Source organism: Erpetoichthys calabaricus, chromosome 4 (assembly GCF_900747795.2).
Source record: "Erpetoichthys calabaricus chromosome 4, fErpCal1.3, whole genome shotgun sequence".
Classification (NCBI taxonomy): domain Eukaryota; kingdom Metazoa; phylum Chordata; class Cladistia; order Polypteriformes; family Polypteridae; genus Erpetoichthys; species Erpetoichthys calabaricus.
The window spans coordinates 223,898,039-224,042,217 of NC_041397.2; the positions used below are offsets into that span (position 1 = coordinate 223,898,039).

The window sequence follows — 144,179 nt, forward strand, 5'->3', positions numbered from 1 at the left end:
TGGACTTGATTGTAGGAGCTTCCTTGGTATCCAAAACAGGAACGAAAATCAAATGTGTTCTTGTGCCACCTGAAGAAGACTACTTCTACACAGCAGATGGTACGGACGTGGTTTATAAATGGAACTGTGTCTCTGGAATAATTGACGCCAACTTTGAACATGAAGACCTTGTGAATAATCTGGCACTCTCTGATAGTGGAGAGTATCTGGTGACTTCGGAATTTTCAGGAGACATATATGTGTGGAATACACAAAGTGGGGAAAACGTGAACCGTATTCGCAGTTGTGCTGTGACACAGATACTAATAACTCCAAACAGTAATGTTGTAATTACTCTCTGTGAAAGCAATCTCTCCACTGTGTGGAAGCTCACCACAGCTCACATTGTGTGTAATATTCACCCATTTATAAAAAATGCTGTGATAACACCAGAAAGCACCTTTGTTCTCGGTCTGCATGATGGAGACCTTTTGGCTGTGAGTTTGTGGTCGGGGTGTGTCAGCAAGAGGTTCTCGTGCACAAGTCAGTCAGAGGTCACAGCCTTTAAGGCATTATTAGACTATCCGGATTATGTGGTACTCCTCACCTCTTGTGGATACCTTTACACGTGGAAGGTATCGGAAGAAACAATCTGCCGACAGTTCCAGCTGCCTTCTCAATGCCTTAGTCATCTGGAAATGTTCCAGACTTCAGCAGATGGAAGATATGCCATTATATCTGTAATTGGAGCAACAATTAATATTCTGGATACAGGATTTGGGAATCTTTGTGCTTTGGAAGCCAAAGGTCCAGTGTTACATGCGACTTTGACAGTAGATGGCCGCTATGTTGTGTTCATTTGCAGGTCTGAGTTCTGCAGCTGTAGCTGCGATTTTCATTCAAAACCAATTCTAAGTATACTTGAGGTTTCTAACGGAAAGGTTGTTGGCCATTGCTTTCTCTGCAAAGATCCATCAGCCATGACAGTATCAGATGACCATCAGGTTTATGTGGGCTTTGAAGATGGGGCCACTGGAATCTATTCGATTGCAGAGGATTTAGAAAGCGGAGTTAAAATTAAACATTACCTTACTCAAATGGAAAGCAGGGAGAAATGCAGTAGTAGAAACCAAAAGCAATACCTGGGCAGACAGTCTCCTAATATTATATGGAAGGAATCTTCTAGCGAGACACACTGAAAAGGCAGTTTTTAAGCTTTCTTTTATAATGAACACAACTCATCAGGACAACTTTTTATATCCTTCATTTGTGAAATAATTAATTGAACTGTTGATGACTGACAGCCTCACTTTTACGATGAACCAAACTGATCATTGCTACACTATGTCTTCATCCATTGCACACTCTAGGACCATGAAAGGTTTGGCGTCTTATGGCCCTGCAACACTGAAACAGCTACATCTTAGCAAATGTTCTATTTTAAATATTCTTGTAACTGGTAAATCTGTTAAAATACATAATATATAAGCGTATAGGGTCATTATTGTCACATGTACAGAGTACAGTTCTTACTTGCATGTACTAATCAACATGTAACCATAGTTACACTGCCTTATATTTTTGTGTGGAGGTTTTAGGAAAAATGTTTTCTATATCTTAAAAGGTGTTAGGTGTATGAAACTAGAGGTGTTGCTAGCTTGAGCACTTGTTAGGGCCTTAGCGCCCCCGATAATGACAGTAGTCTCACATATATCTTAAACTTTGAGGTTGAAGAGTGGTGGAGAGGGGGGTCCCCATTGAAGATTTCACGCCATCAACCATGCATGACAGAATGCACCACAGGAAGAAGGGGAATGGACTGTTGAAGATCAGGAGCTGGGCCCCTGAAATCAAAGGCTAAAGCCCCAGAAGTCTCCCAACCCACAATGATGCCACTATATGTAACCCATCAGAGGAGATTTACATAAAATTTTTGACCTTGAACATCTATGAATTCTGCCTTGAAATAGTTGAAATAGTTAAAGGACAGTATTTAGTGGATATTTGGCCATTGGACAAAGAAATTGTTCTAGTCCATCCAGTGCCTCATCTACTTATCCAAGGGCACCTGGAGCCTCTCCCAATAATTACTGGTTCCAAGTCAGGAGCAAGACCAGGACAGGTCACCAGTCCATCGCAGGTTGAACACCTAACCTGCAAAACTTTGGACAGAGGGAAGAAACTGCAGCACCCTCAGGAAACCCGCACAGACACAGGGAGAACATGTCATATCCAGGCAGAGAACACCCAGGACCCGAACCCCTTATTGCAAGTGGGCAGTGCTACCACTGCACTGCCACATATATGGCAGAGGTGCTGGCTTGCACAGAGCGACTGGCATTCTGTGGCTGCTTCGATTAATCAAAGGCTTGAATAAAATTTTGGACACTTAATGATTGCTTGACTTATTTTTTTATTTGCTATTGTTTACTCATTCTATGCCTTGAGTACATTTCCATAAAAACTGATGTGTTTAACCGGTAGTGTGTGTACATATATATATATATATTTAGCTACTAGCACGTTTATTTTGTTGGTTTTGATACCATGAGTCGTCAAACATATGACGTTTTTTGTTGTTGGTGATGTAGATGACATGTGCAAATGTATTAATGAGTACATGCGTGCCATTTTGGAGGACAGATGCATTCACATTACAATTATATACAGGTCACTTATAAACGTGAACCATCAAGCACAAAATTGTAATTGGCCAACGAGGCTGGTAATGTGACTATAGCCTAATACAAATGGTTGTTATGAACACTTTGGCGGGAGAAGGTGTTCAGAGTTATTGTTGTGATTAATGATAAATAATCAGGAGAGGACAGACACCACTTGTAGGGAAAAGGCAAATTTGTAGTCTGAAAAAGAATGATGCTCCAATACCAGAGGAGACAAGAGTGTGAAACAGTGGCATCAGTGCGGTAACCAAGGCCAGATCAAGACCCTCTCAGGCCCCTGGGCCACTTGATGAATAGAGCTTCTTTACAAAGAGCTGATCATACTGTAAACAATGCAATGTGCAGTCATCATGCTGTTTAATACAGTGCGGTAATTCCCACTACCAATGACACATACCATTCAATCGTTTTTTTTATAGCAGGGGGTTAGGTTCCCCCTTCCCCCTCAGACACTCAATCGTTTCATCATACGTTTTCCCCCTGGCAAATGCAGCCCAAAACACTGTACAAACATTTTATACAGTGTCACACACGTGCGAATAGGAGGCAGCTAAAGGGCTTAAGTAATGGTAATACCACATCCAACCAGGGGGCGGCGGGGTGCACTGACTGTCTTTCTCAGTTCCCTCCAGACCTTTTCCTGAGAAATCGTGGCAGGTTCCGGCGCCTCTGAAGACCTCAATTCCAGTTCTGGGCCCTTCAATGATGTTACTTCCAGTTCCAGACTCCTAGATGACGTCACTTCCGGTCCAGAAGACGTCACTTCCAGTTCTGGCCGCTTCGATGACGTCACTTCATATGCTGACCTTTAAAGCCACCATCTTACCACCAATGAATCAGTTCTGTTTTGTGAACAGCTCTGTTCTTTTCAAAAAGTCTTTTGCAGCCAGGGATATTATATGGGTGGCTGCCCCAAACCTTTTCACGATGTCTGGTCTGTATTTCTATCACAACAGTCAGGTCCATACGTATTTGGACAGTGACACAATTTGCATAATTTTGGCCCTGTACACCACCACAATGGATGTGACACAAAGCAATCCAGATGTGATTGAAGTATAGACTTTCAGCTTTAATTCAAGGGTTGTTTGACAAGTATAATAAAAAAGCAAGTTAAACACTGTTTTTAGGAAAAACAATTGCTTCAAATATCTGTAGAATGTAAATAATGTGTCACTTCTGGGTGAAAGTTGGCTGGACCTAATTTGAAGAGTCACACTTGTTAGCCGTGATGTCATCAAATGAATTGAGGTGCCATCTCATAGAAATTTACCAAACGTATCAAACAGCCCTCGTATATATGGTTTCCTTGTTTTCAGGGGCTCAAAACATATTTGTACAAATTAACATTATCACAAATATGATGATCATTTTCAATATGTGGTTGAAAATCCTTTACAGTCAATGACTGCCTGAATTCTGAAAGCCATGGCCATCTGCAAGTGCTGGGTTTCCACCCTAGTGATACTTTGCCAGGCCTTTCCTGCAGCTGTCTTCAGTTGCTCCTTGTTGATTGGATTTTTTGCCATCATTTTTGTCTTCAGCAAGTGAAATGCATGTACAGTTGGGTTGAGGTCAGTTGATTGAATTGGCCATTGAAGAATATTCCACTTCTTTGCCCTGAAAAGCACTTGGTTTGCTTTTGCAGTATGTTTTAGCTCATTGTCTTCTGCACTGTGAAGCATTGTTATATTAATTTTGTACTATTTGGCTGAATCTCAGTAGATAGAATAGCCAATACACTTCAGAATTCATCCTGCTTTTTCTGCCAGCAGTCATATCATCAATAAACACTAATGAGTGGCTTCCATTCGTAGACATGCATGATCAATCCATAACACTGGCTCTACTATGCTTCACTGATGATGTGGTATTCATCAGATCATGAGCTGTTTCTTCTCTTCTCCATACTCTTCTCTTATCAGCATTTTTGGTATATATTGATCTTAGTTTCCTTTGTCCAAAGAAAAAAGTTCCAGAACTGGATAGGATTTTATAAAATGTGTTCTGGTCAAGTCTAATTTGTCCTTCATATCCTTGGGGTTTACCAGTGGATTCCACTTAGTGGTAAACCCTCCTTCTTTACTTTCATGAAGTCTTCTCTTGATTGTAGACTTTGGCAATGATAGGCTTACCTCCTAGACACTGTTCTTGGTTTGGTTAAATGTTGTGAAGGGTTTCTTCTTCACCAAGGATTAAATACTGCAATTATCCAGCACAGTTCTCTTCTGTGGTTTTCCAGACCTTCTGATGTTGTTGTGTTCATCAGTGTGTTCCTTCTTTTTAAAAATATACTAAACAGTTGATTTGATCACTCCTTATGGTTCTGCTCTCTCTCTAAAGTGTTTGTTTTGTTTTCTCAGCCTAATGATGGAATGTTTTTATTTTCATGGACAGCTCTTTGGACCTCTTATTGAGAGTTCATAGTGACAGCTTCCAAATGCAAATTCCACACTTGGAATCAATCCCAAACATTTTACCTGCTTAATTGTTAATTAAATAATGAGGGAACTGCTCCCAACTGGCTATGGAACAGCTTGTCAGTCATATGTCCAAATACTTTGTGAACCCCTGGAAATGGGGGGCTATGCAGAAAATGGCCATCATTCCTAAATGCCTCATACAATATTTTTGATAAAACCCTTAAATTAAAGCTGAAAGTCTATACTTCAATCACATCTTGATTGCTTTGTTTCAAATCCATTGTGGTGTCGTACAGAGCAAAAATTATGAAAATTGTATGATAGTCCAAATACTTATGGACTTGACAGCAGAAATTAATTTGGGAGGCAACCCCTCTAATGGTGTTACCCAGAGCTGTCTGTAGCCCCCACACCACTCTGGTGAGGCCACTGGTGTAAAGAAAAATCTTACTCAAAAACCTTAGGTTTCTTTCCCTTAACTAACTCTAGTACAAAGTCTGCTTTTATAGAAAAGATCCAACACTATGATGCAAATGCTGCATTCCACCATCTTAAATAGGGGAGGTGAAGTGACATCATATGGTGTCAAGAATCATATGGTCAGCAACAGGGTCATTGCTAATAACAATATGGAAGTACTCACAAAACAACACACAAAATGGCAGTGACCACACGAAACACTCCATGATAAATAAACAACAAGAAACACATATATACAAGTTGGAAAAAAATGCAACAGAAAAGACCCCAGGGAAGATATACCGGTAAAATATACTGTATTCATTACTCATGAGAATGGTCAGTATGACAACCAGTAAAATGCTGCCTGAAGCGAGGGCAGAGTGGTGGCTCTGAGGCTAAGGATCTGTGCTGGTATCCAGAAGGTTGCTGGTTCAAATCCCCATCACTGCCAAAAGAGATCCTACTCTGCTGGGCCCTTGAGAAAGACCCTTAACCTTTAATTGCTCCAGGGGCGCTGTACAATGGCTGACCCTGCGCTCTGACTCCAAGGGGTATGCGAAAACTAACAAATTCCTAATACAAGAAATTGTATAAGGCGAAATAAAGAACAAAAAAAAGGTCTCTTATCCATTGTTGGTTTTACAGACAAATCTTCAGCATTGAGAAAAAGTAAAATGGAGAATTAATATTGATAAAGGTAAATGACATCATAACCAATTAAGTATTTCATGTAAGTTGACTGAAAAGGTGAGTGTATTTACCAGAGATAATTTAGGGGCAAATCATGACTAGAAAGGCAGAGCAAGGATCAACACACTCCAGTTAAGGAATCAGCAACTGAAGTAACAGGAAAAGACAAGCATGTAGACTAAACAAATAAGAGTTATTAAAAAAAAAAAACTAAACAAACTCAAAGCTAAATTACCAAAGAAACTTGTCTTCTCAAGCTAAGCCAAATGTGTTCAATTTGGAACACAGACAACAACAGAGTCACCAAAGTCATGTGATCACCCGCCGTGAGATCCGATGCATGTGTCATGATTGACATTTTCTATATTTTTTCCTGAATTCTCTGTGTGTTTGTAAATTGTGTTATGTGTGTTGTTTAGAGATTTGCATGCAGAGAGAATCAATTTGTGTCATTAATTTCTTGATAGGAAACTTATTTAAAATTTTAAGATTTTAACATCAATCTGCTGCAGCACAGCTGTTCTGGAGTGTTCACATCACCCATTTCTATTGAAAACAATCCCATGAGGCTTTGGGATGACACACTGATGACTTCACTAGTGGTCCAGTATAAAGGTTACCCACTCAGATTCCACAATATCTGAGATTTGATAATAACTACCAATATTCACATATGATCTTTGTGTTTCTTTTGGAATCTAACTCTATTTTCCTTTTTTGACTTTGATTTCTGGTTAACGGAGTGGGCTCTGTTAACCATGTTTCTAACTTCAATTTTTGACTTAAACATTGTTTCTTGTACTACATCTGTTTTCTTCAAAATCTTTTACTGACCCTCTCCAATCTTCACAGTACAAATGCACATAAGACATTCCACCACTAACTTGTAGCATTATAGCAGCCAGAAATTGCAAAATGTCGATGTAAGTTAAAGGACAAAATAATAAACACGATAAAAACAAAAACTAAACTTAAAAATGTCATAAATAGGTACAGACAGAAAAATATAATTCTTGAAAAGCAGGGATTCATGGTGATGTTGACTGTATTTCAAAGAAGTGCAAGCCCGTTATACAAAGCTCTTACCCAGCACCTGAGATATGCCAATAGGTAGTTTGTCTTTTTAAGCTGAGATGGGCACCTCAGTTTCATCCAGTATATTTGCATTGTTTAGCCCTAGTATGAGTATTCAGTTACAAATAAACCTCTCGATGTCGTCAAGGTTTCTCCCAAACGCTTAATTGCTTATAAACTACCATAATTCCTCCAACGACTTTGGCTTATTAATTCAAGACTTGTGTTTTCTAATAAAGCACTCACCAGTTTACAATACAATTTTACGGGCAACTGCGTCACAGACCGTTGTCAAGTGCAGAGCATCAGATTCGTGAGAAAATAACAAACACTACAATACCCGATAGCCCCTTTGATATTGCAGCCCGCCTTAAACGGAAGTAGTTTTTTACTTAAATTAACTTCCGCCGGAAATAACCTTCCTTTCCTTTCAGCGGCGCTAGGCAAGATGGCGGCACAAATATCCAAGAAGAGGAAGGTGAGTGAATTTAGACTAAAAAAATGGCTTAAATTTGAGGACAATTAGCAAAATATTAATTCAGAAAAGTTTGCGGAGTAGAAAGGATTTTTTAGCGGTAACACAGCCTGTGTTTGTTTTGTCGTGGGTAAGGATTGATGCTGATTGACTTCCTGCGGGAGTTGAACATGGCTAATGTCGATTGCGGCGACTCTGGCTCATTTTATGGCTATTTTCTTATAAATGGTGTGTGCATGTTTCTCGTTATTAACCTTATACGTGCCCCAAGACAAAAAAGTGAAGATGAGTTAATAATGACGGAGACGACTGGTCATTTTTTCACTTTAGAGGCGCATTGGCCTAGTAGTTATGTTTGTTTTATAAATACAATTAATATGAATACGTTTTTGCAGCGACAAAACGTTTTAAATAACGAACAAATAACAAAGCTGAAAACTCTTTCCGTGCTTAAGTATTGAGCGTCTCAAATGTAACTTTTGACAGTTTCTATGTGACTTTTGTGTAGCTTTATGGTGAAGTATATAAAAATGATCAGGGTTGTGGGACATGTGTATATTTTACTGTTAGTAAATTGATACATATGTTCATGAGAGTACTTGGTTAATTTCTGAAAATTCATGCAGACTGAGATGTGAACCCACATTTGATTATTTTAAACGCTAACAAACTTTCTCGATCCTTTCGTTCGTTATTGGTTTTTGAATTGCATCTGTGTTAGTTTGTTATTGTATCGTCGTTTTTGCGTTTTTGTTCCAAGTCTTCGGCACGAAAACAATGTTCTATTAATAATTTCTATACTGAGACCTTTAGTTGCAGTAATCTTTCATCCTTTAACAAGTATGCTTGGCCTAAACTGATGTCACTGAGATTAAAATCGTAGTTTGCTAGTTTATTGATTGTGTAGTTCAAGACTAGTTTCAGACATGTGTGAATTGTGTGGGTGTTATAGACAGTTATAACATAAAACAAGTAAGCTGGACTGTACTGTCACACATCCCCTGTCCAGAGCTCTTAAACTTGCAAACTTAAGTGCACACTATCACACTGGTCCACTTTTCATTCAAATTTAAGGTAACTACAGGTAGAGGTTTTTTTTTTTTTATTTAACAAGTAAATCAAAGTGTTTGCCATTTACTCCAAAAAAAAAAAACTTGTCTAGCCTAGGTCTTTGAGGAACTTTCAACCTCAGTTTTATATATATTGTGTGTATATATATATATATATATATATATATATATATACAGTGGTGTGAAAAACTATTTGCCCCCTTCCTGATTTCTTATTCTTTTGCATGTTTGTCACACAAAATGTTTCTGATCATCAAACACATTTAACCATTAGTCAAATATAACACAAGTAAACACAAAATGCAGTTTGTAAATGGTGGTTTTTATTATTTAGGGAGAAAAAAAAAATCCAAACCTACATGGCCCTGTGTGAAAAAGTAATTGCCCCCTGAACCTAATAACTGGTTGGGCCACCCTTAGCAGCAATAACTGCAATCAAGCGTTTGCGATAACTTGCAATGAGTCTTTTACAGCGCTCTGGAGGAATTTTGGCCCACTCATCTTTGCAAAATTGTTGTAATTCAGCTTTATTTGAGGGTTTTCTAGCATGAACCGCCTTTTTAAGGTCATGCCATAGCATCTCAATTGGATTCAGGTCAGGACTTTGACTAGGCCACTCCAAAGTCTTCATTTTGTTTTTCTTCAGCCATTCAGAGGTGGATTTGCTGGTGTGTTTTGGGTCATTGTCCTGTTGCAGCACCCAAGATCGCTTCAGCTTGAGTTGACGAACAGATGGCCGGACATTCTCCTTCAGGATTTTTTGGTAGACAGTAGAATTCATGGTTCCATCTATCACAGCAAGCCTTCCAGGTCCTGAAGCAGCAAAACAACCCCAGACCATCACACTACCACCACCATATTTTACTGTTGGTATGATGTTCTTTTTCTGAAATGCTGTGTTCCTTTTACGCCAGATGTAACGGGACATTTGCCTTCCAAAAAGTTCAACTTTTGTCTCATCAGTCCACAAGGTATTTTCCCAAAAGTCTTGGCAATCATTGAGATGTTTCTTAGCAAAATTGAGACGAGCCCTAATGTTCTTTTTGCTTAACAGTGGTTTGCGTCTTGGAAATCTGCCATGCAGGCCGTTTTTGCCCAGTCTCTTTCTTATGGTGGAGTCGTGAACACTGACCTTAATTGAGGCAAGTGAGGCCTGCAGTTCTTTAGACGTTGTCCTGGGGTCTTTTGTGACCTCTCGGATGAGTCGTCTCTGCGCTCTTGGGGTAATTTTGGTCGGCCGGCCACTCCTGGGAAGGTTCACCACTGTTCCATGTTTTTGCCATTTGTGGATAATGGCTCTCACTGTGGTTCGCTGGAGTCCCAAAGCTTTAGAAATGGCTTTATAACCTTTACCAGACTGATAGATCTCAATTACTTCTGTTCTCATTTGTTCCTGAATTTCTTTGGATCTTTGCATGATGTCTAGCTTTTGAGGTGCTTTTGGTCTACTTCTCTGTGTCAGGCAGCTCCTATTTAAGTGATTTCTTGATTGAAACAGGTGTGGCAGTAATCAGGCCTGGGGGTGGCTACGGAAATTGAACTCAGGTGTGATACACCACAGTTAGGTTATTTTTTAACAAGGGGGCAATTACTTTTTCACACAGGGCCATGAAGGTTTGGATTTTTTTTTCTCCCTAAATAATAAAAACCATCATTTAAAAACTGCATTTTGTGTTTACTTGTGTTATATTTGACTAATGGTTAAATGTGTTTGATGATCAGAAACATTTTGTGTGACAAACATGCAAAAGAATAAGAAATCAGGAAGGGGGCAAATAGTTTTTCACACCACTGTATATATATATAGATAGATAGATACTGTATATATATATAATATACACATACATACATACATATTGTATATAATTTTTTTATGTTTTAGTTTGTTGCAGATGGTATCTTCAAGGCCGAGCTTAATGAGTTCTTAACTCGTGAATTGGCTGAAGATGGTTACTCTGGAGTGGAAGTGCGTGTCACACCAACCAGAACCGAGATCATCATTCTTGCTACAAGGTATGATAATGAGTACCATTTAATAATGCCCTCAAGATTCTAGAATCAATTATGAAAGGGATTCATGCATTTGGGCACTGTCCAGTACTGTGACACTTTTTGAATGAAGACTAAACAAAACTTGGTGCACTGCGACTTTTGTGAGATCTGTAATATACATTTATTACCTAAGATGTAAATGTGATATTAGAGGCATACCAGTAACCGTTATTGTTCGTATGTAGAAAGTAGACCAGTGTCTAATCAATTTGTAATGTAACAAAGTACGTTAATATGTGACTCTTAATCTGTCTGTTGTGAGTTAACAGTAGTTCATTTCAAAGTGCCCTATGTCCATGGTAGATGCCTCCTTCGTTTTCAGATTTGCTTTTATAGGCTACATCTCTTAGTGACCTTAAAGTTACTTAAATGGGTTGATGAATAAAGAGTACATTTTTTGTGACATGACATTATTTAGAGCTGCAGATCATTTTCATAAAGACTGCAGGTGCTGGTCATAAAATTAGAATATCATGACAAAGTTGATTTATTTCAGTAATTCCATTCAAAAGGTGAAACTTGTATGTTCGATTCATTCATTACACACAGACTGATGTATTTCAAATGTGTATTTCTTTTAATGTTGATGATTATAACTGATGAACTAATGAAAGTCCCAAATTCAGTATCTCGGAAAATATTGAAGACACCTGGTGCCACACTCTAATCAGCTAATTAACTCAAAACACCTGCAAAAGCCTTTAAATGGTCTCTCAGTCTAGTTCTGTAGGCTACACAATCATGGGGAAGACTGCTGACTTGACAGTTGTCCAAAAGACGACCATTGACACCTTGCACAAGGAGGACAAGACACAAAAGGTCATTGCTAAAGAGGCTGGCTGTTCACAGAGCTCTGTGTCCAAGCACATTAATAGAGAGGCGAAGGGAAGGACAAGATGTGGTAGAAAAAAGTGTACAAGCAATAGGGATAACCGCACCCTGGAGAGGATTGTGAAACAAAACCCATTCAAAAATGTGGGGGAGATTCACAAAGAGTGGACTGCAGCTGGAGTCAGTGCTTCAAGAACCACCACGCACAGACGTGTGCAAGACATGGGTTTCAACTGTCGCATTCCTTGTGTCAAGCCACTCTTGAACAAGAGACAGCGTCAGAAGCGTCTTGCCTGGACTGCTGCTGAGTGGTCCAGAGTTATGTTCTCTGATAAAATTAAATTTTGCATTTCCTTTGGAAATCAAGGTCCCAGAGTCTGGAGGAAGAGAGGAGAGGCACAGAATCCACGTTACGTGAGGTCCAGTGTAAAGTTTCCACAGTCAGTGATGGTTTGGGGTTCCATGTCATCTGCTGGTGTTGGTCCATTGTGTTTTCTGAGGTCCAAGGTCAACGCAGCCGTCTACTAGGACGTTTTAGAGCACTTCATGCTTCCTGCTGCTGACAAACTTTATGGAGATGCAGATTTCCATTTTCCTGGCACCTGCACACAGTGCCAAAGCTACCAGTGCCTGGTTTAAGGACCATGGTATCCCTGTTCTTGATTGGCCAGCAAACTCGCCTGACCTTGACCCCATAGAAAATCTATGGGGTATTGTGAAGAGGAAGATGCAATATGCCAGACCCAACAATTCAGAAGAGCTGAAGGCCACTATCGGAGCAATATGGGCTGTCATAACACCTGAGCAGTGCCACAGACTGATCAACTCTATGCCACGCTGCATTGCTGCAGTAATCCAGGCCAAAGGAGCCCCAACTAAATATTGAGTGCTATACATGCGCATACTTTTCATGTTCATACCTTTCAGTTGGCCAACATTTCTAAAAATCCTTTTTTTGCATTGGTCTTAATTGATATTCTAATTTTCCGAGATACTGAATTTGGGACTTTCATTAGTTGTCAGTTATAATCATCAACATTAAAAGAAATAAACATTTGAAATACATCAGTCTGTGTGTAATGAATGAATCTAATATACAAGTTTCACTTTTTGAATGGAATTACTGAAATAAATCAACTTTGTCATGATACTGTAATTTGATGACCAGCATCTGTATAGGTGCAAGTAGGAATGGTAAATATTTAAAGTTACTAGTCAACCCAGTAGGTTTACGTCAACAGTGTGTTTTTATCATCTTTGTATTTTGACAAGATTGTACAAAATGCATTCAGATCCTGGAGTGTCTTAAATTTCCAAAAGAAAAATGGGACATTTGAAACAACTTGGCATAAAGTTCTTAAATATGAACTAAATGTGAAAAACTAAACATTTTTAATACACTAAAACTGTATGTATTAATATTTTAAGTCTGACCGCAAATTATTTCCCTTAAGAACCCAAAATGTGCTTGGTGAGAAAGGCCGCCGCATACGTGAACTGACCGCTGTAGTCCAGAAGAGGTTTGGCTTCCCTGAGGGCAGTGTTGAAGTAAGTATGAAATATGTAAATCACATTAGTAAATAGAGCAGCAATTGCAGACATTAACATTTATATCAGTTTTTAGTGGCTTTGTGATGATACAAGTTGACATATTTAAAAAATTCTTTCAAATGCATTTATGAGTTGAGTCATTTTGCTTATTTAAATTCAAATATAGTATTGATTTGTATGTTTGACTGTTGTAAGCCAAGGTTTCATCATTCAGAACTATTGAAATGGGCACATTGATTTTTGTTTGAATTGGCTAGGTTTTCATTAGCTAAAGTGCAACGTAAAATATGTTTTGAAATAGTGCATTTTTTGAGGTCAATCACATTTTTAACTCCTTTGCAAAGCATGTATTTTTTAACCTAAAAATGGCGAATGTGTCAGAGGCTTCTTTGTTCCAGATGCCGGAACTATTGAGCAAAAGAGTATTTTACAATTTGATGTTGTATTTAAGGAGTTCTGTATGAATTGTGAGTTACAAGTCCCACACCTCCATCACCTACATGTTTCCATTATGACCTAATTCAGTGTAACCTGCCTGTGAAGCAGTTTTAAAAGATTTGTCTAAGAGATTGTGCCCATTGGGCTGTACTTGTAAAATATCTTTAGATAATGTTACACTGCATATGGAAAGTAGTAGCTTTAGTAAGTGTCATTTTTATCTTATAACCTAAAAGTTTGAATTTATGAACTTACATCCAGATTAAGGTGGACACAAAATAGTAGATTCAAATGAATGTTTTTGTTTTAAGTTTTGTTTTTTAGGTTTAAAACACGCACTATGCCATCACTAAAAATAATTACCCCAGAATTACTTTATCTTGTATTAACCTCTCATTTAGGCTCAGTGCTAGACAATTTGCACCAAGAGCAAGCGTTTAATTTGCCTTTAGACATATATCAAGTTTATTCTTAATATATGTGAACTGACCCTTAGACTTGTGTTTAACTGTCCCCATGGTGAAGTAAATATGATCTGGATGAGACAAGGAAACATATTGCACAGCATGTATGTTTCCTGATTTTTATGCTTTAGCAGTTAGTACCTTCATGCTTTAGTGTGGCTGTTTAAATGGACATCATTTTGAATAACAAGTGGAAAGTAATGGTCATCTTTTGTTACAGGCAAAAGAGACTTGAACAAAATTATGGTAAATTAACTATAAAGTACTCAAAGCACATGGTTCTGGCAATAAACTTAACAGATTTTCTAAAAATATAATTAGTTACCATTGTCAGTCATAAATTTGTTTGCTTTCACAGTTTTTGCTTGATTTTGTTCACAAACCATCTCACCCTAAATTACAGTGCATTCGGAAAGTATTCACAGCACATCACTTTTTCCACATTTTATGATGTTACCGCCTTATTCCAAAATGGATTAAATTCATTTTTTTCCTCAGAATTCTATACACAACACCCCACAATGACAACGTGAAAAAAGTTTACTTGAGATTTTTGCAAATTTATTAAAAATAAAAAAATTGAGAAAGCACATGTACATAAGTATTCACAGCCTTTGCCATGAAGCTCAAAATTGAGCTCAGGTGCATCCTGTTTCCCCTGATCATCCTTGAGATGTTTCTGCAGCTTAATTGGAGTTCACCTGTGGTAATTTCAGTTGATTGGACATGATTTGGAAAGGCACACACCTGCCTATGTAAGGACACACAGTTGACAGTTCATGTCAGAGCACAAACCAAGCATGAAGTCAAAGGAATTGTCTGTAGACCTCTGAGACAGGATTGTCTCGAGGCACAAATCTGGGGAAGGTTACAGAAAAATTTCTGCTGCTTTGAAGGTCCTAATGAGCACAGTGGCCTCCATCATCCATAAGTGGAAGAAGTTCAAAACCACCAGGACTCTTCCTAGAGCTGGCCAGCCATCTAAACGGAACGTTCGGGGGAGAAGGGCCTTAGTCAGGGAGGTGACCAAGAACCCAATGGTCACTCTGTCAGAGCTCCAGAGGTCCTCTGTGGAGAGAGGAGAACCTTCCAGAAGGACAACCATCTCTGCAGCAATCCACCAATCAGCCCTGTATGGTAGAGTGGCCAGACAGAAGCCACTCCTTAGTAAAAGGCACATGGCAGCCTGCCTGGAGTTTGCCAAAAGCCACCTGAAGGACTCTCAGACCATGAGAAACAAAATTTTCTGGTCTGATGAGACAAAGATTGAACTCTTTGGTGTGAAAGCCAGGCGTCACGTTTGGAGGAAACCAGGCACCGCTCATCACCAGGCCAATACCATCCCTATAGTGAAGCATGGTGGTGGCAGCATCCTGCTGTGGGGATGTTTTTCAGCGGCAGGATAAAGGGAAAGATGACTGCAGCAATGGACAGAGACATCCTGGATGAAAACCTGCTCCAGAGCGCTCTTGACCTCAGACTGGGGCGACGGTTCATCTTTCAGTAGGACAACGACCCTAAGCACACAGCCAAGATATCAAAGGAGTGGCTTCAGGACAACTCTGTGAATGTCCTTGAGTGGCCCAGCCAGAGCCCAGACTTGAATCCGATTGAACATCTCTGGAGAGATCTTAAAATGGCTGTGCACCAACGCTTCCCATCCAACCTGATGGAGCTTGAGAGGTGCTGCAAAGAGGAATGGGCGAAACTGGCCAAGGATAGGTGTGCCAAGCTTGTGGCATCATATTCAAAAAGACTTAAGGCTGTAATTGCTGCCAAAGGTACATCAACAATGTATTGAGCAAAGGCTGTGAATACTTAATGTACATGTGATTTCTCAGTTTTTTTATTAATAAAAATGTAATGTAAAATTATCTTCAAGTACCTATTACATTTTGACATAGAAGATGTAGAAACTTATCAGTGTTGTTGTAACACTTTATTCGTTATTATGGGAGGTTTAAGTTAATAGTTTATAGCCCTCCTGGAAATTCCAAAAGCATTCATACAATGCTAGGGTCCTTACTTTGATAGTCTGCTTTCTCAAATCTCACTGTTAACAATAAATGTGAATTTCCCCTTGGGGATTAATAAAGTATCTGTCTATATAAATCTTGATTTAGAGTATCATGTGCTTAAATGTTTTTGTTTTCTTTTTTCTTGAATCAGTTGTTGTATGGTTGTTTAATAACGGACAGGTATCTTGAGCTTTGCTCTACAAAAGTGTACAAGGGCTTGAATCCTATCCCAGATGAGAAATCTTACTTGTGTTTGTCTTTATATGTGACAGGCCCAATTTGATAATCTTCTTTTGGAAAGGAAAAAAAGGTGGTTCTCGTGATGGGTACTAATAGTTCTGTTAAATTCTTTCAGAATTCATTTTAACTGATTGGTCAGTGCTATTAATCTTCATCTCCAAATATAATTTTAATTCATTTATTTATTTTACAGCTATATGCTGAGAAAGTTGCCACCAGAGGACTTTGTGCAATTGCACAAGCAGAATCCCTTCGCTATAAGCTGCTGGGAGGCCTTGCTGTGCGTAGGTAAGTCAAATGATCGTCTCACAGACTTCATATGGTCTAATTAAATTTGAGTGAAAAATGTTTTATATTTTTAGAGGATGTGTAAATGCATTCAGTTTCAATTGAAATCTGAGTTTATGAAAAAGTGTTCCCTTCGTTGATGATGTGATGACGAGTCTAAAGGAGGTTTCCACTGCACAGGCAATCTGGCTTAGAACCATGTTTTGTGATTCTTAGTTCAGAATCCTGTCCATGGAAGTCTCGTAAATTGATGACATATGAGGCATTTGTCTGAGAAGGGTTCTTATAGGTAATTCATAACTTCACCCTACAGGTAATGGTCCCTGATCCTTTTATAATGGTTCATATTTTATTCCTCTTCTTTTTAAATCATAAAATAGACATTGATATATGAAGGCACTGTGGAATTTCATAATAGGGAAATATTGAGTTGGTTTGTCTAATTTATTGCCAATGGCCATTGTACAGGTCACATATAATATGGTTTTCATGCCATCCATGTAATACTGATTAATTACGCAGCTAAATTGTAGGCATTTAAATCTTGTTCTAGAGAATTCTAGAAAAAGCAAGCTGTTGCCTTCAAAGAAATGTTTAATATTTATATCGTACAAGAACACCACAAAAATTAATTTGCAGTTGAATTATTAATTTTAGTCTCACTCCATTTTAAAAATTACCATGTTGCAGAAGATAATGTACTGAATTTGGAGATACATATATATATATAATTTCTGATACATATATATATATATAATTTCTAAGGGACTGATACTTTATTTCTAAATATAAGCATTGGTTACATTTCTTGATCTATTTTTCTCCAGTCAAATCTCTAACTTTATTGGTTAATTTACTGTAGAGCCTGCTATGGTGTTCTCCGATTCATCATGGAGAGTGGGGCGAAGGGCTGCGAAGTGGTGGTTTCTGGGAAGCTTCGGGGTCAGAGAGCCAAGTCCATGAAGTTTGTTGATGGCTTGATGATCCACAGTGGTGACCCAGTTAATTACTATGTTGATACTGCCGTGCGCCATGTTCTTCTTAGGCAAGGTTTGTACTTTATATGCTTTGCCAAAATTGTACTTAAAATGAAGACATCTAATGCATGAATGATTTTGAGTTGGGTATTATTTTTTTTTTTCTTATATGGTTGCTTCCCTTCTGTGATGATACGATGACGAGGCCGAAAGGGTTGCTTGTTGTCTCAGGAGTTCTGTGCTCACTAGGCATGTTCTGTGCCTCTTGGCTCAGACTTTTGAAAACAGTGTCCCTGTAAGTTGATGATATAGAGGCATTTGTCTGAGGAGGGATTTATGTTTTGTTATCTTGAAAAATATTTTCAATGTAATTTGCAAATATTTCTTTGTAAAAAGGGAATTGTTTTTGTTACAAAGCATAACTTTATAGTAACACTAGACATTAAGCCACTAGACAATAACGGGCGCTAGAACAGTAGTCCAAAAACATTAGTAGGAACAGTCTATATTAAATTTTTCCCGTAAAATGCCTGTAATTTTCTCTGACAGTAATACTGGCTTTGCTGTCCATAATATGCGCTTAATTTTCTGTCACAACGGTGGGCAATCAGCAGATTCTCCCCAGCAACTGATGTAACGTGCGCGAAAATAAATTTACTTTTAAAAGTCATCGTATTGTCATATCATGAAAATTCGTATATTTAGGAAAGCCCCTTCAACGACTGACACTTTACCGGGCCAAGTTTCTTAATCGCAAATCTGACATCCTCAGAGTGAACACACAGCACAGCAATGGGGAAGCTGGTCTCCGCGTCTCAGTACCCGAGTGGATTTTTCGTGTTTTATGTTTTAGGTCTTACCTCATTTACCGAAATCCGATTGGATCTGCCACGTGATATTTTATAGGTCCCACCCTCTGTCTTGTGTGACGCGTCAGACGGCCTTTGAAGCGTCGCCCCGCGCATGCACACTTCACCAGAAAACACACACACGGACACTGGACGCACACGGGTTTTATTAAAGAGGATATTTTAATTGTAAACTTGGTTGTTTGAATTTGGATCCTTGACCAGGTGTCTGCATTTTTTTTATTAATGGATATTAATCTGATTTTGCTGAGTGCTGTTAAAAATAAGACTTGTATGTTTTGATTATCCAGTGCTAAGTTTATATTTTTTTTTATTTTAAGAGCTAAAATTATAATTGAATGTGCTTTACACACAAATTCTATATACTTGATGGTTGCTCCTTTTTGGGCTATCACATAGTGTCTTGCCAGGTGCAGACTGTTGTATATTGTATGTTCTAGGTGGCTTATAATGTTGGGACTGAAAAATGTGACCAGGATAGTTGAGTGTGTAATTAAATATAAATGTTAATGTTCTTATGAAATAGATTTCATTCTACAGTAATCCCTCCTCCATCACGGGGGTTGCGTTCCAGAGCCACCCGCGAAATAAGAAAATCCGCGAAGTAGAAACCATATGTTTATATGGTTATTTTTATATTGTCATGCTTGGGTCACAGATTTGCGCAGAAACACAGGAGGTTGTAGAGAGACAGGAACGTTATTCAAACACTGCAAACAAACATTTGTCTCTTTTTCAAAAGTTTAAACTGTGCTCCATGACAAGACAGAGATGACAGTTCTGTCTCACAATTAAAAGAATGCAAACATATCTTCCTCTTCAAGTCAGGAGCAGATGTCAGAGAGAGAGAGAAAAAAAGCAAACAAATCAATAGGGCTGTTTGCTTTTAAGTATGCGAAGCACCGCGGCACAAAGCTGTTGAAGGCTGCAGCTTACACCCCCTCCGTCAGGAGCAGGAAGAGAGAGAGAGACAGAGTTTGTTTTTCAATCAAGAATCAATACGTGCCCTTCGAGCTTTTAAGTATGCGAAGCACCTTGCTGCATGTCATTTCAGGAAGCAGCTGCACAAAAGATAGCAACGTGAAGATAATCTTTCAGCATTTTTAGACGAGCGTCCGTATCGTCTAGGTGTGCGAACAGCCCCCCTGCTCAATCCCCCTATGTCAGGATCAGAGAGAGTGCGCAAGAGAGAGAGAAAAGTAAGCCGGGTAGCTTCTCAGCCATCTGCCAATAGCGTCCCTTGTATGAAATCAACTGGGCAAACAAACTGAGGAAGCATGTACCAGAAATTAAAAGACCCATTGTCCGCAGAAATCCGCGAACCAGCAAAAAATCTGCGATATATATTTAAATATGCTTACATATAAAATCCGCGATAGAGTGAAGCCGCGAAAGGCGAAGCGCGATATAGCGAGGGATTACTGTACTATTTAATATTTTAATATGAATTGATTCCAGTGTTTAGTAATTTCTTTCCAGGTTGCACAAGTAATAATAATCTTTTGATCATGTTCTATCTTTTATTTTGCTTTAGGTGTACTGGGTATTAAGGTAAAGATCATGCTTCCTTGGGATCCAAGTGGCAAGATGGGTCCTAAGAAACCTCTTCCAGACCATGTCAGCATTGTTGAGCCAAAGGAAGAGGTCCTTCCCACTACCCCAATTTCAGAACAGAAGGGAGCAAAGGCAGAAGTACCTGCCATGCCTCAAGGAGGTCCTGTTCCCACTGCATAAAGGGTACATATACATTATTCCGGTGTTTATTATTTTGTTGATTCATTCTGGATGAACTTGTGTCACTTTTGTTTTTTCAAACTGTTATTTTAGTAAGAAATAGATTTTTTTTCGTTTGTATTTTTGACATTAGGTTTTCTGTTTATGTTCAGTTTAATAGGTTTGTGTTGTCTTAGAATACACCTGCATGGCATACTGCGTTAAAAAGTTAGTTTCTTGTTTTGAATCAGAAGAAACATTCACAGACGTCTCATTCAATCATAATTGCTAGTGTGTCAGATTTAGTATCGTAATTTGCTATACAAATGTGATGATTTTTGTATAGTACCTTATTCCAGCATACAACATTACTAAGGATTTTCACAACAAACTAGAATCTGACTGACACTCTGAAATAGAACACAGTTTTAAGCTGAAAGAAAAATGGTTGACAAATTCTAGGAAGACCCCGGACTACTTAGGTTCCTAAGACACAATAACAATTTAAGAGCAATGTAGTGTACACATACAGTACTTTTGAAAATGGTTATTATAACAAGGTAAAGTTAATAAAAGTACAAAGTTACGTTTACAATGTGAGAAAATGGACTGGATATTTGTTAGTAGTGATACATCAACTCATTCCATTCCAAGTTCGATTTGAGCCTTTCTGTTCCATGCCCTTCGGTGATGATTTGATGACGAATCTGAATGGAATACTTCATCTCTGGTGTGCTGGACCGCAGTCATGTTCTGTGACTTTGGCTACTGGCTCTTCAGTTTGTGGTATCCTTATTAGTTGATTACTATGAGGCATTTGTCTGAGAAGGGTCTTGGCATTTCTGAAAACTTTGTTTTTATTTCCTACATTTGCATATTGATGCAAATAAGGCACATATACAAATATTGTCATGTACTTTATTTTCATTAATATAGAATTTCAGGTATGTTAGAGTAACTTTTTCAAATTTGTAATTGAGTGTCTGTACTTTGAAAAGGTTATCTGTTTGCAATTTTGCTTTTTAAAGGATATATTTTTTCCCTTTCTCTGCCTAGGTATTCAGCAGTTCCAAGATGATGTCCCTAAGAATATTCTGTATAAAATAAAATTCATGAAAAGAATGGGAATGTGTTTAATTTTTAATAATTTAAAACAATTATTTGTGAATTGGAACAAGTATTTTTTATAATTTACTGCACACTTCCATTTTTAAGTTTCAGTAGTGTTGTGTTTACTTCAGATTTGTGTCCACGAATTACATACACTACAGTAATGTAATATTTGGAGGACTTCTTTAACTAAGGTGACTTAGGTCAAGCTAGTATACAGTTATCTGCTGTTTATAAGAAGAGCATATTAATAAAAGGGATATTCTTGAGCAGGAGGTTAACTGCTAACCTTTTGTGCTAAGCGGCAGATTTTCTGCTACCAGCTCATGCTTCTTACAAAACCATTCATGAAATCTTCTGCAATGCTGGAGGGAGGATACAACTTCTGTTTGAAGTTCAACTATGCAGAAAATACTATTGATATAAATCATTACAGAAGCAGAGTTCAGAAGATCATGTGAAAAGGTGGTAGTCTAGTATTTTTCCCCCACCTAGGTCAAGGATTGAAATATAAATGTCAAATATGTCATGAGTCTTCCATTCGTATGTTCAGATTTCAGTAAATATGCAGACTCTGATTTATGCTAGACAAATTACTGGCATAGTATAGAGGGTACTGGTATAAAAGTATTCTTAATACAGCTTTTTCTCCTAGATGTATTTGCATTTACTGGTTACTGGAATAACTAAGAGGAGAACACTTAAGTAGTGAAAGCCAGTACAAAAAAAAATGCTGTGTCAACATTTTCTTTTACATTACACATTGAAAGCTGAAGTATATTGTTTGAAATGAGAATTCAGTTGTGGCAAGATATTTTATTTAGTTGTGAAACTGATTGAAGCATAAAACAATTGTATGACTCCTGCTAGAGTCTCAAGGTGTGGATTCCATTTTTCTCCTCCCCAACATTTGTTTATAGATCTAATCTAATCTATAAGATCTAATAATAAGATAATATCTAATCCATGTGGTCATGTATTTGAGATTAATTTTTTTGGTGATCAACTTTTTAATTAAAGACCAATTAAGGATAGATTAATATGAGCAAATTGTACAAATGTATAGCCTGATGCATGAAATAGCCCAAGCCACTTGCTGTTTTTCTTTCCTTACTCAAGTAACTTTCACCTCACTTTAGATGTACTCTTGTGGCACTGAACAACATTATTGGATTTGTCAAAAATTGTTTTTGAAAATGCCAACAATCTGCAGACTTGTTTGTGATACTTACAGTCCAGACTCCTTTATAGAAAACTATCCTCTTCAACAGAGGTTTCAAGACAGTAGACCATTGTTTGCACAAGAGAGCCAGATTAACATTCTGGATAACTCCAGTAAGGCAGTAGGAGTAGACTTTACGGATGGCCTTGTAAAAATGCAGCTTGCAAAAGGCATGATTCTTGAAGTGAAATAGATGTTGTTTAAAAAAAAACGAGGCAAATCATCTTTTGCAGTGAATTGTGGAGATGGCATTTTCATCTTATGGAAATGCAGTTAATTCTCAGGTGGAAAAAAAACTTTATTTTTTTTAAATGAAAGGCAAATTTATTATTATTACTGCCATTAGATGTGATGGCCAAATTTCAGCCTGGTGGATCTGTGTGTGTGGATTTTTTTATTATACTGGAACCCAATTTACGAGATTGCTTGCATACAAAATTTGAGTGCACATTGGTTGTTCTTCAGGGCAAAGCGTGAGAATTGCTGTTTTGTCAAAGGCTTTGGTCTGAAAGCTGTTAAAGACTACTACTCAGTAAACCCAATCATTTGTAGAAATGGCAATTAAGTGGAAAACCAAAATTCTCTTGATCACCCAAACCATTAACTCCTGTCAGAAAAACCTCTATTAACATCTTCATAAAAAGTAACTAGTAGGTGCTTAGGTTACATTCAAAAACAAAAGTCTAGTTGGTTTCTACTACTGCCTCATGGCTTCATTTGCTCATTTCTTGCTTTGGATTTTCACATTCTCCTTCATCTGTCATATATAGTTATTGGCTAATGTATTGTCTGATGGCAGTTAATTGAACATTGTCCATGTCTTTACATGATTCATGGAGAGGCTAGTCAAGAATCGTGTACTCTTCTCAGTCAAAAGAACTGGATCCATGACAATATGCTTATCGCTCTACCTGATCAACAGAGAATGCCACTACCTTGGTATTTCATGTGATATTGGCCTAGAAAACCCGAGAAGTAACTGTGTGCATTCTATTTATAGACCATAGCTTTGCATTTAACACAATAAACCCCTCTAACCTTGTGAGCAACCTGTGTCTGAGGACTTCATTTTCCAGTTTTTTTTTCCACTTTCTGACTGACTGATCTATAGTCATTTGAGTAGTAGTAGGTTGCATGTCATCTCTAGCTATCAACACAGGTGCTCCACAGGGCTGTTTTCCGAGTCCACTGCTGCACTCCCTCTACACCTATTACTGGACAGCTGTACACAACATTGTTGAGGCTGCTGATGACACAGCTATGGTAGGCTTACCTGGATAAAGTGGAGAGTGTATCGCACTAATGTCAAGATGAGTCTTCTGAATTGTCAACAAGACAAAGAATCAGATTATGGACTACAGGAGTAAACTGTGGTGGCACTATCGTCCTAAGTATTAACAGCACTCGGGTGGAAATGGTGGACGGATATTTGGTGTTCTTATCATGAAGAACCTGACCTGGTCAAAGCCCATCAACACCTTGGTGAAGAAGGAATGGCAACATCTTTACTACCTCAGGTAACCCATATATTAAAGAACTTGTCAGATTTCTCTGATGTTGGATGTATACAAGTATCGCCACCTGGTTTGGAAGTAGATTGCTGCTGGACTGCAAGGCACTGCAAAGAGTGGTGTGGTCGGCTGATGGTGTTCTTATCATGAAGACCCTCACCTGGTCAAAGCCCATCAACACCTTGGTGAAGAAGGAATGGCAACATCTTTACTACCTCAGGTAACCCTTCCATATATTAAAGAACTTGTATACATCCAACATCAGAGAAATCTGACAAGTATCGCCACCTGGTTTGGAAGTAGCTTGCTGCTGGACTGCAAGGCACTGCAAAGAGTGGTGTGGTCGGCTGATGGTGTTCTTATCATGAAGACCCTCACCTGGTCAAAGCCCATCAACACCTTGGTGAAGAAGGAATGGCAACATCTTTACTACCTCAGGTAACCCTTCCGTATATTAAAGAACTTGTATACATCCAACATCAGAGAAATCTGACAAGTATTGCCACCTGGTTTGGAAGTAGCTTGCTGCTGGACTGCAAGGCACTGCAAAGAGTGGTGTGGTCAGCTGAATGTAGCAGTGTGTGTGTGGGCTCCCCACCTTCCATGTTATCTCTATAAGTCAATGTTGGACTTGGGCAAAGAAAATAATTGACACCAGCCATCCTAACTGCCTTTTTTCTGCTGCTTAAAGAGGAGCTTTTTAGCACAGTATATATGTATGTTGATTAAGGGAAGTGTCTAGAATTGCAGGATTCCCAATATTTAACTCTGAGATTGTTATTTAGATAGCACATCTTTTGATTTTTTTATTATTTAAATGTCTCGTATTGTTATTGTGCCTTTGTTATTCTGAAAGTCACGGTCATTGAAGTTGAGCAACTAAGCATTATACTACATATTGTACTATATGTATAATTTGTATGTGGCAAATAGAATTTGATTAGATTTTAGAAAGTAATTGAATACCCTAAATGTTAGACTCGTAATATACGTGTAATCGTTCCGCAATACTGTATACACATCACATGTTCAAAAAAGCTGCTATGGAGAAAATAGATGATCACTATCGTAAATACAGTGAACGGAAAGAGCTGCAGCAGTTCTCCTAAAATATGTAGTGGCCTTTCGCGTCTGAAGTGCTCTGCCTTGTAAGCTCGTGGCAGTTCTCTCCTGGCATTGTGCACGCGGACTTGAGAAACAGTAGTGGGAAAGCGCATGCGCCTTCTTTTCAAAGGCGGGCTGCAGGCGTGGCAGCACGAACTATGCGGGCGGGGTGTGTCTTGCAGATTAGAGTGGCGACACACGGGTACCTTTTACACCTGCTCGACAAGGCTGAGGTGCCACGACTACCGGCTTTGAGCCCCCTTCACAGCAGCACGATGAGTCTGCCCGACCACAGAGCCCCTGGGAAGCAATTGACCGCTTATTCACAGATGGTAAGAAGTTTGGGTGATAATAAGTTAGTCGAGTTTACTTCTATTCCGACGAACATCTGCCCGGCGAGTTTCAGGGAGGCCAAACTAGCTGCCGAGTGTTTTTCTGTGTGCCATTGTTACTTTACTTGACAAATTATGCTTTTGAATGTCTCGTTTTTTTTGTTTGTTTTTTTTTTTACATATACAATACACCGGCTGATTAACATGTACATTAGTACCTCTGAGCCAAACGACTTGTGTTGTGAGCGGTTTGTCTTTGCTGTAGCAAATGAGCGAGAAAACAGAAGAGCCGTCAGGTGTTTCCCGGAGTTTTCTAAAGATCTGCAGTTCTACACTTAGGCGGCTTTCTTTGGCGAAAGTTTCGCTTGAAACTTCTCACAAAGGCAGTGAGCATCCTTTATCTGACAAGTCGTACTATGTAAACACATTTTACATAGCAGGACGAGCCTGTCTCACTGAATGCATATTTTGCATTCTTGATGAAAATATGCTACTCTTTGTGTAAACATAATTTAAATATTTCGAATGCCGTGACTCAAGTCTTAACAACTAGATTAAGGCTTAAGATGATAATGTATGTATAATTGTGTACATACGTATATATGTGTTTAGTGTGTGTTTGCTCTATGACGTTTATTTAAGAACACAGCCTGTTTTAAGTGGCGAGTATTCAATGAGAATAGGAATTAAAATAGCCAAGGGGCCATTCCAAGGCTACAAAGTGATGTCATTTCAGGAGACAATCACTGATCTCCTAATGGCTTAGAATAGCAAAAGTTATTAAACTGGTTTATATTATAACACTTCTTGATGGTGCTGGGTATTGAGGTTGATCATACTATACCAGGGGTGGACAATGTTGGTCCTGGAGAGCCACAGTGGCTGCAGGTTTTTGTTCCCACCCAGTTTCTTAATGAGAAGCCAATTATTGCTGATGAAGCACTTACAGCGTAAGTGACATTTTTCTGCTTCATTTTAGTGGTCTTGCTTGTTAAGATTCCCCACCCTTAATTGCTTATTTCAATCTTAAACGGCAACATTCAGTGTTTTTAATGGCTCCTTATTTAGTAATAAGATGTAAATGACAAAGCCACATCTAGCTTGTTTACATTTACATCTGTGTTTGTTCATCCTGTACTGTTTGATTTAATAAAAAAAAACTTAACAGAAAAATGTGACAGACTGAAAATGTTTTAGGCTTCAACTCATTTGGATAATATCCATGGAAAGGAAAAAATCTACTATATAAGAACCTTACAATGCAGACTAACAAGCCATAAAATTAAGTAAGGCCTGAGATTGGCAAGGATTGGTTTCTAATTAAGCAGTTGGATTGGAATGAAAACCTTTAGCCACTGTGGCTTTCTAGGACCGACACTGCCCACCCCTGGGCTATACTAACACTTCATCAGAAAACCAAGACCAGCAAAGGCCAGAGGAGGATACAGCACCACACCACACTGGTCATAAAGTTCAGTTCACAAGGCTGAAACAACACCGTTAGATGATGTAAAGAAAAAGTACAATGGTCTGGCGTGACATGGTGGTGCTTCATGGATCCAGCGTCCTGCTTTTAAATACAGCTCAAAGAAGCGGTCTGTGTGAGTTCTGCACATTTCCTCTGTAAATGTAGGAGTTGTTTCATTATGTATCCTGCTTTTCTCCCACTATCGAAAAGAGGCAATTGTTAGGTTAGTGGAAAATTCATTATGGGCCTGGTTTGGTTTTGTTTTATTGCAGTTGACTGGTTCTTAGTTTCCACCCAGTGCTGCCAGAATAGGCTCTGCCCAAAACAGGCACTAAATTGGATTTGGCAGATTTGAGAAAGCTAAATTAAACTGGCGTGTGTAACCAAGCTGTGCTCAGAGAGCCGCAAGAGGGAAAGAAACATCATTTTATGCTTACAGTTTTGTTTGCTAATGCAATCACCTAATGTGCATGGGTATCTCTAATTAAAAGAACTGAGAATGCAAACTTAAGGTTATTACATTAATGGAACCCCCCAGAGAACTCTGAAAGCCAAGCTGAAAGACTGATGTCATGACTGTAGTATATGATCGTTAAGGAAAGAGAGAAAAAAAATTAGGAGGCAACACAACTTTGAAGCTTTAGGAAAAACAATACTAAGGAATATGGATGTCAGCTGTTACTTTCAACTATTTGTTAACAAGGTGTTAGGAACACCAATATGAGCTGGATAAAAGTAAATTTTATACAAAGTACCAGACCATAGCAGTTGGAAATTGCACCTTGGCAACCTTTGTAATTGGTTTTCTCTTCAAAAATGTTAGGTGAATTAAATGTAATAAATTGTTGGCTTCAATGATCTGTTCCTCTAAAACTGTTGCACAAGCAGAAGCTTTAAAATTTTCAGACCTTCATTGAACTCCCAAAACAAGACTAGCAGGTCTTCTTTGTAAAATAATTGTAACTGTAGTGCAGTTTTTTAGTTTCAGTAAATGTACCTTTCTGTATAGCTTTAATAAAATACACTAAATCTCAAGCAATATTGTGAATTGTGTTAAACTGCAAATGACACATACAGTTTTTGATCTTTAAATGCTGTATAACCGTTGTATGATGCCGGGATAATATCAACCTAATTTTTGTGTTTTTTTTTTTGTTTTGTTTTTTTTTTTAACAGAACAATATAGCCAAATATACTACACAAAGCAGTGTAGTGTGCAAGACCTTTTCTCTGACTGAGGGGTAGGGGCAAACACAGACATGAGGAGATTTTGAAAAGCATTAAAAACCCTCCTGGCCACTGGAGTCTTCCATACTTAACCAACTGAAGATGGAAGTTATGGTCAGGAAAAGGCTCAGGCTTAAAAGTGACGCATGTTATTTTGCTGCCATCTGATAGGCGTGCAGTACTGTGTTTAAAATACATTCAGGAGTAGTTAGTGTTTGCCACCTTAAGGAGTTACAAGATTTTTGAAATGACAGGATTCACTATTTCCACCTGTCTTACTGGCCATGTGCAGATTGTTACATTAGGACTTCTGTATCATTTCTGCCTGTACAATCTTTGATTAGTTTAGCCATGCCGCTGCTGTATGAGGAGCTTGCGTTTCTGCATTTGAGTGTATTTTCTTAAGAGATTTAGCGTGTGAATTACAAATGAGAGGCATGTGATTATTTAGAAGATCCAGCTAAGTGTTTGTTGACATGAGATGACTACTTGCTGTTGGGATGGGCCAGTAAACTAGAGGTAATGCATCTGTGACTGTTACTATTATATTTTGTATCAAACTCTGTGAAACCATTATCAAAATATTTAACATGCATGAAGAAACATACAATAGGAAAAACACTTCACAAATCTAATTGTGCAATATTGTACATGCAAATAAAAAGAGATCATGGATATATGATATATGTTATTATGGATTCTTGTTTTTTTTCTTGTGTGGAGCTTGCAAGGCAGCGTGTTTAAATCCCTGGGCAGACAATGACCATGCTCTCCTAAATTATCATTGCACCCCCCCATCCCATCTGAGTTTTATTTTCTAATGAAAGAATTCTCCTCTGTAAGTGTCTGTTGATAGCTTGTGTATGGATTATTTAAAATGCTGGATTGATTACTGTCTTCTTGCATAAGCCAGTTTGGGAAGAGTCTTAATTCACATTTTACAGATGCTATTAAACTATTAGGGAGTGATGGTGGTTGTTATGCTATATATAATATACTTTTTTTTTTTTAAAAATCCGTTTGGAATGTTGCTGCTCACCTTAATGCTCTATCTACATTTTGTTAAATTGATTTTGGAGCCTATCTTTGTGTCAGTAAGCACTGAGCAGTGAAGTCTGGTTGCGTTTAGAAAATTTAGAATCTCCAGTTAACCCGTCATTATCTTGTATCCAGCTTTAGGACTAGAATACAAAAGTTATTGAATGTGTCTATAAACCTGTAAAATCTATATATTTGTTTTTATTTCAGTAATTGTGACTTTTATATAAACAGATTTCTCTGTATTGGAAAATTTTAATCACTTTATCTTCAATTGTATGCAAAAACAACAGAAGCGATTATAAAAGCTCAGAAGTGAATACGTAAAATTATTGCCAAAGTAGCCTCTTCAGTGAGGACTGGTGAGCACAAGTGGAAAAACTCTTGTGTAAAACCAGACAGGCAGGTACTAAAGTTAAACTGGTTCTTCATCTATATACATTAAGATTTGGCTTAGTAGTTTTGAAGCAACATGGGGCTCTGAAAGTATTCTTTATTTAGTCCAATTTGTTTCCTCTTGACATGCCTTCTGATTTCTCAGTATTCATTTAGATTTCAGGGTCAAAGTGCTGATAGATTTGAGGATTTTTAGTGCCAAGTTACTGTTAAATGCTTAGTAATATAGACAGAGAGAATACTTCATAGTGTTTGTGTAGTACAGTATATGCAATGGCCATCATTATATAGGGTGGTCTAGATCTAACTATGCAACTTTTAATGCAATGCAATAATTGCATAATTAGATCTGGACCACCCTGTAGATCGCTAAGTGCTACAATTAAGGAAAACCACTTGCACCAAACTGCACAAACATTTTTAGACATGAAGAATTAATTTAAAGGGTTAAATTCCAATTGTTTTTGGTGACACTGTTGCAGAAAGTATAAACTATTTTGCAATCTTCAGTCATTCTTTAAAAGCAGGTGCCTAGTACAAATAAACATTTAAGAAAAATAAGAAACACATTAGTAATACTTTACCATATAGTTTTCTTTCTTCAGTAATTGGTATTCAAGCACTGTTGACAACCCCACTCAGAGACCAGTGTAGCTGTTGTCATGATGGGTGAGATTTTTTTTGATGATGATGCCCTCTTTGTTCTATGTACCATACTGATCAGAGTGATAAATTTTTCTTGGTATAACCAGGGGCCTTGTATAAAACGTTGCTTACGATTTCATACTAAAATTTTGCTTACACTTGAAAGGCAAAAACTGCGTACTTACAAAATGAATCGGATTTCCATATGTCCCAATGCCATTCCAAGTTCCTTTATAAATCTCAAAACTATGCTTTTGTGCACAATGCTTTTTAGCCACGCCATGTCACCTCCCATCAGTTACTATGTCAAGCTTTTTTTGACATACAATCTAATCACCATCTGGCCACATTGTGACATCTTTCCTACAAATTATAGGAGAACGAACGTAATGAAACCCCAGTAAAAGTGAACTTGAGGTATTACTAAGATGAATAGTGTTACCACCCTACAACAGATGAACTGTGTTTCTAAAATAAGTCTCAAAGGATATTTTTGATCAATTTTTTTAAGGTAACTGTTAATTTAAATATGTTAATAATCATCGAATTAGGTGCACAATGATGCAGTGGTAGCATTGCAAAAACTGATCAGAGAAGTACTCTACAATTTCAAGTACAGATTAGTTACCGGTACTTGTTAAAGGAGTAAAATACTGTATAAAGCATATACATGTCCGATAACTACTTCTGTCTTCAAAGGAGAGATCCTCGTTAGTCTGTGTGAGTGTTTATACAGTAAGTGCAGTAGAACTTCTACCTGCATGTGCTGCCTGTACAGACAACAGCGTGGTGGTCTGAGCAAACCTTTATTAGTCAGACAAATACGTCTGTGACACAATATTTAAAAAAAAAAAAAAAAAATGTGTGATGTCTCTTTGATGCAGCAAATAAATAATAAACTCTCCAGCTTTAAGTCCATTGACTAGATCGCACCTGAATGTTACGATATGCATATATTTTCTAACTTGTTAAAATAAGTGTTTATTTTGCCACATTTAAAATACATAGAAAAAAAATGTAAACATTTTCTGACATATTAAATATTAACTGTGATTGTGTACTTTTTTATGATGACTGGCTTACAAGCTGATTTAGACTTCAGAAAGCAGTCTTCTTGGAATTATGTGCAGAATGGGAGCCTTTGTTACAGAGACCATCACGCAGAAATCATGTGTTCCATATTTAATGTTCATTTCAACAGCTGTAGGTATTTGGTGACGGCGGCTGCTTATCGGTTTGAAGTGGTAGACTAGTCAGAAATCTAGCAGTCATCCTCTAGCCGTATTATAATATCTGCATGAGATGCTATAATTAAATGCTACTCGGCTACATCTAGTTTCCTTCAGTCAGAGTGAGTAGACTGAGCAATCGCTGCAAACTGCCTTTTGATCTCTATTTCCCAATGTAATTGGTGAAATTGACTTCACACGTTATAAAGGCACCATCACAGTGTCAATTTGCTTTTATAGTCCGCACATTCATTCAATTAATATACATCTAATATGTGATACTCAGATTTGTCTGATTATTGTTGTTGCTAGGCAGCCCTTTATTTTGTTAAATAATACTGTGAAAAGCAGATTTCAGATCATGTTGTTTGTGATGGTTGGCTTCTTGGTAACAATGCCATTGCCAGCTATTCTGTTATGACACAGCACAGTTTTTTTTACAGACAAAATGAATAGACTACACAGTAAGGTATTTAACATTAAGCATATGCATTAGGGTTTTTTTTTTTTTTTTTTTTACCAACATTGAAGACTGCTGTATTCTTAGAACATATCAATTAACTGTAATACAGCTCTGCGCAGGATAAAGCAGGTTAATAAATTGGATGAATGGATAAACATCCTGTGATTGATGCATCACTGAAATGCACAATGAAATTACATTTTTCTGTTCACTTTATTATCCTGCCACTTGTAGTCACCAAAATGCTAGCACCAGAAAACCTGCATAGGACTTAGATGGTTGAAAATTTCCCTGACCCATTTTTCATTCCAGGTTTATGATTTTTAAATCCTGACCTTTGTGTATGAAATGGCTTATGCATGTTTCTAAGCAGATTTTATACACAAGGTCCCTGGTGATTAGAAATTTACTTGTCATATAAAGTACAATTAACATGTTTCCCCCATCAATTACATGAACTGACCCACAACCCCCCCAACCCCAACTGGGCATCACTGTCCAGTAATAATAATAATATTTCTTTACATTTATATAGCCCATTTCTAACTACTCAAAGTGCTCTCCACCCTGTGAGGACCCAGGACGCGAGTTAAAAAATAAGGGATAACTTTTGATACTTAAGCTAATTAACCATGTCTCTAACAACACATTTAATAATCTTTTCATACTGGGATCAGTTTAGAATCAACTTTCATGCATTTTGTGATATGGGTGTAAAACCCACATGAACATGGGGAGAATGTGCAAACGCCATCAGAGTGTTATACTCTAAATTCAAATGACAGTTTGTTTTCTTTACTTCTAGTATTCTGGACACCTTTATTTGGTATTATGGAGTTTTTTTTTGTTTTTATTTCTTCAAATCACCATCTAACTCATCCATATTTGAATAATACATTTTGAACTTTTGTTTGGGTAGCTTGTCATCCTTGGAGAGGCAAGTTGTTCTATGTTGAATGATAAGAGAGGCTTTTTAAGCTTCACAGGTATGGGAAAGCTATGCAGACTTATCATTGACAATGACTGGACTGGTATTGAGATTAAAGGTTCCTGGACCTTTGAAACAGAAGTGGTAAACATGAATCCACTATGCCAGCCCTAAGGAGAGGCATGATGGGCTAGTTGTGCCATTTAAAAGGTGAACGTTTTTCGTTCCTTCCAGTATGTTACTGGTTTGAGGTTAATTTTTCTTCATTTTGTTTGCTCAGAATTGTGGTATTACTGTTATCTTATTCTTTGTACATAACTGTTTTCACTCTCCCCTGTTTCAAACTGTAAGATTTATGGATTTAAATTTCTTTTGGAAAATGACAGTTGTATGTAACATTTCTTATTTTAGATGTCAAACAGAAGTTTTTTTGTTTTTTTTGGCTATTAAAAAGTAGCCAGGGACAGTCCATTTATATTTTGTACTGCTTCCCTTTTTTCTGTCATGATTTACCTGTCCAGCTTTAAACAGGAGATCTCCACACAAGACCAATGAAATCATAAGTCTGGCAAGTTTCATTCTGGTTCCCTGCAGGGCTTTAAGTGGATTTCAAACATGTTTATAATGGACCTGCTGTCAGGTTTTTCTGTCTTATGGTTGCAGTATACTAGGAGATGAAACACAAACACCAGCCCTCTATTGCCTTTAGTTTCGCTTAATCATTCAATTTGCAAAAAGGAGGCTTACATTAAATAAAAACTTCAAGGCTATAGTGGAAAAACAACACAATCTAAAGAGCAGTGCTCATGATATTAGGTATGAATTCAAAGGCTTTATTTCTGCAGTAGAAAATGGGCTTGACTGGTTTAGAGTTTTACTGGATTGTTTGCCTTGGAATTTCAGACACTTGAGTGTCTCTTTTTCTAATAACCTGTTATCTTTATGAATGTCTCCTGTAGAACTCCCCTGTTGTAAATCTGAATGTTGGTGGCCAGATGTACAGCACAACACTTAACACCCTGCGAAAGTATCCAGGATCTAAGCTTGCTGAAATGTTCAGTGGACAGCCCAAGCTGCGGGTGGATACAGAAGGGCGTTACTTCATCGATCGAGATGGCACCCATTTCAAGGACATCTTGGAGTTCTTGCGCAGTCAGACCCTTCCTACTAAATGTATTCAGGAAATTTACAAAGAGGCTGTCTTCTTTGACATTGAACCTTTGATCAAACAATTGGAGGACTCCCCAAAATTATTTGGAGAGGTAGTGGGGAGACAACAGTTTCTAGCACGTGTACCCAACTACCGTGAGAACATTGAGGTCATGATTAGGATCGCTCGTGCAGAGGCCGTAGCTGCTCGACAGTCTGGCGTCATTGTCTGTGTCCTCAGAACTGAGGAGGATTCCTCTCGCTACAATGATGCTATCAACAGCTTGGATGCAGACAGGGAATCTGTGGTCCGATTTGGACCCTGGAAAGCTTCTCCAACTATTACTGACTTGCTTGACTGCGTAAAAATGGACATTGAAGGCAAAGGCTACAGTGTTACATATCAACCCCATGGGACTGACAAAGGATTTCGGTTCAAGACTTATGATTTTTTTTATAAATTTACATTTAACTGGTGGTGAGCAAGAAAAAAAATTATATATTTTCAAATGATAGCTATGCACCAAACCCCAATGAGCCATCTTGGTATTTTTAATGGCAAGGAAAGTAAACCACAACTGTTTTTTTTATTGTTGAACATTGTTTTCCAGAGTCTAGTATTATGGAGTTTTCATTTCGTGAAAGAATTTACCCATTTTTTCTTCCCCTCTCTTGCCTTTTTATTGTTACATTTGCAATGAAAATAATGGAAGGAAATTACTTTTATACTCTTAATGCTGCCTTGATTATGTAATGTTAAAAAAAAAAAAAAAAAAAAATACGTAGTATGTGAAAATGAAGGCCTGTTTTTCTAAGTAGTGCTGATGGTATATCTTGGTATATTTTATATATGAAAGCTTTCTTTTACTGTGCTTTACATATTCTTTTGTTTCTATCTTATGCACAGATAGGGAATCCTTTAGTCTCTGTTTTTTGTGTTCATTATCCAATGTTGTTGGCAAATATCTTACAGTAAAAACATGCTTACTTTATGCTGGTTTATGTTTGGAAGTCCTCTGGCTAAGCATAGTTCACTTTTGTTACCCACATTGATAATGTTTTGCATAGCCCCAGTCTCTTATGCAGGACATTTTAATATCTGCATATTTAAGGAGTACAGCATGCAAGTGCCCCTGTGGTACTACTAGGAAAGTTGCAGCAGTGAGACTCTTTTGATCAAGTAATGAGTAAGATTTTGACAGGAAGTCTGACACTTGTTCACTCTGAAAATGGATGTGCATATATGTGTGAATGAGCTTTTTTGGAAAATGCTTGACAAATGATTGTTGGTTCAATTGACTTTCTTACATACTGTGAAATAGTATCAATTTATTTTATATATCTCAAGGTGTGCTGTAGGCATTGTTTGAACTTTCAGAATTGTCCTGGTGGCTTTTGTGAGTTTGCAGTAGAATTGTACTACCTTATATGCTTAATCTTTTTAAAATTATTTCAGTTGCACTGTTTGCATGTGGACCTCAGCAGCACCATAATAAATTCCATACTTAAATACACAGTACATATTTGCTAAACATTTACAATCATTTGGTGTTAGATTTCTGCTGCTGTTCTACTCTGCTTTATGTGATGAAGGTCTATAAATATGGTGATGTGGTGGTCCGATGAATTCCCCTCTTGCCTCACAAATCCCATTTCCTGTGTTGAGTCCAATGCTCACACATCTTTCTATGCGAGAGTTTATCTAATAATTCTGGTTTTCTTCACACATTCCCAAAGACATTTAGGTTAGGTGAATTGGTCAATTTAAATTGGTCCTATATGAGTTTTCAGGAGTGCAAGTGGTCCCTGCAGTAAACCTGCACTGGTTTAGACTGTTTCAAGCCTTGCATCCATTGCTGGTAGGATGGGCTTTGGTCCCAATGACCCAGAATTGCTTTAAATTGGTTTGAGAATGTTTGTTATTTAGGCATTTGTATGTATTTATATAATATCCATAGATATACATTACAGGTTTGCCTGAATTACAAATGGCTGCTTTATGAAAATTTGGATATACTAAAAGTCATTTAGTACCCTTTTCTGTTGTACCAAGTTTCTTTTCTTTTTATAAAAGACTTAGTCTGGAATGATTTTTGAACACGTGCCATTTGTGCTAGTTCCTGATCACATTTGCAGTCATTATTACAGCTAATCTCAGAGAATGTGTCACGTACAAAATTTGAAAGAAGGATAATTTAAAGAAGTGTGAAAGTTTTGTATGAAACATGTATGTGAAATGTTTTCTGTGTCTTTGACAATCTTCATGTTTATTAGGATGAACAGCACAATTTTGAAAGAGCATTTAATTTTTCTTTGATGCTATAGAACATTATAAGCAGCAGAATGAGAGAGTGTAAAGGAAGCAAGTTAGCATGTTATTGAATTTTCATCCACTTCCACTTTCTTTATTTTCCTGTTTCTTTCAAATCTCATCTGTTATATTGATGGTCCCTGCATTATGGATGTGGAAAAGCCCCCTTTCCTATGTGCCGTTCTCCATGATCTCCAAAACCTGGGTCACCAACCTACAACCGACTGTTGTCCTCCTCACCCTATACTTTTAATTGAATTTGTGGTGTTCTATTGTTTAACATTAATGTTTGTTCTTTTTAAATCTAATGTTGCATAAGTTGTGGACTATACCAACAAATGACCATAATAAGCAAGTATACAGTAACTAATGAAACATATCGTTTTTAGGTATTTTGATTACTGTTATTTAGAATTAACTATCGATTTTCTTGTATTCTTGGTGTTGTTTTGAAAAAAAGTATGGGTCATTTTTTCAGGTCCAGAGAAGCTGTACAATTTTTTATGATTATATTAATGGCAATTTGTGTTCATCTATTCATTCATCCATTTTCTAAACCCACTTATCCATAACAGGGTTTTGTAGAAGCTGGAGATTATTCATTATGTGTTATGTGAAGATCCACGGCTCACCCTCATCCATTGGTCAAAAGTCTTATCAGTTTAAAAGCTCAGTAGTATGAAAATGTGTTTCCTGTTATTGGTGTGCACTGATTTTTCTGGTAGTATATATTTAACAATATTTAAGCAAAAAAGGAATGGGGTAAGTAACATATAAAAATATTTTTGGGTGGATTGCTTCTTTAGTATGATGTATGTTAAATTAGTATTTGCATTAGTGCAGTATTTATTACGTTGTGTTTTAAAGTAAGGAAATGCCTGTGGACTGTGTGTGAAAGACAGTTAGCATTCTAACTGATTCCTTTCTACTAGCTTTTTTTTTCATATACAACAGCTAATATGATGTTAAGGTTGATAATTGCCGTCTAAAAGATTTATACAATTTCTAAAATTAAGTGGTACTTTCACTACAAATTCAAACAAACTAGAAAGTTGCAGGCTGCTTTACAGTTCCCAACAGCTTGATAAAACTTAACACACTACATACAATACCAAACAAAAGCCCAGTGGAATGAAGCCTCACCAATGAATTGATTCCTACACTGTGTTGCCAAGAAAGGGTCTAATCACATGTGAATCTGTATTTGGATCTAGTGGGTTTAGAAAATGGATGAGTATGAAAGAGTAAATACTTGTATTATTTGTAATCTTGCAACATGTATATTTTTTTTGGTTATGGAGATATTATATAATGTTCTATGCACATCCTTCATAAAACTGTTGTATCAAATGCACAGCCATGGAAACATTTCAAGTTAGAAACTCATTTCTTTATAATTTCAACAGTCTGATCACAGCAAATAAAAAATAATGCATGTGTAAGTTTTGTTCTAAAATTGTACAATTTCAAGCTGTGTGTCTTGCAAGTAAGACTTGATTAAGGTTTGGTCATCAAACTAAAACAAGTCAGAAGTAATGTCGGGGCGTAGGTGACACAAAATTGGTTCTATAGGAGCTAAAGGTTAATGGTGATGGGAACTTTATTTTAATTAGGTGATATTAACAGTGGTGCCCCCTCAGCCATCAGTGGTGGGGCTGTTGCTACACTGCTCAAAAAAAATTAAGGTTACACTTAAATCACACACTGGATCCCCATGAATAAAATATTCAAGTGGAAAATCTTTTCTGCGTACAACTGGGTAACTTGGTGAGAACAAAACGATGAAACAATGGTCAATAAAAAACAAAATTGCTAATCCACTGAGGACTAAATTCAACATCACACTGAATATCAAAGTCAAAAATTGAAATCACAGGCTGCTCCAACTTGCATGAAATTAATCACAGCAACTGATAAGGTGACTCAGTGTGAGTGTTCCCGTGTGCCTGTATGCACTTCCAACAGTGTTTGGGCATACGCCATATGAGATGGCGGATGGTGTCCTAGGGCAGGGGTAGGCAACGTCGGTCCTGGTGAGCCGCAGTATGTGCAGGTTTTTGTTCCAACCCAGTTCCTTAACGAGAACTCAATTATTGCTGATGAAGCACATATTGCTTAAGTGACATTTTAATGCTTCATTTTTGTGGTCTCGCTTGTTAAGGTTCTCCAACCTTAATTGCTTATTTCAATCTTAAACTGCTGCATTCAGTGTTTTAATTGCTCCTTATTAGCAATAAGATGTAAAAGACAAAGCAGCCAGCAGTTCTCCAGCTAGCTTTTTTCCAATTACATCTGTGTGTGTTCATCATGCACGGTTTGATTTAATAAAACACTTAATAGAAAAATGTGACAGACTGAAAATGATCTGTTTTAGGCTTCAAATCATTTGGATGATATCCTTGGAAAGGAAAAAAATCTACGATATAAAAGCCTTACATTGCACAGACTAACAAGCCATAAAATTAAATAAGGTCTGAGATTGGCCAGGATTGGTTTCTAATTAAGCAATTGGGTTGGAATGAAAACCTGTAGCCACTGCGGCTCACCAGGACCGACGTTGCCTACCCCTGTCCTAGGGGATCACCTCCCTGACCAGCATCAGGCCATCAGTGAGTTTCTGGACAGATCCATAATATCTCAGAGGTTCTCAATTAGATTCAGGTTGGGGGAGCCTGTCTTCAATGCCTTTGTCAGCAAGGAAGTACCTAACACACTCTGGCGATATGAGGCCAGGAGTTGTTCTGCCCCAGGAGGAACCCAGGGCCACCTACACCAGTGTAAGTTCTGAGGATTTCAGCCTGGTGCCTAACAGCAGCCATTCATGTCCAAGGTAACAGTACCATATCTGTACAACACTCCAAGGATATGCTTCCTCAGACCATTACAAACCCACCGCCAAACCAGTCGTGCTGGATGCTGTTGTAGGCAGCATAATGTTCACCACTGAGTCTTCAGAGTCTTTCATGTCTGTCACGAGTCCTCAAGTGTGAAACTGCTCTCATCTGTGGTATTCGCTGGAGAGTACCAATCGAGCTTCACATTGATATAAAGCTTGAACAAACAGTATACCTTTAGGAGAAGGACCTTGGAGTCCTAGTGGACTCATTAGTATCTACATCAAGACAGTGTACAGAAGTGATGCAGAAGGCTGATAGTATTAGTATTTTATGTTGCATATTACAGTAGAGTACGAGTCAAAGGAGATCATGTTTAAGATATATAATGCACTACTGAGGTCTCCTCTGGAATACTTGTACAACTTTGATCTGCATATTATATAAAACATGTACCAGTGCCAGAGTCAATTGGTAGTAGAATCCAGGATTAAGAGATGTGAGCTAGGAGGGAAGATTGAAGGAGCTGAGCAAATGATGTTTAATAGGTGACATGATACAAATGATTTAAAATATTAAGGATTAATACAGTGGCCAGTTGTTACTTTAAATTAAATTCAACAAGAACAAAGATATACAGTTGGAAACTTAAGGGCAGATTTCACACAAATGTTAATTTTTTCATCACACATAATACACAGACGCATAGAATAAATTACTAAGTATGTGGAGAGTTGGACTTTTAGGGACCTTCAGAATTTGACTTGATACTATTGAAGACAATCTCGGTAAATAGGATGGATACAGTTGCTAAGCCAAATGCACTGTTCTTGACACCATTGTTCTAAAGTTGTAAAGAAAAAGAGATGGAGATCATTTTTGGGAAAATATTCTACACATGCAATTTTGAATGACATGTCTGTCTAGAGTTTATACTACCCATGTAAAGCTTTGTTTAGAAATTAGACTATTGAGGCTTTTCTCTCTCTTTTGGTCATCGGTTACACTGCTGATCTTGGCAGGCCAAATTTTGACTAAAGTACTTGACATCAGCATTTTAAGTTAAATATTCAGGTATCTTTTTTACATGCTTTGTTTTACCCACTAATTATTCTGAATATAGACTCCTTGGAGCAAGTGGTGCCCAACTTTTCACAGAATCAGTGGTGATATAAGGTGTTAAATTCTACCACTGGGATCGATTTTAAGTAATCTAGTGCTAATTTTTTTTTTTTTTTTGGCAGGTCAAAGGCAACTATTGGTTGTACAGATTATTTAAATATAAAATTAAAATATATAATTAAAAGTCTGTGGCATTCATCATTCATCTTTATTTCAACTTTTGCTCATTTACTTGTCTTTATAACCTACATTTACATATTAGTAAGGTCATTTTATTTTACCATGTAAACCCTACAAGTGCATTTGCTTAAATAAAAAGCAGGATCAAGCATGTACATATGTGATATGCTGGATGCCCACAAGCTACATTTTTGAATAACCTCACTTGAGGTTTACCTATGCTAGCAAGACAAATATTATGGTGAATCTGAAAATGTGTAGTATACTGCACTGATATTTACATGCACTTTTAATATTTTATAAGCATGCAAGCATGTTGAGTCATTTAATTGTTTAAAGTGATGATATAAAATGCTAATGAAATCTAACTGTCGCACAGAGACAGTCTAGTTGCCAACCCAAGATTTAAGGATACCTTCTGCAATTTAAGTTTTTTTTACACAATTACGTATGGAAGAAAGAAGAATTACACTTACGGTCTGAGGTGTAAGTCACAAAATATTGGAAGTTTTTCAAGAAAAAGAATCCCAAATAACCATGATATGTAAAATTCACATTAAGACAGAAAGATGAAAACCTGAAGAAACCATGCTTAATTTTAAATGTCTATTTTTTTTGAAGATTTCCTAGTTTTCTGTAATTAGCTATAGTATAAACTGTTTTGGAGTCCTAATACAGTACATGGAGTAGAGACTGAAAATATGTCCATGTGCAGGAGACCTCAGCATATAAAATTGTAAGGGATTCCAGCATGTTAGTGTCCAGACTTGATTGATATTTGATGGTTGATTTGTGTTTTTTCATTATTGTATTTACTTTTTTCTCTGCTCATTTTTAAGATCTGACTTTATAATAAAATCCTACTACTGGGTTTTTAAGAAAATGACAACAAAATGGGTGATCTTGTGGCATTCATTCAGTACTATCCTATTATATGTCCTTTAAAAGATTATGGCTTGCTTTTTAAAGAAATGCGTATTTCATGCAAACTCTTCAATACTGTACGTCTTTCATTGCTAGATTCTGACTGGAAATCAGAAGAAGACTGTTGCTTACTTCCTACTGCACTTTAGTTGATAATTTTACAACAAAGGATTGACAGTGTGAAAGACTGGCTCTGCTTAGATGGTGACCAGGGTCGGTTAAATGCTGCCTTCGAGACAGTCGTGTTGTCCGTAAATGACGCGAGTTTTGGAAGGTTTTACCTCAACATGTGTTGGAAAGTGTTTTTTTTAATGGCATGATAAGTGAACAAAATTACTGCATGATCTTGAAATTGTAAATCTATAAACAATGCTCTTCTAAGAGAAAGCACCCCATAACATAGTGCATTTTAACAATTTTTTTTTCCTTTCAGCTTTGAAACAAGAATACACAGAAATGCATCAAAATAACTTACACAGTTACAATTTCAGTTTACCAAAACATGAAGGAGAACTTTAGTATTTAAATTCATTATGTCATGGTATTCTTGGGTGTCTGATAACAATCTCAGGCATATTATTTTAATGTTTTACAAACTCTTTATAAATTTGACATCTTATCAAATCCCAGGTTGAGCACTGTGTAAGTGTGTGAGTAAAATCCTAAAGGAGTGCATCTTCAAACCACACTAAAGTAATTGCATAACTACAGACTTTTCTTTAAATAATTATTCTTCTGCTTAAGTCGCCGTTTAGAAGTTTCACTTTCTGGCAGTCCAGCTGAGGTATGGTCCTTGCATCACACAGCATCCATGTTACAAATGTATTCTGTAAAAAAATTCACAATTGTGTAGTGCTTAACTAAACCTGTTCATACAGCAGCTGTAACTAAACATGCCCCCATTTCCTTCCTCACATCTTGTTTATTGCAAAGTACACATTAAGTTTCTCACATTCTTTCAAGGTAAAACATTCAAGTAACTTAAATTTCATTACATCTGTCATTTTTTATTTTCATGTTGGTAATTGAATTGGTTCAGGCATCTGATACAGACGTTTCCTGGATGCCTCCCTGTAGAGTTTTAATGGGCAAAAATGTGATGGGGTACTCCTCACCATCGAAAACCTAGGACAGGACAGCACCTAAACCGAACGTACTAGCGTCCATCTGCAAGGACAAACTCCCAAGAGAAGTCTTTCTCAAAACCAGGTACGTTGACAAAGCAGACTTTAAATCACTACAGGACTGTTCACAATCATCCGACCAGACAATACAGCGGTTCTTTCTACCCTTCATAAGATCAGTAAGAGGAGCAGCTCTATTTGCAAAATTTGGGATGAATCTCCTATAATAACCAGCAAGTCCAAGGAAGGCACGAACCTGTTTCTATGTTTCTGGATGGGGGTAAGCGAGCACCTCATCCACCTTCTTTAACTGAGGCCTAACCAAACCCCTGCCCATAGAATAACCTAGTGCATTTCAGACATACCCAAATTACATTTCTTAGGGTTAGCTCTCAAGTACAGCCTTAAGTCACTCCAAATGCGAGTGCCAATCATTACTGAAAATGGCAACATCATCAAGATATGCCCCGAAATATTCGGAATGGGGGCACAAAATCAAATCTGTCATACGCTGGAAAGTAAGAGGGGCACCATGCAAACCAAACAGAGCCTAGTAAACCCGTCAGGGGTTGAAAACACTGTTTTTTCACAATTGCAAGCTTCAAGAGGCACCTGCCAGCTGGGAGGAGACCCCAGGAAAGACTCAGGGCTCCCTTGGAAGATTGTATCTGCCAGATGGCCTGGGAATGCCTTGGGATCCCACAGTATGAGTTGGCAAATGTAGGGAATATGGAGAAAGGGGCATATGGGCCTCACTGCTGACTGTTTCCCCCAGGACCCAACTTTATCTAAACAGTTGAAAATGAATGTATGAATGGTTGGTAATGTAGCAAAATGGGGCTAGCTTGGAAAATTTAGTTTGATTTTTATGTGTTTTATTCTTTTACATTTTCAATTTGTAAAATGTTTAATACATTACAAACTATAATCCAAGTTTTAAAACATAATTGTTAAATATCTGATGGCAACATTTAAGCCTACTGCTGGCTCTTCACCAATAAAGTCAGATGGTGAGTCTGATTGGGTACATAATCTATCAATTAATTTTCTTAGCATGCTTTTTCTAGAAACTGAGACTGTCCTGTTAGATGATGGGACCGAACTCCTGGACAGGATACCAGTCCACTGCAGATCATGTACCATACTTAAAAAGGTCTGATTTGGACTTGTCAGTACATGTAGCATGCATGTAATTGGGATTGGGATAATAGTGTAAAATCCACATAAACACAACATTCCTGTGTCAATATATGTAGATTAAGGAAATTAGAAAAGGCTCAATTCTAGCCTAATCTAGCAGTTCAACGTTAGAAGCTCTTAACCTCTTTGAATGAAATGTTTAAGTTGGTTAGATTTAAGTAATGTGTCATTTAAATGGTATTTTGTTATTTCCACTTAGGATATTTTACTTGTGGGCGGCACGGTGGCGCAGTGGGTAGCACTGCTGCCTTGCAGTTAGGAGACCCGGGTTCGCTTCCCGGGTCCTCCCTGCGTGGAGCTTGCATGTTCTCCCCGTGTCTGCGTGGGTTTCCTCCCACAGTCCAAAGACATGCAGGTTAGGTGGATTGGTGATTCTAAATTGGCCCTAGTGTGTGCTTGGTGTGTGGGTGTGTTTGTGTGTGTCCTGCGGTAGGTTGGCACCCTGCCCAGGATTGGTTCCCTGCCTTGTGCCCTGTGTTGGCTGGGATTGGCTCCAGCAGACCCCCGTGACCCTGTATTTGGATTCAGCGGGTTGGGATAATGGATGGATGTTTTACTTGGTTTTGCATTTATTTGGTAAGAATAATCTTGTCAAAATGAAAGTACAGTTATTTGTTTTCAAAAATAATTAGAATGTAAAATGCTATGACATCACATCTGTGGTAAATTATTGCATTTGCTCAGTATGTTAGAGGGATAACTGCGGTCTCACTTAACCGCAAAATAGAAAAGTTGGCCCTTAAAATGTATGGCATGTTTTAATGTTACTGCTCACAACTCTCTCTCTCTGGACCTGAAGATGTTTCACTTAGAAAATGTATCCGAGATCTATCCTTGAGCAGCGCCTAAGCAGGACAAGTAGCAGCCCTAATAGGTTTTAACTGTGTAAATGGTAATGGAATAGAGTATTAGGTGTGGTGAGTTTATGATAACATTAGTAATGATTTGTGAACCTTCTACATTTGTATGTACAGAAAGGCTATCCTTTTACCCGAAATTAAATACCAGAACAAAAGCGAGGTACCCAAATGTAAATATGTGCTTAAAGGAAACACCCTAAAACAGACTGTGTGTGTGTGTATATGAAACTGTAAGTGTTTGCACAAGGTGCTCACAGAAGTTATGAAAGGCTGATAAAATCTAAAAATGCACATTAATCAGCCACTGTTCCACCAAAGTAATGTACAATGTAACTTGTAATGTTAAAAATACACATTCCTGGGGGAAGGTTTTAACCAACCTTGAAATGGATGGCAGTTAGTAGTATTGTAATGTGAACGGAGTTCAAAGAAACACCCACTCCTGCACGCCTACCAGTCCATAGTAGGGTCCCACCCTGTTAACACAGAACAATTTACAATTATCAAGTAATCTAACATATGTTCCATTAATAATTTGACCAAAACTGCTTACAGTGCAGAGATCATTGCCTCACTAAGTCACAAAACGACAAGCCTTCTCTAGCCAGAGCTCACCAAACTCATCTTCATAGCACAATACTTTCTCCACTCTATTTTTCGTGTTAAGGATGACATTACCATGAATCCTGACATCTATCTTAACATTAAGGTGAACTATGTGGTGTTGCAGACACCCCCACAAGGCAGAGAGGTCTCTTGGCTCAAAGAGCTCCCTAATCAAACTTTTATAAAGCCAGCCACAAAAATATACATTTCATTTTTGAAAGCTGTAAAAATATCTGTGCATTTTTAAGGAAACAAAATAGAAGCTTTAATGTTATGTCGCTTGACATTATAGGCATTAGATGGGTTGATGGTGGGCACCTGTGACAAGTGGAAGCTGCAAAAGTTATAGAGTAGGCAATGAAAAGTTGTACCTTAAGAAAAGTAAAGTAACTAAGCACTGCTCAAAGTGTGCAATTGGCACAAGCCCTTTCCAAACTATACCAAAGATACAGTATCTGTAGTTAAATCATTAGTGTAGGAGGGCACTGGCGATATCCTACCACTGAGTGTCATTAAAAGAGAGGACCTTACATCAGGCGAATCCAACATCACAGAAGAGGCTTCTTGCAAATTGCAAATGGCTATTAGCCAATACACATGCATGTGAAGCGCAACCTGTCAGTCCAAGACCAAGTTAGAAAGAACAATACACCGTTTTTCAACAGAAATAAGTCAATAATAACATTGGGATCTCCAGATGCCTCAGTCTCCCCACTCCCAAAACGCCACAGACTGGCCAAGCACGCGGCTTTTAGATTAATTTGATTTCAGAGAAAACATCTGTTTAAATACAGTAGTTAACGCACTGCACCGGAGAAGGAAGAGCATGTGTCACACGTAGACATTTGTACTAATTTCACATTTAGATGGTCACAAAAATAATTTGAAGAGCAACAACAAAAACAAAATCAGACGCGAGACAAAATTCATCCTTCCTATGACATCGGCTGTTTTATGTTCAACAACAGCACCCAAAATGTTAGTGAAAACGCTAAACATGGCAACGGGGTTCACCTAACGTTTAACAGTAGTACGTCGGTAATAAATCTAGTCAAAAAAAGTCCTTGGTATGATTACCGAACAAAACCGTAACGGTGCTCTTCGAAAAATACTGGAAAACGTACCGGAATGAAAGAGAAAATTGGCGACACAAAATTTTAACAAAGAAGGCTGTTAAAACTGTTACGACTCCAAAAAGAAAACGACGTTGCTAAGACAATATAACAGCTTTGGCAAAAGACAAACACGAGGTGATCAGCTTCGATACAGGAATCTTCCCGAGAGGCTCAGGCTGAGCGCGCGCGCGCGCGCGCCCGCCCCGTTCACAAAACGAGCTTCCTTTCGACGAGCTTTTCACGTCCGGGTCAGTTGAGGGCGACGGGCTCATCGAAATGGCTGCACACTTAAAGAAGCGGGTGTATGAAGAATTTAGTAAAGTTGTGCAGGTAAGTTTCACTTCCTTTTGCGCCAGTCACAGTACTGTTTTATATGAGACGTTACCTTTTTAACTTAATGTCTTAAAAATTAACTAAAGACATCAGGTCTCGTGGTGATTAATTTTAGTCTTTACTGAGGCGTTCTGCATTTTTTGTTTTGAAATTTCATCTGTAGTGCCCATTTCTTTGCCTGTACTACTTGTATTTTGAATTAAAATGCATGTTTAGATGGTACATTTTAGTCACCCGAGTAAGTTAATAACAGTTTTAAAGAAACACTTAAGGATGTTATCATTCATAAACGTGACAGAGTATCTATAACAAATAATAGATCAGTGATTCCTGATCCCTTTTTAGTGTACTACAACCTTAAAAGTGAAAAGATTTTTCAAAGTATAAATAATGAATTAACTTTTAAAATAAAACCATGTAGGTTCATGCCTGTTGTACCGCATAAAATATGACGAATATCATTTAATTGTCTACTGTCAGGCGTTCATTATTTAAAGACGCCTTGGATAGTGTCGTTGTGTCAGCCTTAAACATCTGCTTGAACAGCTGTGTACCACCTTGTGATAAAGTATTGAGAACGAGAAACCCCACATACTGTAAACCCTGATGCATATTGTATTGTAGCTTTATGGTGTCATTAATGTGACGACATGTGTGGTGTAGTGTCATTTTTCCTTGCGTGTGCTAATCAAAGCGTGCCCACTTCCTTGGTGTTCATCTACTGGACACAGCTGTAATATCTAGGAGGTTGCACCTCTGCTTCCGTCTTCTTTTGGCCGCTCCCGTTAGGGTTTCCACAGCGGATCATCTTGTTCCATATCTCTGCTTCCTAGCACTATAAGCAATATAATATGCTTCATCTTTTTCTGGACCTGCTTTTTCCACTAAAGAGTCACTGGAAGGCAGTAGCCGGACAGCAGGGGTTATCCAAAACTGGACTGCATGACAATCCGTCATTGGGCACATTTACTCCGTGAGAAACCATTTGGAGTCATCAATGATCAGGGGAAAAAAAAAAACTGACATTGACATGTGAAGATGCATAGAGTGCCAGTGTGGAAGAATTAGTACCCCAAATAGGAAAAGCAAGCTGAACTACTACAGAGCCCTGTTCTTGCTCTGACAGATGCCCTAATAATGATGTCTTTTCTGTACTTAGCTCTGCTGTAGACATTGTTTCTTTAAAACTTGGATAGTTAAATGGCTAAATGAAAGTGTTAATTTAAATAATATAAAGTACTCATATGAGACACTAACGCTTGCCAGGGCTTGTGTTATCAGTTTAATCAAACGGAGATTAAGAGGTGACATGATAAGTGTTTAAATTATTGAAGGTAGTACAGCAGATCCCAGTTCTTATTTTAAATTCTGCAACAAGAACACAGGGACAGTTTAGTTTCTCTTCACGTCAAGAGCAAAAGAGTAGTACTTTAGGGACTGTTTTCTCATCACAAATTTTCGAATATCTTAGAAAAATCTGTCCATCAGTCAGATAGCCCCTACTCAACTCAGACATCCATTTATCATTAAAATGCAGCTGTTGCATACCATCTACCAAAGTTTCGAGGTAAATTAGTTCTTCTCACTAATCGTACAACAGTAGAGTGGCCACGTGTTACATGTAAAGATTTAACTATACAGTACACCCCCAAAATTCACGGGGGTTACATTCCTAGAGCACCCGCGAATTGTGAAAAACTGCGAATTTTGGATGTGGTTAAAAAAAATGCCTATTTTTATAGTTTAAACCCTAAATATGCCCTCAAAACACTTTAATTCCAAACTCAGCTTAATTCATTACCTAAAAATAAAGAATGTAAAGGTAAACCTGTATACTGTACTGCTATGTCTCCTGCAGTGCTAGAATGTAAAATACCGATGTTACCACTATCTGTACTGTAATTCATGCAAGCGTGTTTTCATTGCCAGAAGCCTTAGAAGGTACAGGACGTTTCAACGGCATCTTGGGGCTTTAGCCCTTAAACCGCCACATACTTGCGGGTTAATGGATCCCTGGACAGCAAATACTTTTTTGCTGCACTTTAAGTAAACGTCACAATTCACAAAGAAAAAGTGAAATTTTAATGGAACACATTTTTTTTCATGCAGAGCATCACAATTACTGCAATACTAATTTTACACACTGCTAATGAACTGTAAAAACTATTTTAAAAAACTACTGGAACAATATTTACAAGGTGCAACTGACGCAATGAATGAAATTCAGTAAATCACCAAGCCAACTGCGCTTGAACTGGCTGCACATAAGCACACAGAGGTAAATGCTGACTCTGGCAGTCTTGTCTAGAGCAGCGGCTCAATCCCAGGGACAGTGAGGCTGCAGTGCTGCAGGGTGTCACGCTTGGGTCACAAAATTACACAGAAACACAGGAGATTGTAGAGACAGGAACTTTATTCAAACACTTCAAACAAACATGTCTCTTTCAGAAGTAAAACGAGCTCAGTATGCAGTTAGTTCTCGATTGGAGCGGGACCCGCAACAGGAGCAGATGATGTCTGGGAGAGGAGAGAGAAACAAAGCAATTGGCCAAAAAGGACAGGTGTTGTTCAGGCTTTTAAGTATGCGTAGCGTCGCGTGACAGAGCAGCTGCAAGTAAGGGAGCAATGTGAAAGTAGTCTATCAGCGTTTGTTAAGAAGGGTTTTTTGAGGAGCAGCCGTGTCATCTAGGGGTCCGTTCAGCCCCCCTACTCACAAGGGGCTGTCAGTGGTCATGAGCTGGCTGCTCAACGAATGTACAGCACTGACTGATCAGCTCCTGCGTGCTTGCAAATGGCACTGGGAAACAACTGTAGCCAGTTGTGGTGGTTTAAGGGTTAAGAGGAACAAAACGGAAAACGCAAGAACACTCAGCTGGAGATGCATCACAGTCAATCAGCAGCAAGGAGAAATGAATAACGCTGTCGCGGTCTGGTGCAGCTAAGATTCACACTGTGGAGAAGATGCCGATTTATTTATTTTTATGGTGGAGATTCCAGAGACGCACCCAGTCTGGGCCCGACCCGCATGCACTCACAAACAGAGACAAAAACAAAGCAAACCGGTAATCAAACAGCAAATAAAGAATGTAATGAAAACAAATGAAATAAATGAAAACAACAATACCACCCCTGTTCCCCTTACGGCGAATACACATTAAATGCAACAAAGCACAAAGAAAACACACAGAGTAAATCATGAAAAACAGCAATGGATGAAATGTAATGATGAAAATAGATAGTCCAGAGATCCGCACTTTGAATGGGAATGTAAAGATAGTCCTGCCGCTCGTTCCTGAAATGGTGAAGAGAGGTGGACAGTTTCAGGAGTGCTCCTTTCTTTGCAGGATGGCCATGAATCCACTTACAGTCCTCATGTACACAGGCAGACAGCAAACAATCCAGATGCACGAAACGATCCAGAACAAAATGGAACAGAAGGCAGGCAGACAGGAACTTGAAACACAAATTACAAAAACTTTATTTTTTTGCTTTTGGTCACCAGCCCCCATTTTAAAAGCCACACTGACATCCTTTGACCCCAACAGCCCCAGCACCCTCAGCAGAAGACCAATCAGAGCCACTGCAGGGACTGCTGGGCGCTGTAGTTTCAAATTCTATTGGCTACTTTCACCATTCCAAGCCGCGTTTTTCCTCTACAGTTGCTTCCTGGTCTCTCTATAGTGCAGTATCGCCACGATAAAAGCCATAAAAATTGCGAAGGATATTTGCGGTTTCTGCTAACAATTATTAGATAGGTTCTAAGGAAAAATCTGTGAATGACTGAGGCCGCGAACTCTGAACCGTGACTTCGCGGGGACCTGCTGTACTCTCTACAACGGTACCAGTGACTGTAGTGATTCTATCAACCTTATGATGACATCCCACTTCTGTGGCTGCAGTCGGCCAAATAAACAAAGTGTAAGCATTAATTTGTTCATAAATTTATTTAGGCAATTCAAAATTTAGTAATTTTTACCATTTTAAATTGTAGTGTTGATGTTCTGTACTTAGTACATATACAGTGCATCTGGAAAGTATTCACAGTGCATCACTTTTTCCACATTTTGTTATGTTACAGCCTTATTCCAAAATGGATTAAATTCATTTTTTTTCCTCAGAATTCTACACACAACACCCCATAATGACAACGTGAAAAAAGTTTACTTGAGGTTTTTGCAAATTTATTAAAAATAAAAAAACTGAGAAATCACTTGTACATAAGTATTCACAGCCTTTGCTCAATACTTTGTTGATGCACCTTTGGCAGCAATTACAGCCTCAAGTCTTTTTGAATATGATTCCACAAGCTTGGCACACCCATCCTTGGCCAGTTTCGCCCATTCCTCTTTGCAGCACCTCTCAAGCTCCATCAGGTTGGATGGGAAGCTTTCGATGCACAGCCATTTTAAGATCTCTCCAGAGATGTTCAATCGGATTCAAGTCTGGGCTCTGGCTGGCCAACTCAAGGACATTCACAGAGTTGTCCTGAAGCCACTCCTTTGATATCTTGGCTGTGTGCTTAGGGTCATTGTCCTGCTGAAAGATGAACCGTCGCCCCAGTCTGAGGTCAAGAGCGCTCTGGAGCAGGTTTTCATCCAGGATGTCTCTGTACATTGTTGCAGTCATCTTTCCCTTTATCCTGACTAGTCTCCCAGTCCCTGCCGCTGAAAAACATCCCCACAGCATGATGCTGCCACCACCATGCTTCACTGTAAGGATGGTATTGGCCTGGTGATGAGCGGTGCCTGGTTTCCTCCAAACGTGACGCCTGGTATTCACACCAAAGAGTTCAGTTTAGATCGCTCAGTTTAGATGGCCGGCCAGCTGTAGGAACAGTCCTGGTGGTTTCAAACTTCTTCCACTTACGGATGATGGAGGCCACTGTGCTCATTGGGACCTTCAAAGCAGCAGAAATTTTTCTGTAACCTTCCCCAGATTTGTGCCTCGAGATAATTCTGTCTCGGAGGTCTACAGACAATTCCGTTGACTTCATGCTTGGTTTGTGCTCTGAAATGAACTGTCAACTGTGGGACCTTATATAGACAGGTGTGTGCCTTTCCAAATCATGTCCAATCAACTTAATTTACCACAGGTGGACTCCAATTAAGCTGCAGAAACATCTCAAGGATGATTAGGGGAAACAGGATGTACCTGAGCTCAATTTTGAGCTTCATGGCAAAGGCTGTGAATACTTATGTACATGTGCTTTCTGAATTTTTTTTTATTTTTAATAAATTTGCAAAAATCTCAAGTAAACTTTTTTCACGTTGTCATTATGGGGTGTTGTGTGTAGAATTCTGAGGAAAAATATGAATTTAATCCATTTTGAAATAAGGCTGTAACAACAAAATGTGGAAAAAGTGATGCGCTGTGAATACTTTCCAGATGCACTGTATGCTGTCTGGAATTGACGTAAAAACACACTGCTTCATTCTAACTTGGGTATGAAAGTGTGCAGCTAAAGAAACCTATTTGTGCTGTCAAGAAGCAATTTTTGTTTGTTTTTTTTTTTTATTAATATTTGAAAACATTTTTGGAAACAGCACGTCACTGTTTACAACACTGTAATGTTTAAGATTGCTTTGAAAATGTGGGTTTGGTGCAACAACGCAAATTATTGTTGAAAAGGTTTGGTTTATACACTCAAACCCTTATTAATAATGAGTCCAAGTCAATTAATAATACTAATCATATCCGTATATTTCCCTTGGAACAGCAACAACAGTTGGAAGATTTTCCTGCTAAGAGGTTGCGTTTAACAAAACCCAGCAAGTCTGCTGCTCTCCATATTGACCTATGCAAGGCCACAAACTCTACTGATGCTCTTCAGTATCTGGTTCAGTTTGCACGGAAACCAGTAGAAGCTGAGAGTGTTGAAGGAGTTGTGAGAATTTTACTTGAGTTTTATTATAAGGTAGGTGAAGAGGGGAATACCTGAATTGTGTATTTTTTTTTTTTTCAGGTATATTTCAGTGTGAAAGTTTGGCCTACTTTATGCAATTTTTATTTCAGGAAACTGATTCTTCTGTAAGGCTGAAAATCGCATCTCTACTTGGAGTGCTTTCGAAAACCCATGGATTTTCTCCTGATTGTATAGTTGATGATGTTATTAATACGCTTAACAATGAAAGTGAGTTTTAGAAAATGATTTTAATTATCTTGAATAGTAAAATATTACATATATTTAAATTAACATATCGTTTTGAGCACAGGTCTCCATTTTTCAATTATGTGCTTTGTTTGTATAAAACAGAATCCCACCAAGTTCTTGCACAGCTACTGGATACTTTGCTGGTGATTGGCGTGCAACTTCCAGAAAGCCAGACCATTAGAGTTCGTCTTGTTGAAGTCGCTTGTAGGGTAAGTAAGACTTAAACAAAAAAAGCAAAAAAGAAAATTAGGTATGGTACAGTCTGTGCTTTTATAGGTGTGTATGTATTTACATATAAAGATATACTGGTGTGTATGATTCAGTAATGCAAAAAGGTTAGAAAAAAAAATAAAACTGGTTTACAAGATAATATAAGAAGATATGTGCTTTCATGGTTTAATGCATGTGTTTCAAGCCCAGTCCAGATTTTTCTCCAAATGCACCCCCAGGTGAATATGAATCTGAACCAGCTCTGCTTCCACTCCCTGGATAGAGACTGTAGTTGGGGAAGCCTTTTTCTAAAACCCTGTTCTGATAAGCCTCACAAAGTTTGGTTTCTCTGTTGAGTAGTTAGAAATCCAAGACAGTTAAAGAAGGGGGCATGCTTAGCTCAATCATCTTGCAGCAGTGAAGATTATGTGGTAGTGTTGGAGCAGTACTAAAATTCTGACTTTGGCATCAATATAAGCTTTCGGACTTTAGTACTGGTACCAGGATATTCTGTAGTAAATAGCAGATAACTCTAAAACTCTCTATCTTGCTCCAGTCTACCTGGTGTGTCACACCATCACGCCACTCTATACACAAATCCAGATCACATCAAAGCAATAAGGGGAAGGGGGCTTGCATGTATTCTAGCACAACTCTTGCGGTATAGTTTTTTTATTTCTAGTCATAGAGACTTTATCAGTAAAACCTCTACCTCTGGGTTTAAATGCAGCTACTCAAAATAGTAGTCCTTTACAGTGTAATAATAGTCACTGTTTATAATAACATTTGAAACAGGCTTGTGTTTTAGAACATATACAACCGTTTTTAATCCCAAGTTATCATGCATTGTAGCACCTTACAGATACATCATTTGGGGTGAGGAATAAGTGTCTGCAGCTGATGGGTTTCCTAGGAACAGTGGAGAAACAAAGTTCCAAAGAAATGGAGTGCCTGCCAGTACAGGATGTACAAAAGATAATTGGAGATCATTTCAGTGATCAGGATCCTCGAGTGCGCACAGCAGCAATTAAAGCAATGGTTAGATTGTTTTTCATTCTACACAACATAACTTTGTTTTGATCAAATGTTGAAGGAGTTAATCTGTAAATTGTTTACTCTGTTGATTTTTTTGTTTCTAGCTACAGTTACATGAACGTGGAATGAAGCTGCAGCAAAATATATACAGTCAGGTAAATATCTGATTTCAAATTCATCTTAACTTGTATCATTAATCCTGTTTTTGTCCTACGCTGTGTGCTTGTCACAAAAAAAGTAATAGCAAGCCAGAAGTTTTCACTTGTTATGGTTTAAAACCTGAAAATCTTTTAGAAAGTAAAAAAAAAAAAAAAAGGTTGCTTATTTAAATGTTAAACTTGTTACAAAAGAAAGAAATTTTCAATTATAACTATGACCCTTATCTTATATGTAAACATCTATGCTTGGAACTCTGTTTGTCTTGGCCGGAAGTGTGATCAGGTAGTGACAAGCTCAAAGAGCCCGCAAGGCAGCCCCAAGTTAACGAGTCGATGTACAAGGCTACACCATGAAGCTGAAAGAAAGCAACTCCGTCACCAAAGTAAAACTGCCATGGAAAGACAAACGAGAGTGAAACTCTCTTAGCTGCTGATAGAAAAGGGGGATGAGCATATAAGCAAAACGAAACCACTGACTCTGCATTTCAATTTTTTCCTGACGATTTCAATAGTTTATAGGAGCCCAGTTTTTTTTTTACAGCACAGGCTTAAACAGCTAGTAATAAAATAATCCTCAACGCTTCCTGGAGGCGCTCTCAAAATCTTAACTGTCCAATTAAGAAAGTAGTTAAAGCATTTATGATTTTAACCTTGCCATTCTGAATAATATAACAGCAAGAGCATAATATTGTTGTGACACTTTTACCCTAAATAATACCAAACTAGAATGTACAAAAATAAGACTTAAAATACTAAGGAGGAATGAACTAACACAGAAAAAAGATAGTAAAAACCCAAAGTTAAAACAAGTAAGCTAGTTGGTTCTGGGTCTAACTAAACAGGTTTTATTCCTCCTGTCTAACAGATAGTGAGCTTGTCCCTTTTCCACCAATCTGCCACAATGGTACCAAACTGACTTCTCATTATTTTCTTTATGGGTGTATACATAAAACATTGCATTGTGTGTGTGTGTGTGTGTGTGTGTGTGTGTGACAAGTTTTGCCAAATTAGCATAGCTGATTACATATCTTTTATAGAGAAAATTATAATGTGGATTTAAACCAATTTGTTAATAACTGATAATGCATGTTAAAACTTTACATTCATATTTCATTTCTAATATGTTTCAGGCATGCAAGCTGTTGACAGATGACTATGAGCAAGTTCGATCAGCAGCCGTACAGTTGGTATGGGTTCTTAGCCAACTCTATCCAGAAAGGTAAAGTATTTCTTCTTTCTGTTGTTAGAATTAAGTCTAGGATAAAGGTATAATTCCCACAACAATTACTGGTACCCTTATAAAGATTAGCAAAAAGGGTTGTAAAAATAAAAATAAAATAAAAAAAATCATGTAATGGTGAATTAACCTTAATCTCGCACAGAAAAAAAATAAGGGAAATCTGACTTTTAAGAAAAGTTAGTTTATTCTGGGAAAAAATATCCCCTCATCAAGAAATAATAATTTTTGGCAAAATCTTGTGTCCCAATTATTGGCACCTCTAAAAATTCTTAACGAACAAGTGTAAATGAAGCATTTCTTCAATTTATATCTGACTTTTTTAAGTTGATCAGAGAATGTAGAGACTTGTAAGCATTAGTCAATAACTTCCTGTTTCACTGGGGTATAAATACAAGGTGGCACAGAGGCTAAATTCCCTTATCCATTCATCAAGATGGGAAATGTAATAGAACACACAATTCAAATGGGAGAAAAGTGATAAAAATATCCACATCTACAGTTAGGGCAATAGCTAAAAAGTTTATATCAACTAGAAACTTTACACATTTGCATGGAAGAGGTCCCAAGTTTATTTTGCCTCACACACAGTGAGCAGGATAGTAAGAGAATTCAGAAAATTCCAAGAATCACTGTTGGGGAAACACAGAAAAGAAGCATTTTGGGGTCATTGATTCTCCAAAACTACCATCAGATGCAACCTCCATGCCAACAGATTATTTGGAAGGCATGCCAGAAAAAAGTCTTACCTATAATTTAACCACAAATATCAGCATCTGCAGTTAGCTAAATACAACTGCAACTTTGATTGGAACCATTTTATGTGGTCAGAAACACCAAAAATTGAGCTTTTTTGGCAATGAATGCTCAAGGTGGGTTTGGTATAAAAAGGATAGTTATATCGAAAAGAATCTGATCTCCATTTCAAGTATGGTGGATGTTCAATGATGTTGTGTAGCTGTTTTTCCTCCAGAGGCCATGGGTTTAGGTTTTCATAAAGTAAATAAATCCATGTTGGGGATCAGATAATTTGCAAAAAGAGTTTTTGTGTGTTTGTTTTGTTATATTAACAGATTCACCATGTGATAGTATAAAAATGCAATGTTGATGCCCTAAAAGGTGTTTGACTGCTTCCTATGTATATAGGAAACCTTTTATGTCTCAAGTTAGTTAAACAAAGAGGTATTCCTCCTCACCTTCAAAAAATTAAAATGTAATAATGTAAGTTTGTCATGGCATAATAATGCAATTAATAGTCATTTTTTATTTTCTGTCAAATTCCAACATTTTTTGCAATTTTTTTATACATTCCTTGACCTTTGGCACAGTAGCAGCACGGTTTCATTACTCCCTTCTTTTTTATATATTAGGGATGGGGTGTAGATACAAAGGCAAGCAGAAATAAAAATAGGTTTATTATTAATATAGTAAATGCACTTTACTTTTCAACATTTTTCTTCTCTCTTTCTTTTTAAGCATTGTTCCAATTCCTTCATCAAATGAAGAAATCCGTCTGGTAGATGATGCATTTGGTAAAATTTGCCACATGGTTAATGATGGATCATGGGTTGTTAGAGTTCAGGCTGCAAAACTGTTGGTGAGCCTTTTATACTTTTTTTTTATGCATGTTAAAACCATGTGAATTTAAAGTTAAATAAATTTGCCAACAGCCTTGTACTAAATGACATCAGTTTTACTTTAGGTTTACTATGATTGCTATTTCTTTGAAATATCTTGATTAATGAGTCTTTTTTTCACAATTGCTATTGGACATAACTTGTTTTGTTTGTTGAATAATTTATAGGGTTCGATGCAGCAAGTCAGTGTGCATTTTCTAGAGCAAACACTGGACAAAAAACTTATGTCTGATCTGAGGGTATGTATAGAGGTGGTTTATTTGTTCACATCTCATCTAGATGAGGCATGATAGAGTCGAGTAGAGTTTATGACACCTGTAATTATGATGCAAAAAGTCTTACTTTTTTTTTTTTTTTTTTTTTTAATAAAACAGAGGAAACGTACTGCACATGAAAGAGCCAAGGAGCTTTATAGCTCGGGGGAATTTTCCTCGGGTCGTAAATGGGCCGATGATGCACCAAAGGAGAAAATAGACACTGGTGCTGTAAACCTGATAGACTCGGGAGCTTGTGGAGCATTTGTTCATGGCTTAGAAGACGAGATGTTTGGTAAGATTGTCTACCTGTTATGTCAAACAAGCTGTATTTTTATATGCAAAGTTCTGTGAGAGTTTTGTTCTAAGCACATGATATTTTTGCAAAGGTACAAGTTAGGTTTTACATTGGGCTATAGTTTAGAGTTGTCATGGCACCATTGTGCAAAAATGTGTCTGTGAGACTTGTTGAAGACTCCATATTGGTTTTCTACTAGGATTATTACTGACTGGGGCCTTTTCAAACACTAGACCCAACATATTACATTAACTTACCACTTTTTAAAAATGTATAGTTTTCAGCTTTTATTATAGTATTAAACAGATTCTATTGTTCAAACTGTAGGTTCTGCAAGCAGGCTTTCTTACAGCATTGCAGCAATTGTAAAAATCAGGAAGACTGAAAGATCTGGCAAGAAAAATCAATTTTAAATGTATTTGATCAATATTTTAAAGAGCTGAATTGCCAAATCTTTTCTACTGTGATTCATATAGGGTTTTTAGGTTTTCTGCTTCAGCATTAATTAAACTTGAATGTGAAATTGAAAGTAAAACACAGAGATACAAGGGTTAGTATGAAAGATATTTAAAAAAAATAGCAAAAGTTGCACAGATGTCCTGATATTCTGAAGAACATCATTCATTTTTCCAGGATGTATATAATTTAACTATTTTCTGCATAACTTTTTTCTTACAGTACAAAATGTTTACGTGACTTAATACATTGTAAATCTTTAACTAAAAATGTTGTACATACCTTTTTATTCTTCTTCAGAAGTGAGGATTGCAGCTGTAGAGGCTGTTTGCACCTTGGCCCAGGCATCTGCTTCGTTTGCTGAAAAATGCCTAGATTTTCTGGTTGATATGTTTAATGATGAGATTGAGGAAGTAAGACTACAGTCCATCCATGTTCTAAGGCAAATCTCCAAACAGATTACACTGAGAGAAGACCAGTTGGACACTGTGCTTGCTGTACTAGAGGTATTTTTTTTCACCCCACCACTAAAATATGTTATGTTTTCCAGGTATACTGTACATTCCCACAGGTTCAATTTTTGTTTTCAGCTTTACTGTGAGTGCCAGTTGTTGCTTTCATTTTCCCATTGTACCTTCAGATTAACCTAAAGAATTGTATAAAAAAATAGCCTACCAGTCTTATTTATAAGATCCTCTATTGTTGCAAATTTTTTATTTAATCTGTTTTAGAAGCTATGGTGTTGCTTTAAAGTTTTTGCTTATGTATTCTTTTTAGATCATTTTTGAATGTTAACACTCACCTATCTTCAGTTTTTTAAATTTTATTTCTCATGTTTAGTATCCGAGTTGTAGTGAAGCCAGTATACCATTAGATGTGTTTGTATACTGGAACATACTGCTTTAATAAAAACTAAGTTTGCATACATATTTGTTTTTACTTCATGCCAGAGTATATTAACACATTGTGGCACTGTGCATACAGAGATTCACTGCATATTATTAAAGCATTGATTTATGAAGCAGACAAGATTGCCATAAGATCTGTTTCATGAACAGTTCTGATGAAAAATGCACACATTTAGACCAAAAATAAGAAGTTAGCCAGTTATCTGGTTTATTTGTATTTATTTGGTGCTTGAAAATAGTTAGTTATATGGTGCTTTTACACCAAAACATTTGTTATATTGTTGTGTATTCACGTGAGATTTTAAACTAAAAGAAAGTCAAGAGAAAACCTTTAAAGGCAAAAAAAATGAATCCCTATGTAGTCTTTGTATGGCCTACCTGTAGTATAAATTAATAAATAAAGTATTTTCCAGGGAACACAGCTTCATGCTTGATTTGATGTTTGAAAAGTTGCAGTCATTGTTATTAGCACAGCAGTGAATAGGCTTCATAGGCTTCATCATCTACAGCTGTAGAACTAATTAAGATGTGTTCTGTCATATTCAGGACTCTTCCAGGGATATCCGAGAGGCTCTGCATGAACTTCTGTGCTACACAAATGTTTCCACAAAGGAATGCATTCAGTTAGCTCTGGTGGAGCTACTGAAGAACCTTTCCAAGTACCCAACAGATCGGAACTCTGTCTGGAAGTAAGTGACCATTTTTGACCTGATGTTCCAGTCAGTCATTGTTCAACCCATTATATCCTAACAAAGTGTCACAGGGGTCTGCTGGAGCAAAAGCAAATTTAGTTTTAAAAGATATAGCCCACAGACCTTATAACCCTATAGCCCTATGCTCTAAAAAGCTGAAGGGAGTCCCCTCTATCCCAACACACAAAAATTGCAGTGCAAGGACTTCTGTCTTAAACAGATACATTCTTAAGCAGGCTAACTAAACAGTAAAGTATTTTTTTGTTTGCATTAAAAAAAGTTTTGATTCAGGAAAAAAATAATAACACATTATATAGAAGGGTCTATATTAAGTAATGATTTTTCCATTGGTGGTGGTAGTATACTCAATTAGTAGAGCAGCAGCTTGTGAAGCGTTGTACACATGAAACTTGAATATATTTACCCACTGCACCTTTGACGTAAGGCCATGCAGTTCTACGAATAGTCAACACACCAGTATTACATGACTGTGACATTCCACAACTTTATAAACAAAAAAACATAAATAAAACTGCTTTGTGCAATGTTAAAACAATGTAGCAGTGACAGAAAATATAGCTGATTAATACTTAAGTAAAACATAATAAGCTAATGTGGATGTGAAGGTAGCCTAAGTGATGTGAGGAATTATTTCAAGGCGCTCTCACTGCCTTTATATCACAAGAGTAATCATCTCAGATGGTATAGTCATGGAATATAAACACATGTAGTTTATTTCAACATTTTTGTACTTTTTTTTTAATGCACTCCTTTCACATTCTCTGATATTATGCTGCATTCAGAACCTGAAAAACAGAAACCCATCCTGTTGATGATAAGAGGTGTGGTGAACAGCACCTTAGTCCAAAATTCTCAAAAATTGTTTGTTGTGGAAGCGTATTCTGTTACTATTCAGTAATTTGAATATAAATATAGTCTGAAGAATGTATCTTCAATATCCATTATATAATTAGTTACCCAATATACTTCAGTTGTTTTAATTTGTTCATATTTTAAAAACTAAAGTCATCTGTGTAATATACATTTTAAACTCCATAGCCCAATTTGTTGTATAACTGAGTAACCATTGGTATGGCATGTTGTCTTTATTTGTGTTTGTTTTGAAATGTTTGTGGCGTAATCCATACATTATTTTTTTTTCATTTTGGACAGGTGCCTGAAATTTTTGGGGTCCAGGCACCCTACTCTTGTTTTACCTCTAGTCCCAGAGCTACTAAGCACACACCCATTTTTCGACACTCCTGAACCAGATATGGATGATCCAGCTTGTATCCTTTATGTGATTTTATTGTAGTTATAGTAGACTGTTTTCTAAAGAATTTAAATATTATTTGGGAAACAAAACTAAAGGACTTTATTCATTAATTTGTGTTCTTACCAAATGTTTAAAAGATTTACTGTTGCAGACCAAAGAAGTTTAATTTGACCTTAATCAATAGTCTTTATATTCCAATAAGGTCATAAATATACTACTTTGGTCAAAGTTATAAGCATAAACTAAGACATACTATTAAATACGTAACCTAGTATACTTGAAAGCACTCCATGTAATACATGAATATAAATTCTGTCTTATGTTTTTTGACACAATTGTGGTATGTCATGTCAGTTGTTAAAATTGTAGGAAATTACATGTGTTTTCACAGCACCTTCATTCATGCAAGATTGTAAATCTCATATTAGTTCTGACATTTTAGTTTTTTTTTTTTTGTTTGTTTTTTTTTTATTTAAAACATTCCTATGCTTCATAACAAAGTGCATACGTATAAATTTGGCTATAATTATCTTTATACATACTTCTAGTGAACTTACTTCAGTTTACCACTTTAGTAGTGATATTTTTTGGATTATTTTACACCCCATCTTATGGCATTGAGCAAGCAGCATATGAAAAATTTAAGACTTTTTCAAACTTGCCTACTCATTTCTTAATATAAATTTGTTGCCATATAATGCATTTCTTCATTTGTTTCCCTGAGGTATATGTTTACTTTTTTAAACTATGATTTCTGGAAATTTGTGTTAAAGCACATAACTGTGTATTGTCAAAAAGATGAAACACAACAATGTTTGATCTTCCATCCATCTCTTTTCCAATTTTTTTCTCCCAGCAGAGAATAGATAGGAAACTGAACTTATGTTAGCAGTTTCACGTTCAAGACAGTAACCAACTCTGTGTAGGATGCCAGTCTATCACAGGTCTTGTGCTTGCACTTGTCCACACACACTCATGCCAGGAATTAACATAATATTTTTCATAAATTTTATAATCTCAGAAAGCCTTTGAGAACGAAAAGTTGGCAGTGGCAACTGAACTGTCCAATTCTAATGAGTTTGCCTTGTAATTAGCATTTTTTGTTATAACTTGTTTCTGATGCTACTAGCCTGGTCTTTGGCCTGTATTCATTAATTGTATGGAGGGGCACTAGAGTAGAAGGAAGGCTCCAAAAAAATTAAACTGAAGCGATGGCAGGAGAAATGAGTTTGTCACTTTGCAAAAGTGGGAAAGTAAAATTCAATATGAAGTTTAATATTGTGTCAAATTCTTTTTTTTTTTCCATACAAGCAAGTCAAATTTGACAAAACAGAATTCAAATCAAATCAACCTCCACCCATGAGAAAAAGAGCTAGGTCAACAGACAGAGTAAAACTTTAAGAGTAGGGGAAAAAAGGGAAGAAAATCCATTTCCCCAATTTAAATTTCTAAAATGTCATTGATTAGATCCTGCCAGGTTTTAAAAACATTTTGCACAGATCCTCTAAGTGAGAATTTTATTTTTTCCAATTTCAAATAGTATATAACATCAGTTACCCACTGACTTAAAAGAGGTGAGTTAGGATTCTTTCAGTTGAGCAAGAAAAGTCTGTGCCAATAGTGAAATAAAAGGCAATTATAGTTTGTTTGTGTTTATCCACTTTAAGCCCTTCAAGGAGTACACCAAACACAGCTGTTAATGGATTAGGAGTGATTGTGGGAGTGATTGTGACACCAAGGCTGTCTGAAAAGTATTTAAAGGTTTTGGTCCAAGCCCAAAACATATGCCACAATGAGGCTGGAACTTATTTGCAGTGATTGCAGGTTGGGTCTTGCCCTGGAAACATTTTGGACAATTTTAAACAAGACAGATGTGCTCGATAAAATATTTTAATTTGAATAATTGTATGCTTTGAGCATATGGAGCTAGAATGAATTTTGTGCATGGCTGCCTTCCACTCCTTTTCTGAATGTTGAGTAAGAGATAATTTTCCGACTTTTCTCTGGGATCTTTGAAAGGGAGGGACTATAAAATGTTATTATATATTACAGAAATGCTGTCTAAGTCCTCAAGACTGATCAATATTTCTTCCGACATAAAAGTAGGTGGAAGGTGAGGAAAATTGGGTTGATTTGTTTTTTGCAATGTTTCTAATTTGGAGGTAGTGAAAGAATTGTGTTGATGGAAAATTAAATTTGGAGTGTTACTGTTCGTAAGATGCAATGACATTATCTAGTTACAAATCTCTTAAGTGTTCTAATCCTGCATGTTTTCCAAACATTAAAAACTGCACAATTGGGTTGTTAGTATATTGGCGATAACTTGTATTCACTGTGGTACAAAGCAAGGAATATAAAGAAGTACTGCAGGATTTTATTTCTATTGCGGACCAAGCTTGTGTATGTTCATCTGTTTGTGTCTATGTCCGAGTAATAAAATTGAAAGTTAGGTAGAGCCATGCCACCTTCTACCTTAGGCCTTTGTAGGGTTGCCCTTTGGATGCGTGGATGTTTTGAATTCCAAGTAAATGAGGTTATGATTGAATCTAACTTCTTAAAAAAATGATTTATTGATGTATATTGGAATGCTTTAAAATAGAAAAACAAGCTTGGGAAGGATATTCATTTTGACAGTGTTAATTCTTCCATCTTAAGTGAAATGAAGGGTAGACCATCTATGCAAGTCTTGTTTAAGTTTTTCCATGCAGACAGCAAAATTTTGTTTATAAAGAGCTTTATATTTACTTGTGATGTTTACCCCTAGGTATTTAAACTGATCTGCGATGATAAAAGGGAAGGTGTCCAATCTAATAATGTGTGCTAGAGAGTTCACTGGAAAGAGCATACTTTTATTCAAATTAATTTTGAGTCCAGAAATCTTTTTAAATTCTGCTAGTGTTATCAGGATTGCAGGCACAGTATTTTGTGGATCTGATATATATTGTACCATATCATCTGCATATAGTGAGATTTTCTGTTCAAGTCCTTCTCTGATAGTCCCCTTTCTCTCATAAATATTTTGAAAATGAACTGCCAGTGGCTCAATGGTGATTGCAAAAAGCAGTGGTGATGGGGGCATCCTTGTTGATGCTTTTTTTGCTTCCAACGATATCATCATCTCCGGGGTGTTAGACTTTGTGGGTGAACATATTACATTAAACAGGCGTTGTAGATTGGAAGCTAAATGTGTCTACCCTTAATAAATCCAGTTTGGTATTGTGATATTACTAAAGGAAGCACTTTCTCAGTCCTTCTAGTTAGAACTTTAGAGAGTATCTTAACATCATTATTCAGAAGTGAGATTGGTCTGTATGATGCACATTGTAATAAGTCCTTATTTTGCTTAGGAAAGAAAATTTAATGCTTGGTGAAGAGTTTGAGGTAGAATTTTATTGTCTCTAGTTTCTGTAAATATCTTCTTATAAAAGGGTAGCTAAATTAATTGAGAATTTTTAGTAAAATTTGGCAGGGTAGACATCAGGGCCTGCTGCTTTCCCACTCTGAAGTAAGTTTATAGCATCTAGTAATTTTGAGAGTGCCAGTTTATCCAGTTCCACAGCACTAAGAGTATCCAGCTGTGGTATCTGTAATGCGTCCAGAAATGCATTAGGTTGTGTCTTGTCTTTAAACTGAGTAGAATATAAGGACTTACAGTAGTCTCTATATGTGTGCATTATATTTTTATGGTCAATGGTTTTGTCTCTGTCTGTGTTGGTAATTACTGGTATTGCATTGTGAAATTCCTGCTTGTGGATTTGCTTGAGCCAAGATCTTATTAGCCTTCTCTTTGTGTTCATAGTAGTGATGTTGTGATTTAAAAATGAGTTTTTGTTTCTTTTGTTGACAAGAGGTTGAGTTCTGAATGCAAAGCTGTAAATTCTGTACAGTTCTCGTCTGCTAATAAAACTGGGTTAAGACTCCAGTTATAAGATGAGTATGTGGAGCATAGTGATTTGAGCTCCATGATCAAAGGGGCATGGTCAGAGATTACAATAGCGTCTTACTTGTAAGATTTAATCGTGGGCGAGAAATTATCTATAAAGAAATAATCAGTTCTTGAGTAACAATGATGTACTGGAGAGTAGAAGGAATATGCTCTTCAATTTGGGTTTAGAAATCTTCAGCAGTCTGATAAGTTTTGATCAGTTACAAACTGTGTAATTGTTTTTGCAGTGTTAGGGCTTGTTTATACTTCACGCTCAGAACACGTACGCGCACACATCATGGCTGCCATGCGTTCCCAGCGTTCATTTGACGCGACCTCTGAGCAGGTCCTCAGAAATTAACACGACGCAATACCAGCAAAAAGATGGGGGGCGCAGTGTGATAAAAGTTGGAATGTGACGCCATAGTCACTGTTTACTATCTACATGTGACAGAAAGCCTCTATGCAGATCCTACAGGATCGATGTGTGTGCTTCGATGTTTGATGAATGGTTCGATGTGGTGAAGCAAAATGCCGACATGCAGATGTATTCCTGGTGCTTTTATATTCAAGCGTTGCATATTCCCAATCGTAATGACACGATACATTTTAAAAGTCTCACATACCATCTTTTGTACTGTCTTTTTTTTTTTTTTTGCAACTTCACAACAGCAATATAATGTACAGCGGCGTATTTGAGCCACAGAGAAAAAAAATTAAGGACATGGTGAAAATGTGTATTTTGTGATTAAAGTGGAAATTTCGGCTTTAATCTCGAAATGTCCACTTTAACCTCATAGTTTACTTTATCATTAAAGCAGACCGTCGTAAATATCATCCCAGTTTTTAATTGATACGAGCTTCTTGGAGCTCCTCCTGACTTGATCGCAGCAGCAAGCAGCAATAGATCACCACATAGAACACATTAAATGTATGATATTCCAACTCTCTGCAAATTTAGAATCTTTAGATTTATATTTGATATCACTTTCATGATTGAATGTTTAGCTGTTTTTTAAAAGACTTTTCTATTTAGGAAAGCTTATTAACAAGAATGCTATAATTATTGTTGTTTTATCTCTGTTTTTATCTTGCTTTGCCTTTGTTTAAACTTTTTATGTTGCACTTTGAGATTTACTGCTAATGTAAAGTGCCCTATAAATAAAATGCATTATTATTATTATTATTAAAGTATGTATGTTACATTTTATAGATAAATTGTTAATTTCATTTAAGTAATGAATACTGTTAATAATTACACACATGGGGTTGACACGGTGGCGGAGTGGTAGCATTGATGTCTCGCAGGGAGTCACATCGCTGGTTTTCTCTGATTGGTTTCCACACTGTGCTCTGGTTTCCTTCCAAAGATATACAGATTTGAGGATTTGGTGCCGCTAAAATGACTCCAGTGTATGTGTGTGCTTGTATTTACCTTGTGATGAGCTAAGGCCACGTCCAGGGATTGTTTCTGCCTCGTGCCCAATGCTTGCTGGAATGGACACATCCCTGGATTGATGGATTTAATCATTAAACATCCTTTTCAGAGATAATGCGGTATGGTGTCATTGGAATTTAATGGGTGTTCCAGGCAATTCACAACACAGAGAAGCCGAACCTGTTCTCACTGTGATAATATCTCGCACTGCCACCTGCTGGATTCCTCTAGATTTATGTAAAGTACGAGTGCAAGTATAAACAGTAAAGCGCTTGCATAGCAGGAACGTCCGCTACAGCATGCGTCGCATCGCATCGCATGAAGTATAAACCCGGCCTTAGATGTAATTGCCCCTATGGTAGGAGACTTATCCAAGTCTGGATTTAAAACACAAAGTTATCGGCCATTATAATTTTATGAGTGTTCACATTAGGAATGGATGCAAAACCGTTTTGGATGAAGTCCCTATCATCCACATTGGTTGCGTAGATTTTTATGAAAAATCACTTTACAGTTTAAATAAATTACCCCTGACAATCACATATCACTCTTAGGAATCAGATACTACAAATTAAATTGTTCTGTGTATAAGAATTCCAACAGACCTGTTAGGTGAGAGAATACTTTCTTTCTCTTTTAATTCTTGATTGAGACCTTTTAACATTCCAGTTCACAAAGTTAACTGTTTGGTCATGGAGAAATTGCTTTTGAACGTATGTTGATATTTTGTAGTGTTAACTTAAGATAGTACATTATTACATAATATAGCTTTCACCTTAATGTCCGATTTTGCCAGGAGTTTTTTGCCATGAGACCTATTGTTACGTTGGCACTTGCAATTATATGGATTGAAAGGATAGATCAGAAATAGCTTGCTCTCTCCCTACCCCCACCCCCATTTTGCCTCTCCACGTGAGGCTAGACCACACTTCAGAAAGTCCCTCTGACATACCTAGAAACAGTGCACGTCCAAAACCAAACAAAACAGTCCAATGATGTTAAACAATAGCCATGGATAAGCAGATAACGTGTGATAGAAAGTCCTAATACAATAAACCAAGGGTATGATGTTAAACAGTCCCCTTTGGGGGATGAACAGAAAAACAAGTGTGTGTGTATATATATATATATATATATGTGTGTGTGTGGAAGAGAAGGTATGTGATACGGTTTGCATATTTGCAGCTGGAGATCCACAAAGGGATAAAAAATGAATCACGTATCATAAAGTACTTTTTATTCCTGAGCTTTCAACCCCTACCAGGGGTCATCATCAGAGGATAATGCTTAGACTTACAAGAATCAAAGGCAATAAATAGCAACACATTAAGGGGGGGGGAGGTGACTAAGTCAGTATGATCGGGGGGGGGGGGGGGGTGGTTTGTATAGTTTATTTATTATGTACATGTTCTTCTTAAGTTAGCATATGCTGGATTTATGTCCAAGTGTCTGTTGATGGCTTTTTCATTTGATATCCAAGACTCGGCCAACTCTCTGGCACTTTTAGTACTGGCCTTAAATTTTACTTTTACATTGTCCCAGTTGAATGTGTGTCCTGTTGATTTAGTATGTGCATAGATCAATGATAATATATATATATATGTGCATATAATTGTGCATATAATTGTAATTAAAATGTATACAAAGAATCAAAAAAGTGGCCGAGAATGAAATAGGATGTGTTACTATGGCACCAGTCTCATTGCGAGCGGATCAAACTGCAGGTAAGATCTTCTTTGCCTTGCCAAGACACGATGCGACTGACGATTGTATTTCAAAAAGTGTCTAGATGAATTTTCTTAGCTTTTTTTCTGCTTCCTCTGGAGAAGTAAAAATGTAGAACTTGCCTTGAATGTCCACTTTCAGTTTGGCAGGATACAAGAGGCAGTATCTGATCTCAGCTGTCTGTATGTGCTGTTTAATGCTGTAAAATTAATGCTGTAGCAGCTGTTGAAGGTGAGAAATCAGGGAAAATACAAATGCAATTATTTTCAAATATAACCTCTTCTGTCTGAGAAGTAACATTAATTTAAATTGTAAGTTATATTTAAATTGAGGCATTCGATTCACATATCGGGTAAGCTACTGCTATCTCAGTGTCTGATTTGAAGTCCAATTTTCAGTTTCAATTAACTTTCTGAATTCAGTGAGTACTCCTGGCCCGACTCACTTGTACTTTCGCTCCCACTTTTGCTCTTGGCTGAAGATAATGCAGCAGTGTCAGGTCCCAGGAAATCTCTGCTTTCACCTATCTGTTCCAGGTCAGTCTCTGGTAGGCCGTACCTTGAGCTTGAACTTGAGGCCTGTTTAGGCTTGGATGAAGCTTTAGCGGTCTTTTACGTTTCTTTCTGAGACTTTTTTCTGTCACCCATTCTTATATATGCTTACATATACTTTAATTGAAACCCCTTGGGTTGAGTAAATACAGGATACCTCGGGATGATTTATTTAAAAAAAAAAAAAAAAAGGATAAATACCACTGCTGCTAACGGAGTTCCGTCTCAGATGTCCATCTCCCATAAAAAATTCTTGATTTGCTTTAATTTTATAGTCAATCATGACCTTTTACTTTCAGAAAAACATTATAATGCTTTCAATGTTTTATACTTGCCTTGACACCTATGTTTCAGACATAGCCGTTCTAGTCCTGGTATTCAATGCTGCCAAGTCATGCCCTACGATGTCTGCCCTTTTCTCTGATCATACATTTAGGCATTATGCCTATTTAAGAGACAGTCTGTCACACCTTGTTCCTCCTCTAAGGGTAAGAAATAAAATATGGTGCCAAAATGTAGTAGACTGTTTGTTTAAGTGTAAGAACTGCCAATGTGGTATAACATTTTTAACTGGACATTCTTATTTAATTTCTATTTAATTACAATTCAATTAAAATCTTGCTTTCTAAATGCAACTATTAGAGATTTTGGCCAGCAAGGGAGCATCTCAAACCCTAGACACAACTACATGGCACAGAAGTCTCAGGTTCAGAAGACTTATTTTTATTATTTTTTATTTTATTTAAGTACATTAAACAGGCTTTTTGTTTAACGATACAATATTAATTCTTCACATTGCTTTTCTTTCTTTCTCATCCATGATGAGCTTTATCCATCCTCTATGTCAGACCCGACAGCACTTCTGCTGTCACAACATTGCACAGAGGAAGTACTTCTGGGTTAGGTGGAACCCTTAGCCAGAAACAAAAAAATAGGGATACCGGCTCTGCTCTCTGCAGCCCCCACTGGTGTCACCCATGGAAAACTGCAGGGCTTCTCAAATGGAATACAACATTCAGATTGACAACAGGGTTAGGGTTAGGAAGGAAGGCTGCCACCTAGTACACTGGTAGAGTATCTTGCCTTGATAGATGGTCTCCCCAATCCTTTTGTTATATAGGCCTTCCATCCAGGCAAAAGTCCGTCCATTCCATTTGGGTAGCCAGTCCATCCCTGCCTTCTATTACAAGATACATCAGTAATATAGCTAGATGAGCTTTGACCGTCATTATTTCAGAAATATCCCAATATCCAATCTTTAAAAAAAAAAAATGCATTTTCCATTAAATATATCTTGAATGAAATTTATATTTAGGACCATTTTTTTTTTCATTTGAAGAAGCTGAAGCCAAATGAGAGAATCTTCAAACTTTGAGAGAGAGAGAGAGAGAGAGCATTTCACCTATTACAGTGCTTAGTACTGTATATAAGCTTTTATGACAAGTCAGACAGTAGAAAACAAGAAGTAAACTTTTTACAATGTGAACTGAAAAAAGGATGAGCCATGAAAAACTTTGGCCGAAATGCTACTTTGGATTGTTACTATGTATATAAAATTTTAATTGATTTTTGGATTAAATGAGTTTTTCATATTTATAATTAGAAGCAATTGTGCTTTTTCTTTAAGACCTGACACAATAATCTGTTTATGGTATATGATGAATATTATTCAAAAATATCAATTCCATCTTAATTTTTTTTAAATTTTTTGGTTGTAAAATCTGTCATTTTTCTCTTTATTCATAACGTTGTGTTATTCTTTGTTTAGCTGCCTGGCAGGAAGTTAACTTGTGTATCAGATCTAGAAAGTGTAGCCTCCAGTGAAGAATCCTCTCAGCAGTTTCTCCAGCAAAGTTTGGAGAGAGTTTATATTATCCAGCACCTTGAAGCACAGGGAACCCTGGAGCTCCTTGACTTCACTATCCGGTAAGGAATAAACCAGTTTCAGTATTAAGAGCACTTAAATTAAGATGAAGGTTTGCAGAACACAAAATCTTGAATTTAACTGTTGGTTAAAAATCCAGTCTTGATTATAACATCCTAAAAAGGTATTAACCTGTTTGTCATTTGTGGGATGTATGCAAACATAATCACGGTTACTGTGAGCAGTAAAGAGGAGACAGTTCACACTGTGGGAGAAATAGGCAAATATAAGTTAGAAACAAAAGAGGACCATGTACTATGAGGCAAAATTGTACTAACTGACACATTATTCTTGGCTATCGAGACTATAATTAATCTATATACACAAGATACACAAGACCTTCGTAATCCAGGTCATGGTTGTGGCAACATCAGTCACAAGGCTGGACCCAAACCTGGACAGGACACCAGTCCATTGCCAAGCATACTCACTTACATGGGGCTATTTTGCAGTCACTAGTTAACCTAAACTTCATTTTTTGGAAAGTGGGAGAGAGGTCAAAGTAATCTGAACAAAAACAGCATCAGGTCAGGTCAGGTTGGGGAGCACGCACTGGTACAGTGCATAGCCACACCCATGACAAAACAGCTCGGGATCCTGGTTGACAACCCCCCGGGCAGACATGCGGTCCATTCTTACCCTCCGGAAATGACTCTCTTATCTGCCACAGCCAGATGTTACATGGGCGTCCCCTTGGCCTGGTGCATCCACTCGGGTCCTCTGCACTGAGGATCCTGCAAGCCGGATCATTTTCAAGGAATCGCGTCACATGGCTGTAGTGCCATAACTGACGCTCCCTCACAATGCAGGTAATGTGCCTCATTCGGGACTCCATGAGCAAATCGCTCATTCGACACAAAGTCAGACCTGCAGTACCCAAGGATTCACAGAAGAGACACAGTACCAAAGGAGTCCAGTTTTCGTGTCAGGTCCCTGGATAGCGTCCATGTCTTGCAACCATATAGCAAGACAGGAAACACCAGGACTCTAAAGATTTGGACCATAGTCCTTTTGCATATTGGGAGTGCCACACACCCCTTTCCAGTGACATGACCTCACAGTGGTCTCCCAGTCCGTCTACTGACTCCACAGGAAGGTAAGTAAGCCTCGATAAGTCAACACTCTCTCTGCAGACAGCCACACTGCTGATGGCTGTGTCCAAGAGATCATTTAAGGCCTAGACCTTGGTTTTTATCCAGGAGACTTGCAAGCCCAGACACTCTGACTCCTTGCTCAGTCTTTCGGGGGCCCCAATCAGAGCCTCTTTTGACTGCGCGAAGATCACAGCATCTTCGGCAAAGTCATGATCAGTGAGTCTTTCGTCACCAACACATACCCCAACGACCTTGCCCAACACCTACTCCGTGCAAGCATTGAAGAGAGTAGGAGCAAGAACACAGCCCTGTTGAACCCCAGAATCAACTGGGGAAATACATAGAGGTTCTGCCTCCACTCTGCACAGCACTCACAGTACCTGTGTACAGACCAACCATAATATCCAGCAACCTTGAGGGGATCCTGTGAAGACTCGGGATGTCCCACAGGGGCAGCTCGATCAACAGAGTTGAACACCTCATGAAAATCTGCAAAGGCTGCAAAGAAACTGCTGATATTCAGGTTTGGACTCCATGAGAACCGTCAGGATGCGGTTGATGGTAAACCTCTTGGACGTAAAACCACACTGCTTTGGTCACTGCTAGGTGAGCAAGTGATCATGGATCCTATTGAGGATGACCCTAGGAAGAACTTTACCCAGCACAGAGAGCACTGTTATTCCCCTGTAGTTGCCACAATCCAGGCGATCACCTTTCCAGATAGACGATAAGTCCCGTTTTCCAGTCAGTTGGGATGATGCCTGTCTCTCAAATGGAAGCAAATATTGCTTGCAATGCCAGAAGGACAGCCTTACCACCAGCCTGGAGAAGTTCACTCCAGATATCACAGATCCCTGCAGCCTTCCCTACCCTCCACTGTTTCACCACCTGTGCAATCTCAGTGAGATTGGGTGGTTCACAGCTAATTGGAGGATCAGCCTCAAGAACCGTGGACCGTTCCATCAGCTGCCCTGACTGCACCTCTCCGAGGAACAGATTCGGATGTGTGTAATGCTTTGATTCCTCTGTAAGCAGGACATGGGTCACTAGGCAATAGATGGTGTGTCACTTGCTCACAGATTCCTCTTACAAACGCCACCTCATCTGCCTTCAGGGATATCACAGCCATCCTTCTCAGTTCCCGGTACAGATCAGAGTTGCCATCTATGCACTGCGATTCCTCTCAATGATATCCAGAGTGCTCTGCGAGATGAAACACCTCATTCAGGGAACACCAGTAATACCAACACAACCCTCAGCAACCTTCAGGGTCTTGTCACATAAGGTCTCCCACTTCAAATTAGGATTGGCAGTCGCACCCAAATCAGTAAGTTCCTCACACAAATTGCGTGCAGACTTGTCAGAAACACCCTGATCTTAGAGTAGGGCTAGGTCCAGCCTCATTTACCTAGTACTTGGTAACCTACTGGATCTTCAGAGTAGCAACAAGAAGTCTGTGGTCTGAATTCACAAACTAGGCACTTGTGTAGACCCTGCAGTTTTGTAAGAGCCTCCAGCTTCTGCACACGAGGATGTAATCAATCTCCTTCATCGTACCACCAGCATTGGAGTACCAATTTCAATGATGCGGCTCAGGGCGCTGGAACCAGGATCCAACAATTTGCAGCACCCAGGTCTGTGCACCTCAGAGAGTGCTGACACAGAAATGCAGAGTTTGCAAAGTTTATTCGACAGCAGAGGAAGATGATCATCATGCCAAAGAAACAAGACGTTCGACCCGCCTAACCTGAAGGGCCGCCTCAAGTTGAAACTCAAGTGCTTCAGTGCAGCAGGCGATGCCTCAGCACCACACCAGTTCTGATCCCCAACAATCCTGACCCCATTGGCTCTCCAACGATTTTTACTCTTCTGGGGATGGGGCTTCCAAGGGCTTTCCCCAATACCCTTTATAATGTGAGCAGCCTTCATATGGGTAGCTGCAGCAGAGCTAGTTCTACGGAGAGCAGAAGGGAGTCCGGTCTGTCATCTCAGAGCTGTGTGAGTTTTTTTTTTTTTTTTTTTTTTACGGTGGCTGTAGTGCCAATTCTGCCACCAACCCCCATGATTTCCCAGCAAGTTGGAGGACCGCTTGCAGGGCCGAATGCAGTTTAACGTCATACCCATACCCTGCCGACTCAAAACATGCAAAGGTCATCCAGACTTTGCTGGATAAGGATTCAACCCCTGGACTTTTGAGCTGCGAAGCAGCAGCACAGGCAATCGCACTATCGTGTGTATTCTTTAAATATTGTTTGGTAATATTCATAAATATTTACAGGGACCTGAAGAGGCTTGGAGAGCTCCAGCCAGAGCTTGCGGGAGCGTCTGACTTCTCTGCTACATATCTTCACTGTCAGCTATTGCTTATGAAGGTAAGTAGCGCAAAGAAATAATAAATTAATGCGACCGCCATGAAAGAAGATTCACAAAATAATTAAAATCTTCTACCTTGTATCATATGTAGGGCCTACAGGAGAAGTTGTGGAACATTTCTGCCCCATTATATGTAAAACAGAATGCAATGGCCTCTGCTGTGGTTCAGCAAGTAAGGAAAAAGTTACTGAAATTATTATGTGAATTGTTTGCTTCTGCAACAAGACTCAGCCTTTTTTCTTTTTTCCTCCATGGGGTTTCACAGATTTTTTTAATGAGATTAAGAACTTTATAATGACTGGTACGCCAAAGAACTTTGGCTGTGCTTGAGATTATTACCTATGCGGAACATGAATTTTGACTCCAGTCTTCAGCATGGTCTTTTTTTTAAGGATTTGCTTATTATTACTGTTTTCTCTACACTGACAAATGCCACAGTCCCTGCCAGTGTAACATTGTGTCACTGACACCAAGCTGTACAAAACCTGTACAAAAGGTTTTATAGAAAGCCTCAATAATCTAACTGTATACTAATGTACTGTACTTCACTATACAAGGAAACATCAGAGCAGTGTGCCTTTTTTTTTTTTCCAAAACTGAAATTGTAACTTTTTTTTAAGGCATAGTAGCTTTAATTGGATGAACTTCTAGTTTGCTTTTATGTTTAGCAAAACAAACATTGTGAAACTCTTTCTGTCAGATTTTGGAGGAAACTTACAAGCTGGAGTTTCTTTATAGTGGCCTTGAGAACCGACAGGTGGCCATTATTCACCATGTGAGACTACAGGCTAAAGCACTTCAACTTGTCCTTAGTGCACGCACTAGCCGGGGGTAAGCTGCAGTGTTTTGTTTTTTTTGTATCAATTTTGAAACATTGTTTAACTTATAAGAAGCTATCTAGGCACTGATTATGTGAAGAACTCTGTGTTCTAGGTCAATAATGCTTTCATGGTTGCTTATTGAAGCCTTGTGAAAGGCACTGTATAAAGAAAAGCACATAAAACACAGTCAATAATACTGTTTTAAAAAGAACAAGCTTAATGCAAACAACTATATCAGCAGTCTTCATGTTACTCTAGCAGTCTGTCCAGGTTAGTTCTTGCTTTGTACCCAGTGCTACCAGTGTAGACTCTACTTGTTTATTTTTTGAAAACTGTGTTTTATTAAAACAAATATGGAATCTTCATGTATAAAAAAAATTCCTATTTGACTTTATGCAAAATTATACTCCCTTAATAGGGAGATAAAACTACTCTAGGAAAACATTTACAGGGCTTTAAAACAATATAAATCCACTGATGCCAAAGTAGTTGTCAAACATTTTACATTATCCTGTATAATCTTTGCTTTCTTTGGAAGTTTTATGCAGCATATCCTTTAAATTAAAAATCAGAGTACCTATCTCTGCAATATAAAAAAAATAATAAATTTTTCATAATTATGTTATTGTGGCAACTGCAATATGTCAAAAGCTGTAGAAAAAAAACATTTTTACTTCCCAAACACCTCTCATACCAACAGACTTTCCATTTATGTTTAAATGGCTCTAATTAACAGGTAAATCTGTCTTTGTAGTCAGAAAACATAAAGCTTGGAGCCTAACATTAAATACAGTGAAAACAGATTTGAAGAATTTATATGTTTATCATGGAGAATTTCGTGTTGCTAACAAACATGATTTAAATCAGTTTGGTAATTTTGTAAACTAATATGATACATATGTGTATTTTTCATTATATTTTTCCCTGTGCCTGACAGAAATACTGTTATTTAAATACACCTTGAAAACAGGAGTTTTTTTTTTTAATTTGTTTATGAAGATTACTAACAAGAATAAGAGGCAGTCAAAAAATTTAAATGTGACACTTTCTGTCTTAATTTGTTTGTGTGTGACATTTCAAGTTTATTGGTTTGTTTTTTGAATTATACTCTTTATTTTTGCTTTAAACTACAGTATCTTTGTAATTTACACTAGGTAGCAAACCAGTATATCTTGATTTTTTTTTCCTGTCCATTGCCTTGATTACCTTTTAAGCCAAATAATTGATGCTTTTTCTGATAATAATCATTTTTGTTTGTAGAGTTGAGCCACTTTTGAATATTTGTGAAAAGTTTCTCCAAGATGTCGATGCATTTCAGAGGTATCTGAATTCTGTAAATACTTTGCATTTTTTGTTGGAGTAATTAGTTACAGCAGACAGTTGAAATATTTTATAGATTGCATGCATTACTCTATCAGGAACTGAATACAGTTTTCCCCCGCCTAACGCGGAAGTTACGTTCCAGATTCATCAGCAATAGGTGAAAATCTGCGATATAGAAAGACCATATAAATAAACATTTTTTTTTTTAGTTTAAGCCTTAAAATACCCCTCCCACACGCTTTAAACACATGAAACTTATTAAAACACACTTTGTAAACACATATGATATGTGGATGTCGGGCTAAGGATATGAGTAATGTCTCTCTATTATATAAAAAAAAAATCTTGGCAGAGAGACGAAGCTCGATCTTCTCAGAAGACAATTTGACATCCCGCGAGAGACATTTTAACGTCACATAAGACAACGCAGTGAGACAGAAGGACAGCTGCTGTACAGGCTTTTATTTTTTTTTTAGTATTTTTATTTTATTAATTTTCATTGTAATCATTCCATACAAACAGATCAATTTATAACCCAACAGATTTGAAGACTAATCAAACCCCACCCCTGAGAAGGAGAGCTTAGCTAAAGGAAAATTGCTTTAGGCTTTTTAATAAGGAAACATTAAACAAAAGAAGGGGAGAAGTAAATATCTATATAAATAAGAGATGGAGAAGGGAGTTAAATGCAATAATAGTTATTTCTCTTATTCTAAAATAATATTGATTAAATCCTGCCATGTTTTGAAAAAAATTTTGTACAGATCCTCTAACTGAGAATTAGATTTTTTCCAATTTCAAATAATATAAAACATCGGTTTCCCACTGACTTATAAGAGGAGAATTAGGATTCTTCCAATTTAACAAAATAAGTCTGCGTGCCAAAAGTGTAGTGAATGCAATCACCGTTTGCTTGTCCTTCTCCAATTCAAGTCCATCTGGAAGAACACCGAACACAGCTGTTAGTGGGTTAGGAGGGATTGTGATACTAAGGCTGTCTGAGAGGCACTTAAAAATTTTTGTCCAAAATGATGTTAGTTTGGTGCAGGCCCAGAACATGTGACCCAGTGAGGCAGGAGCTTGGTTGCAGCGCTCGCAGGTTGGATCCTGGCCTGGAAACATTTTGGACAGTTTTAAGCGAGACAGATGAGCTCGATATATAATTTTTAGTTGAATAATTCTATGCTTTGCGCATATAGAACTCGAGTGAATTCTCTGCTTTGCTACCTTCCACTCCTTTTCTGATATATTGATTAAGAGATCTTCTTCCCAATGTCCTCTTGGATCTTTGAAAGGTAGGGACTCTAATAAGATTTTATATATTGCGGAAATAGTGTTTGTTTCCTCGAAATTGAGCAGTATTTTTTCCAGCATTGTGGAGGGTGCAAGGTGGGGGAAATCGGGCAGTTTCTGTTTAACAAAATTTCTAATTTGAAGATAGTAAAAGAAATGTGTAGCTGGGAGGTTAAATTTTGAAAGTAATTGTTCAAAAGATGTAAATATGTTGTCTATATAAAAAGATCTCTGAGCATTTTAATCCCAAAACCTTTCCAGGTATTAAAAAGTGGATATACTTGCGAAGGTTGAAAGAGGTGGTTCTCTTGCAGAGGTGCCACTGATAAAAGATTTTCCATCTTAAAATGCTTCCTAATTTGGTTCCATATTCTGAGTGAGTAAAGCACAATTGGGTTATTAGTATATTTGCGATAACTTTCATTTATTGGAGAGCAGAGCAGGGAATATAAAGAAGTACTACAGGATTTTACTTCTATTGCAGACCAAGCCTGTGTATGTGCATTTATTTGTGTCCAGGTTTTTATGGCTTGTATGTTTGCTGCCCAGTAATAAAACTGAAAATTAGGTAAAGCCATGCCACCTTCTGCCTGAGGTCTTTGTAGGGTCTCTCTTCGGATATGTGGGTGTTTTGAGTTCCAAATGAATGAGGTTATTATTGAATCTAACTGTTTAAAAAACGATTTATTGATATATATTGAAATGTTTTGAAATAAAAAGAGAAGTTTAGGAAGGATATTCATCTTAACAATGTTAATTCTTCCGGCTAGAGTGAGATGAAGGGTTGACCATCTATGCAAGTCTTGCTTAATTTTTTCCATACAGACGCCAAAATGTTGTTGATAAAGAGCTTTATGTTTACTTGTGATATTTACCCCTAGGTATTTAAACTGATCTGCTATGGTAAAAGGTAGAGTGTCTAATCTAATATTATATGCTTGTGAATTCACTGGAAAGAGTATACTTTTATTCAGATTAATTCTAAGACCAGATATCTTTTGAAATTCTGTTAGTGCTGTTAAAACAGCGGGGACAGTGTTTTCTGGGTCTGATATATATAAGACCATATCATCTGCATATAGAGAAATTTTCTGTTCCAGCCCTTCTCTGACAATCCCCTTTATCTGATAAGAATTTCGGCAGTGAACCGCCAGTGGTTCAATAGCGATTGCAAACAACAGGGACATCCTTGTCTGGTACCACGTTCTAGTTTAAAGTAGTCTGAGCAAATGTTATTAATACAAACTGAAGCTTCTGGATTGGTATACAGTAGTTTGATCCAAGCACAAATATTCGGGCCAAACCCAAATTTCTCCAATGCAGTGAAAAGGTAATTCCATTCGATCATGTCAAATGCCTTTTCTGCGTCTAATGATAGTAATATCTCTGGGGTGTTTGATTTTGCTGGTGAATATATAACATTAAACAAGCGTCGGAGATTTGAAGATAGGTGTCGGCCTTTAATAAATCCAGTTTGATCTTGTGATATTACCGAGGGCAGCACTTTCTCCATCCTTCTAGCTAGGATTTTTGAGAGTATCTTAACATCATTATTCAGGAGTGAAATTGGTCTATATGATGCACATTGTAACAAGTCCTTATTTTGTTTAGGAAAGACGGTGATTAATGCTTGTCGAAATGTTTGAGGTAGTATTTGGTTGTCTCTAGCTTCTGTAAATGTTGCCAATAAGAGTGGAGCTAGCTGAGTGGAGAATTTCTTATAAAACTCTACGGGGTAACCATCAGGGCCTGATGATTTCCCGCTTTGTAGTGACTTTATAGCGTCTAGTAATTCTGTTAGCGTTAGAGGTTTATCCAGTTCCTCAGCACTTAAAGCATCTATTTGTGGTATTTGTGAATTATCCAGAAATGCATTAGATTGCGTGTTGTCTTCTTTGGGCTCAGTGGAATATAAAGACTTATAGTAATCTCTAAATGTGTGCATTATTTTATTATGGTCGATGATTTCTTCTCCATTCTTGTTGGTGATTACTGGTATTGCATTGTGAACTTCTTGTTTATGAATTTGTTGAGCTAAAAGCTTATTAGCTTTTTCTCCGTGTTCATAGTAATGCTGTCTAGAGTTATAAATAAATTGTTCAGTTTCTTTAGTTGTTAAGATGTTAAGTTCTGTATGCAGGGCCTGCCTTTTCCTGTGAAGAGCTTCACTTGGACGCCTGGCTTGTTCTTCATCTATTCTAGTAATTTCATTTCTTAGCTCTGACACTTTCTTGGTTTCTAATTTATTTCTGTGGGAAAGATATGAAATAATCTGCCCTCTTAAGAAGGCCTTTAGAGTTTCCCAGAGTGTTCTTGCAGAAACCTCTGTGGACGTGTTTGTCTCTAGGAAGAAGCTGATTTGTTTGGATATAAATTCTGTGCAGTTCTCGTCTGCCAATAAAAGAGGGTTAAGACGCCATCTGCGAGGTGAGTGTGAGGGGCTTAATGATTTTAGCTCCAAGACTAGAGGGGCATGGTCAGAGATAACAATTGTGTCATATTTGCATGATTTAATTGTAGGCAGGAAATTATTATCTATAAAAAATAATCAATTCTTGAGTAGCTATAATGCACTGGTGAGTAGAACGAATATGTTCTTGAGTTTGGGTTAAGAAACCTCCAGGGGTCTGATAAGTTGTGATCATTCAAAAACTGTATAATTATCTTTTCATTATTAGATGTCGTCCCCCCTGTCCCAGGAGTCCTATCTAAGAGTGGATTTAAAACACAATTAAAGTCCCCAGCCATTATAATTTTATGAGTGTTCACATTGGGAATGGATGCAAATAGATTTTGCATGAATTCCTTATCATCAACATTGGGTGCATAAACATTTATCAAAATCATTTTACTGTTATATAAGTTGCCCATGACCATCACATATCTCCCTTCAGGGTCCGACACTACATCTGATGCTACAAATGGAACTGTTCTATGTATGAGAATTCCCACCCCTCTAGTTTTCTTTACAAAGCTAGAATGGAACATTTGGCCAGTCCAGTCTTTTTGTAATCTGAACTGATCCTTGGTTTGTAAGTGTGTCTCCTGTAGAAATACTATTTTAGCGTTTAAGCCTGTTAGGTGAGTGCATACTTTCTTTCTCTTTAATTCGTGATTCAGGCCTTTAACATTCCAGCTCACAAAGTTAACTGTCCCATCATGGAGACATTGATTCTGAGTTTTTAATGTCATTTATAGTTTTAATTGGTAATATGGCAGTTTTAATCTTAGTTTCAAGATTCCCCATGAGTTATTGCATTTTAGCCTGTTGTGGCATTGATATTTATAATTATAAGAATTACAAGAATAGATTAGATATAACCTGCTCTCCTTCTCTCCCCCCTTTATCCCCCCACCCCCCCCATTTTGCCTCCCCACATGAGGCTAGATCCCACTTCGCGATGTTCCAGTCCTCTGACATACGAAGAGACAGAGCACGTCCAAAACAAAACAAACCCCACCCTGCAGCGGCGTTACAGAATTAAAACAGAGATATCTTTTGCAGTTAAATTCTTAATACTATCTGCCGAAAATGTTCTCATTAACAATATTTAAGCTTGAAATAATCTTCAGCGCTTTTAAGTTAAGATATTAAGATTAAAAAAAAAAAAAAAAAAAAAAGAAACAACCCTGGGAATGATTTTAAAAACTAGTCTAGGATAAACCTGGTAATTCCTACTGTAATAGTATAATGGTAATTGTATAAATAGTAGAACAAGCAGTAAACCAAGGGTATGAAGTTAAACAGTCTACTTTAAGGTATAGTAAAATAAAAAAAAAAAAAAAACGAATCCTACTTTAATTACTTCCACATTTTCACACTCACGTCTATAACTCTATAACTCTGATTAAAACATAAACATATAAAGTCCAGATAAAAAAAGAAAAAAAAGAAGAAAAAAAAAAAAAAAGGGATGTATAATTATAATACCAGTCTCTTTAAACATGGATCCAGAGAGCAGATCATAGGTCCTTCCCGTGCCTTGATAGAATATGGCTCCTTATTAACTTTCAAAAAAGTGTCGGAAACAGCTTCTTTAGTTCTTTTTCAGCTTCTTCTTTGCTGAAGAAAATATAATGTCGATCTTGAACTTCCACTTTCAGTTTGGCGGGATACAAGAGGCTGTATTTGATATCGGCTTTCCGTAGCATCCTTTTAATATCGATGTAGGATCTGCGTTTTGCAGCTGTTGATGGTGAGAAGTCGGGAAAAATACGAATAAGATTATTTTTGAATATAATCTCTTGCTTGTGTCTGAGAAGTGCCATCACATCAAGCTTACATCGTAGTCGCTCGAAGCGGACAATAAAAGACCTAGGTTTAAAGGCGCTTGGTATCTTTGTGCGATAAGCCGTGGCTATCTCAATGTCGAGTTTAAAGTCATCTCCAATTATTTTAGACAGTAATTCTACTGCAAATTTCACTGGGCTTGAGCTTTCTCGTTTCTCAGGTATACCCTCAATTCTTATATTATTTCTTCCGCACCCATCCTCCAGGGCTGCAAGTCTGTCTCCAAGTTTTTTGCATTCCGAGTTCGCAGCTGTGGCTTTTTCATCGGCGTTAGACGCCAGTTGTTCCGCTGTTTCCACTCGAGCCGTGAGTCCCTGCTTAACGTCTTCCAGCTGATCTGAAACGTCATTAATATGGTCATCAAGCCTTTTCAGTTTGGAATTAGTTTCTTCAATGTGTTCCACTAATTTCTCCAACATGCCTTTAAAGTTCACGTCAAAACGTTTAAATAGACGCGTTTCCTTATCTTTGCTATCCTTCTTGAGCTCAATGGCCACCTTCTTAAGATCATTCGTGTTATCTTTCTTAAGCTCATTCATGGCCTTAACCATGGCAGCGGCCAGTGTAGCGATCATCTCTTTCAGTTCAGCTTTCAATTCGGACAGTTCGCTTCGGCTTTCGTGCTCCGCGAGTGGAAATGCAGCCCCTGTTACAGCAGGCGCTGCGGGCTCGCGATGAGTAGATGAGAGCACGTCCTGCAGAGCCCTTTCTAGTCTCGAATGAACCTCAGAAATCAGCGATCCATCACGACCTGTATCACTTGCACCTTCGCTCCCATTTTCACTCTCGACTGGAGACGATACAATGGAGCGGGGTCCCAGGAATTCTGCGCACTCGTCTGCCTGTTCCAGGTCAGTCTCCGTGAGGCCATACCTTACACTTGCACTCAGGCCGGAAGTCTGTCCAGACTTTGATACAGCTTTAAGTTTCTTTTCTGGTTCTTTCTGACTTTTCTTCTTGTTACTCATGCTTGTATATTGTAGTGGAAGTTCCTTGGTCGGGTTAAATACAGGACACCTCTAAATAATATGAAATACGTGGGAAAATAAAGCCGCTGCTAGCGGAGCTCTGCTTCAGACGTCCATCTCCTATAAACGGACGAAACCAACTCCCCTGTACAGGCTTTTAAATGATCAATGTGCAGAGCGACAAGCAGAAGCAGCACAAAGTCAGTAGCTGATCCGTCCACTGCTCCTTAGGGTGCGTTAAACCCCCAAGCCCCCCAGCCCCCCCCCCCTTTCACAACGTGAGCGGGAGAGATGAGCAAAGTGATTGAGACCAGATCATCTTGGAGAGACACTTTGACGATACGCAAGACTAGACATTACAACCTTAGGAAGCAAAACCCGTGAGACGGTGACTTTTGCACGTCATGCCCTACTTACAAACAATTTAAAACAAGTTCACTGACATCCTCCTTGTCCTCCTTCAGAACGCTAGTGGCAGAGACACAAATTGACAAAATGACAGCTGCTGTACAGGCTTTTAAGTGATTGACGCAAAGTGTGACAAGCACAACACACAGCTGGCCAGGAGCAGCAGCAAGACACCAGCTGAACCGTTCGCATCTCTTTAGCATGTGTTCAGACCCCCCCTTCACAATGCGAGCAGCATTATAAGTCCTGCGAGAAAGAGATTTAACCACGCCCGGGGCAGGAAATAAAGGACAAATATTGTTTTTACAAAAGTTTTAAAGTAAAAATGAAAATAATGCATATGTAACAATTCCAATGAAAATAACAATCTCTTTAAATTGTATATCCAGTAAACCAAACCCGGGGGTGGGTGAGTGAAGTGAGCAGAGGGCAGAGCCTCCTAATGATAATAATAATAATAAATCCGCGATGTAGCAGGGGCGCGATAGCTGAATCGTGATATAGCGGGGGATCACTGTATATGATATTCTAAAATTGTTTTGTAATTATGTGTATTTTAAATGTTAATTTATTAAAACACTGTATATTTTTTGAGGTCATTCGTTTGTTCAGTTCATTACCTTTGTGGTTTTATAAATGTTTTTGAAATCCTAGGTGTTTCTCTACAGAGCTTCCTCACTTTCAGGAAAGCTTTGTTGAAAAGCTCCTTGAATTGATGCCACGACTTGTTACTTGCAACCCCATGGATTTGGTCAAAATTCTACAGACTACCCTGAGACAAAGTGGATTCCTTCATCTGAAGCTTCCAGAGCAGGTATGTTTACTGCACTACAGATATGATCTAAAACTGATCAACAGTCAAGAATGAAAGTGGTACCAGTGGTCAAAACAAGCCCGAAATGACTAAATAGCAGAGTATAACCTCATTAAGTTGTGGAGGGGAACAAGCTGTAGTGAAAATAGTCATAAACTGTATTTGGAGAATAATCTCCAAGGCCAGCTCAAAATGGCTTGGTCCTATCTGTGCCTCAAATGCAGGCACACCATGTTGCTCTTCAGCACAGTTCATTGCACTGCTCCTTGAGAATTCATTTGTGATGGTTCAAAATATATTTAAAAACATGAAGATTGAAGGTCTGTGTGGTGTTATGGGTCCACAGCTCTTCCAACAATGGCCGTTTTCTTTTCAATAAATCCCCACGCTCGCGGCTTAGCGAGGGGGCGTGGTAACTGTAGTGAGCCGCAGGGCGACCTGAGGTGTGAGCGTTTCTCACCAAAGTGCACAGGTGAGAGACTGCCCACATCCGTGATTGTTCCTGTGGCTAATGGGCTGCAGCTGCCATGTCCTCTCCGCATATATAGAGAAGCCCGAGACGGTTAGAAGAAGGAAAAAAGAAAGAACAAAAAGAGAAAGGAGAAGGAAACGGGGGTGGCAGGAAAAAAGGCGGCAGGAAGGCTAGAGAGCTGGTGCGGATGAGTGCGCAAGCGCTCGCAGGCAGCTGTGTGGAAGCCTGGGTGTTAGGCCGACACCCAGGAGTCGTAGTAGTGGTCGCTCTCGCTGAGTGAACAAGTAGCGGGGGTGACCAGTGAAGGGCGACTGGCCGCGTAAGGCCAAGAAGGCAGCGGTAGTCGAGAGGCTTGGATGTAGGAGTCCCAAAGTGAGCGTACTGGCCCTTGGGATTAAAGCCAAGTCTCGATCGGGAAGCATCCAGATCAGTCATGTGGAGAGAAGGCCAGCTGCAGAAAGGACGGCTCTCCTGTTGCGTGGCCCCGATGGGAGAAGCAGGAGAGCTGCCAGGTAAAAGACACCGGGCTTTAGATTGGTTTTAAAGAGACTGCCTTCAGCATTGTTTTAACCTCGTTTTAAAGGAATGTTCTATTTATTGATTTTAATCTTCACGTTTCATTTAATGGATTATTTATTTATTGAACATTGCATTACTGCACTTTACTTTGAACATTGTTGCACTTTGTTTTTGTTGACTTGTTTGAATAAAAGCACTTAGCACTTTTATACATCATCCCCTTGCTCATTGTTATTGCCTCACTGTCTAGCTCATTGGTGACATTACCGACGGTGTTGGGTTCAAGGGCTCCCTAACAGCCGATGGGAGCATGGAGCAGAACCCGCATCGTCACAATCTGTAGTAAAATACTCTTTTTTCAATAAGAGCCTGTACTTAAAGAATTGGTTTATGAACTACCAAAACAAAAATGTTAATCTTATTTTAAATTAATGTACAGTAATCCCTGGCTATATCGCGCTTCGCCTTTCGCGGCTTCACTCCATCGCAGATTTTATATGTAAGCATATTTAAATATATATCGCGGATTTTTCGCTGCTTCGCGGGTTTCTGCGGACAATGGGTCTTTTAATTTCTGGTACATGCTTCCTCAGTTGGTTTGCCCAGTTGATTTCATACAAGGGACGCTATTGGCAGATGGCTGAGAAGCTACCCAGCTTACTTTTCTCTTTCTCTTGCGCTGACTTTCTCTGATCCTGACGTAGGGGGTGTGAGCAGGGGGGCTGTTTACGGACGCTCGTCTAAAAATGCTGAAAGATTATCTTCACGTTGCTATCTTTTGTGCAGCTGCTTCCTGAAACGACATGCTGCACAGTGCTTCGCATACTTAAAAGTTCGAAGGGCACGTATTGATTTTTCACTGTTTTGTTTTTCTCTGTCTCTCTCTCTCTCTCTCTCTCTCTCTCTCTCTCTCTCTCTCTCTCTCTCTCTCTCTCTCTCCCTGCTCCTGACAGAGGGGGTGTGAGCTGCCGCCTTCAACAGCTTTGTGCCGCGGTGCTTCGCATACTTAAAAGCAAACAGCCCTATTGATTTGTTTGCTTTCCTGTGTCTTTCTGACAGACTCTGCTCCTGACGCGCACTCCTTTGAAGAGGAAAATATGTTTGCATTCTTTTAATTGTGAAACGGAACTGTCATCTCTGTCTTGTCATGGAGCACAGTTTAAACTTTTGAAAAAGAGACAAATGTTTGTTTGCAGTGTTTGAATAACGTTCCTGTCTCTCTACAACCTCCTGTGTTTCTGCGCAAATCTGTGACCCAAGCATGACAATATAAAAATAACCATATAAACATATGGTTTCTACTTCGCAGATTTTCTTATTTTGCGGGTGGCTCTGGAACGCAACCCCCGCGATGGAGGAGGGATTACTGTATTATTTTTTTTTTTTTACTCTATCTAAAAAGAGATACTTTTTAGGAAGTGTCTATTGCTTTTATTACACGTGCAGTATTTTCTTTCAGACAAAAAATGTAAAGTTTTTAAATATGCCTTTGTTGTTTTGGTTACTTTTTAAGATCCACAAAGCAACTGCAACAATCATTGAACCTACTGGAGAGTCAGATAATCCCCTAAGATTTACATCAGGATTGGTGGTGGCCTTGGACATTGATGCAACACTGGATCATGTACAAGACCCACAGAGTAGCGTGAAGGTTCAGGTATGTGAATTGGAATCACTGGAATTAATTCAATTAATGAACTTTTCAACTAGTAATGTTGATTTAGAAAATAAGGTGATATTGTTTGCAATAATTACTACACTGACTCTTGAGTCTTAATACTTAGAAGAACATTTGCCTCATTTGAAAATAGTCTTGTGCATTACACATCATATTAACATACTTTGAAGAAATCATACAAGTTCAAATCAGACAAGCACAACACTAAAGACGGGTTCATCAGTTTACAGTAAGTAAGGTACAGGTGACGGACATATGTTTTGCATTTTGTTAATTTTTAAAATTAGTGTAATGAAGAAAAAAACGGTATAACTAAACAACTTTACCAAATACAGTTCATGGAAACCAGCTATCATTTATTACATCTGCAATGCAAGTGATTGTTTTTGCAGATCTGCATGTGATAAACTACTTCTTATTTTACTTTTTAAAATTGGCAATAAAAAATGCAAAAATCATTTTAAATATTACAAAGTTTTATCAATTGAAGATAGACTGTTTGACAGCCATTTTAAATTTGAATTTAGAAAGGAAAGGCCTCTTCTGAAAACATTAACTTTGTGATACATTTCATACAAGATTACATTGGTGATTTCTGAAAAAGTCCATGTGAGCATGTAGAGAGCTAATTTTTAATAAAGATATCTTTCCTTCTGCGCTGCCATGCCTTAAGAAGTACAGAAGATATTAATGAGTGATGCACAGTGTCCAAACTAATAGCAATTAATTAGTTTAACTCTCAAGGTAAGCCTTGTCTAGTTTTTTAGTATCAAGTACAAAGTTGACAGTTTAATGCTATCATTAAGTGACACTGAGCAATCATCTCACAAAACGTACTTCAAGATTATCATTAGGAAGGTATTGCATCATTCCAAATAAAATACAACCACAAAATTTGTTGGGTGAAGAGTCATTAATGTTTTATGCAATATAATGAGGTGACAGACCACATTTACGTCAAAACTCTGCAAGCATTTCTGTTTATATACTGTATGTGTATATATATATATATATATATATATATATATATATATAAAATAGAGAGCGAGATAGATAGCTAGATAGATAAAATTCCATTACTACGAATATCTTTACAACGAAATTTTCATTACAAGTATTTTTATGGTCCTGACAGTTTCCCCATATGACACGAGTCTATAGAAATCTTGTTACTATGAAGTACATTCAGCAGATACTTTCATTACAATGAAGTGAGCTTGAAATGCTTGAATGAATCATCCACAGAGCAGTTAGCAGTTGTTTTTGGTGGTTTTCAGTGATACCTTTTACTTCTTGCTCGTCAACATTTGAAAAACATCCATTGGAATTTAACTCATTGTCAAACGGCAGACACGAAAAAACGATAACAGTTCATATTAGAAGAAAAAAAAAAATCTTTATATTTTTGTGGCTCTTGATTGCGGCAAAAAGAAAAAAAAACGTTGCCAGTGAATTCGGAATTTCACCATCGACACTGTCAACTTTCTTTAAAGACCGAGCAAAGAAAGAAGAAAAATCTCAGGTTGCAAATGTATGCGAACTGCTAAATTTGAAGATGCAGAAAAAGTAGTTTTTATGTGGTTCAGTGATGCTCGTTCAAGAAACATTCCTGTTAATGCAGCACTCATTCAAGAAAATGTGAGGTTTCTAAACTCTCTTGGGACCTCCTCCAACTGGACAACACACCGAAGAGTGTCCCGAAGTGCGATCAACGCGTCTGTGGAAAATTGTTTGTCCATTGCTGTGGCAACAGCAGGCTCGTAGCTTTGGGGTGGCTCTTCACCGAAGCAAACAGAAAAGATCTCGATGGGTGATGCAAGGAACATTGTAAATGCAGGGAACAGGATTACTTGGCCACTAACCTGGCCACGACCCTGCCTGACTGGTGTGTCTGTGTATAGGAGAGGGGTAGATCCCGCTACAGTAAATAACCGTGCTGGTCCTGTTTCATCCTGAATAAACTTAGTTTTGCTAAAGTACTGAGACTCAGCCTCGTGGTTTGGGTTGCAAAACAGGTACTTATAGCGCAACCCTGATCTTTTAAGATTTGTGCTTCACTGCAGCACTGTGAGCGTGTTGTTCCCCACAGACAAACAATCTTACACAGAGGCAGTAATTGTGCTTCGGGACGCACTTCGGCATGTCGTCCCATTGGGTAGGGGGGTCCCAAAAGATTTCAAAAACCTCAGAATATGAGGAAGAAGAAAAGGATGATTTGGCTTCTGATTGATAACTGTGCTGCCTACAACATGCTTCCACATTTAGATAATGTTTGGGTTGAGTTCCTCCAACCCAATTGCACAGCAGTGCTTCAGCCATTGGATTTGGGCATCATTCGACACCTTGAAAGTGTATCATCACAAGGAAATGCTGAGAAAAAATTCAGGAGGAGATTAAAATTAACACGAAAGAAGCTATTGAAATGATTGCAAATGCCTGGACGCAAGTTAAAGAAAGCACTACAGTGACAAATACAGAATCTGATTACAACAAAATATTTTTTAGGTCCCTGGCAGTTTGTTGTAACATAATTTTACCTGTATGTGTGTGTATATATAATTATATATGTGTATATATAATTTTATTTATATATATATATATATATATATATATATATAACCTAGTACGTAACCACCCACACAATCAGATTGTGATTCAGACTACGAATGCCATGAATGTAATTACCCCGATCTACATGCTGTCAAATGAACGAACCACACGCCGTGGCGCAACGTTAGGGGCTTCGCCTGTAGCGCTGACGTCCGAGGTTTGATTCCAGAGAGGGAGTGCAGTGAGTGTATACGCCTGATGAGCCCAGAATTAGGGCGAAACACGTGTCGCATACTCTCTGCATTATTTGACAGTAAAACTATTTTCAAAAATTCAATGACCTGCTTCTCGCAACTTAAAGAGGGCACCGTGGAAGATGTTAGCCGACTTGCTGGGTAACCACCCATACAATGAGATTGTGATTCAGACTACAAATGCCATGAATAAATATACATTTATATATATATATAATATAACAAATTACATCACTTTTCTACATAGTCACCTTCCTTTGCGATGCAATTTTCCAAGTCACATGACACTCAGTTATGACCATTACTAGTCCTCCGGCCTTCACCATTTCCAGTGAAAATATAAAAGTGTGGAAACTTTTTGAAGGGTTTTTTTTTTTTTCCCCCTCCCACTTCTGTTGTTCTGGGTTTAGGAAAGCATGTAATATACTATACATAAATGCTTGCTAAATTTACCCAACATAGTTTTGCAATTTCTACACGGACCCTAACCCAGAAATTGCCATGGGGATGCCCTGTAGCCAGAGGTTTTTGTTCCTGTCAGAGTTGGAGTACCACTGCGCTACAGGATTAAAATTTTGCATCATCTTATGTCCTTTTCAAATTTTCTTGAAAGCCAGCTTTCCTTGTCTTTTCTGCCCTGTCATAATTTAATACATACAGTATAAAAGTATTATATATATAAATAAATAAATTTTAATAATGCTTTGTTGTACTTTTTACAGGTGGTCTACCCTGATGGGCATGCACACACCATTCGTCCAAAACCAACTGATTTTAGGAACCCTGGTCCAGGAAGACACCGACTCATCACTCAGGTGTATCTGTCACATTCAGCTTGGACAGGTACTTGAACAACACTAGTCTTACAAAATCAACTTATGGATATTAATGTTATAAACAGTGGGGGAAAAAAACTGATACTGGTTGGAAAAATTCCTTTGTACTCCTTATTTAGTCCTATAATTGAATGAAATTCTGCTTTTCTTGCTAATTTTCAGGAATGAAATCTGTTTTGTGTAATAACAACATGAAAATCTCACAGCATGACTAACAATGGCACAGTTGATAGCTTTGCTGACCCACAGCACTTTGACCCTGGTTTGTCCCTGGTTAGGGCATTGACTTTGTTGGATTTTGAGGTTCTCTCTACATTTTTTCCTTTGTTTTAAAGTTGCGCTGTTTGGTAGACCAGCTCTTTTAAATTGACCCCGTTATGTGTGTTAGCAATATACGAACGGACATCCTCTCTAGTATTGGGTACTCCCTTGTAATATACAGTTGTGTGAAAAACTATTTGCCCCCTTCCTGATTTCTTATTCTTTTGCATGTTTGTCACACAAAATGTTTCTGATCATCAAACACATTTAACCATTAGTCAAATATAACACAAGTAAACACAAAATGCAGCTTGTAAATGGTGGTTTTTATTATTTAGGGAGAAAAAAAAATCCAAACCTACATGGCCCTGTGTGAAAAAGTAATTGCCCCCTGAACCTAATAACTGGTTGGGCCACCCTTAGCAGCAATAACTGCAATCAAGCGTTTGCGATAACTTGCAATGAGTCTTTTACAGCGCTCTGGAGGAATTTTGGCCCACTCATCTTTGCAAAATTGTTGTAATTCAGCTTTATTTGAGGGTTTTCTAGCATGAACCGCCTTTTTAAGGTCATGCCATAGCATCTCAATTGGATTCAGGTCAGGACTTTGACTAGGCCACTCCAAAGTCTTCATTTTGTTTTTCTTCAGCCATTCAGAGGTGGATTTGCTGGTGTGTTTTGGGTCATTGTCCTGTTGCAGCACCCAAGATCGCTTCAGCTTGAGTTGACGAACAGATGGCCGGACATTCTCCTTCAGGATTTTTTGGTAGACAGTAGAATTCATGGTTCCATCTATCACAGCAAGCCTTCCAGGTCCTGAAGCAGCAAAACAACCCCAGACCATCACACTACCACCACCATATTTTACTGTTGGTATGATGTTCTTTTTCTGAAATGCTGTGTTCCTTTTACACCAGATGTAACGGGACATTTGCCTTCCAAAAAGTTCAACTTTTGTCTCATCAGTCCACAAGGTATTTTCCCAAAAGTCTTGGCAATCATTGAGATGTTTCTTAGCAAAATTGAGACGAGCCCTAATGTTCTTTTTGCTTAACAGTGGTTTGCGTCTTGGAAATCTGCCATGCAGGCTGTTTTTGCCCAGTCTCTTTCTTATGGTGGAGTCGTGAACACTGACCTTAATTGAGGCAAGTGAGGCCTGCAGTTCTTTAGACGTTGTCCTGGGGTCTTTTGTGACCTCTCGGATGAGTCGTCTCTGCGCTCTTGGGGTAATTTTGGTCGGCCGGCCACTCCTGGGAAGGTTCACCACTGTTCCATGTTTTTGCCATTTGTGGATAATGGCTCTCACTGTGGTTCGCTGGAGTCCCAAAGCTTTAGAAATGGCTTTATAACCTTTACCAGACTGATAGATCTCAATTACTTCTGTTCTCATTTGTTCCTGAATTTCTTTGGATCTTTGCATGATGTCTAGCTTTTGAGGTGCTTTTGGTCTACTTCTCTGTGTCAGGCAGCTCCTATTTAAGTGATTTCTTGATTGAAACAGGTGTGGCAGTAATCAGGCCTGGGGGTGGCTACGGAAATTGAACTCAGGTGTGATACACCACAGTTAGGTTATTTTTTAACAAGGGGGCAATTACTTTTTCACACAGGGCCATGTAGGTTTGGATTTTTTTTCTCCCTAAATAATAAAAACCATCATTTAAAAACTGCATTTTGTGTTTACTTGTGTTATATTTGACTAATGGTTAAATGTGTTTGATGATCAGAAACATTTTGTGTGACAAACATGCAAAAGAATAAGAAATCAGGAAGGGAGCAAATAGTTTTTCACACCACTGTATAGTGTCTGTATTGCTTTTGACTCCCTATAAATCAGCAGAAGCAGGAAAGTGACAGAAGGAAAGTGATTTTTGCCTCTTATTTAAAAAGCATTTTGGAATTGATAATATTTAGTTACTGTGCATTTTTGATGATGGTAGAACAAATGTGAACTAATCTGAAAATGAAAAAACTTATTAGGCTTTATTAATTGTCAATGTGTTACCTACAGGAATTTGGCATATATTTCTTGTTGCTTAGTAAGCCTTATTTTAAGTTCATGTTAATTAAACAAATGATTATTTCACTGAGTAAATAATTTGGGAATGAGTTTATTCATCCATCCTTTCATTTATTGCACCTATTTATCCATTTTAGGTTTGCTGGGACTAGAGTCTATCCTGGCAGCATTAGGCACCTACACTACCTTATAGACAGCAATTTAGAGTCGCCTAAAATGCATTTCTTTGCAGTGTGGAAGAGAGAACTGAAATACCCGGGAAAAACAAACAGACAAACAAAGACATCTGGCCAGGGAATTAAACTCTAAAGATGTGAGTGAGGCTGCAATAACAACCTCAGTAATAGTATGTGGTCCAGACTTCGCCTTCTATCCATCCATCCATCTATCATTCTGTGCTGGTGGTATTATCTATATGTATGTTTCCAAGATCATCTCCTTGGTTGCTAAATCTATTGTTAATACGCCTTTTCTCAGGCTACATCCACACTATGTTTTCATTTTATAAACCGTGTTTTTAAATGAGAATTATTTACGTCCATGCTAACATTTTTACATTATTTACAAAAAGTATCCCCGTACACACCAAAACAACTGAAAACGCACATGTTCAGCTACACTGGGCATGCATCAAGCAGAAAAATCCTCTAATAGACTGTGTAGAAAAAAAATTTAGAGCCCTGTGAAAAATCAAATTCCCTTGTGCTTTATGTGCTGTCGAAACTATCAGAATACTTATAACCCTTATAGTATGTTCTCAGCAAAGATAAAAATAAAAGAAATTCTTTAAGGAGCTGCAGTGAATTGCTTCCATGTCACGCTGATGATTAGAGTTTGTAAGTGTCTTTAGAACTGGTCACTGTAGTCTTTATAATTGCATAAAACACCAAATATTAAAGCAACATTTTAAAGAGTGTTAATTTATGAGAGGATTGATTTTAAGCATCAGAGCGCATCTTGTACCAAACAACATTTGTGAAATTAACTTAATTGAGAAAATTAATATATGAGTGCACACAAGTGAGTCTATATCTTCGCTTTACTAAATTGTGCTTTTCTATACTATATTTCTGTCCTATATTTTTGTGAGCTCAGCTCCATTTTATACCCATCCACTTTGTTTAGCACCATGTTATTAATTTTGCTGCAGAAAGTGCCCTCCTTATTGAATGGATCAAGTTTAAGTAATAAAGTCTGATAAGAGTCTGTCAACTTCAGTCTATTTACATTCTAATTTTTCAGAGGCTCTGGATATTTCACTACAATGCAATGTAGATGGCCACAAGATTTATCTGTCAAGATGTTAAAACTAGGGATGTGCAATGTGATAAATTTTGATATCCATAAAAATAAACATGCAGATATTCAGTTAACCACAAAATAGCAAAACAAAAAAAAAATATTTCCCCACTGGTCAGAGCACATTATCTGAGACATAGAGAGGTGTACTTAATTTATACAAAACATGTTTGTTTGAGAATTTAAACAATTATACATCAGAACTGAAACATGTACTGTACTTAACCAAAGTGTCCTGACAAGTGTTATTTTATTTTTTTTTAGTTGCGTTACATCCCATGCTGCTCTGGGTAGTGCAGAAGTGCGCATATGGTAACTTTCATCAGTATTAATTGATGATTGCCGGGCAGCAGTTGCACAGTAGTCAAGAGGCATCAGCTGAACACAAAGGGTGCAACAAAAGGAGTTGGTTAGTGTAGAAAGAAAAAGGGGAAATAAAAGAAAGTGAAAGAAAGCGATTGTGAGTTGGGAAAGGGAAATAGTGGAGGAAGAATTGGGCAGCAGCAAAACACCTGATGAGTTTATGGGGAACCGGATGAAGGACTAGAGTTGGCTCCAGGAGGTTGCTGTGTATTTAGAAGCTGACGAGCATAAAGGTGGAGTTGTCAAGGGGGGGGGAGAGGCTGTGGGAACAGGTGGATGGGGTCCCAAAGCAGCGGCACGGCGCTTTGGCAGTTGCTGCGACCAAAAGAGGTGGCAGCTCTGGGTTTGCAGGTTTCAGCTGAGATGGTGGATCAGAAGGATGTGATGGTCTGTGTCCAGGAGATGCCCATGGGTCCTAACGAGGACTGAGACACAGCACGAAGGAAGAAACGTAGTGATTTTACTTTTTCGGTTTGGATTTTAACGTATTGATTGGATTGAGCGTTTTAAACACCCCATACACTTAATTGTACATTTTTGTCAGATTGTATATTTATTTAAAGACTATGTATAAGTGTTTTGCACATTTTTTGCTTCATATGATTGAGCATTGTACTGGCTAAATTGTAGAAAAAAAGTTTAGCATTGCAGATTTTACATACTGTATACAACAGTGCTGTGGCATTCTGTTTGAAAACACTGCCAAACCTGACTTTTCTGTTACATGGACATTGGAACTGTCTGACACCCTGCCATGTGACATGAACAGAATATCCAGATGGTTCTTTCAGTATTTGAATATTGGTGCCCTCAACGGTTAACCTCTTTTTTCGACTACCCTTGCACATCTCTGGTTAAGACTACAGCTCTGTAGTCATTTAACTGTAGTGAAAATAATATCTGTAAAATAAATTTGCTAATAGCTGGAGCTTTTTTGCGTTGGCATCCTCACCTAACTCCTCCTAGGCTGTCAAATTTATATTATGCTTTGCAAAATCTTAATAAAATTATCTTTTACTTTAACACAATCATACCAATTGTACATATTTCAGAATTTTGCACTTCCAGGCACCTAATACCTTCTTAGCTGTGGATTCTCTATTCTTATTGATTCTTGCATGGATCGAGCTCACAATCAAGCACAACACTATTCAAAAAGGGGTGTTTTTTTGTATGAAAAATTAGTAAATTACACAGACTGCCCTCTAATCTGATGCTGATTATGCTCATAGCCTCATTTCCTCTGCACTAGCTGGCTCTTGGACATTCCTACACAGAGGTGTCAACATCACATCTACAGGGCTTCAGGTTTCTCTGAGTTTAACCCAGTGGTTCTACTGGTGACAAATATCTAATCTTATTGATTGTTACAGTTCTTATTGATAGATAGATGGATAGATATACTTTATTAATCCCAAGGGGAAATTCACATACTCCAGCAGCAGCAACTTATTGATAAAAAAACAATATTAAAGAGTGTTAGAAATGCAGGTATAACAGACAATAACTTTGTATAATGTTAACGTTTACCCCCGAGTGGAATTGAAGAGTCGCATAGTGTGGGGGAGGAATGATCATCTCAGTCTGTCAGTGGAGCAGGACAGTGACAGCAGTCTGTCGTTGAAGCTGCTCCTCTGTCTGGAGAGGATACTGTTCAGTGGATGCAGTGGATTCTCCATGATTGACAGGAGCCTGCTCTGCGCCTGTCGCTCCGCCACAGATGTCAAACTGTCCAGCTCCGTGCCTACAATAGAGCCTGCCTTCCTCACCAGTTTGTCTAGGTGTGAGGCGTCCCTCTTCTTTGTGCAGCCTCCCAAGCACACCACCGCGTAGAAGAGGGCGCGCGCCACAACCGTCTGATAGAATATCTGCAGCATCTTATTGCAGATGTTGAAGGACGCCAGCCTTCTAAGGAAGTATAGTCAGCTCTGTCTTCTCTTACACAGAGCATCAGTATTGGCAGTCCAGTCCAATTTATCATCCAGCTGCACTCCCAGGTATTTATAGGTCTGCACCCTCTGCACACAGTCACCTTTGATGATCACGGGGTCCATGAGGGGCCTGGGCCTCCTAAAATCCACCACCAGCTCCTTGGATTTGCTGGTGTTCAGTTGTAGGTGGTTTGAGTCGCACCATTTAACGAAGTCCTTGATTAGATTCCTATACTCCTCCTCCTGCCCACTCCTGATGCAGTCCACGATAGCAGTATCGTCAGCGAACTTTTGCACGTGGCAGGACTCCCGAGTTGTATTGGAAGTCCGATGTATATAGGCCGAACAGGACCGGAGAAAGTACAGTCCCCTGCGGCGCTCCTGTGTTGCTGACCACAGTATCAGACCTGCAGTTCTCGAGATGCACATACTGAGGTCTGTCTGTAAGATAGTCCACGATCCATGCCACTAGGTATGAATCTACTCCCATCTATGTCAGCTTAAGGAGCAGAGGTTGGATGGTGTTGAAGGCGCTAGAGAAGTCCAGAAACACAATTCTTACAACACCACTGCCTCTGTCCAAGTGGGAGAGGGATCGGTGTAGCATATAGATGATGGCATCCTCTGCTCCCACCTTCTCCTGGTATGCGAACTGCAGAGGGTTGAGGGCGTGGCAGACCTGCGGCCTCAGGTGGTGAAGCAGCAGCTGATCCATGGTCTTCATCACATGTGACGTCAGAGCAACAGGCCGGAAGTCATTCAGCTCACTAGGACGTGATACCTTTTGGACTGGGGTGATGCAAGATGTTTTCCGAAGCCTCTGGACTCTCCCGTGTTCCAGGCTCAGGTTGAAGATGCGCTATAGAGGACTCCCTAGCTCCAACGCACAGGCCTTCAGCAGTCGTGGCGATACTCCATCTGGACCCACTGCTTTGCTGGCACGATGTCTCCTTAGCTCTTTGCTTACCTGGGCTGCTGTAATTGTGGGTGGGGGGAAAACTCTCTCCTATGCTGGTATCAGCAGAAGGATGGGTGGAGGATGCAGTACAATGAGATAAGAGTGGGTTAGGGTGGTCAAACCTGTTAAAGAAGTTGTTCATCTGGTTTGCTCTTTCCACATCTCTCTCGATGGTGGCACCCCGCTTCGAGCTGCAGCCAGTGATGATCCTCATCCCATCCCACACTTCCTTCATGCTGTTATTCTGGAACTTCTGCTCCAGCTTTTTCCTGTACTGCTCTTTTGCCGCCCTGAGCTGGACTCGGACTTCCTTCTGCATGCGCTTGAGCTCATGCTGATCATCGCCTTTGAAAGCCCTTTTCTTCTAGTTCAAAAGGCCTTTGATGTCACTTGTAATCCATGGCTTGTTGTTAGCATAGCAGCGTACTGTTCTTACTGGAACTACAATGTCCATACAGAAGTTGATGTAGTCCGTAGTGCAGTCAACAACCTCCTCAATGTTCTCACTATATGATCCCTGCAGGATATCCCAGTCCATAGTTCCAAAGCAGTCTCTCAGAGCCTGCTCTGCCTCAGGGGACCACGTCCTGAATGAGCGTGTGGTTGTGGGTAGCTCTCTCACCCTTGGTTTGTAGTGAGGCTGAAGCAGAACCAGGTTATGATCTGCTTTCCCAAGTGCAGGCAGCAGGGTGGCGCTGTATGCGTCCTTAACGTTTGCCTAAAGTAGGTCAATAGTCTTATTTCCCCGGGTGTTACAATCCACATACTGGGAGAAGGCAGGTAATGTTTTGTCCAGCGTCACATGGTTAAAGTCTCCAGCGATTAGCACAAGTGCCTCGGGGTGCTGTGTTTGTAGTTTAGCAACAGCAGAATGGATGATGTCACCCGCTATCTCCACATCTGCCCGAGGAGGGATGTACACAATAACAACAATGACGTGTCCAAACTCTCTGGGTAAGTAATAGGGATGTAGACTTACGGCCAACAGTTCGATGTCCCTGCAGCAAGTGGAGATTTTGACGTTTACATCTCCAGAGTTGCACCATCTTGTATTAACATAGAGAGCGAGTCCTCCTCCTTTCCACTTCCCACAGGCATTTGCGTCTCTGTCTGCTCTAACTGTGCTAAACCTGGGTAACTCCACGTTAGCATCTGGGATGTTAGTTGTTAGCCACGTTTCACAAAAACACAACAAACTGCATTCTCTGTAGGTCCTGACATTTTTCACCAGCGCAGCCAGTTCGTCAGTCTTATTTGGTAGTGAGTTCACATTTCCCAGGATCACAGAAGGCTTGTATTGCCACTTTCTCGTTAGCTAAATCTCACATTTTTTTAGTATTGTAGTATGGATTTTACTCTCATGAAACTTTTAATTGAAATAAATGTTTGGACTTGCAGTGGCTCTGCAAATGTTATTAAAAGAAAAAAATTTTTGCACAGCATTTGTATGCCATTACACTGCTGATGTTCTGTGTGTGTTGTGGGTTTTTTTTATATTAATTAGCCCAAACATAATACATTGATGTGTAAATCAACAATGACTAAGATCATACACGTTGGGATGACCCTGAAATAACTAACTTTAAAATTAAACAAAAACTGTTACTTTTCAAAATTTCTCCCGTGAGAGAGCAATTCATACCAATGGAAATATTGAACATAATTGAAAATAATTTTCCTTTTCTTGTTTACTGTACTGTATTTATAATAAAAATGTTTTCCTTAGGATGCATGCCCTCTATCTGAATTTAGCTCAGAGCATTCTAGGATACTTGAAGAGCCATACTAATCAATAAAAGAACAACTCTGAAAACATAACGCATGACTTACATTCAGGAGTGTTAAAGGACCATGCAGGCACTGTAGACCTTAGTGGACTGTAGGGAATGCTGAGCGATTTAACGTGGTTAATTAAATTACCAGTTTTGCCTTCAGCAATGCTGGTAATCCATCTTAAGAAAAGGATAAATGTCTGTGTGTCCGTCTGGTTGCTATGTCTCCATTACCCGCCATTCAGTACAGGATAAAATGCATTACTACAAATGTTTGTGATGCACCATCTGTTGGAATGACAAATGCAATGCATTTTACATATATTTTGAAACAGACGGTGCACTGCAAACATTAACACTGAAGGTCTGTGTTGATTACTTAGATTTCATCCCATCTGCCCCGAGGGATGCTCCAGGGAGTACAGTGACACTGTTCACAAAATCCTAGATTAGATTAGTGTAACTGGTTTATGAAGGAAGGTGGGATCTCTCTTGATTGGATTAAAGTCACTCCAGTTACAAAACCAGTGCCTTCCCATACTTGCATTATTTTGTCCATCACAGTTGTTATTGATTTTTCAGCTGTTTGTTTTGCTTGAGTCCATTTTGCATCTTCTGGCTTAAGAAGTTTCAATAGCGGCCTCTGCAGATGTCAGTTCAACTCTGATTTACACCTTCGTCATCAGATGTGGCTGGTCCTGGTTCAAAGAGTTTGGTCCCTTACTTTGGATTGCAAGCTGCATGTCTGTATCTCTATCAAATCTACTTTATTAATAACTTTGGTGGCAGTGCCCACTTTGCCCTACAGAACTGAGCTTAGCAGGTTGGTTCCATTTGAGGGTTGCAGGGGCCAAAGGCAATCTGAACAGGATTGGGCAAAAGGATGAATACAGGCCTAGGCGAGCCTCTAGTCCATCTCAAAGATCACTCTCTCTCACACATAAACACACACACCATATTCACATACTGTACAAATACAAATAACCTAAAAAGAATAATCCAAATTTGCTTGAGCATATCTGTTTTGAATTTTCATGAAATGGGAGTTGTAAAGTTATTCAGTTATGATGAATGCTAAGGAAAAACAGAAGTGAAAGGAAAAAGTTATGTCCACGAGGGACCATTTTGGATATCAGATGAATGTGGCACTTTTATGCTAAATTACAGGGTGACCAGATTTTCAAAGTCCCAAACTAGGACACTTGTGAAATATGTATGCCCACTCATAAAGCCCATCCTCATTTGTTTAATGCCTGCTTTAATTCATCATTATCAGAGAGGGATAAGGGCATGGGGAAAAAAAACACTTTCACAAATGGACAAATGTGATTCTTCACAGTGGCTGATGTGGAAACAAATAAGTGGTAGTACTCTGCTCTTGTCTACTTCTTGGTCTTCTTGGCAATGCTGCTGCAGTTTAACATAAATTCTTAAGCTTTATCAGTTGGAGTTTTAAGCACACTATTACACATAAAATTGTGACTCATTATATTCGGCAGATAATGGAGTTGTGAGGTTCGTTAAGTATAAGATAAATACTAAGTAAATGTTCATTTGCTCTGTGTGCACAACATCTTATATGCCACAGGGCATTTCACTCATATCTACAGGACCTTTTGTTTTCCTTGCTTGCATTTTGTACTTTTACGGTTAGGAAGATCAATTTTTATTACTTGTTGTGACTTGAAGAATGAGGAGGTGTCAAATACAGTACTGGTGCCCTGGTTCTTTTCTGCTTGCAGTGAAGCAGCTAGGAAGACTTTTATAAAGCAGATATACCTTGGTGATGCTGAGGTTTCCAGGGCACCCAGCTGGACATGCCAACAGAGGATTGCAGTCTTGCATCCTCAAGCAGCCAATAACTGCGAGTTCATACTTGTGCAGTCTGTCTGCTGGTATTTCATAAGCTTGTATTGGGGATCTGTTTGCCATCAGTAACAGCTATTGGAAGTGAAAAAGTGGAAAATATTCAAACTGTACAAGTTGGTGTAAACACTGTCATGTTAAAATTGAAACAGTGATTTGTAGTTTAAGTCACACAGGATGTTTCCATTTTAAGACAAAGACATGTTTGCAAATTTGCCAAAGCTTTTCAATGAGAGATTTTGAAATTTTAAAATTGTGTCATCTGTTCAGGATATGTCAATGAAGTTGAACTTTCATGACAAATTTCCTTCAACAATGAGTGTGCTGAATTTCCACAAAATTGGCCCACCGGAGTGCATCGTGTTGTATGCGGGCAGACAGACATGACTGTCCCAATAAGCACATTACATGTGAACATACCTGAAAATGTGGCTGTATTTCATCCTGAGATTTTACTGTTGGTGGTTGCTTGAGTAGTTTTTAACAGCATTAACTTGCCACTCTATCCATTTTCTAACCCGCTTATTCAATTCAGGTTTGTGTTGTGTTTGTGGTTTTCGTGGTGCCAGTGGACACAAGATGGAGGCCATATTATAACCTATGAAGTTACCTTGAAGCAATATTTTCTTCATTTGACTCAACCTGCTTAAAATTAGTCGACCCTTTGTCTCATTGAATATATAAAGCCTTTGTTTAGATGCAGTATGTGGCTGTTTTGAGTACTTGATAAATTAAATGACGCTCTTCTTTTTTTTCACTTTTCTTACAGAGCCTTGTCAGATTGACGTCCAGCTTCATTTAGCATACAACTCTAGCAAATGCCAAATAAATTCTCCTAAGTCAGCTTGGAATGACAGCACTGAAGTCCTCCAAGCTACTGAGAACTGCATTGAGGGAAGTATTCCTCTCAGCAAACCTGTCAAAGTGTACATAATGCCTAAACCAGCCAGGCGCTGACAAGTCTTCATCCTCATAACGGAGACTTGGAAAACATACCAGACATAGCGTTGTTTTGTTTCTTGTAAATTTTGTAAAATAAACTTAAGTGGTTACTTTTTTCTAAACTTTCTTAATCATTGAATTGCTTTCTTAGAATCATAAAACAATGTGAGAGATGAAACATATTAAAATCAAAATGCTGTATTTTTAAGCACATTCCTGAAGTGAACTGTGACATTGGCTAAAGAGCATACACAGGCAGCTTTAGCAAGAATCGGCCTTACAGAAACAATGAGATGACAAACGCATGGAGAGCCTGGGCACTGAGTTTTATTGCTGAAACATCACAGACGGTAAGCATTTGTGTGGTGATCACATTTAAAGAATTACCAAACAAAAAAGTCAACATGGACTTCTTTTCTCCTGTATGATAAACAATACTTTGCTCTCTCAATACCCTCGTTTATATTGTGGCCATTATATTCTCCACGCACACACACATTTTATTCTTACATTAGCAGTGACAGAATTAAATGAATGTTTTTCACTACACAGCACACTTCATTTTGTTCGTTTTTTTTTTTTTTTTTTTATATCCTTTTGCCCCTTGTGTTTGATGAGCCCAGCAATCTTTAAAGTGAAAGGGTTCGATTCTAGAATGTTAAATAATGTAACTTGACATTGCATGTTTACTGTGTAAAGTTAAATTCAAAGATGTCCCTTAGATCCTCACTTTACTCTGCCAGTGTAGGTGGCTGTTCTGCAGAGACATTAAATACACAGATCACTTTGAGAAATTACATTTTTTCAGATACATTAACAAACTAAAAAAAATCTAATGTGCATTTTGCTTGCCTTGAAATGAATTTTGATTTTTGCACATGCAGGAGATGTTTGTAAGCAGCATTTTTTCTTTTCAACTCCTCAGCATGTTGAATGAAAGACCCCTCCGACTTTGTGACCCTGGCAAGCCAAATCATTGTACTCCTTGACCGCCTTCTCTGTCTGAAACACTTTAACATTCACTCCTTGCTTCTTTATATAGTCTAGTGTATTTACAGGCACCTAGTAAAAGAAAAAAAGAAGACAACATTTTACAAGTTATTAAAATGTATTAATTTTGTTGTTTAGGAATCTTCTCTTATTAATACAATAAAACAACTGCAGTAAATTTAACTTTCTAATTCTGCAAAGAAATAAAAAGGGGAGGTGTATGGAAAAATATGGATAGTTGAACTGCAGTGTCCACAGATAGGAAATTCCTGAAATCTGAACAGAAGCGGCTAGATGAGGGTGATCTTGTGGGTGTTTGAACAACATGCCTGAAATCGAAACAAAAAAAACACAGTTGACCACATTTGGATTCTGCTGAGGAAAACACTTCCTTATGCCAGGCTTCATACTAGAAATGTCAAAAATGGGTTATGCTAAATTTTATTAGAATTGAGCAAGCGTTTCGGTGTGTTTATATAGATTTTTTTTTTTTTACCTTTGTTTGTTTTTAAGATTTTCATCATCATTATGATGACTCTGATTCTGCTTTTTCAAGTGTTCTGGTTACACTACACCGGGGTGGGCAGATTCAGTCCTGGAGGGCCGCAGTGGTTGCAGGTTTTTGTTCCAACCCAGTTGCTTAATTAAAAAACAATCCTTGTCAATTATTTAATTTCATGGCTTGCTAGTGCTTTAACTCTGCCATGTCAGGTCATTCTCATATCCTAGATTTATTTTCCTTTCTAAGGATATCATCCAAATGATTTGAAGTCTAAAACAGATGAGTAATTCTCAGTGCTTCACTTTTTTCTCTTCACTTTCCTTCCAAGTATTAAATTAAACCAAATAGTGCGTGATAAATACACACAGGTGTAAATGTAAAAACAAGCTAAATGGAGAAATGCTGGTCTCTTTTGTCATTTGCATGTTATTGCTAATTAGGAGCAATTAAAAACCAAGAAGACAGCTGTTTAAGACTAAAATAAGCAATAAGGGTTCAAAATCATAACAAGCGAGACAACTGAAGTGAAGCTGAAGTGTTACTTGAGCAATAAGGGCTTCTTATTAAGCAATTGGGTTGGAGCAAAAACCTGCAGCCACTGCGGCCCTCCAGGACTGAATCTGCCCACCCCTACACTACAAAAAAACTTTTGAAAAATGTTTGGTTTCCTGAAAAACTTTTAGTGACTCTGATAGACCGTTTCTAGCTGAACACAAAATCTACCTTAAGAGAGAATGTATCAAGTAGGAATTTATGGAAACATTAAATGTTGTTGAAAACCGCATGGATGGTGCAGTGGTAGTGGCGCCGCTTTGCAACAAGGAGATTGCGGTTCATATCCTGAGTAATCCTTGCATAGAGTTTCCATGTTCTGTGCCTGTTCATGTGGTTTCCTCCCACAGTCCAAAGTTATAGGAGTTTGTGTTGTATTACTAGTAGTGGCACGACGTGTTCCAGCAGCAGGACACCGCCATATTTCAAAGTTGTTTGTGTATGTTACAATCAACCCACAAGTCAATCAAAAGCAATACAGTGATCCCTCGCTATATCACGCTTCGCGTTTCGCGGCTTCACTCCATCGCGGATTTTATATGTAAGCATATTTAAATATATATCGCGGATTTTTCGCTGGTTCGCAGATTTCTGCGGACAATGGGTCTTTTAATTTCTGGTACATGCTTCCTCAGTTGGTTTGCCCAGTTGATTTCATACGAGGGACGCTATTGGCAGATGGCTGAGAAGCTACCCGGCTTACTTTTCTCTCTCTCTCTCTTGCGCTGACTTTTTCTGATCCTGACGTAGGGGGATTGAGCAGGGGGGCTGTTCGCACACCTAGACAATACGGACGCTCGTCTAAAAATGCTGAAAGATTATCTTCACGTTGCTACCTTCTGTGCAGCTGCTTCCTGAAGCGACATGCTGCACGGTGCTTCGCATACTTAAAAGCTCAAAGGGCACGTATTGACTTTTTTATCTCTCTCTCTCTCTGCTCCTGACGGAGGGGGTGTGAGCTGCCGCCTTCAACAGCTTTGTACCGGCGGTGCTTCGCATACTTAAAAGCCAAACAGCCATATTGATTTGTTTGCTAGAGATTGTTTTCTCTATCTATGTGACATTCTGTGCTCCTGACGCGCACTCCTTTGAAGAGAAAGATATGTTTGCATTCTTTTAATTGTGAGACGGAACTGTCATCTCTGTCTTGTCATGGAGCACAGTTTAAACTTTTGAAAAAGAGACAAATGTTTGTTTGCAGTGTTTGAATAACGTTCCTGTCTCTCTACAACCTCCTGTGTTTCTGCGCAAATCTGTGACCCAAGCATGACAATATAAAAATAACCATATAAACATATGGTTTCTACTTCGCGGATTTTCTTATTTCGCGGGTGGCTCTGGAACGCAACCCCCGCGATGGAGGAGGGATTACTGTAATGCTATTTTTACATGGACAAGTGTGTCTTCCTTTAAATAAATTGTTTCTATGTTGTCTGCTCAATTTAATTAGTAAAATATGCAAATTCCACATATGCTGAGTTTAATGAATTTGTTTTTATCAAAGATCCCACCTCCATTGAGCCACGTACAGTAAAGGGCTCAAGATGATTGGAGAGCTGAGATTCAGGGTTGTCTACGATTGGTTATTTGTATTACATGTCACAGCTCATCTTTATGCATCGTTATGCTCGAATCAGATTCTGACCACTGCTGAAGGACTTGATGCTATTCTTGCTTTGCAAGTACTGCCTATACTATAACTTTGAAGTGTCAAGGCGTGCAGTTTTACAGTTCGAATGTCTTGGGATCAAATTACCATAGCCAGACGCCTGTCTGCTGCATGGCTTTCCTTGCAATTTCTCAAAAGGAAAGCCCTACATTTCTAAGGGTTACAATGATCTGTCCATCGTTGTTATTTTCCTTTTTCTCACCATTACAACAGAAATATCCTACTTGCTGTGGTGAAGTACTGTCCACATTTTACTTCAAAAGGTGTAGCAACACAGTTGGGGTTATAAGTAAAGGTCTGGACACCTGTAGGAACTGCCAGCATCAACTCTCAAGGTTTAGTTAACTTTCATTGCTGCAGAAAAGCTGTAAGTTGTTTTTTTTAAACCTTTGTCAGTTTATTGCTTGCCTTTGCACCATTTCAGGTTATTCACTGGACCTGAAGTACTTAAATTTCAATTCACTGGACAAATGTCAGTATCTGAGTAGTTAATTGTAAGTAATCAGATCCATATAAATAGATAGAGCAGTGAGGCACTGTACAGACAAGAGAAAGTAAAGAGATACACAGAATGGTTCAAATATGAAGAACAAAGTCCAAGGGGGTACATGAATGGTGTGAAGGTGAGTGGGCCTAGTGCTGGAATGTGGGGTACTGCGGGGTGACAGCTACAAGTAGGCACAATGGCTCCTGTGCCACCTCCCAGAATGTAAAAGCGAGCAGCACGGACTCTGGGGTATGTCTGAGCCCAATGGCGCATGTTGCACAACAAATGAGATGAACCCACCGTCTGTCTCACTTGTTTCTTGCTTTTACTTACTTTTAATTTTTTTTTTTAACTCATCAAGACAGCATGAGCCAGTAAGAATTTCCATCTATTTAAAAAAAAAAAAAAGAAACTGCTCCATTTTTTTCTGTGCTAATTTGTTTTGCATGTTGTGCAAAATATACATCTTGATTGACAAACTGACAAAACAAAACAGTTACGCATTTTCTTTAAGGCAGAATGCTAAGTACATGAAGCAAACATAACCAGAGGACTGACAACTAACTGATAATTCTTAATAAGAGAAGAAAAAGGAAAAAAAATAAATAAAAGTCGGCCTTGAGTCCTCCCCGCCCTAACCTAACATCTCTGGGAGAGGAGCGAAAGCTTTAGATTGGTCAAAAATTTCAATCTCCAGTTTTCAACAGATCTCTCTGTTCTAGGTGTCCTGTGATACCGAAAACATCAATATCTCGATGATGGGTGTGTGTCATCAGTTCCTTGAGAACAGTCTAGATCTAAAATGGTTAAGCCTGTTATGCAATGACGATGTGCTGATTAGTTTTTGAGCCAAATTGTGCAGGAGGAAGAGGCATTCTAGAGGAACCCTCAAATACCGCTACTCTGCAATTAATTGGGCATTCTTCCTGTCAGTTTCCACTGTGTGGTGGGTCAGTGCACACTCCCTCTCATCAACTGCTATCGTAAGAACCCATTTTATGATCAGGAAGATCAGCACGAGAGCGGTGAATAATAACTGAAGTGTTTGGGTAACTTGGTTCATAGGGCGCAAAGCCTACTGACACTCCAGTCGGAATTGTTCCTTTTTTTTTTTTTTTTACTTTTACATTGGACGAACTGATTCTTTCATGACACAGTAGACTATCTGACCAAAACATGAAGGCTTGTTTATTTTATTTGCAAAGTTAAATAAAAACTATACTGTGTTACTAGGCCATGTTTAAACCCAAAAGACAGCAAGTACTGAGAGTTGAATGTCAATTGGTATTTTTTGTGTTCCACTTTAAACACTGGTAACGCATTCTTATGTTTTATGTTCCCTCTAAACTGCATGACAATGTACCTATGGTGCCTGAAAGTCCACGGGGGACCACCACAGCACCAAAGACAGAATAAATTGACCTTAAACAGTAAGTACTCAATAAAATAAATAAAAATTGAGGGAACACTAGACGTGTGTCTGAATCCTCAGGTTGGGGACTGAAGGCTCAGTGCTTACCCCGTACCGTGTCTACATATAGATTCCAGTTGCCTGTTATTTTTAGTGACAGGACATTGTATTGTGGCGGCGCAGTGGTAGAGCTGCTGCCTCGCAGTTAGGAGACCTGGGTTCTCTTCCCATATCCTCCCTGCATGGAGTTTGCGTGTTCTCCCCGTGTCTGCATGGGTTTCCTCCCACAGTCCAAAGACATGCAGATTAGGTGTATTGGCGATCTTAAATTGTCCCTAGTGTGTGTGTGTGTGTCCTGCGGTGGGCTGGCGCCCTGCCCGTGATTTGTTCCTGCCTTGTGCCCTGTGTTGGCTGGGATTGGCACCAGCAGACCCCCATGGCCCTGTGTTAGGATATAGCGGGTTGGAGAATGACTGACTGACATTGTATTACTTAATGCAGTGTAACTGGCTTAAAGGGATTCAGTAACTGGCTGTGCTTTGCCCATTCTTTCAATAAACAGAGTATCTCATAATTCTCAAATCATAACAAAATAACTAATTCCTATATTTTTTACCTTGGGAGCTCCAAGCTGTCTCTGAGTAAGGAGGAGCAGGACTATAGAATTCTCGTATGGAAAGCAGACTTAGTTTGTACTGTGAGAGCTGTTCTTATTTGTATTTTTCCATATGACCCTTGACTTACAGGAACCCCTCGATTTTGCTTTCAATTTCTTTTTAAGGTCAGGTTTGTTATCACACGTACACAGTACTGTTCACGGTCTTCACAGTCAGGACACACGTTCCATTAAAATTGGGGTGGTATGGAGGTGCAGCGGTTAGTGCTGCTGCTTCACATCTCTCCAGCCGCGTGGCCAGACCCCTCTGAGCAAATACTTGGTTTCCCTCGGTTTGTTTGTGTTTTCTTTGGGCCTTCAACATCCGCCAACATCCCAAAAGCTTGCTGATTAGGCTGCACGACAACTCTAAACTGGCAATGCAGGAGTGTGATGGACACTCTTTTATGTAATGTGGAACAGGGATAGTTCTCTGGGACCTTGAACTGGAATTCATGGGTCAGGAAAGTTAAAAATTAAACTACAATAAAGTAGTAGCACAAAGTGTAGAATTATTCAGATGTACTGGGTGCAGATTGTGTTTCCCCCACCTGTAAAGCTTCGCTCATTCCACGTCCAATAATGAGAATCTCCACTCCTTTTCTCAAGACCTCGTCCAAGTCTGCTGGCTGCACTCCTGGATGGTGCTGAAAGGAGACATGATAAGCATTTACAATGGTGCTTTTTTAAATGTTGAATTCTATTTTGTTTCTATTTTCGTCTGCGCCTGTCTAACACCATGACAAGCCTTGAAATTCCCCAGTCATCCATCACTAAGTGGACAGTTTGATTTGATGTTCATTTGCTGTTTGGTAAGAAGCATCATCCCACAAATTGCCATCCCTCCTTAAAACACATTCTGCACCCCATTACTTTGTGTTATGTAATCTTTTTCTTTCATCAATTTTGTTGTAAGACTCAGACAAGGCTGTGAATTCTAGAATTGTACTCTTTGCCTTTTTTATATTATAAACTGTAGACTTTTCCATGTCACAAGTTTCTATTAGAACAGCACTGCTCTTCATTCTTTGCACACTACTAAGTTTATTGACTGTGGATGCCATTATCAAGGGTTTAAAAAATACGGACGTACAGTATGGACAGAGTGCACATGGCACAAATCCCGCTATCCCGGTTTGGTTGATCGTTTCAAAGTCGCATCTGCGTGGTATGTGCTGTTACTGCTGGAGCGACTGGGCCCTCACACACAAAAGGCTGGACATTCGCAGGTGGTGTGGAGTTCTGGACTGTAACTGGTTTTGCTGAATTAGCACACAACCTTAGGATCTGTCTTTGAAAATGCACCTTACAAAACTACCCAGAACATGTTCTTTTTTTTTCCTATTTTAAAAATATTGGAAAGACCTTAACATCTTTTCTAAAAATGAAGGATACTGAAAACTAACCCGTGCATCTATTTCTAGTTGGACTGACTACTGCAATGTGTTATGTACTGGCTCTTCAAATCTTTGTTAATTCGAAATACTGCTACAAGAATCATTACAAGAACTAGAAAGTAGGAAACACACAAAAGCTACTGGCTTCAAGTTAAGCACAGAGGGGATTTCAAAATCCTCCTTCTTGCATATAAAACCTGACATGGCCAAGGCCCTGCTTACTTAACTGACCTTATCATGACTTACAAACCAAAGCACACACCAAGATCTCAAAATGCCGGCCTCAAGAAGATTCCAAGGATTTATAAAATAACTGGGAGGTCAAGCCTTTAGCTACAGGACCCCCCCATCTGCCTGCTAATATATTAGATGCCCTTTAGTCTACGCTTTTAAATCCAGCCTGAAGACTCACTACTTTAGTATACCCCGACTAGAGCTGCTGATTAATTGTGCCTATCATATCTCTGTTTATTGGACATTTATACAAAAATATGAGTAATACAATAATTATGAACTGTCACTACCACTCATATTCCTACATCTAGGAGCCCTGGAATCAACTGATAGACAAAAAAAAAAAAAGATTTTTGAACTCCTGTAGTCCTCCACTTGGGGTAGATACCCACACTGTGTCGGCAGACAAGATGCCACTATTTAGTGGAAGAGCGCCATGACCTCAGATTTGGAGGTTCTAATGAAGTCTGATGAAGCCAGGAAGTCCTATTATCTGTGAACAGCAGACTACAACCCTTAGGTGCCCAAATTGTATACTTTCCAAGCCTCAGCTGCCCACTGATATCCTATCAAAGGAAATCAAGAACGGGACAGAAGACCAGAAACACCCCTGGTAAAGTTCAACATCCATACTAGATGGACTGGAGCAAGTATGAGAACACAACTGTCACACTGCAAATACTGGGAGCACATGGCATGCAGCAGTGGCACCTTAAACAAGACAGCACAGCATATCTGGTCATAAAAAGTCCAGAAACCCTCAAGTATCTTTTCAAGGGTACAGAGTAGGTCCACGGCTATGGTCAGCACTCAAATCCGTATTGCTCAAAGCTAGTGGATGGTGGCCTCACTCCTGTAGTCCAGTACAGGCCTTCCCAAGGAGCCTGAGCAGTGTGATCCCTCAGTAACTGGAGGACCCCTCTTTCTTTTTTTTAAATTCAGGCTTAACCCTCTAGCCTGCCAGTCTCAAGGTGTTACCCATCATCCATGGAAGACTGAAGGGGCACGTTAGCCAAGACCCCTCAACAATATGCAGTGCTTTCAGGAATGTGGATCACATTAATTAATGGAGGAGTCCAATTAAAATAAATTGATTAGGATGGAAACCACCAGCCACAGGGGAGCCCCAGGACGGAATTGGAAAACCCCTGATGTAAGTGACAAAAATGTTATTAGTTTTTCTTATGTATTTAACATTATATCATCCCATCACCCATGACATTTATGTCAACCATGTTATTGTTATTAAAGTTTTAAATGTTATCTTATTAAATCATACATAATTATTGAACGTTTTAAATGATTAAATTTATAGTTGCACCAACTAATAAAACGTAAGCATGTTCTCAGTCATGGCAGGCAGCACGGGTTGGTCCATTTGACCTTCAGTAAGAAAGGGAGTGACGTACTCGTTGATGCTTTTGAACAATGAAACCTTGTGTAGATGGGGTGGTGGCTCTGAGGCTAGGGATCTGCACTGGCAATCGGAAGGTTGCCGGTTCGAATCCCATAAAATGCCAAAAGGGACTCTGCTCTGTTGGGCCCTTCAGCAAGGCCCTTAACCTGCAATTGCTGAGCGCTTTGAGTAGTGAGAAAAGCGCTATATAAATGCAAAGAATTATTATTATTATTAAACCTTGTCAGGGAAAACGGTGATCTGTGCAGCCCTGCTCACCTCGGTTCCAGTACGCTGGCTGTTGAACTTCCCACTAACATACTGTTTCACATACGGCCAAAGCATCAGTGCTTTATCTCGTTCATCCACAAGGACAAAGAATTCAAAGAATATTCTGCTGAGGAGGTTTTCTTAGTTGCTGCCATACTGTCTCTTCCCAAATGTTCTCCTGCTTTTTTCCATAAACAGTTGCAATACGAAAAATGTCTCTGTCAAAGTAAAGCTAGCTGTAACCATACAACAAAACACTTCAAAGAACATGGAAATACCAAGTTAATAGTTAAAATGTATATATAACAGCAGTAAAAGCAATTTAAATGAATTAAACAAATAACCCGTATATCTATGTGTTATTGTAATTCATACCCCATACTGGTGAAATCAACTCTATTTTAGCCCCTCGCTCACATCACCATGGGCGCTGGAGTGCAGTCCTTTTTTTATTGTTTTAAATATAACATGCCGCACATTCTCCCACTGCAGTGGGCTGGCGCCCTGCCCAGGGTTTGTTCCTGCCTTGCGCCCTGTGCTGACAGGGATTGGCTCCAGCAGACCCCCCGTGACCCTGCGTTAGGATATAGCGGGTTGGACGATGATGCACCAAAACACACTGCTGAGCTCATTACAGCAAAATTTCACTACATGTACAACTGCTGCTGGGAAATTCAATTCAATTTCATGCAAAGCGTTTGTTTCGCTTATCATTACGTACCTTTTTTGAACTGTAAATGTATGCACCGGAAACACAACAAGTCTGAATGTGAACTTTCCTCAGTGGCTTCTACTGAAGAGTGGGCTATAACTTGGGATCAGAATTGCCAAAGACCCCATGATATGAGAATGCTGCAATTTTTTTTCCATATTTTGAAACATTAGATATTAATTAAATAATATAGCGAAGTTTGTCGTTCTCTTTTTTACTGAAATTAATATTGACATCATAGACCAATAAAGGAACAAATGTGCTTAACTTTTACACATAATTAGTAAACCCTTGACCCAAATTCTTCTCATTTGAGGTTTCACAAATGAAATCCCCTCAAGATTATAAACTCCCCATTTATTGTTACACTGGGGGTGGGGGGGGGTTCCCATCTCTGCCACAAATAATAATATAAACATTGCATTGTATTTTGTTATTTATGAATGCAAATATTTGATTATTTAAATTATAGTTGGGTATTTTGACAGTTGTTGTTACTGTTAGTATTTATATTTTATATTGTAATGTGGAAATAAGCACAATATTGTTCACTTCAATAATGGAGACACTTTAATAAAAAGAGAAAACAATATGATTTCTATTTTTGCCATGTTATCAAAAGGTACTGAGTATTGTAAAATGACCAGTATTGCCATCAACTACAGACATTCTGGTATCATGAAAAATAACACAGTACTCCATTCATCCATCCATTATCCAACCCGCTATATCCTAACTACAGGGTTATGGGGGTCTGCTGGAGCCAATCCCAGCCCACACAGGGTGCAAGGCAGGAAACGAGCCCTGGGCAGGATGCCAGCCCACCGCAGAACACAGTACTCTCGAGTATCAATTTCCATCCCAGCTTTAGTTAAATCTCACCAAATCTGAATATAATCTGATTCTATGGTGGTTTTATGGAATCAAGGATGAATTTTAAAATCATGTTATTCTAATAAGGCGTCAGCTAACATCAGTTTTTATCAATTTGTTTCTTGAAGCTGAGGCAGGTTTTTTTGGAAACAAAAAGAAAATTGTGACACTTGGCAAATAATGAAACCTACATTCTGTAAAACACCATGAGGCTTTTTATTTAAGTGACAAAAATGTGTTGTGCTACGTGAAGAGTCTATGTAATAAGGTTCTGTATAAAGTTCAGGAAGCAAACTTTCCCAAGTTATAAATGCAGATCAACTTTGCTATCCATTTGCCCCACAATTATACGGTGGATTCAGAAAGTATTCTGACCCCTTCACTTTTCCCACACTTCATTGTGTTGTAGATTTTGTTTTAAATTGGTACATTTGACAGTTTTCTCCATCAGTCTACACTAAATATCCCATAATGACAAAGTGAAATCAAAAACTGAAATCTCTCATTTCTAAATATTCATACCCTCAATTGAGTAGTTTGCAGATGCCCCTTTAGCAGCAATGACGGCTTTGAGACCTTCTTGGGTCTCTACAAGCTTTACACACCAGGATTTGGGCAGTTTATCCCATTGTTCCTTGCAGATTCTCACAAACTACATTAGACTGGATGGAAAGAATCTATAAACTGCCATTTTCATGTCTCTCCACAGATGTCCTATGGGGTTTAAGCCCGGGCTTTGACTGAGCCATCCAAGGAGAGTCAGAGACTTGTCCCAAAGCCACTGCAGCATTGTCTTAGCTGCATGCTTCAGGTCACCGTCGTGCTGGAAGGCAAACCATCACCAGTCTGAGGTGGTGTGGACTCTGCAGCAGGTTTTCATCAAGGACATCTCTGTATTTCGCTACATTCATCCATCCTTCAATTCTGACAAGTCTCCCTATCACAGCGGCTGAGTAGCACCCCTACTGCATGATCCTTTCCACTGCTTCACCTTAAGGATTGTGCAAGGCAGGCAATGAGCAGTGCCTGGTGTTTGACAGACATAGTCCTTGCAGTTTTGACAACAGAACTCTTCATCCTCATACTCTGAGGGTTCTTTAATAACCTCATCTGCCTTTCACTCAGGAAAGGCTTTTGTTTTCTAGCCACTGTACTATGAGCACCAGATTGCTAATGGAGTGCTGTTGAGATCGCTGTCCTTCCAACAGTTTCTCCCATCTCAGCAGAGGATTTCTGAATCTCAGTTACAGCGACCACTGGGTTCTTGCTCACCTTCCTGAACAAGGCCTTTCTTGTCAGGTTACTCAGTTTAGCTTGATGGCCAAATTTACCAGGGAATGATTAGTTTCTAGTCTTTTATTCATTCATTTTTTATACTTACTTTTCCACACATGGGTCGGCATCTATAACAGTGGAAATAAACACAAAGCAGTTCTGGATGGGGTTCCAGTCAATCATTGAATATATCTATTCTAGCTCTCCCACTCTAGTTCTTTACACTACTTCAGGTCAAGCTACTGAAAGTAGACAAATGTTTTGATCTTTTTTCACTTACATCAGTACCGGTTTCTCTCCAATCCCAGGCACGACTCCCTCCAGGCCAGACTTTACAATCCTTATATGCAGTAGCACAGCCTTTGACCTTCATGTGTCCCCATGACAGTGATGATATCTCAGGGGATGCCATCTAAATCACATCCAAAAATTACAATAAAATATACTTTTTAAACTTCTGAGCTACCTTGCCCACACAAATAACTTAGTATGTAATAAGCACACAAGTTAATAATGTCCCCTAGGGAGGCATCAGACATATAAAATCAACCAAACTGTTACATATACAGTATAATAACTATGGATAAAGTCTATAAACTACACTTAAGGTGACTCATCTAAAAATGTTTACAGTATGATAGTCTTTATTATAACTGTTAAACATACAGTATATGGTGTGGACAGTAGGGGACGCTCCAGCTCCCCAAACACCCAACACAACAGGCACAGATACAAGTTAAACGGACAAAGAATCTTTTGTGGGAAACTCTTCCTGATAAGCATTTCCCACCCCTATAACCACATGTATACACAATATGCACAAGTACAGCACAAGCACAACTCTTTTCCTTCCTTCTTTCGCAGGTCACTGCTTCCTCCACTCCTCCTCACGACTCTGGCTCTCTGATGTGAGGCAGGCAACTCATTTTATTTAAGCCACCCCGGAAATGCTTCCAATCTTCCGCATATGTAGTCTGTAAGTTCTTCTGGATGAGGTGGAAACCCCATAACATAGGGACTCCTCAATCCTGCAGCACCAACGGGACCCAACAAGGCTGTCCTCTGGGACTACAATACCCGACATTCCCTGTGGGCACCCATGTGGGAATCTGAGCCTGGGCTCACTGCCATCTAGCGTCTTGTGTTGAGATAAAGCTCTGTATAAGTTGTCACCCCATGTCCTTCCACCCTGAAGTCTTCCTGGCCTGATAAAGACGCCGGCCGTCCTTCACAATGGAAATAAGTTCTCTCTATAATACACTTGTAAAACACTACTTGGACTATTGTGTGAAATTCTGACCACTGCGGTTCAAAACAAGACAGACCAGCACTATAGTAATCGCGCTTACTTATGAATGATAGGCATAATGTATCTAAAAATGTATCTAACTTCCTGCCTTGTCCAAAGTGCTGACAATAAAGGCTCCATCCTCACATGACTCTGAAGAGGATTAAATTGCCTGGAGCATGTTGTGTATGGAAACGCACATTTCTTTGTGTAAAGCTCTGAACTCTTCACACTGATAGCTAGGACATCACGTCCATCATTTTCGAATTTTATAAATCATTAACAGGGCGGCACGGTGGCGCAGTGGCAGCGCTGCTGCCTCGCAGTAAGGAGACCCGGGTTCACTTCCCGGGTCCTCCCTGCGTGGAGTTTGCATGTTCTCCCCGTGTCTGCGTGGGTTTTCTCCAGGTGCTCCAGTTTCCTCCCACAGTCCAAAGATATGCAGGTTAGGTGTATTGGTGATCCTAGTGTGTGCTTGGTGTGTGTGTGTGCGCACCCTGCAGTGGGCTGGCGCCCTGCCCAGTGTTTGTTTCCTGCCTTGCACCCTGTGCTGGCTGGGACTGGCTCCAGCAGACCCCCTTGACCCTGTAGTTGGGATATAGCGGGTTGGATAATGGATGGATGGATAAATCATTCCCTGTTTACAATCATATTCTGCATCTTGCAAAGTCATTGTCTTGACTGCTATATGACTGTATGGATTATTTTTTTCTCATTCAGAAATAGTTTAGTTAAATAACAACGTTTAATAGTTAATAAATAATGATCTACCTATCAATCATGAGTCAGCCATTTTCTAACCAGCTTAGTCCTGAACAGGGTTACAGGGGGTGCCAGAGCTTATCCCAGGCAGCAGAGGGTGCAAGGCCATCACAGGGTGAACACACACACACACCCAGGGCCAATTTAAAATCGCCAATCCATCTAACCTGCCATGTCTTTAAACTGTGGGAGGAAACCCATACAGACACAGGGAGAGGGGTCTCCTTGCTTCGTGGCAGCATCGATACCACTGTGCCACCATGCCAACATTGTCAAAATAACTATACTGTATAGTTAAGGCAATTGTTGAACACTTCTGTCACTCATGTCATGAAACCATTACAAAATAAGAACAAACAAAAAAAAACATTAGCAGGTTGAAAAGTGGGTAGAAGAAAAACGTTTGTATTTACTTGGTGCTCTCTAATCTTGGCACATTCACTGTGTTTTATAACAAAGTACTGTATCACCATAAAAAAAACTAAGTGGATTAAGTACATAGTTAAGGCAATTGCTTAACTATTTTTTTCCATTACTGATGTCATTAAATGCATTGTACAATTCAATAACAGCTGATTGGAAAATTAATTGATGAAAAATATACATTGACTTGGTGCCCTCTAATCTTATGAAGTTCACTCTACAAAGTAGTAATGTGTTCATAAATTACACAACTCCCATTTGCATGAAGATTTCCATTTAAAAAATGAAAGGTTACTTTGCCTCCCCTAAGAGTAGTTACCAGGCAGAAACACACAGCATTAGTCAAATACTGTATGTTGATGGGGCGGCACGGTGGCGCAGTGGGTAGCGCTGCTGCCTCGCAGTTGGGTGATCTGGGGACCCGGGTTCGCTTCCCGGGTCCTCCCTGCGTGGAGTTTGCATGTTCTCCCCGTGTCTGCGTGGGTTTCCTCCGGGCGCTCCGGTTTCCTCCCACAGTCCAAAGACATGCCGGTTAGGTGGATTGGCAATTCTAAATTGGCCCTAGTGTGTGCTTGGTGTGTGGGTGTGTTTGTGTGTGTCCTGCGGTGGGTTGGCACCCTGCCCAGGATTGTTTCCTGCCTTGTGCCCTGTGTTGGCTGGGATTGGCTCCAGCAGACCCCCGTGACCCTGTGTTTGGATTCAGCGGGTTGGAAAATGGATGGATGGATGGATGTATGTTGATGCTTTGGCCATGTATTAGCATATACTGTACTTGAAAAATGAAACAGGAGAAAGCGAGATTACGTAATGAGTGCTGTCATTATCTCTGATCTATTGTTTAACTTGAAAAAACGAGGAAAACAGATCTTTTGTAGCAGCAGACTAAATAAGAAACGTCTGAAGGATTCCATAAGGTAATGAAAGCAAACACAGAGGCAAATCCGTTAAACAATGTACAAATGCTCGCATTCAAGCGAACCAATTGCATTTTAAAGTTTCTTAACAAGGTCAGTTTGTAATGAATTCTAATGGTCAAACTACTTAAAATATAAGGTTAGCTATGCCCATTCACTTGGCAAGACGGCAGCTGAAACGAGACACCTAGCACTAGCGCTCTTTAAGGTCAACTGAAGCCAAGATCAAAACGGACCAGCGTGCAGAAGAAGCAAGCTAAGCAACAAAAAGGACTGTGTGGCGAGATTGACGTGGGACAGACAGACAGACAGACAGAATACACACTTAGGGAGCTTAAAGTCGCTTACTACACATTAATTCCTGTGTGTATCTTTAGGCTATGTGCCAGTTTGGGGACATTTCGATTCGTGTGGTCGTGTCGTTGTCTAGTCGTGTTTTGCAAATCTGTCTCGACCAAAAAGCGTGTTCGTCTTGGGAATTTTATGCCGTGAACTTCGCAAAAATTTGTAAGTGCCACGGCACCTAAAAAACGCACAACATCAAAACAATATACAGGAGCTGCATACGTTTTCCTTTTTTTTTTTTACTCAACAATTCAAAGCTTGTGTAGAACTACATATGCTGAAAAACTAACAAGAAACAGGCGCGCACATGAAAACAGATCTCATTTTAAAACCCCGAAAAACCGACACAAAACCAGCATCAATTTAACTTCATTTTCTCCTTTGGGCATACATCCCGTACACCTATTCACTGATTTCTGTTAGTTTAGTTAAGTCGACTGTATTTTCATTCTTCCCTTTAGTAACAACACTTACCCTCGTCCGAGTGACGCAGTGTAGCTTCCTTTTTCGCTTAGTTTTCCTTGGTTAACCTCGTCCTTCTTGCCATCCAATAAAATCATTGTGTTTTGATAACTCCGCCCACCTCGACTCGCGCACACGTTTGGTGAGAATACAGAGCTGCTCCAAAGTTGTAGAACGGCATCATCGCTGACGAAAATCAAACGAATTTGTCTATACTGTATTTAAATGAGAGTTTCACTGTATTGTGTGTAATTTGAGCGAAAAAATATAGCAGAGCAATGCTATATGCAGAGAAAATAATGGACATTAAATGATCGATCTCAAAGGGGCCGCAAATGCTGTTCGCTTGCAATGCTCATTGTTCAAGCACAAGGTCTTTGTTAAAGTAACGAGAACGGTATTGTATTTCCATTTGCTAATACAGTACTCGGATGGAATACTAATACATCGGATATACTAAACTATCGGATATACTGTACTAATAATATTCTATCGGATATACTATACTAATGTTAATATATTGGATGGAAAACGCCAAGAGGGACAGCGTCCCCGATGCCCAAGTAGCCCCCAGCAATTCCTAGAAATGCCCCTGCGCATGGCTTCCTGGTCCCTTTACTGCACCAAACCTCCTTGAAATCTGTTCTACTGGGGTAGGATTTCTGGGCTTGATACAGTGGTTTCTATAAGTTTTTCGATGAAGCTGTCAATTTAGACCAGTTTACATCTCCATCATTGAGCTCACACAACGAATGAAGGAGGGCAAAGACCGTTCCTAGACTCACTCTATGATAAGGATGAAGACTATTTAATATGTAATGAGCTTAAAGCAGAAGCGCTGTTTCTCTGAGAGATGTCTGAGTTGTTTTGGGCTATTTTGACATAATGTCCCATTGGCATCTCCTGTGGGATACTTACAAGACAGGACCCATTGTGAAAACACCTGGGGGCAAATCCAGGACACACTTTACAATTATAACTGTCAATTGGCACAGACCATCTGCCAATTTCCTAGAAGGATTTGCAAGAAGTTGCAGAAGGTGCTGTCCAGCTGAGAATGTTCCAGTCATGGCTATCATTGTGATAACAGGAGTGCAACTGCAGTGAAGAATGCATTCAATTATTTTTATTTAACAAGTTCAATTCCATACCTCCCTTGAGCTACTGCCAAAGACAGGAATGGATGATTCACCTTTTAAATGAACCATTTGTTAATGCCATACAGAATGGACAGGCATCCGGACCAGGAGAGGGGAAGGGTCCTTGCCCAAACATAAGGCCCTAGATGGATAGACAGGCATCCCAGCCAAGAAAGAAGGTGGTTCCTTGCCCAGACAGGAAGTCCCAGGTGGATGGACAGGCATTCCAACTGGATATACTTACAATACCTTTCACCCAGGAACCTAGATTGCAGCAGCCCTGGATATCAATACCCGTTCGGACACCAGCAGGGAATGCCGGGAATTATAGTCCAGTAGCACAGCCCTGCTGGGGTCTGTGGGTGCTGTAATAGGGTGCTGCAGGTAAGTCCCTACTATTTAGGACTTCCATATGCCATGAAAGTGCTTCCAGCAGGCTTTGTCCAGGCGAGGCAGAGCTGGGAGGAAGGAAGGCAACACTCGACTGGAGGATTGGCAGTGTGGAGAGAAAGCAAGAAAGGCACTGTATACATTCTTTGTACAAGGCATTTTGTAATAAACACCTCTTTGGTTTAAACCAGGGACTTGGTTGTGTATTTGAGGCTCAGTGACACCCCCTAGCCTTCACACATAGTAATTGTAATCACAAATAAATGTGGAATGGGGTTTCCTACTACTGCACACAAGTAATTATTCAACTTTGTAATTTCAATTTGCCTGTGCTACTTTGCCACAAAAAACATGTGCAAAGACATAAACATACAGTACTGTGCAGAAGTTTTAGGCAGGTGTGAAAAAATGCTGTAAACAAAGAATGCTTTCAAAAATGGAAGTGTTAATCATTTATTTTCATCAATCAACAAAATGCAGTGTATGAACAAAAGAGAAATCTAAATCAATATTTGGTGTGACCTCCCTTTGCCTTCAAAACAGCATCAATTCTTCTAGGTACACTTGCACACAGTTTTAGAAGGAACTCAGCTGGTAGGTTGTTCCAAACATCTTGGAGAACTAACCACAGATCTTCTGTGGATGTAGGCTTCCTCACGTCCTTCTGTCTCTTCATGTAATCCCAGACACACTTGATGATGTTGAGATCAGAGCTCTGTGGGGGCCATACCATCACTTCCAGGACTTCTTGTTCTTCTTTACGCTGAAGATAGTTCTTAATGACTTTGGCTGTATGTTTGGGGTCGTTGTCCTCCTGCAGAATAAATTTGGGGCCAATCATACGCCTCCCTGATGGTATTGCATGATGGATAAGTATCTGCCTGTATTTCTCAGCATTGAGAACACCATTAATCCTGACCAAATCTCCATTTGCAGAAATGCAGCCCCAAACGTTCAAGGAACCTCCACCATGCTTCACTGTTGCCTGCAGACACTCATTATTGTACCGCTCTCCAGTCCTTCGATGAACAAACTGCCTTCTGCTACAGCCAAATATTTCAAATTTTGACTCATCAGTCCAGAGCACCTGCTGCCATTTTTCTGAACCCCAGTTCCTATGTTTTCATGCATACTTGAGTCGCTTGGCCTTGTTTCCACATCGGAGGTATGGCTTTTTGGCTGCAACTCTTCCATGAAGACCACTTCTGGCCAGACTTCTCCGGACAGTAGATGGGTGTACCTGGGTCCCACTGGTTTCTGCCAGTTCAGTTTCTGCTGATGGCATTGCTGGACATCTTCTGATTTCGAAGGGTAATAAGCTTGATGTGTCTTTCATCTGCTGCACTAAGTTTCCTTGGCCGACCACTGCATCTACGATCCTCAACGTTGCCCGTTTCTTTGTGCTTCTTCAAAAGAGCTTGAACAGCACATCTTGAAACCCCAGTCTGCTTTGAAATCTTTGTCTGGGAGAGACCTTGCTGATGCGGTATAACTACTACCTTGTGTCTTGTTGCTGTGCTCAATCTTGCCATGACACGAAAGTGTCTTCCACAACCTCACCTTGGTAGCAGAGTTTGGCTGTTCCTCACCCAGTTTTAAGCCTCCTACACAGCTGTTTCTGTTTCAGTTAATGACTGTGTTTCAACCTACGTGTGACATTGATGATCATTAGCACCTGTTTGGTATAATTGGTTGATCAGACACCTGACTAGAATCCTACAAAATCCCTCACTTTGTGCAAGTGTACCTATAAGAATTGATGCTGGTTTGAAGGCAAAAGGCAGTAACACCAAATATTGATTTGATTTAAATTTTTCTTTTGTTCGCTCACTTTGCATTTTGTAAATTGATAACAATAAACAATCATTATTTATATTTCTGAAAGCATTCTTTGTTTACAGCATTTTTCACACCTGCCTAAAACTTTTGCACAGTACTGTATATATTATAACAACATTTAGACAATAATGATAATAATACTTGTCAAACTATTAAACAAATCTTATAAACAACAAATAAAAAAGTTTTGTCGGGTGCACACACTACCTAAAAAGAGTTTGTTTTATGTCTCAACCAATTGCATTATCAAAAACACACACCATAAAACATGAGGTAAAGAACAATACATTTGATTATTACCAGGGACGTTTCTGCCTTAAGGGCTTGTGGAGCAGAACCCCATAATGTGCAAAATAAGTAATACGCATCCTTAAGTAATTTAACTTGTTACTAAAATGTTTATAACAACCCTCAGCTTTGACTTAAGAAATTTTGTTTCAAATTTCCTGTCGTATGCTCAACGTAATTACTTGTTTAGAAAAATACTGATTCTTGTGATATCTGAAATTGTCTTTGTGGAGGGTGCTGCAAGCATGTTTCTGGCTGAGGGACTGGAATTATTGGATCTGCAGTAGTCCTTGGTGTGTTTGTGTATGTGCAACCTAAACTTTACAGTTTAGCTATTGGGCTTGAAGGTAAGGTTATGGCCCATATTGAAATGATGACTGCCTGTTGCTGTTTTTTTAATCACGTTTGCACTTCTGGTTTGAGCTTTTCACAGTCGAAGCCATGTGGCGCACAACACTGAAGAGGCATGAAAAGTCCAGTACTGTTTGCTCCATTAAAGGTAGCCACATTAATGTGAACAAATAAAGTTGATAGATATCAAGAATGCATCATTTACAGACATTACACTGCATCTAAATTTGAAACTCCATCAAGAAAGCCTGTATGTGCTTCATCCACCTTGTGGAAAAAATGGAAGCCTTATGATGCTCCTGTTTCAAAGAAGCGCTGAATTGTGGTGCTTTCACTCTCACTTTATTCTGTGTTTAAATCTACTGTATATGGCTGTATTTTGACAGATTATTAGCATGTCAGAAGGTATCACAAAGATCTGATACCAAATGAGAACGACTAGACACCAGCATTCTGCTGTTTAGTTGATTTTTTTGTGACATGAAATGTGTGTAAACTTGTATATTTTGCTAGTCATTAGCAAAACAGTGGCAGATATTATTAGTTAGGCAAGTTAATGTTTACATTAATGACGTCTGTACTTCTTCTTCTTCTTCTTTAGGCTGCTCCCGTTAGGGGTTGCCACAGCGGATCATCTTGTTGTCCACATAGTGATTTGGCAAAATTTTACACCGGATGCCCTTCCTGACGTAACCCTCCCCATTTGGGATTGGCACGACGAAACACACTGGTTTGTGCATCCCCTGTGGCTGGGTTTAATGAAGTCTGTACTTATATAGGAAAATTCTCACCCCCAGAATTTTCAACCCAAAAACACCACTGAATATGACACAATAATAAAACTTGACTTTTAATGCTTATTTAAATTTTTGAATCAAATAGCTGTTAAGTACAAGAAAACAGCATCAGAACAGGATTCTCTTGTACATCAGGTAACAGAATAAGTGTCTGGCCTGTGCTGAGGGCTCGATTCTTCATCTGCATGAAGATGGCTTGATTTGGAGAAAAGTTAGACAGCTTGATAAAATCAGAACAAGTGAGTGTGCTATGGCTGCTCCTTTTCAATCATCATATTTAAATATTATTTATACCAATTGATTCAGTTAAGGATGCAATTCTATATAAGCCCATTTTTCTGTCTGTTTGTTTTCCTGTTTCCAGAATATTCTGACAAGTTTTTGGTTATTTAGAAGTTGTATAATATAGTGTAAGAAGTTTTGCGAGTATTTCCCAAAGTCCTTTGTTATATGACATTTAATGAATGAGTTTACAGTACTTCTTTTTTGGCACCTTCCCAATATCCAACGTTAGAAAAGCAAAGACTGTCAATAACATTAACATCAATCCCACGTATTTCAGCTGTCAAATATATATGATTTTGTCAAACCAGACATGTGGAGAAATAAAAAAGGGAATAAAAACTAATGAAAACATGCAAAAGCACACAAAAAATTAATTTAATCTATTAATGAAAAATCTATAAATTGAGTAAAAATGTGACATTGGTTTCTTGTAAAAAAGAACCATGGGAAGCAGTGGTTGGAAAAGCAAGGAGCACTTCACTAAAGATGAATTAAAACAACTTACAGTGGAGGTGGCAAAAAATAAAGAAGTGTTGTTTTCAAGGTTTGTGATAGCCCACGAAGCACCAGAGCGCACAGTGTGTGTGTTTTGGCATGCAGTGTTATACCTCTCCTCAGCCACGGTTTGGGAATTCAACACTGGAGTTACCATCTACTCCCCAAGAGGATACCCACTATCTCCCAGTAAGAGAACACCAGCAAACACACCAACCCTTACCATCTGATACGCTTCAGAGTTTGACCAATATATGCATGTTATATGTACTCCTAGGCCACTTGGCTGCAATGTCTCTAAAAAATCTGTGATGGTTGCATATCTCCTGGACATTTAGTGCTAAGAAATCATTTTGACAAGTGTACATGGGATTCAACAGGCTGGGAGTACAAATAGGAATGAATATTCCATCTACTGCACCTACAATGTCAGATATGCCCACAATGACATGAAAAACAGTTTTAGTGTTGTGCAAAGTATCTTCTCCTGGTGGAAACTGTATGTGGTTGCATACATGGCGCAACAGTAATCTGGTCACTCCATGCACAGATTTGAACACTTGCTGAGGCCATATGTATCACCAAACGGTCAGTAGTAACCCACCAGTGGTGCAGGAATGGAGAGTTGTCAGAAGCTGAACTGTGGGACTGAGGGCAAATACTGGTGTGTTCCTCTTTCCAATTTCTCCTGCCCCAGACCAAGGAGGGTCATTATTGACCCCTGGACAGCCTATATTTCTCTATTAATTGTTGATTAGTGAAATGGTCAAAAGGGTTCATGTCTACTGCAAAACAGCATTTATGTACTCAACTAATCTACAGGTATTTATGCTACAAAGAGCCCTTTTTGTGCTAGTTTATAGCCTACATTATAATCTTAGACTTACACTGTGGCATACACCAGCTAATCAACAAATGATGTTAAGTACAAGATAAAGAAGTACTTAGTGTTATGAATGCACCCCTGAATGTTTACATCTGAAAGGGAGTTTTTCTCACAGCTCATAGCATTAAATATTCCTAGCACAAGCAAAAATACTTCTTTATGTGTTGCTAAATACAAATTAAAACTAGGGTATGCTATGTAAATACAACAGAAAATCACAAGTATGTCAGCATAAATCACAGTGAATTAGAATAAGACAAATGCATAGAGTTATTGTTTCCCCCGTCTTTTTTGATGCTGTAGTACCTGGTCTCCTTCTGTATTTTGTTTTGTTGTAATAAATCCCTTTAACCTCTGTGATGTCACGGGGCTTAAGAGTCTCCTCAAGAGCATCATCTGTGTTTCTAAAAGATGAACATGGCTGCATGTCAAATGCCTTTTCGTAATGTATAACACAGCTGGAGTTAGATTCACAATCTGGGATTATCATAAGTTCACTGTTCCTCTGCTGTGTCATAAAGGAGGTTATCTTCAAGACTGGAATCTAGCCTTAAAAAATGTCTCCTTATATCCCCTTGATGGCTTTTGCCATTTGCTTGTATTTGTTGGGCTCAACAGAAATCTGAAATGCAATTGTATACTAATTATGTTCTGAGAATTTTCAGGTAAGGAAGACAACAATAATATTAAGAATTATAATGTTCTGTTTGAAATTCGTAGATTAACATTTTGTGAGATTTTTCAGATAAGGAAAACAAAAGCTTTGAGGTAAGATAGTTGTTGTCATTAATAATGGCACATGAGTGTAGTGATGTGTTTCATGTTGACCAGCACATGCAAGTAAGAATTTCACTGCACTCTGTACATCTGACAATAATGACCCTCGAACAGTATTACTAGTTATTGGTTGTATTTGTTGCACACTACGATATTTAAATGCATTTCTCATTAAAGACTAGTGAGGAAGTTAGTCATTGAGTCTTTGCTCAGACAGCTTTAGGCTTCGGTACTTTGAGACTGATTGTATATGCAAAATGGGCTCATGCTGGGCACAACAAAGTCCTTGATTTTCAAGTGTACCTAAAAGTAGAAAAAACAGCAGCTGTTAGGAGATACTTGAATCATTTTTTAACTGAAGATGTTTCTCTATATTATTTTACTTAATTGTGAAATCAATTATGGGTTACTGTATATCATATTGTAAGGTTAATTTCAACCATTTGGGGTAACAAATTTTATCCTTCTGCTTCAAGGACCTCACAGAGGTATTTTTGTATTAATAGTGCACCTCTTTGTCATTTTTTATATTGCAGCTTTAAGGACATTTTGTGCTACTGCATCACTGCTCCAGCATTCCGGGTTCAAATCCCAACCCAATCTTTATATAGTTTGCACATTCAGCCAATTTTTGTATGCTATTTTCCATGTCCAAAGCACATGTGTAATACAGTAGGTTAAATGTTATCTCTAAACTATCTTCTTGTAAATGAGTATTGGTGTGCATGTGTGTGAATGTGATTTCTAATGAACTGACACCCTGTTCAGTATTGGTCCTCACTTGCTCCCAGTGCTGTTGGGATAAGCACCAATAACCAAGGGCTGTAAAATGGAGAAGCAGATTAGGAAATGAATAAACAGACAAATATGAATAAATAGACAAATGTCAACTTTTATAAAGAGTGCCATTACAAGTAGCTTTATAAACCAAATAATAATATCTTTGTGTATTAATCCATTTAATATACACAATTTTCCTACTTAAAGCTATAGGCAGCCTAAGCTGAATGAGCCAATACAATGACTGTCCAGGACTGGTATGAGTATGTGTCAATCTCAGAATGCATCCAATGATACCAGCTAATCTGCAGTCTTTGATAAACTTTAAACTGTTAGCACAACTTTGGTTCTGAATCCAGACTGATTGACCAGCATTAACAAGACAGTGCTGCTATATGCTTGATGTACTGACTCTTCTAGGCAGCAGCACTATTTAAATAAGAATTGAATCAGGAGATGGATTAGGATTTTGTTAAAAAATAAAGGTCCATCCCAGTGGGCAATACTCTAATAAACAGGCACAGAACTTGAAGTTAAAATTGTAAATGAAAGAACATAGCAGATGAGTTGAAAACCAAAATAATTTCATGTAACCAGAGCAAAAATGTAGGGCGAAAGTCATAATCTGAAACGATCTGTTGCTGAAAGTCTAATTAGAACGCAAATAAGAATGCTGGTGTTTTCTTAGCTGCATCCAAAAACAAACTTGGACAAACCAGGAAGTGCATGACAAAGACCTATACCCTTGAACTGTTAGGAATCTACTGTATATTTCAGAAATTCACTGGGTCTTTATTTTACATAAACCGGTGTTTTTACACTTATGTTGGGGGATTTCCTAGCCCAGGTATCTTGATTGTGCATTCAGTTTTTTGGAAAACTAACATAATTTCACATAATCAGAGTCAAAATATAGTTTATTTTAGTTTTGTAATTTTATTTGGGCTGTTTCTGCTTCCGTTTTGGGTAGTGCCATTAGGATGGCTGCCCTCATTGTTAGGGGCATGTACTCAGTGGTTGTGACCATTTCCTTACGATGAGACAGGTATAAAAAGTCATGGAAAGAAGTATATCCAATCCAAATTTGCAGATAACAAAACCCTTTTTTGAATGTTCTTTATGACTCTTTTCAAAACTGTAGTGTTTCTTGCTTTGACTCGTGCTTAGTTTTAATTTCAATTCTCATTTTGACTTTGGTTGGTTTGGTTATTACAAACAAAATGGTGCTGCCACAAAAACATACTTACTTTTACATTATTAAGAATGTACCTAAACAAAAAAATAAATTAACCCATTGTGTTTCTTGGCATCCCCAAACCAACAAATTCATGCCCTGGTTATTTTTAATCGTCAAGGAATGAGTGCAAAAAATTAAAATATAACTCACATGAAACCTAAATACCTGTTTAGATCACTTAGCCTTTCTACAGATATGGCACTCAAAACAAGGTTGCCACCTGAATCTTTTTACCTCTGTCATTGCCATGCCTATCTTGTTGTCAGTCTGCTCCCAGTGGACTGGTTTAATTGTAGTTTGGTACACTTATCTTTCAGTAGAAATCTGGTTGGTAAAATAGATACTCAAAACCCTAACCAGTGATTCTGAGTTAAATAGCTCTGCAGTTCCTCCATGGTGATGTGAAAGGCTGATATTGAATTATGGGAATAGTTCAGCTGTGTTCATTGTAGCTGAATGAGCTGAATGTGATGCAACAAGCTATTATGTGTAAGGGAGCCATTACTTTTTTACACAGTGCAAGTTGCCGTTGGATAACTTTCTTCATTCGATAAATGACATAAGTTAAAATTTGAAAATTTAATCTGTCAGCTAGAATGCTTACACTTCTTAAATATCAGTATGGCTAGACGTGAATGTGGACTGTGCCATATTTCCGGTATAGTGTGACAGAGCCAATGGCAGCACAGTACACAAATTACAGTTTAATTAGATAAACTGGAGATCCTCCTAAAATTTATTTTCACAAGGATGCTGCTGGTTGGAGTTTTTGTTTTCCTCTCCTCTGGTGTCAAACACCTGTACTTCAAAAATTAATCAATAGACAGATATTGTGAATTTTATTTATGTTAATCAATTTCAAACTATTTATTTTTCTCTGTTTCAAAAAATCTGTGTCTTTATGTATACTAATATAATTACTAATTTGTATAGTTTGTATTTGCGTTTTAACTGAGGACTTGTCACAGCGCTCTGAGCCTGGACTCAGTAAAGAGTACTATACAAACTGAATATAATTATTAATAAAAATAAACAACAGATCAATAATGTAAATTTAATTATGATCCAAGTGTAAATTAACATTTTATAAGTTTAATTAATATAGTTTATTTACTGCCTTTTTATTCTTAGTATCTACAGTAAATTTTAAATTGATGTTACAATAACATATATTCCACTGAAATAAATACACACCATTTCAACCAATTATTTTCATTTTTAAATTTCTCCAAACCAAGAGCTTCATATCATTGCAAATTATTTCACTGGTAAACTAAATGTTAAAAAGACAAATGATTCTTGTTTAAATAGCTGAAACAACCACACATCATTAAATGCAAATATTTACTGTGATTATTTTATCATCTGCACACAGAATACCATTTTTATACAATACTTCAAAAAAATTTCTGTGAGATGTGCTAGTGAGACAGTTTAATAGTTTTATAAGTGTGAAATATTAATTTCTTTACCAGTTATTTGTATCAAATATTTTCATACATTTTATTCACAATTGTATTTGAGAATTGGCAGATCACTATTTTGTTCATAAGAATTAATTACTGTACAAACACTTTAGTTTTTTTTGTCTGGTGCCACCTGATTCCACAGTACAAGTAAACCCCAAGATACGATATACCGCTTGACTTGTTATGCAAGATGTCAAAGTTTTTTGGCCCTCTTAACCCCAAAGAAATCTTATTTTTGGAGCTATTTTAGAACCATATTTTGTTCAGGAAATTACACTCTAATGATAAAGAGTAAACTAACAGATGGCTTAAGCAAAAATGATCAGAAAGACTTTAAGTTGTGCATGCCACATCAACCATCAATGGGATTTCATCCCCAATGGGATATACAGTAAAATATACATACCATAAAATAAAGAATGGTAATTAATTTTAAATGCAACGTGGTCACACCTGTTTATTTTATCATCCAAATCCGGACAATTCAGGTAAGGGGTGTGACTGTAATAAAGAAAAGAGGACGCTCAGCTACACTGACAATACTCACCCCTACCTTACAAAGGGCAGTTCTGCTTCTGTTAGGTGCAATTCGACGTCCGACGTCTAAAATTTTTGTTGTGGAGAAAAAAATAAATGATGCGAAATATCGGTGCTGTACGTGACAATTCCGAATTAGTTTATTAATCAGATCTTTCAGGGTTTAGTTCATGTCTAACTGTAATGTATTCCCTTGTATTTTTTTCTGTGCAGTTGATTTAGATGTATATTATACTTTCGTGTTCTCAAGGCAAATTGCTAAAATATAACAAAACAAATCATCGATTTTTTCTTTCAAACATTAACAATGAAGATGCATACTAATTTGCGCCATGGGATATTTAAATCTCAGGAAGCACTGCCTCACCGTGACTCGCTTCCCGGGGCGCGGCCTTCGACTGTCGCGTGTTGCATTATGGGCGGCTACTGCCGCCGCTGCAAGCGTCCCTTGGATGTCACGCAATGCATTGTGGGCTGCCATCAGTCCTCCGGACCCCGTTGCTCTAGCACCCCAACCCGCCCCCCCAGCGGAAAAAAATGGCTGCTTCGGCGGCAGCGGAGGGTTCGTGTCCCGGCTTATGCCCTAGCTTTGCTGTGGTCTGTTCGTTTTTGGATCGCTATGGGGGTATGCTGGACCTACCAGAGATTACCTTTCCACAATTGGAAAAAGCGCTGCAGGACACGGCGACAGGTAGGACTGCGGGGATGTTTTCTTAGCGGGGATGTTGCACACACACATCCACATACATACATACATGCACAGAGACACATAAGAGCTCCATCCCCGTCTGTGCTGTCTACTGTTATTGTGTGGTGTGGTCTGGAGTGGGAGGATTTGACGAATCCTTTCTAAATCCCCACTCGATGTAGGACTGGGATCTTTTCTGTTTATGACTATGATGATGCACTGTTTGCGAAACCATTGTTTTATTTTGTTTAACGAAACAGTTTAAATTGGGTGATGCTTTTCTTAAGTCGAGGCGCCTGATATGTGCCGCCCTCTTATATTTTCCACAAAGATAACAGTCACACATATGTTAACATAATATAATTTTATCTAGTATACGATGTGTTTTCATTCGTTTTGCTCTGAAGTGGGCACTGCTCCGAGGCCCTCTGAAATTAAATACGCCGTCGATATTTACAGTTTAATGGTCTCTCTTTTGGCAGATAGTGGTTCAGTAGCCTCAGTGCGCATGCGCCGACTGTATATTATACTAAACTTCCTGCGGGATGGTCAGACGAGATCTCCACCGACGTCCTGCTTTTTCCTACCTTTTCCCAATTGACATTGTTTGGGTTTGTTATAATTTTGAAATTTTCACATTAAGATTCGGTGGAATTATAGATTATGTAATACATTTGTTATGCCCGATAACTTGCATGCAAAACACACAAAAAGAGCGCCGCAGCAGGCCATGCTGCAACTGTTAAACTAATAACACAGTGTGCGTTTTTGGTCGACGTGCGTTCATACTGTACGTTAATTAAAAGAATTAAACAAGTAAGCGATGTTGCTTTTACATTATGTTTGAGTATATTAATGAATAAAATAAATTACTGTAATAATTTTGGCTTTGGTTTTGATTCCTTTTTTTCACTCTTTGGCCCGCCTCCTAGAGGTCAGAACAGTATAACATGTAAGTAATCCTTACATAAAACTTGAATGCGCTTCAGTAAAAACTAGTAAAGCTCGAAATTATTAGAGTTAACCTTCAATGCCTGTAAGCAGAAATTTAAATAAATGCAGAGATCGTATGCAATAAAACATCTTGTTTTTATTATTACATAATGTTCACACATGTACATCTTAGTATCCTGCAATTTTCTAATAATCAAAATACAGTTCTAGAAGTTGTACATTATTTGTGTAGTGCATTGTTAAATAGCAGATTAATTATTTGATGAGGTTTCCTGACACTTGACTTACATATTTTCTCATGTAAACACCACTGAAATACACTGAAAGCTTTTTAACTGGAAGTTAAATAATTGTCATTCATTGAAACATTGTGAGTACAACTACTTAAGCCAGAGATTTAACTGGTCAATTAAAACAAAAATATTAATGGATGAATAAAAGATTAACTTATTTACAGCTTCAATGGTACATGCTTTCTAAAATACTGTACAGTGGAACTGTTTGTATTACTGGATACGTTTTGCTTTAGTAGATTTTGTTAAGTGCTTTTAAACATAAGATTGTCGTTATATTACTAATGTAGTACATACAGTTTGATGTGAATAGTCAAAGATTGCCTACATATTTAAATCTTGTAAACTCTAAATCTTAAAATAATAAAAAGATACTTTTTGAGAAACGAGAACCAATTTAGAATTTCCTGATTCAGCTCCAAAGACCTGTGCTTGATTTCTTTGTTCAGACACTGCCTATATGAAGTTTGCACATTCTGCACAAGTCCAGCTGTGTTTTTATCCTTGTGTTCTGGTTTCCTTCCACATCGTAAAAATGTGCATACCATACTGACCTGAAGGGCGGCACGGTGGCGCAGTGGTAGCGCTGCTGCCTCGCAGTTAGGAGACCTGGGTTCGCTTCTCGGGTCCTCCCTGCGTGGAGTTTGCATGTTCTCCCCGTGTCTGCGTGGGTTTCCTCCGGGTGCTCCGGTTTCCTCCCACAGTTCAAAGACATGCTGGTTAGATGGATTGGCAATTCTAAATTGGCCCTAGTGTGTGCTTGGTGTGTGGTTGTGTTTGTGTGTGTGTGTCCTGCGGTGGGTTGGCACCCTGCCCGGGATTGGTTCCTGCCTTGTGCCCCGTGTTGGCTGGGATTGGCTCCAGCAGACCCCCGTGACCCTGTGTTTGGATTCAGCGGGTTGGAAAATGGATAGATGGATACTGACCTGAACCTTCATTTTGGAGCTGTGTAAGTGGTTCAGGTAAATGGTTCAGGTCCATGAAGTTGTTCTCTCCAGTGCTGATTTCTGTCTGTATCTAAATTTCCCATTTGCAATCATTTAAGGAACAAAGCAGGTTCAGAAAATTATTTTGATAGTAGGATAAATTGGATGGCATATCCGTTTTGGTCAACAATGGAGTAATAAAATCATATCATTATTTGTGATATGCTAGTCTGAAAGGTTGATACTTTAGGTATATACCACAGAAGCTGCACTGTTTCCTGAACAGCTGGTGCTTTGCTTGGTATGCTGTTGGGTGTCCGGTCATTTTCATGATAAATATCTCCGATATCAGTGTGCAACACACATTCTACAAATAGTTAAAATTAAACAATTACAAAGCAGCAAATTGAGTTGGTCATATTAATGGGAACCATTTGGACAAGTGTGCTGCCTGCCTAAAGATGGGATGGGCTTTGACTTGTGTTGGCTACCCCACTGCCAGCTTTTCCTTTGTTAATCCACCTGCTTTCTGAGAAAATGAAGGGACTCTGCCAAACAGCTTTAAAGCAGAATGTATTAGTTTTGTACTCCTGGCTAGTGTACACTACTAAAACAACAAAACATGACAATAATAAAAGTGTATATGTTAGTTTTATATGCATTTGAAGCTAAGATAATTGGAGACAGTCAGATGTTTAAGATAAAAAAACAAACTTATTTCACTGACACGTGCAAAAACAGACATTAGAAACAATACATACTGACGTGTATTCATTAACAGGATGATGGGGTATTTATCTTAATATTTATGTTAAAAGTTAAATGTATTAAAAATACATCTTAATTGGGAATTTAATTTAGCAGTTGATGATATGTACACAGCAGTGAATCAAACTCAGTCTTCAGGTCCTGTTGATTGTAAATTTTTAGTTCTGAATTTTTTTTAAAAGAAACTACTGTATCTGGAAGCAATCACAAAATCAAACTGTTAATCAGTAAGGGAGTTTAGAGAAGAAAATTTTTTATGCATCTGCACCCAAACATAAAATATATGAGAGCGTACATGTTAGGATGTTTATGGTAGTAATAAGTTGAAATTCTTAAAAATATTGATACATAATTTTGTAACATCTTTACAGTGACAATAGACAGTTTTAAAAAAAAATGGACATACCAAAATTATCCAAAGTCACCCTTAACCTTTCCAAACCTAGTAATGATGTTGTGTAAGTTCAAAGGGATCTATCACCAGAATTAAAAGAATATGCTTTTAACACCTAATATTAACTCAACAGTGGGGGAGAAACCTGTAAATTGTCAGCAGAAAGTAAAATGAAAAAGCTCTCCCATCTTTAAAAATGTTTTTGGCAATAAAAGTGACTTAATCTTGCTGTGAATTCAATATGATTATCCTGTGGCAATGTTCATGAGATCGTCATCTGTCACGCATTATTTAATATTCCATATTTAACTTCTATCTTTTGAATATACTGTGTATGCTTGTATATTTATACACTGATCAGCCACAACATTTAAACCACTCGGTTCTTTTACTTGGTGTATTGGAAGCAGGAGAAATAGGGACGCGCAAGGATTGGACTGATTTTGACAAGGGCTTATTTGTGATGGCTAGACAACTGGATAAAAGCATCTCCCCGTATTCCCAGTATGCAGTGGTTAGTACCTACCAACGGTGGTCCAAGGAAGTACAACTGGTAAACCGGTGACAGAGTCATGGGTGTCCAAGTCTCAATGACACGTATGGGGAGCAAAGGGTAGCTTAACTTGTCTGGAACATTACCACAGAAGAGCTACTGTAGCACACTGAAACACTTAATAGTGGCCACAAGAGAAAGGTGTCAGAGCACCCAGTGCATTGCAACTTGCCGAGAATGGGACTGCATAGCCATACACCAGTCAGAGTTTCAGTGCTAACTCTTGTCCACTGGTGAAAGTGCTTACAGTGGGCATGTGAGCATCAAAACTGACCATGGAGCAATGGAAGAAGGTGGCCTGGTCTGATGCATGTGTGCATCCTTGTTTACCTGTGGAGGAGATGGCTGCAGGATGCACTATAGGAATAAGGCAAGCTGTCAGAGGAGGTGTACACTCTGGGTAGTGTTTTGCTGAGACACCTTGAGCACTGGCATTCATGTGGATGTTAATCTGAAATGTACCTCCTATCCAAAGATTGTTGCAGACCATGTACGTCCCTTCATGGCATCAATATTTCCTAATATTATTGGCCTATTTCATTAGGATAATGCTCCATGCTACACTACAAAAATGTTCAGAAAGGTTTTGAGAGTTTTTTTCATGTACAATACAATTTATTTTTGTACAGCCCAAAATCATGCGAGAAGTGCCGCAATGGGCTTTAACAGGCCCTGCCTCTTGACAGCCCCTCAGCCTTGACTCTCTAAGAAGACAAGGAAAAACTCCCAAAAAAAAACCCTTGTAGGGAAAAAAATGGAAGAAACCTTGGGAAAGGCAGTTCAAAGAGAGACCCCTTTTCAGGTAGTTTGGGCATGCAGTGGGTGTCAAAAAAGGGGGGTCAATACAATACACGGAACAGAACACAAGTAATCCTCAATATAATTGTACAGTCTCTTCTTTGAAGAGTCTAAGCTGGGTTTTTTTTAAAGCCCTTTGAGGCATTCCTTGTGTGGTTTTGGGCTATACAAGAAATTAATTGTTGTTGTTTGAGGAACATGACAAAGATTTCAAGGTGTTGACTCGGCCTTCAGATTCCCCAGTTCTCAATATGATCAAGTATTTATGGGATATGCTTCAAAAAAAAGTCTGATCTTTTCACGGGACTCGAAGTATCTGCTACTAATGTCTTGGTGGCAGATGCCACAGGGCACCTTCAGAAGTTTTATGAAGTCCATGTCTCAGCGGATCAGAGTAGTTTTGGTGGCACAAGGGGGACCTTAACAATATTAGACAGGTGGTTTTAAAGTTCTGGCTGATCAGTATGTTTGTATGTATAGATTATGTATTTTATGTGTGTGTGTGTGTATATATATTATATGACCATGCTTTTACTATTTTGAACATATATGTACATTGATAAAATGTTTTCAGAATAAATTCTGTATTAATGTTGCATATTTGTTGAACTCGATGTTGATTGACCTTAGGGAGATAAGACATTCTTTGATGCCCCACAACCATTTCTTTTTTAAATGTTACACAGATGAACTTTGGCCAATGGTGCAAAAAATACTGTACTTTGTCTTAAAGTCCCCATAAAGGCCATTTTTGGTCCCAGCCTTCATTTACATAATTTAACTATGTTAGAGGCAGTTGGCAGCATGCTGTAATGAATGCAGTCATGTAATCTGAAATACCTAGTGACCCACTCCAACTAGTCTGCGACTCACTGTGACAAAATCAGACCAGTTTAATATTGCCTTTAGTTGCAGGTACAGACTGTGTGTGCGCGTGAGAACTGACATCCAATAAATGTTCATCCAGAAGTACAATGTACAGTGGTGTGAAAAACTATTTGCCCCCTTCCTGATTTCTTATTCTTTTGCATGTTTGTCACACAAAATGTTTCTGATCATCAAACACATTTAACCATTAGTCAAATATAACACAAGTAAACACAAAATGCAGTTTTTAAATGATGGTTTTTATTATTTAGGGAGAAAAAAAATCCAAACCTACATGGCCCTGTGTGAAAAAGTAATTGCCCCCTTGTTAAAAAATAACCAAACTGTGGTGTATCACACCTGAGTTCAATTTCCGTAGCCACCCCCCAGGCCTGATTACTGCCACACCTGTTTCAATCAAGAAATCACTTAAATAGGAGCTGCCTGACACAGAGAAGTAGACCAAAAGCACCTCAAAAGCTAGACATCATGCCAAGATCCAAAGAAATTCAGGAACAAATGAGAACAGAAGTAATTGAGATCTATCAGTCTGGTAAAGGTTATAAAGCCATTTCTAAAGCTTTGGGACTCCAGCGAACCACAGTGAGAGCCATTATCCACAAATGGCAAAAACATGGAACAGTGGTGAACCTTCCCAGGAGTGGCCGGCCGACCAAAATTACCCCAAGAGCGCAGAGACGACTCATCCGAGAGGTCACAAAAGACCCCAGGACAACGTCTAAAGAACTGCAGGCCTCACTTGCCTCAATTAAGGTCAGTGTTCACGACTCCACCATAAGAAAGAGACTGGGCAAAAACGGCCTGCATGGCAGATTTCCAAGACGCAAACCACTGTTAAGCAAAAAGAACACTAGGGCTCGTCTCAATTTTGCTAAGAAACATCTCAATGATTGCCAAGACTTTTGGGAAAATACCTTGTGGACTGATGAGACAAAAGTTGAACTTTTTGGAAGGCAAATGTCCCGTTACATCTGGCGTAAAAGGAACACAGCATTTCAGAAAAAGAACATCATACCAACAGTAAAATATGGTGGTGGTAGTGTGATGGTCTGGGGTTGTTTTGCTGCTTCAGGACCTGGAAGGCTTGCTGTGATAGATGGAACCATGAATTCTACTGTCTACCAAAAAATCCTGAAGGAGAATGTCCGGCCATCTGTTCGTCAACTCAAGCTGAAGCGATCTTGGGTGCTGCAACAGGACAATGACCCAAAACACACCAGCAAATCCACCTCTGAATGGCTGAAGAAAAACAAAATGAAGACTTTGGAGTGGCCTAGTCAAAGTCCTGACCTGAATCCAATTGAGATGCTATGGCATGACCTTAAAAAGGCGGTTCATGCTAGAAAACCCTCAAATAAAGCTGAATTACAACAATTTTGCAAAGATGAGTGGGCCAAAATTCCTCCAGAGCGCTGTAAAAGACTCATTGCAAGTTATCGCAAACGCTTGATTGCAGTTATTGCTGCTAAGGGTGGCCCAACCAGTTATTAGGTTCAGGGGGCAATTACTTTTTCACACAGGGCCATGTAGGTTTGGATTTTTTTTTCTCCCTAAATAATAAAAACCACCATTTACAAACTGCATTTTGTGTTACTTGTGTTATATTTGACTAATGGTTAAATGTGTTTGATGATCAGAAACATTTTGTGTGACAAACATGCAAAAGAATAAGAAATCAGGAAGGGGGCAAATAGTTTTTCACACCACTGTATATAATGGATTGACAATATACGAGGGGGGACCCAAAAATAACCGGAAATATTTTTAAAATGTGTTTAATTTTCTGTACAAACTACAATTAGTCTCCTTCAAAGTACTCCATTGGTGGAAATACACTTATCTAACCGTTTGTTCCATTGTTCGAAACGTTTTTAAATTCGTCTGAAGTAATGCCCATTAATGCTCTGGTCATTTCTTGTTATACCTCTTCGACATCAGCAAAACGCCTTCCTTTCAAGTCCTTTTTCATCCGAGGGAACAAAAAGAAATCACACGGAGCTAAATCCGGTGAGTATGGTGGGTGGTTCAGGGTTGTCATACCGTTTCTTGCCAAAAATTGGTGAATGCTGAGAGCAGTGTGAGATGGAGTGTTGTCATGATGAAAGAACCAATCGCCCGACTCCCACAAATCAGGGCGTTTCCTTCTCACACTGTTACTCAACCTACTTTTACAAAAAAATTCACTGAACACAAGCACAGACTTCCAGACTGATGGCACTTGGCAGACTGACTTGTGAGGAGTGTAACTAGATCGCCGTAGCGGCCCAACCACGTACTACAAGTACCAACCTAACAACAACAAAATTCCGGTTATTTTTGGGTCCCCCCTCGTATAAGGAACATAGGTGTTTTGGACATAAACAGAAGAGAAGCTTGACTGTCTGTCTTGTGTTTTATGTACCATAACAGAATTAAAAAAGAGGGGGGGAAAAAAACTGGCCATACCTGTTAACCCTTTATGTAGTTTTGCCTCCATCAGGCAGAATGCTTTGGTTGTCACAAAAGGGGCAAACATGACTGTGTGAAGATCATCACACAGTTGCTAAATTTGACATGCCCTGTTACTTCTTTTTTTTCCTAGTCATGTAACCTGACATTGTCTGGTGCCGAGATCAGCAACTGCAGTTGGCAAGTCTGACCTACCCAATGACTGGAAGTCCTGTAATAAGACATTGGCTTTAGCACACATCCAGTTGGGTAGTACTAAACTAGTAGTGGAAGACCCTCTACTAGTTTAGTTACTATTTTTGCCATTTGTCACAAAGACCTCAGAATTCTTATTTTACTTGCCTTTAGTGAAGCAAGTAAGCAAGCAAATTATTATACATATAATAGATTCCAAACCATACATTTTATAATAAAACTTATTAGTGACTCTGTACACTCCATAACGTTTGTTCAGCTGCTCTTCAGTATTATTGTGGCATCATCCAGGAGTTTAAATACAAGCAGCTCAGTTTCCATGACTAACCATTGAGCTGGAGCCAGAATTCCCAGATCCCCATTTCAAGAGGTTGGGGGTACCAGGACCGAGGGCATCTCGGCATCCTTATTATTAATAATGATTTGTTAATCACGAACTACCTGATTATTCCCATTAATTGCCGCCTCCACCACACTCCCAACTTCTTGTCATGGCCACATAACAGCTTTATTCAATAGCATTTTCTGTTTAGTAATTGAAAAGTAAATTCTGCTTAACCTAATGTTAACTCTGTCAAAACAAATTTTATTAAAGGCATGTTGTGTATTTGGTTCCAAATGACTTCTGTTTCTCTGGATTTATTTTTAACATGTAAGTTGGAGCATGCACTGAGAATTGTCTCTTAAAAAATGGCAAGACACGCAGAATACTTTTATTACTTTACAACAAAAAAACTGCACTGTGGCACAGCTTGATATTCACTGTCTCTATAATGATGTGAAGGTAAAATTTGCCAGAGCACAACATGGCCTCTGCTTACATGAAAGTGGGCTGATACCATAGGTTAAGTGTTTGCGCATACAAACATACTCATCCGAGGATGTGACTTTCTAAATTTTGTATGGCAAATAGCAACATTATTTTGTGAATATACCACTGCATCCCAGAGGCGTGACCACGGGGGGCTGGGGTGGGCACTGCCCCCCCAGAGACAAGCCGTGCCCCCCCTGCGAAATGCTCTGTCTGTCCAATGAAAACTCTGGAGAAGAATAACATTTGATTTTCAAAACTGAGTTGCTTTCCAATCGTCCCGTTTGAATTTGGGGCATATCCGTCAGTGTCTCCTCCACTAGACAGGCACCGTGCTCCTCACAGTTTACTTCGCCGCACATTTTCCAGCACGTTTTGAACTTGTTGACCACATTCTTTAATTAAAACAGCGTATACATTCCATTCTTCTTTTATTTTCTGGTTGGTAACACCAAAGGCTATGCATAGGTGGCTTATTAAAAAGCAGACATCTTCAACCTCTGTCCCTCCGCAAGCTGCTGGCTCCACAGTTGAGCCCAGCACCGCTGCTACCAACATGGAGCACAGCGCACCCTCATCGGGAACGGAAACTCCAAAAGATGTAGATAAGCCTACACAATCCTCCAGCTCTGCGCCCATGTTGGGTACTCCAAACCTCTGCCTTCAACAAAATATACAGTCCGGTCTGCCTAACTTAAATATGGATAGCCCATCCCAGCCCATTTTAATTAATTATCCCAAGCGCGCATTCGGAAAGACACTCGGATGTTTTGGTGCAAGCTGGTATCAGTCTCGACCATTGCTTGAATATTTTGTTGGCCGTGATGGCAGCTTTTGCTTTTCCTGCCGCAAATTTAGTGTTTCCAATTCGGACCGCGAGGACATATTCACCAAACACGGCTACACTAATTGGAAAAAAGCTCTAGAAAAAGACCGTGTCGGCTTCCACAAACACGCGTCTAGTATCCCGCATGTCAGAGCCATGTCTACATCACAGCACTCATCATCGGTGCGTCTTCAGCTGCATGCGAAAGCTCTTTCTCTACTTTGAACTGCATTCTCACTCCACTCCGCCGAACAATGCTGCATTCAAGGAAGAGAAATTTAGTCATTCTGGCACATGAGAAAAACATCACAGAAAATCTGGACATGAATGAATTTATTTCAGAATTTGTCAAGAGTAACCACAGACTGGTCCTGTAGATAATATCCAGGTTAAACACTGGAAACTGATGTTCTTTAGCCTCCCATGACTACAATAAGCCACGTTTCTGTTCTTGCTCTCATATGTTGTATACGTTTGACTTTATTGATATTTACCTTGTTGATGTAGTTCTATATTTGTTCACAAAAAATAATAATACAAGTTCCATTGCCTCTGTTAATTTTATTGAACAATAGGTTATGATTTATGCCACAATTTTTGCTTTTATTTTTTATATAAAACTATGTTGTTATTATTATTTGACCCCCATACAAAAATGGGGGATGGATGGGTAGATGGATATTTCCCACCCCCCCCCCCCACAACAAGCCAAATGCCCACTCACACATGATGTTCTGGTCACACCTCTGCTGCATCCACAGATTTCTTTTTGAATCAAACTCTATTGGGACCAGCAAATCACAATTTTTATTGTATTGTAACCATTCTCATGGTATACTCCCTCTATAGCTTTCATGAGCTACAGATATGAAAATGAATGCTTAATGCATCAATACACCTTTCATTTATACTGGTTCAGGAAACTGGTAGATTACAGCAAGGGACAATTTTATACAGCAGTGGATCTTGCATTGTTCTCAACAGGGGTCTCAAGTGTGGTGACTGCCCCTAGTGACAGAGTGTCGTCAACTTCAGAAGATATTGTCTCAGTTTCATGCAGAGAGTTGACATATAAAGGAAATTATAACCTTCTAAGTTCTTAACAGAACCAGTTATGACCCACAGCTAATTGGTCAGGCATTCCAGCAGGAAATACAAGGAAACGCATTGTTGGATCATTGTTTGATGCAAACTCAGAAAACAAAAAAATAAGTTTAAATATGGATGGTTGTGCAGTGCAGTAACTTTAATAGTTTTATAGGTGATTATTGTCACATGTGCAGAGTTTAGTGAAATTTTTAATTGCATGTGGTAATCAACATGCAACAGGTTTTCTGTTACTGCAGTGCAAATGTTTTGTTAATATTGTAATAGCAGTTTACCTGTATGATGGGAAGGGTTGGATGCATGATTGTCTGTGACCTGTCGCACAGGAAAACAGAGTTCTGCATTCCGTAACTCGAGGATTATTTGTGATAAACTTTACAAATCTGGGAATTTTCAAGATTACAGGTGGGGACTCTAGGAGCAAAGGATAAATACAGTAGAAACACAGCAGATACAGTAAGTGGTCTGAGGCGGGGGTGGGCATTCATGATAGTGGAAGACAAGTGAGGGTAAGAACAGCCTCGGCTAGTTGCCAGTTGGAGTCTGCTGTTTCTCAAGGCAATTCCCATGAAAACAACAGTGGGGAGGTGGACCTTTTCAGAGTGCAGTCTTTTATTGTTAAATAAATATACCATTTCTTGGGGTTAACTGTCATTTGGTGTGTGCCTTTACATCTTGGTATTTAAAAAAAAAAAAAAAAAAAAAAAAAAAATTTTTGTTCTTTATTTTGCCTTATACAATTTCTTGTATTAGGAATTTGTTAGTTCTTGCATACCCCTTGGGGTCAGAACGCAGGGTCAGCCATTGTACAGCGCCCCTGAAGCAAATACAGGTTAAGGGTCTTGCTCAAGGGCCCAGCAGAGTAGGATCTCTTTTGGCAGTGACGAGGATTCAAACCGGCAACCTTCTGGATACCAGCACAGATCCTTTGCCTCAGAGCCACCACTCCGCCCTTAATTTTTACAATAGTAAAAATGTATTTGATTTTATTTGAATGCAAAAGAAAAGGTTTACAAAACCAGTTAAAACTTGTGTATTTGCATACTGATTTGAATTTATTTTGCAATGTTTTGTTGTATGGATGTTTAAAAAGAAGTAAAACCAAATATACGGTAGATTTCTTTTATGAACGTTTCATATTGTGAGAATATTATATTGTGAAGCTTAAATCTCAGTATGATTTGTATCATGGGGTAAATGTATTATGACCTGCCTACCACCAACATTTATTCTTTAAAAAAATTATACTTATGCAGCATTTTAATCCATGCATTTTACATAATAAAAGTGTACTCAGTTTTAGGATGTATAAATTATTATGCATCAAATGTGCCTGTTTTCTTAGTGAGCTGTGGAGTACAATATGACTGCTGCAGAGATTTCATTAATTTTCAAGTTGAAGTTATTTCTTCACAACCATGGCATACATTAGTTTGCCACATGAATTTACATTAAATGTGAAGTGCATTTTGTACAGTTTAGAAATAACTAGCCTGCGTTTACATTTTATAAGGGAGGTGAAGGTTAACAGAGTCCCTTTTATAAAGGAAAGCCTTAATATTTAATACATCCATGTTTTTCAAGCCTAAAAGGTTACTGAGTATTGATCTGTGTCTTGGGATTATACACAAAGCAGCATGTCTCTGTCATTTTTTTAAGAAGGTAAAAAAGCAGAAAACAAGCATTTGTCATAAAATGTAGCCATTTTAAAAGGAGACTGGCTGTGCTCCTCACTTCACCAAGTTAGTGTTCCTCCACAGCACTCTTCAGAGCCAAGGGCATGGATTCACCTCAGAAAGCCATCATAAAGCACCATTATTGTCATTGAATCTTAATGCCCAGGTGTGAGTTACTGTCTCAGTCCTGTGGACAACTTAACAATAATAACTGAAAAACAATCCCAAAATCGCTTATATTCTTTTATAATACAGAAGCTTTTTATTTCCTTTGCAAACATACTGCTGGTGGTATATTGATAATGAATACATGGGCTTTGGTGAGAGGGACTATTGAGCAGGTAAATAGCCAGGGCTTGAAGTAGGGCAGTACTCATTGGGAAGATATCTGCATTTCTCTCCTTCAGCAGTAGAGTAAATAGTTGCATACCAGTGTGCACTGGCACCTTGTGCTTGGGTCGTGGTACAACTGGTGCCTATCCTACCAAGCATTGGTATCGAGACAGAAACAATCCCCAGACAGGGCGCAAGTCCATTGCTGGATGAACAGAGACACATACGGATTACTACAGGGGTCTACAACTCTGGTCCTGGAGTGCTACTGTAGCTGCAAGCTTTCATTCCAATCCTTTTCTTGATCCGTGATCCGTTAGTTTTGCTCCTAATTAACTTCTTTTTGCTTCATCTTAATTGACTTGTTTTTTCAAGGCTCAATCCTATGAATTGCTTCATTTTTTCCTTAAATGGCACCCAAACAGAAATGAGATGTGAAGTGAACCAATAGATGACCACTTAAGTTGGGTACTCAAACTCCAACCAGTTTTTTAATTAAAAACCAGTTCTTGTTGCTAATTAATCCTGTTAAACTGTGTTTAATTCCTTGTCTTGTTGGTGCTTTCATTCTGCTACAGCAGATATTTCCATAACTGTTGATTTATTTTCCCCCATGAGCCCATTCAAAATGTTGGGTGGACCTGAGCACATCAACATTACGTAGACCTTCACCTTTCTTTATTTTCTGATATTGCATGATGGACATAAGTTGCTGGTCATATGTTGGCTCCTGTGCAAAAGGTTCTGTGCAGCACATACTGTAAATTCAATTACTTTCAACAGTTCTGCTAAAAAAAATACCCTTCGTTTCGGACATAGGTGAAGTGAAGAAGTGGGAGAAAATGTTTAAACTGCAGAACGTTACATAGGTGACATTCTTGCTCTTCCAGGAAGATCCTTTCCAGTGACCTGAGGACAGGTTGGTCA

At 38.6% G+C, this 144,179-nt stretch overlaps 6 protein-coding genes and 3 non-coding genes across 10 annotated transcripts in view; 8 read left to right on the forward strand and 1 right to left on the reverse strand.

Annotated features, from left to right (window-relative positions):
- Positions 1-2,357, forward strand: part of LOC114650608 (NACHT and WD repeat domain-containing protein 2-like) — a 37,893-nt gene extending 35,536 nt beyond the window's left edge. The window contains exon 7 of the mRNA XM_028800360.2: positions 1-2,357. This exon is cut by the window's left edge and continues 2,572 nt beyond it. Within this exon, the coding sequence (XP_028656193.2) occupies positions 1-1,178 (1,178 nt within the window). The 3' untranslated portion in view covers positions 1,179-2,357.
- Positions 2,358-7,693: 5,336 nt separating this feature from the next.
- Positions 7,694-21,417, forward strand: rps3 (ribosomal protein S3). Its single transcript, XM_028800364.2, has 7 exons — positions 7,694-7,790; positions 10,740-10,870; positions 13,195-13,288; positions 16,645-16,739; positions 17,602-17,789; positions 20,120-20,322; positions 21,355-21,417. Exons 1-6 carry the CDS (start codon positions 7,761-7,763, stop codon positions 20,317-20,319), a joined length of 738 nt encoding a protein of 245 aa, XP_028656197.1. The 5' UTR covers positions 7,694-7,760; the 3' UTR covers positions 20,320-20,322; positions 21,355-21,417.
- On the forward strand, positions 16,871-17,018 carry LOC114651506 (small nucleolar RNA SNORD15). The gene has a single exon (XR_003716203.1). It is a non-coding gene; the product is annotated as a small nucleolar RNA SNORD15 (small nucleolar RNA).
- LOC114651505 (small nucleolar RNA SNORD15) lies at positions 17,898-18,047 on the forward strand. Its single transcript, XR_003716202.1, has one exon. It is a non-coding gene; the product is annotated as a small nucleolar RNA SNORD15 (small nucleolar RNA).
- LOC114651504 (small nucleolar RNA SNORD15) lies at positions 20,981-21,128 on the forward strand. The gene has a single exon (XR_003716201.1). It is a non-coding gene; the product is annotated as a small nucleolar RNA SNORD15 (small nucleolar RNA).
- Positions 21,418-25,364: 3,947 nt separating the features above from the next.
- On the forward strand, positions 25,365-37,874 carry kctd14 (potassium channel tetramerization domain containing 14). The gene is made up of 2 exons (XM_028800362.2): positions 25,365-25,577; positions 33,931-37,874. The coding sequence occupies exons 1-2, from the start codon at positions 25,404-25,406 to the stop codon at positions 34,600-34,602; spliced, it is 846 nt and encodes a 281-aa protein (XP_028656195.1). The 5' UTR covers positions 25,365-25,403; the 3' UTR covers positions 34,603-37,874.
- Positions 37,875-46,614: 8,740 nt separating this feature from the next.
- Positions 46,615-101,823, forward strand: ints4 (integrator complex subunit 4). The gene is made up of 23 exons (XM_028800365.2): positions 46,615-46,726; positions 52,446-52,643; positions 52,742-52,859; positions 52,983-53,089; positions 53,943-54,128; positions 54,230-54,280; positions 55,414-55,502; positions 56,997-57,117; positions 57,325-57,396; positions 57,532-57,706; positions 58,466-58,671; positions 59,620-59,762; positions 60,939-61,054; positions 69,035-69,168; positions 70,449-70,606; positions 73,977-74,070; positions 74,163-74,243; positions 74,772-74,902; positions 76,153-76,212; positions 83,830-83,989; positions 86,494-86,637; positions 90,185-90,305; positions 101,535-101,823. The coding sequence occupies exons 1-23, from the start codon at positions 46,673-46,675 to the stop codon at positions 101,720-101,722; spliced, it is 2,907 nt and encodes a 968-aa protein (XP_028656198.1). The 5' UTR covers positions 46,615-46,672; the 3' UTR covers positions 101,723-101,823.
- A 414-nt stretch (positions 101,824-102,237) lies between these two features.
- aamdc (adipogenesis associated, Mth938 domain containing) lies at positions 102,238-118,460 on the reverse strand. The gene is made up of 4 exons (XM_028800366.2): positions 118,337-118,460; positions 114,411-114,542; positions 108,525-108,620; positions 102,238-102,769 (listed from the first exon to the last, which is right to left on the reverse strand). The coding sequence occupies exons 2-4, from the start codon at positions 114,540-114,542 to the stop codon at positions 102,629-102,631; spliced, it is 369 nt and encodes a 122-aa protein (XP_028656199.1). The 5' UTR covers positions 118,337-118,460; the 3' UTR covers positions 102,238-102,628.
- Positions 118,461-130,103: 11,643 nt separating this feature from the next.
- The window catches only part of rsf1a (remodeling and spacing factor 1a), a 106,749-nt gene continuing 92,673 nt past the window's right edge, over positions 130,104-144,179 (forward strand). Inside the window, exon 1 of one of the 2 annotated variants that reach the window (XM_028800368.2) lies at positions 130,104-130,285. In XM_028800368.2, coding sequence (XP_028656201.1) covers positions 130,132-130,285 — 154 coding nt within the window. In that variant the 5' untranslated portion in view covers positions 130,104-130,131. The remainder of the gene's footprint in view (positions 130,286-144,179) is intronic. The other variant, XM_028800367.2, reaches the window with a different exon arrangement.

What these genes read in the sequence shown, in the direction of transcription:
- rps3 (XM_028800364.2), top strand. Translation starts at nt 7,761, where the DNA reads ATGGCGGCACAAATATCCAAGAAGAGGAAG. An exon ending in GGAGGCCTTGCTGTGCGTAG is followed by an intron (nt 16,740 to 17,601) that starts GTAAGTCAAATG and finishes AATTTACTGTAG; the next exon opens with AGCCTGCTATGGTGTTCTCC. An exon ending in CCATGTTCTTCTTAGGCAAG is followed by an intron (nt 17,790 to 20,119) that starts GTTTGTACTTTA and finishes ATTTTGCTTTAG; the next exon opens with GTGTACTGGGTATTAAGGTA.
- kctd14 (XM_028800362.2), top strand. Translation starts at nt 25,404, where the DNA reads ATGCGGGCGGGGTGTGTCTTGCAGATTAGAGTGGCGACACACGGGTAC. An exon ending in TGACCGCTTATTCACAGATG is followed by an intron (nt 25,578 to 33,930) that starts GTAAGAAGTTTG and finishes TGTCTCCTGTAG; the next exon opens with AACTCCCCTGTTGTAAATCT.
- ints4 (XM_028800365.2), top strand. Translation starts at nt 46,673, where the DNA reads ATGGCTGCACACTTAAAGAAGCGGGTGTATGAAGAATTTAGTAAAGTT. An exon ending in TTCAGGCTGCAAAACTGTTG is followed by an intron (nt 57,118 to 57,324) that starts GTGAGCCTTTTA and finishes AATAATTTATAG; the next exon opens with GGTTCGATGCAGCAAGTCAG. An exon ending in CTTAGAAGACGAGATGTTTG is followed by an intron (nt 57,707 to 58,465) that starts GTAAGATTGTCT and finishes ATTCTTCTTCAG; the next exon opens with AAGTGAGGATTGCAGCTGTA.
- aamdc (XM_028800366.2), bottom strand. Translation starts at nt 114,542, where the DNA reads ATGGCATCCCCTGAGATATCATCACTGTCATGGGGACACATGAAGGTC. An exon ending in GGAGAGAAACCGGTACTGAT is followed by an intron (nt 108,621 to 114,410) that starts GTAAGTGAAAAA and finishes GTCTCCTTTCAG; the next exon opens with CACCATCCAGGAGTGCAGCC. An exon ending in GAATGAGCGAAGCTTTACAG is followed by an intron (nt 102,770 to 108,524) that starts GTGGGGGAAACA and finishes TTCTTTTACTAG; the next exon opens with GTGCCTGTAAATACACTAGA.